The sequence below is a fragment of the Filicampus tigris genome, chromosome 14, assembly GCF_054856515.1.
Source record: "Filicampus tigris isolate MCC_2025a chromosome 14, RoL_Ftig_1.0, whole genome shotgun sequence".
Lineage (NCBI taxonomy): Eukaryota > Metazoa > Chordata > Actinopteri > Syngnathiformes > Syngnathidae > Filicampus > Filicampus tigris.
In genome coordinates, this window is record NC_141230.1 from 11,539,427 (window position 1) to 11,672,439 (window position 133,013).

Below are 133,013 nucleotides of genomic sequence, written 5' to 3' on the forward strand. Positions count from 1 at the left end.
CTTCTCATTCCTTTGCACTCAACAAGACAGCGATCCAGCCAAGCCACTTCAGTTGATGTCCGCACGACTGCCCAAGTGTGAAATGATGTTCCTTGTGGCAGTTGGCTGCGTGCCTTCAAAACACCTGCAACCCACTTTTGTTTAAAATTTCACTCTCAGGTAGCTAAATATAGGAACAGTGATGTAAAGTTATCTGCGTAATTTACACAATCAGCATATGTTGTGATTCGACATGACTCGCCAAATTCCCTGACAAGAACCAGAAGGGACATCTTTTGAAATGTGCTCCATGACAACCTGTTCTTGATTGGATGCATGCCGCATATTGGCGGGTCTGGAGATAAATGTGTCACAATGCTAATCTTAACTGCACCTCGCCTCGGTAAGCTCCATTAATGGAGACCAGGTGTGTAATGGACCAAGAAAAGCGGCGGAGGGAGAGGTCGGTGGCCGTGAGCCGGAGGGGCATCATTTCGGGCGTGACTGTGAGCGCGGTGATGCTGACAGGGCTGTGTTGGCTCTGATATTCTCTTGACTTCTTTTATGCAGGCACTGTATAGTGCCCGAGGGAAAACCGGGGTCTTAATTTAGTGTCATACACTCATTGGACACATTTGCTACCAAGAAAGAGCTCTTGAAATTAAAAATGTGCTCTGTTTTTTTATTGCCGCCATCATGATTCAAAAAGACGAACATAGTTGACGCTGCATAGTTGCAAGAAGGAAGACCCACCAACATGCTGAGGCCTAGGTAGTTTTATCATGCTTTAGCACTCTGTAAATCTTTTGCACAAAATCTAAAATAATCCAGATTTGAGGTAAGTGTGATTTAATGGTAAATATTACAATTGTAGATTAAGTGCTCTAGTTCACCTCTTAAGGTCTCGTTGAGGCCAAGGGAGTACACCATGCGGGTCACATGAGTCGAAACAACCCAGTCCAATCCAACTTCAAAAATAAGTGCAGTGCACCCAAGTGCCCTAAATTATAAGTGCTAAATAAATGATGTTAAGGACAAAGAAGTTTGCATAAACATAAAGGTAGGTGAATAAATCAGATTAAAAGACAAATGTCCGTCAAAAGGAGCAATAAAACCAGCATGAATAAATATAAATAGGTCAACATCCGATTGGATGTCAATGACCGAGGAAAAGAGATGAGTTTTAAGACGTTATTTATAAACAGATAAAGAGGTGGCCTGGCTGATAGGCTGTGACGATTCAGTCCATAATTTGGGGGCATAAACTGCAAAGGCTCGCTGCTCTCTGAGCTTCATCTTGATTTTTGACACAGTCAGGGACAGATAATGATTTAAAAGCAAATAAAGGAATTTTAAAATGAATCCTGAAGTGCATTAGCAGCCAGGGCACTGATGTTGAATGGGGGAAATGTGCTTAAGTCTGCCTTTACGAGTTAAGGCGGCCACCACTTTTTGCAGGCGACTAATGGAAGATGAGCTGACCCCCACCTATAGGGCCCATTATATTAATCCAGCCAGGTGGTGACAATGCCACCGACAACTGTTTTGAAGTGTTGCCAATTCTTGGCTTGACTTTGGCCAGCTGCCTCATGGGATGAAAGTTGGACTTAACAACTCGCCTGATCTGGCTCTCAAATTTCAGATCAGCATCTAACTTGACACCAAGGTTTGAGATGTTCGCCTTATTCAGCGGGGGTGGCAGTTGGTCAAAGTTGATAGACAGAAACGCTAACGGAAGCCTGTTTAAAATGCTGGGTGACCTGCCTATAGGCGATTACTATTTGGTCTGGGCGGACAAAAAGGCAGAGAGACCGATGGTGGAAGGGTACCCACACTGCAGGCGGAAGGCAATAAACGGACCGGGAATTTTTAGTAAAATGCCCAGCTCTTAAATGGTGTCAAGCCAGCCAGGCCTTTATATGAAGACGCCTAAGCAATGTAGCGGGGGAATATTCATTACTACTTTTTTAGCGTGACATAAATTTGACTATTGTCCACAGTAGTCATAGAAAATTCCTGATGAAGGAACCAAGTATAAAAAAGTAAAGGGGAAAGAGGGCCTAGAACTGAGCCCTGAACCTGGAGTTGAGGTATTCAGTGTGTTTGAGCATGCTATAAGGAACTACAAAACATTTTAGAAATCAAGTGTTCTTGAGCATGGTTCAAACAACATCAGACTTTCAAATATCAAGTGTGCTTGTGCAGTCCAAAATCCACTTCTTCCATTCGTGGTGAGGCTTGGGAACTGTACAGTACTTAAGCCGTGTATGCAGTCAAAATTCAAAACAATCTGGATTCAACCCAAACATATTTTTTCCAAGAATATGTTCAATTCAAACCCACTAGTCGAAACAATACTTTCCGATAAATATTGCGTTTGTGGAATACGAGCTAATCCACCCGTCTTTAGCCATTTTGTCACTTCTGTCAACTGAAAATGACATCACAGTGTCTCAGGGCTCAGGTAACGACCAATCACGGCTCAGCCGCAGAAAACAGGTCAGCCTATCATTTTAAATGGCCTTCCCTTAGCGTTTCCGTCTGGCAACTTCAAACGACTTCCAATCGCCGCACCCCCGAGTGATATTTGAAACGAAAAACTCACCGTGACATGGAAGCCTCACCGTGGCCGGACTAAATGAGTCTCCTTTTAGAACCCAGAAGCTGTTAAAAAGCCTCGACCGCGGTCAACGGGAAATGGAAGCCTCGCCGCGGCCATTGAAGCCTCACCGTCAAAATAGACGATTACAAAGACGGAAAAAATGGGCTTCCAACTATGCTATTAATTAAGTTTCCCCGTCTTTCGTTTACCGCCTCCAAAATGGCCGTCCGTCATGGGCGGATAGACAGACCGGTCCGTTACATAGGTGGAATGCTCAGCTCTGATTTTATGTATTCAATTGTGGTTTTCCCTATTCCACGCCACCTGCTGGATCTGCTCCCATACCCTGAAGATGAAGTGTGTCGGACTGCTTTGTGATCTCGATGCACCCATACAGCTCTACCTTTATGTGAGACAGCATACAATCGTGTGGATTGCCACAAGGTGCGTGGCATGCCAACAGCACACTTAACTTGATTGGGGACTTGAAATTGCTTATAGCACTATGTGATTGACAGGCAGCCTGTACATAATGCATTCCAACTCTTGTCCCCCATCAAATGAGAAATCCTATAGGGCACGAAGATGAAGACAATGGGCAGGTAAAGAACCAGTGTGACATGTTTGAGAATAGCATCAGTAGTTTGAACAGCAAAAAGCGCTGATTAGAAAATGTATTGTCTTTGTCGCCACTCCAAATGAAAGTACTTCATTTTTGTGCAGTGACACACACACTTCATCAGCAAACAATTAAGGAGGGCCAGTTAAAGAGGTGGATAAGAATAGCATGATTTTGTTGACGAAGTAGCAGAGATGCAGAAAATGCTTCTTTTGTCTGTTTTCTATCTACAAGACAGCATATACTGTAAAGCAGGAGTTGGACATCTATGGCCCTGACGATATATTTGATCAGCCAAAAAAAAACTATTAAAACCTCAAAAATAATTGATTATTTAACACCCCTAACTACTTTCCTTCACTGGTCGCCAGTTAATAGCAGGGCACATATAAACAAATAAACATTCAAGCCACACCTACAGGCAATTGAGTCTTCAGTGAACCTACGTTTTCGGAATGCGGGACAAAGTCAGAGAGAAAACCCACACTAACACGGGTAGAACATGCAAACTCCACAAGGAACGCGCAAATCAAGATTTTAACCCAGAACCTCTCGACTGTGAGGCAGAAGTGCCAACCACTCACTCACTGTGCCGCCTTCTTTTGTTTGACTATTTTTTCATATCTTTAGTATTGCCCCTAGGGTACTAAAAAGCTGAAATTGCCCCTGACAGGAAAACTGTTCCCCAATGTGGAGGCGTGACTATGTCACATCACAATCCAGATGTGAGGTCAGCTGATCAACTAAATCCTCTTCAGCAGCCAGGTTTCATTTGCACTCTTAAGCCACAGCAGCAGCTACATTTAGGGCTTCAAAATAATGGAATTGCTTACTGCATGATATTGAATTAGGCTATTTAAGAGGGTGTAGGGCTACAGTTCTTCAGCATCATACTTGTTTTCCGACCACCTTGGAAGAATTTGTCTTACAAATAGTATTGTCTTCAATACAAAAGAAAAAAAATGATAAGACCTGCTTGGTTGACTTATAAATCTAAATACATTTTAAAATGGTATCCAATATATCGATGCTTGCATTAATTTATCAATTCAAGAAAATACATACATGAATTCATTAAAAGTACCAAAATAACAATGTAGCATAAGAAATGCAGTTATTCCAAGTGGTGTGAAGAAAAAGGTTGTGTTCCTTTCAGAAATTATGCCATGCAGTATAATCATTTTCAGGAATATTGTGATATACCAGCAAGCCAGTCACACAATATTACGAAGTGATTGCGGTAGTATGTATCAATATTCTGCCTTTATAAATGGCAGCAGCGCTGTTCAATTTTTGAGTCTGAGTCTGAGAAGTTTTAATATTTCTATGGTGCTTATTGTTGTGTTTTTAGTGAAATCCATCATATTGATTCTAAAATGTTTGACTACAGTGTAGTCCCCACACAAAAAGGGGGGAAAGCTCTTTGTATAATTCAGTATAAACATTTCAAATGAATACCCTCTCTGTCAGTGTCAAAATTCAACCATGGGTCTCATTCTGTTGTGCAAGTGGGTTGCATGTTGTGGCTTGTGCATTGGTTTTAACTGAGTTTGGGAGAGTATTTACATGTCAAGAGGTGCTGACTTAAAAAAAAAAAAGGGTTTAGGTTTGTGAAATCGTGACGTCACTGTGCCACGCACGTTCTTTTTTTTTTCAACTTAGATGCGTTTTTCTCACCTTTTGGCCGCACGCCGCGAGGTGTGAGCGTCATGGAGATGTTGCCGCTGCTCCGGTTTGAAGCGTCCGCGCTGCGGTCCTGCGCCACAAAAATGCGCGCCGATTGCACACTCGCCGGACGTCTCGTTTGGCGCTAACGAATCCATGATTATTTAATAAACTCGCATTTACTGGTAGAAAAAAAAAAAAGTTATATAGCCCAGAATGTTGCCACGCACACTTGCATCCATGATGTAGTTCTTGCCAAGTTCTTACAGGGTGCTCCTTGTCTTTATGCGTGTCAACAGGGCAATGTAAAAGCCCTGCAAACTGCTACGTTGTCACCAAGTGAATCTCGCGGCGGTGAGAGACGTAGAATACTTTATACGAGAGAGAGAGAGAGAGAGGAGAGAGAGAGAGAGAGAGACGAGAGAGAGAGAGAGAGAGAGAGAGAGAGGAGAGAGAGAGAGAAGAGACGAGAGAGAGAGAGAGAGAGGAGAGGAGAGAGATGAGACGGAGAGAGAGAGAGAGAGAAGAGAGAGAGAGAGAGAGAGAGAGAGAGAGAGAGAGAGAGAGAGAGAGAAGAGAGAGAGAGAGAGAGAGAGAGACGTAGAATACTTATACGAGAGAGAGAGAGAGAGAGAGGGAGAGAGAGAGAGAGACGTAGAATACTTACACGAGAGAGAGAGAGACGTAGAATACTTATACGAGAGAGAGAGAGAGAGAGGGGAGAGAGAGAGAGAGAGACGTAGAATACTTACACGAGAGAGAGAGAGACGTAGAATACTTATACGAGAGAGAGAGAGAGAGAGAGGGAGAGAGATCGTTCACGTGGTATTTTCACGGCAGCCTTATAGTTGAAGATCCATATATTTTGCAATACAGCGCTCCATAAAAGGAAAAGTATTTCAAGGAATGGATGATAATTTATAGTTAACTAATGCGTTAACTAACTCCAGATGCGTTGCTTTAGATAGACTGGCTGGCAATTGCCATGTGTATTCCATGCACATGGAATTTATCGCCTCTCCGTGGCCACGGTCCGTAACTGTTTCTCCTTTTACAGGTAGGAGTATGCTTCCACCGAATGGTGGAGTGGAATTGAATGGAAATCGGATTTAATGCCAGTGCAGTGATTGCATGTCACAAGTACAGAGCAAGGTTGGTAGGTATTGTAGTTTTGGAATTTTAATTATTGTTAGTTTTTATTTCGTTTTGAGTTTTGTTTTTTAAATGTAGTTAGTTTTCATTCGTTTTCACAGCAACTTTGTTAACTTTCATTAGTTGTTGTTTTTTTTTTTTCAAAAACACTTACTTTTAGTTTAGTTTTAATCTTAGATTTCGTTTTTTTTAATATTGTTTTAATGGTTTACAGGATTTTAAAAACACCATGGTAAGTATTGTGTAGTATAAAGTCAACAAAAATATTTTAAAATATTTTGATAGTGCATAACACCACTTCTAATTTTAGATGTATGCATGCACCCGAATTAAATAAAGCTAGGATGCCTTGCTTGCCAAGTTCGCAACTTCTAAAGTGGATTTGTGGCATGAATTCCTGTTGAGAAGTATTAGGCAAGGCTAGGCAGTTTTATTTATATCGCGCATTTCATACACAAGGCAACTCAATGTGCTTCACAGAAGGAAAGACACAACACCTAAAAGCATTTACAAACACAACAGTTAACAACATTCAAAAGCAAAGTAGAGAAAACAAAAGTAGCTTATGAAAATTTCTAGAATGTACATTGACAACGTTTGAACATTAACAGAAAACCTTAAAAAATGTTTAAAAGTAGAGAAACAAAAGTGAGTTTCTAAAATATATAAAGGTTGTTTAGAGGCCCTTAATCAAACGTATGAGAAAAAAAGCAACGTTTTTAACCTGCATTTAAAAGCATTTACACTCGGTGCTGACTCCACTTTTGTTGGCATCCTATTTCATTTGTGTGCAGCATAACAACTAAATGCAGCTTCACCATGTTTACCTTGAAGTCTGAGCTCCACTAATTGACCCAAGTCTGCAGATCTCAGAGCCCAACGGGGTTTATATTCCATCAGCATTTCATTTATGTATTCAGGACCCAAACCATTAAAACCGTTAAAATCTATTCTACAGTTAATTGGGAGCCAGTTTAAAGCCTTAAAGACTGGAGTAATATGACCCCTCTTCTTCCTTTTCTTGTCATGCGCTTCTTCTTTTTTGCACTGTCAAGATGAGAGTTGCATTATAATATAAGCATCACTGGCAGTTGGGGGTCAATTACGCATCCACTTGATTCACTCTGTCCAGTTTCATCCACATGATATGAACAAATGCACATACTGGCCCTGACCTCACTGAGGTTCTGTGCTGTTGTGCTATAACAGCATTAATGTCAGTGTGCTTCCTGCTTTGGGGATGCATGCTCATGCAATCTTATTGACTGGACAAATGTGCAATCTGTTTTATACCTTGATTATTGATGTATTGATTTTACATTTAAATGGGTTCAACATGAGTCTTGTCCACCTCTGTGCTTTGTTTGGGGTTTCGAAATAAAGTGGCGGCTCTAAAGTAAAACACCATCTGATCCATTAAATTGGTTGACTTGCAACGTGTTCTCGTTTAAAAAAACAAAAATACGATAATAATGTAGAATTAATTAATTTTCATGTTACCTGCAAATTGTCGCTGTCATAAAACATGTTTTAACTGTGCGGGTGATGTTTTGAGTCACATTTCAACTTTTTTAAACGAGTATAAGTACCTGTATATGAAACTGTGTGATAAAACTAAAATAAAGTACAACTACTCAAACGTTGCAGTGGTAACATGCAGGAAGATGTTAACAAAGTGATTGTCACCAATTTGGCCAAAGTATGGCTGGAATTGATCATGTGTAGTGTACAGAATGTGCACATACAGAGCATGTACATCTGATTGAATAATGATTTGTGTAAGAAATGTTAAATATTTAAATGTATTGCTTGTGTTGTGTTCGATCCTCTCTGGACTCCCAGTGTGGAGTTTGCATGTTCTCCCCGTGCCTGCGTGGGTTTTCTCCGGGTACTCCGGTTTCCTTCCACATTCCAAAAACATGCATGGTAAGTTGATGGGACACTCTAAATTGCCCCTAGGTGTGATTGTGAGTGCGGATGTTTGTCTTTGTGTGCCCTGCGATTGGCTGGCAACCAATTCAGGGTGTCCCCCGTCTGCTGCCCGAAGACAGCTGGGATAGGCTCCAGCACGCCCCGCGACCCTTGTGAGGAGAAGCGGTATCGATAATGGATGGATGGATGCTTGTGTTGTATGTCACAGTGCACTCCATTTCATGTTCTATGGTGACACTTGTCCTTGTAGCCCTTTGCATCACACAAATAACACTTTTTTTGTTCTCTGGGGCCCATTTCAATTCTTATAAAAATGTAAAACTCTGTCAGAACATGCACACATGTTTACTGTTATTTATTTTAATCATTTGTGGTTTAAATGTTTAGGGGTGGTTTCTAACTTTTCCTTTGATTCTTTATTTCTTTTTAGAATCTCTTGACGGACAGATACGTACAACTTAATGGACTGTCTCCTCTGTGCCACACATTTGGGTGGTCAACGTGTTGTGATATTATATCTAAACAGGGGACCATCTGCTTGGCCTGGATTTTTTTTTTTTTTTTTTATGACAGGAAAAGTAGAGGGGGAGGTGGCCCATTATGCCTCACCTCTAATCATTTTTCCTCCTGTGCTTAATTGGCTGTCTGGGCTAGGTCATGTGTCGAGCCACTTAGCCCAGAAAAACAAGTCATGGGAGGATGCCACTCTGGATGAGGAGCGAGACTAGTGTTTCCCTGTCGCGGATCATAATCACGAAACACGCTGATTACTGCTGATGATGACAAGTTGGAGATAAATCAATTGTAGTGTCTAGTGTGGCATTTTGCAACAGGCATGTCGGCAATTATTTGTTTGGAACATTATTGCTACAGTCAGTGTCACGGTAAAGCATCCATTTCTTGGACGGTGAATTTCAAGATCGGCCTAATGGAGGGTGCACACATCAGTGCTAGGCAGAGCTCAAGAAGATTTGGGGTCGCTTTGCGCTTATAGAACCAACATGCACATTGCTCTGGTGCTTGCAGTGTCAGGAAGAGACTCAGAGACTAATAGACGGACTTAAGTGTTCAAATCGGTTGTTTTTGTATTCACACTAGGACAAACCACTCTGTGTTATAACACAAGTAGAGCGTGAACATTTCATGATACACACAACAGCAAGGAGGCTAAGATGTTGATCTTTCTATCAGCAGCTACGCGTACTTGTCAAATGTACAATCACCACACTAATTAATTTAGTTGATGTTTTCCTTCAGCATACATTTAAACTTTTAGACATAAAGTATAAAAATATATTTTCATCTGAAAAGTGTTGTCATTGATCTAAAAGGTGAAATATTATAAAATCGATTCAACAAAGCCATGCAAGTATGCAGCATTCATAAACGAAGACAAAGTAAGCGAATGGAATACAGTATTGTGTTAGTCACGATTTTTGAGGGTTGTCATAGCAACTTAACACAACAGCGTTGACACGTTTTTTTTCCTCGAAATTTGAATAGCCTATACGGAAATTGCCCGTTTTTAATTCTTGTTTAGTGGACAAACTGTAAGAGTGGCTGGAATAATTAATGTTTTAAAGTCATAGCGCGAAAATAAAAACGAAGGCGAGTAAGTTATATATTTGTCAGAATTATCAAAGCGTGTTAAATTCGACATACACGTCATGCAAATATGTTTGACGATTATGACGGTGGGCGTGTGGGGGGGGAAAGTAAAAGTGCTATTAAAAAAAAAAATACTCGCGTGGACATTATACAAGCTAAATCATGATGCAAACTTCCGGGGTTTTAAACTGCTACGAGGAGGTGTCCACGCGCCTCAACGCCTCATCTCCTTAACATCTCCTTCCTAAATTAAACTTTTGTATTTTTACTATTAAACGGGACATAAATAGCAATGTCCGATATAGACTCTGACGAGTTTGACGAGGAACGCAATAAACTCGGGGTGAGAAACTAGAAATTATTCGTAACTCGACTGTTTTGTTGTTGTAAGGTAACCTAGGTGACGGTGGTGCATCGGCAGTCATGCTCGCTGATGGCGATCATTGTATGATTTAGTTGTATTTTTCATTTTTAGGAATACGATGGGGACAGAAATGAGGCCGGAGAACGACATGGGATGGGTAAAGCTGTTCTGCCAAAGGGAGACGTTTATCAAGGACGATATGAACGTGGTAAAAGACATGGCAAGGTATGGATTAAATTACCAAACGATGTCATCTACTGTCTTGTAGTAGGACCATATATCACATTTGTAAAATAATACAACATCGTTTGTTGTAATTGTACTGAATCTTTCACATGCAATCATAGTCTGCATTTTGGGCAAGTGGTTAGCATGTCTGCCTCACAGTTACGAGGTTCCCGGTTCGAGTATCAGTACTGTGTGGAGTATTTATGTGCTCCCACTTGTACACATGTTTGCTTGGTTAAGTCAAGACTCTAAATTGTCCATAAATGTGAATGGTAGTTGCTATGGTAGTCACTGCAGTTTTCTGGCAACCAGTCCAGGGTGGAATACTCTTGCTTGAAGTCCAATGGGATTGAACCAAGCTCACTCGTATGAGGATGTGTTCATAGGCCAAAGCGCCAAATTTGCTAACCTCAATTTAACTCAAAATTACATATGTACATTCATACATATAAGGCACTAGAACCATGTGATTTCTTCAACCAGTCAATATAAATAAATAGCAATAAAAAGTTACAAATAAACATAATGAAAGGAAAAGTATATTTTTAGGTCCATAGGTGTGAGTGTAATTTTTTTTTGTCTATATGTGTGCTGTGATTGGCTGGCGACCAGTCTGGAGTGTACCAACCTCTCGCTCAAAGTCAGCTGGGATAGGCTCCAGCTCACCCACGAGTCACAATCAAAATGAGGATGTAGAAAATAAATGCATTTCGCAAACATTGGACCTCTGTGTTTGGATGATGAATAAGAACACAGAACAATCAACTGCAATGAATGCTGCCATGGTCTCAAAAACTTCAAGTAACATTCAGAGTTGCTGTCCACCTGTGTGCTTTTGATAGGGCACATACCGCTTTGTGAACGGAGCAAGATATGTGGGCGACTACCTCCAAAACATGAAACATGGCCAAGGCATCTTCTACTACCCGGATGGATCCAAATATGAAGGTATGTCAACAGTTAGGCCACATGTGTCTGTGACTGTGGAGTCTAATTATTAATTAGCAAATCATTTCCGTCATTTGCTTATCTCGCAGGCTCGTGGGCCGAGGACTTGAGACAGGGTCATGGTGTTTACACGTACTCCAACGGGGACACGTATGTTGGAGAATGGCTCAATCACATGAGGTACTTCTTCAGGGAGGAGGGGGAGTGAGCGTCTGTAAAGATACAGCAGTTCATAAACTACTGTATGAATGAGGCACATGGATACTTCAACAAACACCAATACGCCCATTTCCACTGCGTCAGCAACTTCACAAGGAACTTAAGAATCAGAAGCAAATGCTGATCTGTGCATCCAACAAAGCCAAGACAACTAACTCTGCTTTCCTGAAAACTCAAAATTTGCTGAGGTCTTGCCTAGAATGCAGCTTGGTGTTATTTCTTGTTTGAGAAAAATTACCTGACATGTTTTCGAAGGCACGGTGAAGGCACCTATCGTTACCATGACACTGGCTCAGTGTACACTGGGATGTGGGCGAATGGCAAGATTGAGTCTGTCGGAGAGTTCATCCACGCCAACCACAGATACAGCAGTAACTTTGTCAACAATAATGTGAGTTCTCTTTCATATTAACAATAATAGAACATACACTCACTATAGCAGTGTTTTTCAAACTTTTTTGAGTCAAGGCACATTTATTTCATTGAAAAAATCCCGCGGCACAACAGCAGCTGAAATTGTGAGAAAAAAAAAAAAGCTTATTTTAATAATATAAGTGTTATATTGTTTATATAAGCATTTTTTAACATTGAAGAATGATGTTATATTATAACATCTTGAATAGGAATTAAATAAACACAAAGAAAAAAGTATTTTATAATGATTCATATTGATACTTACTCAGTGTGAAACATGGGAATGTTTGGATAAACATGCGTCTGTAATTCGCCTGTCTCTAAACAATGACAATTAGCTACCTGCTGCTGCTGCCACCTGCTGGTATGGAAGAGTACTACAATGTAGTAAATACATGATTACGCTGCCGGGCGCTAGACCGCACAGGCACACAAATGAGATAATTCCTCACGGCACACCTGACAATATCTCGCGACACACCAGTGTGCCACGGCACACAGTTTGAAAAACACTGCACCATAGTCATTAGGTGTAGTTGCAAACTGTCTGAAGATAGAATTGCTCACTTTTGAGTGACACTGTCCATGAAACATCATGACTTGGCTCTTGGTCCCCACAAAAGACATATTATTGCTAATTTGTCAAATTGTCCATAATCAAGCCCTTGTTGTTGTTATCGTTTTGTAGCCATCTGGTCCAGGAAAGTATGTGTTCGACATTGGCTGTGAGCAACATGGTGAATATCACCAAATAGAACAGGTAATAGCATCAACAATAACACATGTACTCATTACGTCTGTATTGTGTCTGAACACTAGAAAGTACATCAACAACTAACAACACAGCCAATTGCCATTGAGGAGAATTGGAAAAGTACAGGCAGTGCAGGTGCTGCTCCGGTCTCTAGATAATGATTCCTCTGGTTGTTCATTGTGCATTTCCTTTCTATATACTACATGCTCAGATGGACAAAAATCTTGGTACCCTTGTGTTTATGAAAGACGAACCGAGAGTGGTCCCAGAAAAAAACTTGAATCTGACAAAAGTAAATATAAATTAAAATGAAAACCAAACAAAGTCTTTGAATTGTAGTTCGTCAGAATCATTTTAAAAAACATACTAATGAAACGAGTCAGGACAAAAAACGAGAGTAGATTGAAAATAATATGACCATAGAGACATGTTCAACCAAGGTGTGACCTCTAATGAGCATCAAAGGTGTATTGAGTCAGTTGGCCTATTTATGGGGTGACATGTCACAGTGCTGTATGTTGACATAGTGGATACCACATTAAAGATGAACCAGTGGAAGCAAAGGAGAGAGTTGTCTCAATTGATAAGAAAGAAAATTATAGACATGCACGTTAAAGGTAAAGACTATAGGATCATCTGCAAGCAACTCGATGTTGATGTGGCGACAGTCACACATATTACTCAGAAAAGTAAGACCTACAGGACTGTAGCCGACCCCCCCAGATGTTGACATGGGGAAAATTGCTGACAAATTGAAAAGATGGATGATACAAATTGTAACAAAAAAAAAAAGCCCAGAACAACCTCCAAAGAAATTAACGGTAAACTCCCAAGGTTAAGGTACATCAGTGTCCAATTGCATCATCCGACATCGTTTGAACGAGGACAAGGAAGACACAAATTTAAAAAAAAAAAAAGCGAGACTGTAGTTTGCTAAATTGCATGTTGACAAGCCACAAAGCTTCTGAGAAAATGGCCTATGAACGACTGCAACTTTTTGGCAAGGCACACCAACTCTTGAGTTCTCGGATGCAAAAATGATTCATAACAAAAAAAAAAAAACACTGTCCCTACTGTGAAGCATGAAGGAGGCTCTGTTATTTTCCGGGACTGATTTGCTACATCTGGCACAGATGGGTCAGAAAGCTTGGTCTCACTCGCAAGTCGTTGCAACAGGATAATGACGCAAAACACACAGCTAAAAACAAAACACTGAACTATTATGTGGCCTTCGAAGAGCCCCGATCTAAATCTTACTCAACATCTGTGGAAGGAGCTGAAACACGCCGCCTGGAGAAAGCACCCATTGCCTCAAAAAAGTGTGCAACAAAAAAATTAAATTGAGGGTACCATCATTTTTGTCACAACCTTTTTCATGAGTTTGTTTTTTCAAATCTGTTGAACCACAATTGAAAACCAAAGTGTAATTTTCCGTGGTTAGAGTTGTTATTTCTGTGACCACTCCGTTTTTTTCTTTCACTAACAAAGGAGCACCAGTAATTTTGTCCATATGTGTATCTGCACCACGGCATATCCTGGAACTGTCTATGGATAATTTGATATCTCTGTGTGTGTTGCTGTGAATCATTTATGGCAGTAAAACAATGAAGATGAAATTATCATCTAAAAATTAGACACTAACTACACGGATGGAAACAGTACTAGCTTCCGAAGTCCGTGCAGAAATATCTTTATGTCTAACCAAATATAGCGTTTTCTGCACAGCAAAGTAGAGCATTTACAGTTTTTCCGAAGAATAAACAATGTGGCAGTATGCTTTGGATGCCATGATGTAATGTACTGTGTATATAATTAGAGACAAAAAAATAATCATTTCAATTATAAATCTATGAGTGCTGTACTGTGAAGCCAGTGAGACAAGGCAGCAAAATACCCGCCGTTTATCTTTCTCTAGTTATGCAATAGAAGATTGTATTTTTTATGTCATTCATCGCTTAGGTTTGAATGTTGATCATCAATCACTGGCACCCCTCTGTGGTGGTGTCATTAATATTTTTTTTTGATTCAGCTCTTGTGTTGTATCTACACAGCAAATTGTAAATGTCTTTGTAACTCCCTCCACAGGACAGGGCCGAAGGCGAGTGGGGTGAGCCGGGCTCCACTACGCTTCTCAAGTGGTTTCCAAAATGCATCACGGGCCTCACGTCGCAGGATGCTGACGGAGAGGCCGAGGCCTCATCCGAGGTTTCAGCCGAGCCTTCGACCGAAGCGTAGCCAACGACCGACCTACTTAACACAATCCGGTAGAAATTGAAAGAGCATACCTGATATGAACGACAGTAGATTACACACATTCAAATCCTTCTAGGCCGTAAGGGAAAATGCGGCCTTTAGCTTTGGATCAAACATTTGTACCTATGTTACATTTATACAGAAATGTCAAAATTGTTTTGTCATCATACAATAGAACCTTTTTTTTTTCAGGCCTTAGCTGAGTTTGCGTCACCTTTGTCCCGTCCCAACTGGCTGAGGTATCATACTTACATTTTTATAACTAAAGGACTCTCCCACAGACTATAGCGACCGGAAAGACAACACGCACCGTCGCTTCAGTGTCAACTTTGCACTTGTCCTAGAAATAAATGTCCACGCCTTTCTTCAGCAGGTCTTATATTGTCCTTCCTTCTTGACACAAGATTGGTACAATTACATAACATTATTGTACATAAATAAGATTGAAGTATCCGTAAACCAATACAAACATGAGAACAATCAAGATAATTATAAACAAATTACATTTTGTCAAATAATAATAAATGTCAATTAATTTGATCATTGACTGATTATTTGTCACTATCTAATGGAAGTATGGATCTACTAAATGTGAGTTTCTTATTAAAAATGTATTGGTAAAAAGATCACAAAATTTGGGGATGCATGTTTCTCACTGGGCAGCGACTACTAATTTTCCAGTGGTTAAAAAATATGTATTTGGGAGGTCACTTAACTGATTGCTAAGAATTGTGTCAACTGTGTGGAAGTGATGATAATCACGTCTCATCAAAAACTGAAGTATAATTGAGTGCATTGTAACTTGTCCGAAAATGCCCTCTTGTTTATGTTTGAAAGTAGTTTATCAAGATAATTTAGTGACGCGCCTATCCTTAGCATAGACAGAAACGACCATGTTTTTATCTTATTATCGCGCATTCTTTTACACCTGCCATCGGGCTGGTTATTACACTCCGAGGTAACTGTTCAAACCGTTTCCAGGAACAACAAGGTAAAGCTATGATTCCAAGAGCGTGTCTGCTTGTACCTGGCATTTTGCGTTTTTGCAACCTGCGTCACAAACCCAAAGGCAACTTTATGGCTACTGCCTTCTCTCCAAGAGCAGATGACATAAGTCTGTAAAGGCACTCCTACCTTACACTGTTAAATAACTCAACCTTTAGGTTCACCTTCGGCCCATCAATGTTCACTTGGAGAACTTGGGTAGGAGGAGGAAGGGGGGGGGGCGTGCATGATGAATAACTCTGAAGCAGTGACAGGTTAGCTCTTGCTTTGGGGACGGTGACCGAGCAAAGACGTGAACAGGTGAGTTGTTTTTTTGCCCATTTCTTTTGACTAACAAAGTGACAGTTGTTGAAAATGTCGTCATTTAAAATAAGGGGATATTTGTATGTGTGTGTGTGTGTTTGGGTGTGCGCGTGTGTGCGTGTGCTATGAAAGTTTGTTAAAAAGCCCTACTGGTGCAAAATCTGCAAGGTACATCATCATTGGTTTCATTTTTTTAAATTAAAATGTGGAGACAGAATCACCCCCTCGCTTATTGTGTCGTTGCTTTCCAGTAAAAAGTTTGCGTTTCCCAATGTTGAGATGATTGATTTCTGAACTGGATTTGGTATGAAAAAAAGAAAATCTTATTTATTTATTTTTTTTTTTAATGTATTCTGTTTTCTTTAAATTGGGGTTGATTGCTTAAAAAAAGCAGTTTTGATTTTTTTGTTAGACTAAAATTGAAAGAAAATATGAAAAGTATTTCTCCGATGTTTCAGGGTGTTTCCTGTCATGTGTTCTTAGTTACCTGCTGATAGAGATTGACCAGTGACCGTTTTGTCAGTCGGCACGTGCGCGTCAACGAGCGCAACAGCACGCATTCACCATCCTTCGCGCTCAGAGCATCTGATATGGAAAAATGTGGATGATGGTGGCAATATAGTTCAAAGTGCAGCTTGCCTTTTTAACCTGAGTCATCACCAAGAAAAGTGATTAACCATTAACTGCCACTGTGAAGCTCGCACGGAAGACGACATTTTTATCTTTTAAGACTTCTTTGAACTCCGCTTACTTTGCTGCTAAATGAAAATGTGATGATCACGTGAGAGACATTTAAACCTTCTGGAATGTCATTCTGTCTTTCTGAAAGGACATGGCTGAGTACAAGCCAAAAGTGATTTCTATAACCAAAAGGCCGGGTCAAATATTCGGCTTCTACTTGAGGATAGAGCAGGATGAGGAGGGTCACCTGATCCGCTGCCTGGAGATGGGAGGTCCGGCCGAGCTGTCCGGCATGAAAGACGGGGAACGTGTCCTCCGAGTGAATGGCAAATTTGTCGATGGGCTTTCCCATTCGGAGGTGAGTGAGCCTGTGGTATCATATACAGTTCTGGAAAGTCTCGTTCACCTTTGTTTTGCGTGGTCAGGTGGTGGAGTTGGTGAGGAGCAGCGGGGCTACGGTCACCTTCCACACTCTGGACGAAGTTTCCTACAAGCAGGCCAAGATGCAGGGGGTCAACCTGGCCGAGCCTCACCGCTCGCCAGCAGGCAACGGTATTGGCCAGTACGCTCCGAAACCAAGACTCTGCTACCTGGTCAAGTCGGGCTCAGACTATGGCTTCTCTCTCCGTTCAGTCGCAGGTGACATCATAAAACTCGCCACCTTACTTACACTTGCATCATCATCAACTGGAATAATCATTTTGATTGCCGCCGTATTCATTTAGCACAGGGGTGTCCAAATCCGGTCCTCGTGTTTTCGATGTTTCCCTTCAACACAACTGATTCAAATGATCAGGCAGGCTTCTGCGGAGCTTGCGGATGAGCGTGTTGTAGTATTTGCAGATCCTACTTGTATTGGATGGTACAGCTGTATGTGCCGTGGCCTGAAGGGTTGCTGTGTCTCTGAAATAGTGGAAGCGATTCATGGAGACAGGCCAGGACAGACAGAAACCAGCAGCAGCAACCCTCTCAGCATCGCTGTTTTGGTGGATGTCTATTAAGTGTTTAACATACATCCATTTGTCTGTAGTAGTTTATTGGTACGATATTACAACATTTTTGGCGATGCTATTTCTTAACATGAACAAACCTCAGAACTTACCATTACACCTCACCAAGAGTGAAGGTGAGAAGTGTTGTTTTGACCGTCTTTGTTGGTTGGTTCGTTTGTTAGCTCACAGGATTACACGGGAAAAAAAATGCATCAAGGTCCAGCTGTATATTTTGAACATTTTGTTATTCTGTTTGAACTGCAAATTACCCTGCAAGCTAGCTAACAAATGGACAAACACAAATACGTATAACGTACCACGCTTAGCAGTGATTCGTTAAGTGTGGTACTAGTACTACTAGTTGTACGTCTCCCTCTTGAAGTACGCAAAATAACACTGCCTAAGTAGAATTCAGTTGAATTGACCTATGAGATCAATTTTAGGACTGCACGATAGTGGAAAAAATGCAATATGCGATATAGATGTTGGATGCGATATTGTTGCGATATTTTATATCTACCTAAAAAAAAAGTCATTTTTATTATCCAATGAAAGAAGTACATTTTTTTCCATTTTTTTTTCTGACTGGTCAAATTCAAATAAAACCTTTCAATTCCATAAGAAAATTATTCTTATGTCTTTGCGATATACATATTGCATAGGCCATTATCGCAATATCAGTATTTTTTTCAATATATTGTGCAGCCCCTATACATTTTAGCTGAATCAACGTTTAAGTGGGCAGTTTTTCCGTTCAAACTGCATATTGTTACAATGGCTTACAATAATAATACTCAATATTTTGTTTTGTTTCGTTTTTTCGAGGGCAGGGGGGAGGGACTCTTTTTTTTATTTATTTTTAAACGCCTACTACGCTACTACAGTATATTTTAATCTTGGTCATGATGGTGGCACTTGAAGAGCTAAGTATTAAGGTGATACTTAGACCAAAAAGTTGAGAGAACTACTGTGTTAGAGCATTTAATTTTCTCTTTCCACCATTTGAGAGACGATGGAACCCAGAAGGCAAATGGTCCCATCGTCCTTGATTATTTTATTGTGGACCAGGAAATAGTTCTCGAACATACAAACAAACATACACTAATATGGTTCTTTTTTTCCCCAGTATTGCACTAGTTATCTTTGTAAAAGCAACAGTTTTAACAGAGCTATTGTATTCGATTTCATCAGACACTGCAGGTGTACCCAATATTTTGGCCTATGATTACACCAATCTCCATAATATCTGTTATACCATATTCAGGTGAGCGGGGCGTGTTTGTGTCGGAGGTGCTTCCCGGCGGCGTGGCAGACCGAGCCGGCGTCAACACCAACGACCGCCTGCTGGAAGTGAACGGCGAGAATATCGAGAGTTACGCGCACGAACAAGTGGTGGACAAGGTCAAGACGGCGGGCGGGAGCCTCATGTTCCTGCTGGTGGACGAGGAGACCGACCGGTACTACCGCAGCATAAACACCAAGGTCACCGCTCACTTCGCCACGACCAAATGCCTCCCTCGCAAGCCTCGCATCGTCAACTTGACCAAAGTGCCCGGCGGCTACGGCTTCCTGCTCAAGGAGGAGGCCAACATGAGAAGTAGGTGCATTGCGTTCTCCCGTCGCCGTGGGAACGAGTGAGCGCTGACCGTGAGCTTGTCCGCGCGTGTGCAGGACACGTGATCACGGATATAGACAGAGGCAGTCCAGCGGAGAGGGGAGGTATCAAGGACATGGACAGGCTGGTGGCTGTGGACGGCCAGCAAATGGACGCAAGCACTCACGAGCAAGTGGTGGACGCCGTCAAGCAGAGCGGCAACAAGTGCTGCCTGCTCGTGGTGGACAAGGACACTGACCTCATGTATGCTCAGGTGAGATCACCCTCTGCCACAATGTGAGGCACACTTGCACAAACTAATAGGATCTCACTGTATCCCCCAAAAATTGGCCTTCATAAAGATTACAATGCTCACTGTCTTTATTTGAAGGACACTTTAAAACAGTAGAACTGTGTGATTTATACAAAACAAATAGAGGGAAAAATGGAATAATGCATGTGCTGTACCATTACAATAAAGTAAAATTATATACAGCAAAATTGTGGATACATTTCAATGACATTCATTCATTTGTTTAGTCATTTGGAAAATCGTTTTTCCTTACTCAGGATTATTAATAATTTGGAAAATTAAAAAAAAAAAAGGAAGAATCCATATACAGATGAATTCCAAATTTGGCTGCTTTTAAAATAGAATTGTGTTCTTCAGTAATTTGATAGTTTGATAGTTTTTTTTTTTAATAAGCCTTCTTATTTTTACTATTTTATAATGATAATAATACATTTAGTATTTTAAATAGATTTGAAGATATGCTGTTTTTAGACATTTTATCGAAAGTTAATCACAAAATACACATTCAAAATTAATCTCTTATTTTTAATTAAGTACAATGAAAATAATGCTAAATACATTAAAAGTATCTTATTTAAGCAGGCATGGCTCCAAGATCTTTCCTCTCTCTTGGTGCTAAAGGGGGTCTTGACAGAAACATCGGGGGGCCGAGAAAATAATTTCTAAATATATTGTTAAGGCTGCACTGGTTTCTGATGGGGCTTTAGCACCCCCTAGCCCTGGTGTAGCTGTATCTTCTTTTTAATATTTTTACAATTTTGTTAAAAACAAAACCTCAAATTTGGATTATATTATTAAAAAATGTACATATTTAATAGATTTTTTAAAAATTATAATCATCATCCATTCTTCAATTTCTATCACTTTATTATGATTATTATTATTATTGTTATTATTAATATTATTAATATTATTGTTATTGTTATTGTTGCTATATTCATCAATCAATCAATGAACTGTGTACCAATCTTGATGACAGCAATTCATCCATATGCCATAAACTTAGGCCAAGGTGGAGGTTTATGCTCTACTGAATTCTACTCTAGTTTGTTTGAGCGCAGACGTTTTGATACTTTGTACTGTATGTATCATTTATCTCATGTATATATGTGTCCACCCAGGGTAAAGTGTCACCTATGCTGTTCTGGGCGGAGAAGAAGGACTCTCTTTCTCCACCTAGTTACTCTGAAGTTACCACCTTCCCTGCCCTGTTTCAAGCACCCACACCTGCTCAGGAGAGGAAGAACGATGAAGAAATCGATCTTAAACCTAAATTATGTAAAATGCAGAAGACGGCTGCTGGATATGGTTTTCATCTCAACGGCATCCAGGGTGTGTTTGGACAGTACATTAAAGAGGTAAGACAATTAAAAGAAAAGTAAACAAGGATTTTTGGATGACGCCATCGGGGGACATTCGATTCAGGTGGTGAAGGGCGGCGCCGCCGATCTGGCCGGCCTGGAGGATGACGACATTGTGGTGGAGGTGAACGGGAAGAACGTGGAGCAGTGCACGCATGAGGAGGTGGTGGAGATGATCCGCGGCACGGGCAACAGGCTGGAGATGCTGGTGGCCACCAAGAGCGTCTACGAGCAGCTCAAGGCCAGAGGGACGCCCGTCACGCGTCAGCTGCTCGGCGAGACGTCGCAAGCTCAAATCCACAGCGAAGCTCAGGAGACCGCACCGGTCAAAGAGAGGGTGAGCAGCTTTTCCGAATTCCATTTTAGCAACGTGCACCATCGTGAAGATGAAGATGAAGGTGCTTAACGGAACATCAATCATTGCTTTCAGTCAATGTTAGCGTACGGACAGATTCAAATTAACATGGAATTATCTAAGCGGGTGATTCCAACCAACCACACTAAATTCCCCTATGTACTAATCCGTTCTAACTATTTCTCTTCTTGCAGACATCATCTGTGTCTTCATCTTCATCTTCCCAGAGTATGGATGATAGACTTTGAGAAGCAACAAGAACAACAACAAGAACAACAACAACAACAACATTAAAGTGGAAGTCAACCCCATTTTTTTCAAGAATATGTTCGATGCAATCCCACTAGTTGAAACAAGGTATTCTGATAAATATTGCGTTTGTGGAATAAGAGTTAATCCAGCTGTTTTTAGCCATCTCCGGGGGCGGCCATTTTGTCACTTCTGTCAACTGGTAACGACCAGTCACGGCTGACCTGTTTTCTGAAGCTAAGCCGTGATTGGTCGTTACCTGAGCCCTGAGTAGTTGTGATGTCATTTTCAGTCGACAGAAGTGACAAAATGGCCTCCCCCGGAGATGGCTAAAACCAGGTGGATTAACTCTTATTCCACAAACGCAATATTTATCAGAATGCCCTGTTTCAACTAGTGGGCATGCATACAACATATTCTTGAAAAAAATAAGTTTGGGTAGACTTCTGTTTTAAATGGTCTTATTTCATAAGAATCCTCATCAATGGACAAAAATAAGATATCCTCACTGGTACACTAATTTCTCACATGTTTACATTAAATGTAACTAATTCCAACTTTAATTTTTTTTTTTTTTTTTTACAAAACCCAATGAATTTGGGACGTTGTTTAAAATGTAAATAAAACCAATATAAGGATTTGCAAGTCCCTTTCAACCTAGATTTAATTTCATTCACTATAATGACACTATATATGTAATTTAATGTTAAAACGGATGAATGTTGAAACGGCACACTTGTTTTCTGCCACATGACCTGAGCCTTTTGGCCACTGCGATGTCCTTTTCAGTATAGCAAGTGGCAGTACATGGCAAAATGGCCGCCCCCTGAAATGGATAAAAAAACTGTTGGATTTTTCTGTTTATTCATTCACATTTCACAACATTAACTCTGAATTTCAACTGGTGGGGGTGCATCGAACATATTAGTGTAAAGATTTTTTTTTTTTACTTTCAATTTAAAAAGTTTTGAATTTGTGAGTAGTTCAAAAGAGTTTTCATCCTCATGATGATCACAATAATACAATAAATTTATTTTAATATTTAAGCATTGCATTTTATTTTAAATCAATTTAAAAGTGTGTCATGTTTTATTTCATTATTTTATAGTCACCCATTTTCCTGAAACATAGTGTGCCAAAAATATTCAAATCATGCTATAGATTTCTCACAGTCAAAAACGCTATCTGTGAAGGGCTTTCGTTTGACAATGGCTGCTATGTCCCAGTGGCTCGAAGGCGCACTACGGTTTGACCTGCGGTTTACCACGGATTCCAGTGCTTCCCTCCTGGCCTGTCGCGTTCTGATGCGGCCCCTCAAATTACTCGCATTCTATTAATTTTGGCTTGATTCCAATGATACATGGATGCTGGGTAGCTTACATTGTACCGCACTGAAAATAGTCTTAAGAAAACAATAACAATTGTCCTCCTCCCAAATACTGCTGCTTTTATTGAATGCTTTAGGCAGTGAAATAAAAGCCATGAACATGTGACATAAAAAGAAGCAGCTCCAGTGTTAAGACCGACAAAGAATAATAAAAAGTATCATACAAAACAAATACAATCCTTTTATTCCACACTTTGTATAAGGGTCCGCTTTTCAAATTCCTGATTCAGGAACATGCGTTTGGAACCATTGCAATGACACAGAAGAACATGTTGGTTGGTTGGGTGGGATGGGGTGGGTCACAGTGCCATGTGCTTCTCGGGTGCTTGCTTGTGGGCCAGGTAGAGGAAGAGGATGCTGGACAGGGCGCTGACCAGGAAGATGACGTCGAACCAGCGATGGTAGAAGTTGAACTGCAGCTCTCCTAGAACCTCCGTGACGATGGAGCGGTACTCCAGCGGCATGCTCATGCGCATCAGCAAAACCGACGACACAAAGTACATGCCCTGACACACACGCATACATTAGGTCACTGCTGTGCTTTTCAAGACAAGACGAATCCTAGAAACTCACCATGATCTGGGCAAGGACCAGCACGATGACGTTGGAGGATTTGCTGCTTGATATGGCGTAGAAGAACTACAATGAAGGTACACAGCAGCCCTTTATTAACTTGTTTTTACAAAGGCCTCCAGGGGGCATACTCTTATTTCCTACGCCCACCCCCTGCTTTAAACGTGTCACCTTGTGGACTTTGTACCTTTGTGAGGGTGATGAGTAAACCTCGTATGGACGTAACGATGATGATGCCTACCAAGATGAAGGAGATGTGCTGGGACCAAAACTTCACCTGAGAGTGGAACATAAACACAATTTGTATTAATAACTACAAATGCGTTGTCAGAGATGCTGACAAGATTTTCTCCAACGTAGTCTACCTACTGGGTAATTTGGTACTGATAGAAACGCCCAAAATGCAAGGACTATGTAGAGTCGGATTAGTTTTGCAAAATTAAGGCTTTGATTATGGTTAAAAATGAAACCATCATTAAAAATGCAGATAAGGCACATGTTTTATTTGCAAAACTTGATCAATTTTAAATGTGTCTGCAGTCACTAGAAAGGTATTTTTTGTACTGCTTGCCGCTCCTGGTGTTCATTTTTATGACGGTTCTTAAATTTGCCTTAAACCTGCAGATGTCCTTTTAATGCAAACATGTTGCAAAATAAAATGTGTTCTACGCAGAAAAAGTAAATGTTATATTATTCAAAAAAGATGAATGAATCAATCAGAAATTCAATTCATTTACAATGAATGAATGAAGTCTTCCTAGACAAACAGAAGCATCGCATTTTCTACCATTTTTTATTCATTGTTCATTGATTGAATGAACTTTTTTTGTATGTCGAGAGTGAAAATTGACATCTTACGTCAAACTGGATGCCCAAGTAATTGACTGTTATTTCAATGCCCCTGGTCACTGGATCCGTCTTTCCCACTCGATCAAACACAATGTTGATAGTGGCCTACGATGGATGGACAAACACAACCACATCTTACACATTTCAAAAGATTATTACAAATCCGCTTGTGCGTGCTCACCATAAAGATTTTCCACACACAATAGATGGAAAAGAAGTAGCCAAGGAAGTTGAAGTATTTTCCCTGGAATGTCTTGGAGTACTCAATGCGCTCCTGTGAAGAGGGCAATAGGACTGAGACGATTAATCGAATAACTTGAATAATTCCATTTAAAAAAAATTGAAGCAAGCTGCACAGTGAGCATTTTCCCACACTAAATAATCTTACTAAAGACCCGTGCACCACGCCGTACAGAAATACGTTGGTGCGATGGCAGAGAGCCAGGAAAGTGTGTACAAAACAGAGAATGCAGTTTATTTTCCATGTGCATGAAATATGCTAAACATCCTATCTGTGTGTGTGAGTTTGTGCGTCATACCTTGGTTGCTTGCAGGTCCACAGTCTCGAGAAAAAGCTGTCGACTGAGCTCCTCCAGAGCGTCCACCTCCTGCTGGATGAGAGACAGGTCTGCACGGAACAATAGGAGATGTGTAAGTCATTTGAGCACATTGTGTTGATGACAATTGGTCGTTTTGGTATTTAAAATGGAGGCTACTTTCGCTGGCCGTCTGCGTTGAGGTGACGCTCTTGATCATGCCCCACAATCCCGTCTGCTTATTCTGGTCTTCTCCCCGTTGGTACATCTGCCTTCGCGTCATGGCGATGCTGCACATTACAGTCACTCATTTATTTCACAAGCATTTTTGTCGACTTTTTAAAAAATACAGGATAGATATTTGTTACTAGGCCTAACCGTTTTTTCTTGCTGACGATCATGTCCATAGTTTGAAGCAGCCGCCTCTCCAAAGCAAGGATGTCACTGTCTGTCACATTCCTGTAAATTGGATCAAATGATGCTCAAAACAATGCATTTTTTTTTAATTTGGGGGGGGGGGGGTTAAAGAATACGGATTACAATAAATAATATACTTTCAATAAGAAATAATTTTTAAAAAACCTGATTCTCTGACTGGCAACCATTCATCGATGGGGGGGTACTAACGGATGATCATGGTCAAAATCTAATTGCACATGGGTGTGGGGATGAGAACGTGCATTCTCAATTGGGAATTATATGCTCCACTACATTTTTTGTTTTGTTTTGTTTTTAAGATGTAAGTGTGTAGCCAGGTATGAAAGGGCATACCGGGCTGCAGACTGGTTGTTGGGGACTACTGCTCAAACTAATAACTTTAATATGAAACAAAAAACAGAAGAAAAATAGATAAATATATAATACTATAAATTAAATGACTACAATTGTAAAATAATTGTTGTTGTGCAATAAGAAGACAATACAATTAAAATTAGAAAATATTTTGGAAAATAAAATAGATTAAATAATGCGTAGCCCAGTAATACCTCATCAATTTAATACATGTACTAATTTAAAAACAGAACATAAAGTAAATAGTTGAAAAACATAAATGATAATTAAATAACTGTACGGCTGTAAAAACTACTAATTAAAATATAAATGATAAATTAATACAATAAATAACAGACAAAAAATAACAAACACAGACACACACAGTTATATTTGAACAATGCCCCTTATCTACTGCTTTTTGTACAAATACTAACAAATTCACAGGTTTTCTGAGTCCATAAACCAAATAGAGGCTATCAGAATGCCTCTACAGCTTGGACCTACCTGAGGAAATAGGACATGTACGTGTAAGGGCAGTTGACGGCACCAAAGCCAGACAAGAGAGCCATGAGGGTGACTCCTATCACACCGACACGACTGATGAGCTGCTCAATGGACAGAATGCCTAAAAGAAACGTAACATAACACAATTACATATAGTTTATACTGTATTAGAGTCAGGTGATGGCATGCTGACTCACCATGTTTTGGACTGAGGATGGGAAAAGGGTCGCCCAGCTTCCAGAAGAAATACATGAAGGTAAACCACACCATGCACGCAAACAGCAATCTCTGTCTGTGCACTGCAACACAAACAACTTTTTGTATTGTATACAGTGTGTGCACTTCATCAATCAAAACACTTCAGCGTGTGCACTTACACAGGCGGATGTTGCTAACCACAAAGTAGCCAATGTAGAAAGGCACAACAAAGATGAGGACCAGTAGAATCACGTATAGATTCAGCTTCCAGTGGAAGTACCTGGAACTTTAAGTGCAGAAATAACGTCACTTTAAACATATCAATCAGACATTTGAAAAATATACACATTGAGTTAACTGAAGACTCCAAAATGTTTCTAAGGTGTAAATGTGAGATTAAATATTGTCTTATAGAGCATGTGCCCAGTGATTGGCTGTCGATCAGTCCATTGAGTCCACCACCTTACACCTCAAATTTATATGGGAGAGACTCCAGCTCACCCGCAACTCTAATAAGGCAAGCGCTACAGAAAAATGACGGATTTAAAAGAAAAAGTTGTGTTCTTACCTACTACTTAAGGCACCCAGGATCTCAAAAATGATGAGCTCAAACATGGTACATGAAAAAGCAAAGGTGACAGAGAAGACCACCTGCACCACATACTGGCGCACCTGCCAACGCATGCAAACACAATTCAACAGTAACAAACAGCAAAGTAATTATGTACATAATGTAAATAACACTTTGTACGTACCTCATAGTCTTTGAAAAGCTGTCGCATGAAGAACAGCCAGCCAAACCCAAAGAACAGCACCTTCAAACGGATCGCAAGGCACAAAATACAGTTGTGTAATAAATCCAAATGAATAAATGGATAAATATAGTTTCAATCATTAAAACTGTAAAAATTAAGATGATTTAAATGGAATACAAATATTCTTCCTTCGTGTTTTAACAACACATTTAATGTAAATGTTTAAACATAGGGATATAAAGTTTAATGGACACGACGAGAATGTTTTATTCGATTTAATTTTTCCTCTGTTAGCCCTATAAATCAAAATAAATTACTATTGTCATTTGAGGGTACCTGAGACGTGAACATAATCACGGAATCCACCAAAAACGACATCACGTTACGTATATTAAACGGCCGTCAATCCACCAAATAATCAATGTGCATCTGAAAGAGGCTGGGAGGCGCTTTTTAGATCATGCTGGCACAAAACCTAACAACTAGCCTTGAACGATAAACATTTATTTTACTCATAATGGACGACATGTTATTGTTAGTACGTCAAGTTACAAGGGTCGTCTATATACTGCGTCATGATGACAGCTCTGCGGGAACTTCCGTCGCTATTCGATGACGTAACACGAAACACTTTCTGCTGACTTCTCCTTAAATACTCTCTTATTTGTAGTTGGTGTCAATAATGTGCACTGACATTGTTTTGAATATATTTACGTATATACGTTTAAGTAAAATACCATAGAAGCATCTGATGCGTGTGTAGGGTAGCCATAATGGAGCGGTACAACTCGCGTTACTTCGTGAATGTTAAAACACCAAGAGGACGAATTGCTCTCGTTATAAGTTGGTTTAGCAGCAACGCTGTAATGCAATTGTGTTTGATTTGACCAAATTTAATATTGAAATAATAAAGAAAATAAATCATAAAATATGTGTTTGATTTTTTATGATTTTAATCACCAATCATCAAGAATCAGAATTTGTCTTTCGATAATATTGTTTAATTTCTTCAAGGATTTGTTAAAAATAAGTACTGTATGTCATAATCAACAAAGTACAAGTTCTTCCTACATTCCAAAAACATGCATGGAGTTCATTAACATCTCTAAATTGTCCATATGTGTGAATTTGAGTGTGATAGATAGTGTGTGTATATTTGCTCTGTGACTTTATTCTGCACCCAATTCATTATTTACACTCAAAGTCTGCTGTGAGAGGCTCAAGTATAGCTGGATGATAAAACCTTGATTCATTTGTGCAGATAAAATCTAATTGTGTCCTCTTTTATGACATAATAATTTGCACTCACGTGCTTAAAGTTATTTAAGGCAGAAAAAAGGGGAAAAACATCATCTTGACAATGCTGCATCACTGGGCCAAAGACCTCCCTTTCCCTCTATTGCATCACACTACATGACAGGGAGTGATGTCATCTTTGGAGCTGCCACTTTCAGTGCAAATCCAGTCGTTTAACGCTGTACATTTTCACTGCTGGTTCAAATTGTGAGACAACGTGAGAAAGTCAAAATGCCTAAAAAGGGAAAGAAGCGCAAAGGCGCGGGGGATGACCCCAGCCTGCGCCCACAAATCATGAGGGACAAGCTGAAGAAGGAGGATGCCTACACGGTGGCGAACGCCATAAAGCTAAAGGACACCTATCGCCTCGGCCTGCGCAGCAACCGCTGCGATCAGCTCAAGGAGGAAATAGTGGCCCTTCGCCGTACTTTTGAGCGACGGGATCAGGACCTCAACCACGCCATGGAGAGGTTCGCGTGCGGCGTGCAAGAGGGCGAGCGTCTCTCCGCTCAGGTGTGGCGCGTGCACCGTGAACACGTTGAGCGTCTGCGTGCCATGCAGGAGAAGCGTCTGAAGTTCTTGCAGCAGCAGTGGGACATGGGTCAGGACGCCTTAGGCTCCAGGCTGGAGGTATTGAGCAAAAGAATGGCGACCTACTTCCTGCAGTCACGTGTGGGTTTCGAGGACACTGTGGTCCACCTGGAGCGTCACCACCAGCAGGCCTTGGCGACCATCCACATGCTGTACAGCGAGCCCATGGAGGCCCACGCGGTGTTTGAGAAGAGGAAAGCCTTCGAGGTGGAGGAGTGCTTCTTAGACCAAAACGTGAAGGTCCTCAAGAACCAGAAGGCCGAAAAGCGCTACCTCCACGAGATGGAGAACGTGGAGCGCATGGAGGCCAAGAAACAAGTCTCCGTGGTCACTTCCAAGAAGGGTGTGGCGCTCTACAACACCATCATCGAGACGCAGTCCCGGCTGGAGGCCACCGAGAAGAGCAACTCCGACATGACGGCTAAGCTGACGGCAGCCCGGAACGACGCCAAGGCCAAGATCCACATGCTCCTCAGCCGCATGGCTCGGGACCGCATCCCCATCCAGATGATGATCCACGAGGTGAGCGTGCACAGCAACGCCGCCGCCAACAAACTGAGGTTGATCATCGCCAAGGGCGCCCGGCTCCTGAAGGTGGCCGAGATGTGTCGCCATTTAGAGGCTCAGCAGAGGGAGGAGCAGGTTGCCGCCAAAGAAGTCACGCTGGAATCTGAGACACCGACAGTGGAGCCGTCGCCAATGTATGAATTCCCGGAGCTGATGAAGCGCTACAACGGCGCACAGATCCACCAGGAAGCCCTAAAGCGGCGCAACAGAAACTTGCAGCGGGAAAACCAGCAACTGCAGCTACTTACGCGGCAACGCCTCGAAGCCAAGACCATAAACCCGGACACCCACAACGGACCGTACAATCCCCTGCAGCTCAAGATGGCCCCCGTCATGGAGAAGGACGCCGCCAAGCAAGTGCAATGTGTCGTCGAGGGAGTGCACGCCCTCAGAATACTGTCCATGAATGAGTGAAGATGTTCATGAGGGATGTAACACACAATTGGTGGGACAAAATATTTGCAGTAAACCCCACTTCATCACTGGTGTTGTTACATTGTAGACCACCTCACAAGAACTGAAATCTATCTGCAATATAGAAATACTGTATTTAAATACTCTATAGGCATGTTTCAAAGCTTTTAAGGCACTTATTTTTATTCCAAACTACCAAACTTATCATCTCATAATATAATCATGCCCAAAGATGTACATTATAAAATGGACCTACAGCTGCCGCTTTCTGTAGTCATAAAAAGCAGGATTACAGTGGATAAAAGTGAAACATTTTCAACAAAAACTAGCCAGTGCTGAAATACAGTTTTCAGGTTTCAGTTAACAGGTTTCATTCTTCTTCTTTCAAATATACACCGTCTCAAGCTAAATAGGCATGCCTACACCTAAAAATCAAAAGTGAAATTACAGTGCACCCCATAAACAGGAGAGTTGGACCAAAATCGAGTTATTAACTAATCCATGAAATAGCAGGACTGTGAACCTGGAACCCAAGATACAGTAGCTGTGGGTTTAATGTACAGTACATCTTCAATCAACTTGAAGTATCAGACATCACTACAGTGACTTTCAGAATCAGACATCACTACAGTGACTTTAAGAAGTGTGTGCCAATCAGCGTTACTTGCTTTTATTATAAACCAGTTCTTTATAGTTTACATAATTTTGTCTGCTGCAACATGCAGTCTTTTATGGATACCAAATCAAAGACAGGGATAACATGCAAACTTCACATACAAGGCCAAATTCCGAGGTTCAAACCTCAGAACTGTGAGGCAGATGTGCTAACCGCCACCGTGTTGCCTAACGCACACTATATGTACATAATAGTAAACATTTGTATGATGTTATAAATTTAATATGGCTCTCGGAGGGCTTTATGAAAACCCGAATTGGCCCCTTCTAGGAAAAATGTTCACCCACGCGACGTGCAAAAAAAAAGCCTTGCTCACTAGAGGGCGACGTGAGTCCAACTCTACGGTACCAAGGGTTTCTCTCTCCACTCACGTTTCCCCTCCCCTGTGTGTGGGTCCACTTGACTGCAGTCTGGTCTGGAGCGTCACCCTGCTGCTGAACATTTGTGCTCACAATTGGAAACACTCACGCCGAAGCAAAAGCCTCTCTTGTTGTACATTGTGTGATGTTAGGAAATCACTCTTACATGTGACATGTTGCTGAGGTACAACATCCCCAAGCGTCGTTAGGACACGAGGTGAGTGGCTTGCTTTATGTTTAATCCAGAAAAGTCCATATGTATTATTTTATAACGTGTAGCTCTTTAGTGACTCGTGAGAGGTGTCCCCCCCCCCGCCCCCCCAAATAATTATGATACTGAAATAATGTAAGCATTTTATTCGTGCAAAATAGTTTGTTGTAGTAGAGTCTGCTATTTTCTGCATTATTGAGACAGTAAGAATTGTTTTTAGAGCACCACCCAATGTAAAGGTAATGCCACGGCTGCCCCAAATGAATAGAACAGCATCGCTAATTATACCAAGCTCACTTTTGAAGTTTCAGTCATGGCTAATACACCTACATGAAGGTTTTTAACTACTAATGAGATTTTTAATGACCCAATTTTATTTTTCATGACTTTCCAAATTCACTGTATTAACTCCTAAAAACTGAGCAAAATAAAATGGTAAATAAATTTAGCAAAGGCTTAATTAAGCCTTGTTGAATTTATAGTTTACTTGAATTCCCAGTCGGTAGCACGTTGGCAAGTGCACAGGCATCTGGGACTGGAATCTGGGCTTGGCCTTAACATGCGTGTTAGGTTGATGGAAGACTAAATTGGAGATTTTAAATCGCCCATGCGAGTGCGAATTTGTGCACTTCAATTGTCTGGTGACCAGTCAAGGATGTACCCCACTTTTCACCCAAATTAAACAGGCCTGGATTTCACACTAAGTACATTTCTGAGTATCAAGAATGAGATCGTTATTGACTGTAAGTAGCCATACTTTTTGTGACATTTTAAGATGGTGGTGTGTCATGATTGTTTTTCTAATATAAGATGATTGCCTTGGCTCAATGAAGGTTGGGAAACTGCTGTGCCATATAGAGGAAACCAACCCAAACATATTTTTTTCAAGAATATGTTCCCAGCAGCCCTACTATTTGAAACGCAGCATTCTGATTAAGACTGTGTTTGTGCAATATGAGTTAAGGAGCAAAATCCACCCGTTTTTAGCCATCTATTGGGGCGGCCATTTTGTCATTTCTGTCGACTGAAAATAACATCACAGTTGTCAATTTAAAAAAATCTAAATTGTTACTGATGTTGGACGAGATGGTGTATTGCACCATTAGCAGTTCTATTCTATTCTATTCTATTTTAAAGCTGCTTTTTCCTCATCAGATCTACGTCTTCCCTGTTAAATGAGCAAAGATGATGATGATCCGGGCCTCCTGTAGGAAAGGTCTGCAGGTGTGTTTGCTCCTTCTGCTGGTGGCAAAACTGCAGGGTAAGTATCCAACATTGATCCCTGAATTCACACTTTTCTAAGGGGCAAATACAAGTGACTCTCAACACATCAGAAGATTGTGGAAAACATTCATCATTTCAGTTGTTAAAGTTCCATTTAAAAACTGAAACTCATGTATGGACTGCACCTACCACAAACTTTGATCCCAAAACACTAATATGATTTCAAACTCATCTTACATCATCCTTAGAAATAATTGGCTAACAGATGATTTGATTTTGAAAAAATATACCTTCACCGTGCATGTAATGCTACATTTAGTATACGTGTAGTACTGCATGCACATGCACACAGACTCCCCTTGACAGCCCAGGCTATACTTGGCTCCCCCTTGGCATGCAAAGGTTGTCAAAATACTTTTTAGGTTAGGATGCCAGTTACTATCTAATTTCTTTTTAAAAAGATTTTTAAAGAGATGTAATATGGTAAATAGTCGAGATGTGAATTTGGGATTTTTGTTTGCGGCATGCTAAAATCATCAGAAATATATGGAAAAAAAACCAAAGCATTCCAGGGTGTTACCCGCCTACTGCCTGAAGACAGCTGGGATAGGCTCCAGCATGCCCGCGACCCTCGTGAGGATAAGCGGTTCAGCTAATGGATGGATGGATGAATTGAACTCCTGATATTAAGTTTTCTCACGATATTCAAATTTATTGATATGCATATGTAAATTATATCGTATGTGTCCAAGGTAAGGTAACAGCACCGGAGCGAGTGCAGGCCAGCGTGGACAAGCCGTTCACTTTGACGTGCGCCCTCTCTAAGGACAGAGGCGACACTGTGCGACAGGTGACATGGCTGGATGTGAACAACCAGACGCTGCTCAGCCACCAGCCGGGCAACAAAGACAGTGTGAGCGGGCAGCAGCACGTGGAGCTCACCCCCTCCTCGAAGGACACCTCGTCCGTCACCCTCCAGAGAGTCAGCTTCAGGGACGAAGGATGCTACACGTGCATCTTTGACATGGTCCAAGCTGGTGCAAAACAAGGACGCACTTGCCTGACTGTCACCGGTGAGTAAGGCATGCATTGTGTTACTTTTGATGAAGAAGCGTGCAAGAATGCTACTCTTATACAGTGCATCAAAAAACTGTAGTAGTAGTTTGACACTTATCGGTTGAATTGACAATGCAATTTGGATAGGTAATCTTTATGAGTACTCAATTGGTGTAGGGGCTGTGGCTATGATTAATAAATAATTAGATTTGTTGTTTATCACTTAAAAAAACGTCACTACATAGTTAGGGTAGCACGACTAACCATTTGTTGTAGTTGGTGCTGGTAATGAAAGTCAAATCAACGGCATTTAAATGATTATATCATCGCTACTTTTTTCAATACAGTTCAGCTGTGCCCAACCTTTTTGGCCCCACCGACACGTATCACGCAGACATATTTTAATGGACCGGCAAAATACGACTTACAATTATGCAAAATGTAGGTGATGGAATTAATGGGAATGTTTCCCTTTAAAGATCCGACAATACTGGCACGGCAATTATGACACTGATTTGTGTAATAAAGCGACATGTATCGTCATGATGTCCCTTCGTGTCGACGTGAATAACGTTCTTGCTAGCCAGGGATGGCGCTACACAACTGATTGATTTGATAGTCAAGACAATAAAACAATCACAAACTTTACTGATGAAAGACAAAACTGTTGATCTTTTGAATTGGAATCTTAACATTCTTAATTGCCCCTGTAAAAATGTAAAAACAATCTCTCACTGTCTGTCTGATAGAAATAAAAATAATAATTTCCAGGGTCAACCAGTCACCACCATAAAAGCTTTATTCGCATTGTATCAATTATTATCTGTCATCCGTGTGTAAGAATAACCACTTTTAATCGTGAAAACAAGAACACACTCATGAACTTTATTGATGAATCACAAAAATGGCATGTTTTAAGAAGCAATTTAATATTCTTAATTGTCGCTAAAGTGTATTAGTAGTAGAAGTCCTCGATATATTTTTTTCATTTTGCTGAGCTTTTCTCAGCATTTGTAAGCATTTCAATGATAAAGCTTCCAAAAGCCCATCCATCCAGTTTCTGTCATGCTCGTCCTTATTTGGTGAATTGGAGCCTATCACAGCTGACTTTGGGCTGGGTAATTGCATGGCTTCTTCCAAAAGTAATTTTCTTTCATTTTTTTGCATATGTGTGTTGCATTAAATAAAACTCATCAGTGTGTTTATTTTCCCAAATCAAAAGAGGCCGTCATTGAACATTGCTTAAGGCCAGAAATCAAGCGCACTCTCGCAATGTAAGTCATGAACACATGGAAGAAGCCTGTCTTTGAGATCTGAATGAGTTACGAGCATAGTGCGAGGAAAGGCTTTTCTCCATGGGAGAAGTTCAGATGCTCAGTTTCAAAGCCGTTTTCGCTCCACGCATGTAATATCTGCTGCAAGGCCTCATGGGTAGTGAAAGCACATTCCATTGAGTATGAAAAAGCTTCAGATTGCCCCAAGAAAATCTGACCAAAATGTGTTACGCATCCCTTTCTTCTTTTTAAGTTTGGATAGAATCAAAACAACAGCATGGCAGTAATTTCCACAAGTAACCAGCTACAAAGTCACGTTGATATTATGCTGGCTTTGATTAAGAAGGTTAAGGTCATAGTGGTTACCATGCCATCTACGATTTCACTATAAGCAGCCTATACGCGGGGCATGATGTTGGTGGACCATCCAGGACACCTCTGATGCCATTTGTATTTTCAACAGATTTTTTTTTTATTGTGGATAATCGAAATAGATATAATCCATTCCAGGGTCTGTTCATAAATCAAAAGCCTTTTATTAATTGTGCAACATTTTTAGTAACTTTTTACACAATGTGCCGATGTAAAAAAACAATAAAACATTCAACTCCAATATTTTGCGCTGAAAATAATGGGGCATAACTTTATTAAAGCCACACCACGCAAATATTCGACCTTAATAAAATATTTTCATAACTCTTCTAATGAAACATTGACTTAGAACTGGTTGAATGGTACCTTTTTCCGTATCACTTTTACTGGCACTAGGCAACTTTGAGGTTGAAACCACAAACCCTGCCACACCAAAACAAACTACAAATGTGCTGACTGCTTTACGGCATATGTCACTTCCCCGCTTTCGCCATTCGTTACAAAGACAAAACATCCTCATATTATATTGTTTGGACACAATTAGATTCACCACCATTCATCCTAAACACAGCCCCTGGAGACAAATGCAATTCAGTTCAACTGTACAGTACACTGTGTTGCGCTGCTTCCGCTCATGGGAAATGTGGTTGACTTCATCAAAACACTGCTACCTTTGTCCACATGGCGCACCACCATAATCAATGAAAACTTAAGGTTACACAGTATTGCTTTATCTAACTGGCAATGTTTTAATTAGAATTCAGGTGTAAAAGTAAGTTAAGGCAAACAATAATAATAATCAATCAAATCAAACTTGTTCACCGCCAGGGCTCCACGATGGCCCTAAAGGATGGCATTTTGCTTCTAAAATTTGAGATAGTACAAGTAAACTTTTCATCTACTCGCGGCTGTTCAACCAGTAAGTTTGATGATTCTTTTTTGTTTAACTATGATTATTGAATATTTGTGTTTCTGACAAACGTCTGCTCCATATTTTAGCACATTTATCAGTAATATAGTGAAAGTGGGTGGAGTGAATGTTTATTTTACACATCAACTTACAGTGTGGGCCCTTAAATTTTCTACTTATGCTCCTAAAACTTTAGGTTCTGGTCCATTGTTCTCATATTTAAAAAAAAATTAGTCTGGAGCCCTGACTATTTTTCTCAAAATTAAGACACCCCATGTCATCAAAATCCATTGGTTTCTACTCTTTCAGTGGTCAAAATGAGTCTGTTGAGCTTAATATCCATACCGTTTGTTGATTGCTTGCAATAGTCCATAAAAGGTGAAAGGCTTACAAAATGAGCAGACGGATTGGTTAATCATTATTTAAGTACCTGTCCATTTTCAAGAATGCTTTGGATGTGAGGCGAAACGTCTTCTAAGATCTTTTTATGGTTTATTAATTATGCGAAAGTACAACATATTGTATGTGCATCCTCAAAAGCTTATACAGGCTTGCTGTCTGGATGAAATCACTCAATGTGGGGGGGGCGTCGCCGGCGTTTGGTGAACTCTGCTTTACAATGACATAGTGTAGAGATATTGCCAACTACCAATCAGAATCTGTTCTCCATAGTCAAATGAAGGAGAACAGCAATCCAATCGGAGCAAAGATTGTTCATATATTTAATATTAATGAGAAATCCGCCCATCCGTTTAACATAAAATCCTGGTCTTGCCCATTAAGAGTCATTTGCAGTCCCACGCATATCATGTGATATGTATGTCCAAGCTCTGTTGGGTTTCCAGATGAAAATGTTCTTCATTTCGAGCGCCGGGCAAGCATGATGAGGCCCAGCCAGGTATGTTCATAAAACACAGAACGGGGCTCACTCCACTAAGCAGAAACAGCTGTGTCTCATTTGCTTTCTGTTTTGGGCTCATATTTTCAAAATATTTGCACTGTAACCGCTCCAGGGAGGGGAGGTTCCAAGAGCAGGGCTGCCGACGGTAGACACGGCACAATAATTGAAGGCGGGAGAATAAATAAATACTTAGGTTAAGAGAGTGCAAAGGGTCAGGGCGGAGGCAAAATAACAGAAACAGGATAATGATGTGCAAATGTGATAAAACTTCACAGCTGGCAACGCACTTTGTTCCCTGATGCAGATCAGGTTCCAAGTTGTTTCAAAACCATTTTTCCCATAAGAAATAAAGTATTTTACTTATGTATATTTTAAAAGTGACTTAACTATGTTACACAATAAATAAAGATACTCACCCTTTGAAGACGACAGACTGACACGTAATGGAGAGGGAACACGAAGGTACTACGATGTTGCCAACTAATGGACTTTTATAAGAATTGCTGAATGAAGTGTTACATTGTGCCGTATGATATAAGTGAAGAAGTACATGATGAGAAATACAGCGCAATTTGGCCAAGCTAACACTAAGTAAATACCATCAGCTTGGTCAAATTGTATTTATTTCTCATATGGTAGTGAGCAGCCAAACCTTTTTCTACATCGCTGGAAGTTTCCTGTTTTATGGCTATCACCTCTTTCTCTCTCACACACACACATACACAGTAGTGGAGTTAATCCTTAAGAGCAGGTTTACTCCACGGCCACATTTGATTTTTAAAACAGAGATGGGTGGGTCTTTGAGAGATGGGGTAAAAATAAAAGATAAAAATAAAAAAACAAGTGTGCATGAAAGAAAATAGTTAATTTTAATAATAAAATAATTCCTTTTAATTTTAAATTGTATTTTTTGCAATTCATTCAGTTATGATTAGATAAGCATGTCTTTAGTACACTGAATAAAGTGTGTAAGTGAATAAAGTGTACTGAAGTTCATTCCACGTGTTCTTCTTGCAGCATCAGTGACAGCAGACAGCAACAAGACAGCAGTAAGTGGGAAAAAGGTGTCTCTGTCCTGCTCTTACGGCCTGCCCGAGAAGGTTCAGCAGGTCACCTGGCGGTACGCCTCGGCACCAGGGGGACTCTCCTCAGACGTGGCCTCCTACGCCAAGAGGAGTGATCCCATGATTGAGCCCGTGTACCAGGGGAGGGTGTGGCTCAGCGCTTCCCTGTCGGACAGCACGCTCACCATCCAGCCTGTGGCCATCCAGGATGAGGGCTGCTACACCTGTCTGTACAGCACGCATGCGGACGGGCCTAAGAGCTCCACTGTGTGCCTCTCCACATATGGTGAGCATCACCGGACATCGGACTCACCGACGGATGGCCTTTTAAAATTAGAGGCAGACCGGCCTATCGACAGGTACTATTTATTTCCCCCGGGAAAAAAAAGTGAATGACGGATGACGGAAGGGTACCCACGCTGCAGACGCATGACGAATAACGTTCTGTTCCATTTTTAGTAAAATTCCTAGCTTTGGTGAGCATGCTGAGTCGGTGTTACACAACCTTTATTGAGCTAAGGCACATCTTTTACATTAGAAAAATGTCACAACTCTAAAAAGACTCTAAAGTAGTAAAAAAGCATTAAAAAAATTAATAATAATTCATCGGATACGCGGGTTAATTATGTACCTTCTGGTGGAAGAGCAGGTAATAGTTCACTGTACGTCACTGGCATAGATAGATTAAAAAAAATAAACACAAAGACTAACATTAACTTAGCGGCTAAGCTAAGGTTAGCGTTTCAAATGTGTATTTTGTCATTGCTAGTTTTGTCAAACGTTACAGTAGCCTCGTTTACACAGAGATCCTATGAAAAAAATAATATACATGCTAACCTAATGTTAGCGTGCAAAGCTAAGATTAGTATGTATATTTATTTTTACCATTTCAAGTTGTGTATCCTCAAACGTTACAATAGCATTTTACACACAGGGATTACACAAACTGCTAAAGCATATGTTACACAAATCATTTGCTGCAAAAAAAATAAATAACACAGATGCTAAAGCAGGGGTCTGTAACCTGCGATAGGAAACTATGGATCAATTCAAGAAAAATTTCTGGAGAAATCTGCAGAGCTGGGCATTCCGCCTATGTGACGGACCGGTCCGCATATCCTATGACGGACACCTATTTTGTAGGCGGTAAACAAGAGACGGGAAGCTTAAAAAAAAATAGTCAGACTAAACATACTCGGAAGTCCATTTTTTCCTGTCTGTGTAATCGTCTATCTTCTATCGTCTATAGCTCTTTGAATATTTAAGGTTGTCGACCCTTTGTGCTAAACTAATGTGAGTATGTGTGCTTATTTTGCCTTTTCTAGCTGTGTATCCTCAAATGTTATACTAGCCTTTCACAAAGACTTGACGCGGAACATACATGCTGAGATAGCGTATGCGTGTGTTTATTTTTGCCTTTTCAGGCTATGTAAAAGATTACTGTAGCCTCTTTCACACAGAGCTTACGCCAAAAGAGTAATTTCGATGCTAAGCTAATGTTTGCAGAAAGGAAATTACAGATGTTAGGCATTAGCATGAGTATGTGCATTTATTTCATCATTTCTAGCTGACTATCCTCTAATGTTACGATAGCCCCTTTCAAACAAACATCAAACAAAAAATAACATGCTAAGCCAATATTGTTATTGGGTTTTTTTCATATGGCTAGAAATGAAAATATATATATATTTTTCAATAGCCTCTTTCACACAGAGAACACATGAAAAAAAAATTACACAATGCTAAAGCCAACATTGACAAAAATACCATTAGAAAAATCAAGATGCTATTGTAACATTTGTGGCTACACAGCTAGAAATGATAAAATAAACACGCATACTTAGCATGTGTGTCTTTATTTATGGTATATGTGTTGAAGGGGCTATAATTTATGGCATTGTGAATAAACAGAAATGCCCCCCCCCCCAAAAAAAAAAAAATGAAAATAACACATGCTCACATGATATGGTTTCCATTGTTTTCTGAGGTACTAGTTTGAGAATGGAACATATCTATCCAATCTGTGCTTTGCGTGCGTGTGTGTGTGGGGTGGGGGGGGGGGGGGGGGGGGGGGAACAAAAGCGAGAATTCGCAGGGCATGTCTGGGACATAAAGCAGGAATGTTGCTCTTGCCTTCCTGACTCATTTTGTAAGGAATTGGAGCGCTCCAGAACAAATGGTGTGGATAGGTCCTGATGCATGATTGTTGTCAGTGCTGTCAGCACACAGTGGCCAGCCTGTGTGCTTTGTCTCTTCTTGGCTCTCTGGTTCCCACTCCCTCGCTCTCTACGTCCATCAACACATGTGCTTTTGTTTGAAACGCTACAGTACAATACAGTAGGTGTTTCTATTTGTCAATGACCATTAGCATTTGGATTGTTCTCCTCCATGACATCCTCCCTCTCTTCAAGTGCTGCTACAGATAATGTGAGATCTCATACAATGCATGCTTGCGCATAAACAGTGATAACTGCAACATATTGTTTTTCATGGAAACACTTGCTTTTGTATAGTTATTGGTAGCGCTCTGATAATATAACTTAAAATATGAATACATGCTCGTAATCAAACAGACAAACAAAAAATACACTTTACAGTACTAACTAAACACCGCTCACAACAAACAAAAAAATCAGATCAGACCATTATAAAGGCTGAGGTGAACTGAGTAAAATCCTGGCCAGCCTCTAAAACTACAATATCCAAATAACTGAGGCCAAATAAAGCGTTGCTGCCAATACAAATGTTCCAGTCGATCATTCCTCCTCAGTACAGCAAATTGAAAACAGAGAGAGATTCTCGTATGGATATTATGGAATTCACAAATCTGAACCTGCTCTGGGAGCTGAGCTTGTTTCTTTTTCTCCAGGTTCACCTTGCAAACACTATATTGACTCTAAATAGCTACACCTTTTAAGATCCAAATCATTAGAAAAGATGAACATAGACAATTCTGAAAGCAAATTTTACTCAACATCACCACAAAGGGTCCCTCGTTCTAAAAGGGAAGAACCGCACGCCATGTTGGAACAGCAGTGTGACAGCTAGCAAATTTTAGTTTTTGTGTTTTACAGGCCACAAATAGATACAGGGGGCGGGTTGGCTGATTAATGAAATGCTACATCAACAGGTGTGAATTTGTGTGTATTTTTACATATTCCTACCATTATTAGCATGACCAACTCCATAACAAGGGTCTAATAGAGTCACTAACTCTTAAAGAGAAACTCAAGCCAAACATATTTTCTTCAAGAATATCTTCTATGCAGGCCCACTAGTTGCAATAGTACATTCTGATTAATATCGTTGTTTAGCTAGTTAAGCAGCAAAATCCCACCGTTTTTAGCCATCTCAGGGGGCGGGCATTTTGTCACTTCTGTCGACTGAAAATAACATCACAGTTGTCAATTTTAGTTGTACTGTAGTTATTTTGTTAGTTTTCGTTAACTGTAATAACTGTGCATTCAATCGTCATTCTCCTTCTGTTTGAACTAGCGCTGCCCAAACCTCAGGTGAGCTACAAGAGTACGTCGACCGGCGTGATCGAGGCCAACTGCAGCGCCGTGTCGCGGCCCCCCGTGGAGATGGTGTGGAACGTGGAGCGGGACAACCGCACCGTGGGCCCGCCCGTCACGACGCTGCTGCCGCGGGACGACGGCACCACGCTGGTGGTCAGCACACTCAGCCTGCGCTCCGGCCTGCTCAAAGATGTGTCCGTCAAGTGTCTGGTGCACCACAAGGGACTGGAGGCCCCCATCGCCGTGTCAATGAACACCAAAAGTCAGTCTGAAATCATGTCCAGCTAAAAACGTCACTTTAGCTGTTTTTAACCACTCAATGTCATGCTTTCGGGATTTGTCTGCGTGAAAAGACAGGCACACTTTTTCCTCCAAGGGATGCATACAGAAAAACAGAAAGATGCAAGCGCCACTTCCAATTTTTGTGTTGAAACCACTCAATCAATTACACACTGTTTATATACTGTGGTTATTTTGAAAACTGCTACATCAAGGCTTTCTGTTAAAGGTGATAAGGCAAATAATTTTAAATATTTTTTTTAGGTTTTGGGGTGACCAGCGTGGACAGATATATGCTAACATTGTGGGTATATTATCAGTGTGTACGGTAGTTGAACAGATGAACTGTGTATGTGGATGGACAGCAAGTTGCTTGCTAATAACAAGTGCATTATGAATCTTATGCAGTTCTTATCCGCACAGCAAGACGCCCGCTAATTTCATAGGCTAAAGCATGTGTCACGTTATCGTTGTAGTCGGGACGGCCCTGGCCATCCTCATCTCGGTGACCACAGTGGCAGCTCTGCTGGTGCTGGCCCTTTGTTTCTGTCTCTGGAAGTGCTTCCTGCGCAAAGAAGGTGAGTGAGCGAGCCTGTCCATTTGTTCGTTTTGCAGCCTAACCGAAAATAGGGAAACGACCGCATCTAAGGTCCGATTTTAACGAGTTTAATTGGAAACATAGTCTCCGTTTCAAACCTGTTTCGTGACGTCGAACTAGGACAACTCATTTACAGACTGCTAGACAAAAACATTGAAAGGAAGCAAAAAAAGGACAGAGGAAAGAAATGAGGGCGTGTCCATGACTATTATTTTGTTTGGTTGATATTTGTGACGTTGTCGCAGTGAACGTTTAAAAAAAGCCTGCAAGTCAAATTGTTTATCAAGTTGAGAGGCCCATGAGAAGAGGACCTTGAAACAACAATTGCATATTTAATTGCAATATTGAGGAAATAAAATTGCAATTAGATTACATGCCATTCAGCCCTAATTTAGAGTCCTCAATGAAATGAACATGCTTGTTTTTCAAATGTGGGCAGAAAACCCACACCTGGAGCACCTGGAGAATTTGCAAACCTCACATAAGTGGCCTGAGCCAGGATTCGAAGCCCAAACCTCGCCTGGTTTAAATGAAGTCATATCATTTGAGACACTGATACATTTAGCTGCAACTTGGTTCAAAGCGTCATTCTTTTCATCTTATATAGACTCTGCTTGTATTTGTTGCAGCCGACTGATGACTTCAGCGCCACCTCACAGCATTTCAACCATCTCAACATGGAGGGCCGACATTCAGCACCTCCACAGGATGTCAATCACTATCCTTTTTAGGATCGACAACCTTACGACATTCATCTTTGTGTGTACATCGACGCCTGTTTAAATATTCAAAGCAAATCTTTTTGCTCACTTGCATACAAACTATTGTTTTTTTTTTTTTAAACAGAATCAACAGTTACCTAAACACAAAATGTTCTAAGTATTATTAAGTATTTGATGATAAATTAGCATTAAAACATGTATTTATTATTATTATATTACTATCATGTACTCTCTTTTTTTAGTGTATGAAACCTTAAGAGTGATCTATTTAGGAAGATTCCATTCAAGTAGCCTTGTAAATTGCATAAGAAAGCAATTCAAATTGATACATAAAAAAAAGAAAAAAACTGATATGCACTGCTTCTAAGAAGAAGAACCCTACCCCTAAACCCTAAACAATCTTTTGACTTCCTTGAACTAAATATACAGGAAACTCTAGTCTATAATGGGTGTTTTTATACAACATGACCATAGGCATTGTTATAGTTGACTCGTCGTTGACTTAATTCTTACAATAGATGCAATGGGCTATGCTATGTATCCCTATAAAGGGCACCTGTAATCCAAATAAAGACAAAACCAAGACAGTGTACATTGTTACTGAAGGTGATGCAAAGCCAAGTATATGTATGTATGTATATATACAAACATGTTTTTGGAATGTGGGAGGAAACCTGAGTACCCGGAGTAAACCCACTCAGGCACGGGGAGAACATGCAAACTCCACACAGGAATGTCAGAGCCGGATTCGAACCCACGACATATACACACTCACACACACAAACGCATGAACACTGTATATAGAGAGCTGGGCATTTTACGAAGAATTTGTAGTCCGTTTATCTCCTTCCAGCCGGACCAAATAATAATTGCCTACTGTATAGGCCGGTCCGACTGTGCGTGTGCGTGTATGTATGTATGTATGTATGTATATAGAGCTTGTTTGACTTTGTGTTCAGCTGTGTGCCCCTTCCACTGGATTCTAAAATAGAACAAACAACAAATCAAAGAAATCCCATTGTGAAGTGCTAAAGGTGGCAGCCAGATGGCTTGCCTACTTTCATTCTGAGCCATGTGGATAATAGATTCTGGATGGAACCTTTTTATTTGGAAAGTTCACATTTTTTTCTTCCAGATTTCTATTTTTGATACATCCACAATCGTGATTGCTGTGTGATTTTTAAACTGCCAAAATATTTGCCGTGACAGTCATGGCACCGATGTGAAGCATAGTCATCCATAATAAAACGGGGTGCATTCAACAAAACCTGGTAGGACTGATAGGGTGTTTGAAAACTTGGAGGTGGTCCAGATTTTCCACCATTTCAGTTTACCAGATTCTTTGGGCATGGTCGAAATACATGCACTTGGAACTTTAATGTTGAGTGTGTATGTCAGGGAGACGGAGAGAGAGACAGAGAGAGAGAGACAGAGAGAAAGAGAGAGAGAGAGAGTGCTCACAACGGGTTCTCAAGGGCCCCTATCCTGCATATTTTAGATGTTTCCCTCCTCCAACACACCTGATTCAGATGAAATTGGTGACTCCTGGTGTAGTGTATGTGAATAACAGGCTCTTTGGTAGCGTAATGGTAGACGCAGATTGTTACCCTGTGGAGCCCGGCAGGGATGCTTTATGGTTCTTCCCGGGCCACAAATGTTAAAGTTACCCGGGCCGGCGTCCATTTCATCCTTATAAACCCTTGCCAGAAGGTGTACTGAGAAAACAGCTCTTGAATACGGAAAAAAATAAATGGATAAAATCCAACTATGTTTTGTGAAAACAGGGCTTCTGTGACCACCTGGAACATATTATAAAAACATAGGTAGTCGTTGTTTGGTGTTAGGGGAATAGGTTAGTGTTTTGATTTCAGGGTTAGGGTTATGAATTTAGCTGGGTACACCTCAAGCTATGATGAGTCTTTCAGTGAGTGACCACTAAATATCCTCGCACACTCAACACATACTTCACGTTCAACGTATGTGATCTCAAACATATTGATGACAATTGTCTATGCTCAGTTCAAACAGTGATATTGAGTCCACTGATGGAATGCAAACTCTGATGTCCACGTGATCCCAATGTGTGCACATTTGCAAGTGTTGTCCTCAAAAGAAATACCAATAAGAGCGAATGGGGACAATGTGTGATATAATTGTTTCATGTTGTGCGTGCCTGCCACGACTACACAACGAGCGTTAAATTGTCTTCATACATGCGAAACGACGTAGAAGCAAGTCTGTGATTCAAAAGAGCGCCCTCTGGTGGATAGCGAGCGACCAGGCTAGCTAGTTAACTAGCAGACAGACAGACGGACAGACAGACAGACAGATGGTGCTGCTAAGGTAGTGGCCAGTGAGAGTACAGCTACACTGCTTGTTATTCAATCAGTTGAGTTGATTCAATAAAAATAAAAATGCAGTTAAAAGTCGATGCGTACCTGTATGCATCGCATTTCTGGAGAAAGTACGTGTCATATTGAGGAAATATATATATATATATATATATGTTACACGCCATGTATGTCACGCCATGTATGTCAAACATAACTGTGTCCATTCTATTCTAGTCAAAGCATGATTTGATCTTCTCTCAGCGTTTTCCCAGGTGCATTTCTAGTTTCGTCAACACACCACAAGAGTAGTGGCCTTCATGCAGTGAGTAGTCAAAAGTGGTTATGCTTTTTTTTTCTTTTTTCTTTTTTGCAAATCATGAGTTATAGATGGAGTTGACACATTGAACATAGCTGGCATAAGGTTCCACTTCCTCTTCATCCTCCGTCTGGAAAAAAAGAAACCCAGACAAAAAGAGTGACGTCATTATAGAAAAACACCAACGTGTGCTCGAAAAAGGAAAAGAAACTTAACCTCAAGAGACGTGAAGCAAGTAAAAACACCTAAGTGTTCAGATCTGAATGGTGCGCGGTCGGCGAGCAGACAATTTCTGTGAAAGAAAACAGAACTGTTCAATATTTAAGAAAAAATGTAGTCACAAAAAAGGGAAATAAAGGGACAAATAACAAAATTATAGAATTTAGATGAAGTAGATTGTAAATGCTGACCTGAGCATGATTTTCTTCTTGTATACAAAGAATGAGAATGCAGCAAGGACCATTAAGACTGACACAGCTATCAGAAGGCACACCGTAGTATAGGGAAGACCTGAGGGGTAAAAGAAAGGGAAAAAAGTAGTTGCATTTTCAAAAGGCCATACCAGAATAAACTAGATGTCAATCTATGAAGTTAATCACAGCCTTAGGGATTTTTTAAAAATCTGGCTCTGTGTTCATTTTACAGTAATTTGAATTTAGCTAGAAAAATGCCATTTGAGCTTGTTCAGATAAGCCACTGAAAATGAAAGTGGGCTACCACCATGTTTGTTGTTTTGCCGGAGATTCATGATTTACTCTATTTGGATATGTTAATTATTTCTGGATACATATTTTTACAGAAATTACGGTTTTACTCAGATTTTTCCGCTTTGCCAAGTACAGTATAATCATTTTTGACTTGGCTCGTATCGTTTGCACTTGTATCGACAACGGAGTTACTGTCATCTTCAGTTGGCTAGGTTGGCTTCTGGTCAGTATTATCTAGTTTACCGGAAAGAAAGCAAACTAACTAGCATGAGGAAAGAAAGTTTAGTGCAATAGCCCAAACAGTTGTCGGATTTATCAATATTGACATGCAGACAGAAGCGAAAGCATTACTTTCTGAGTCTTCCATCAATCTTTCATCAAACACAATGTTATCATGCTTGGAGAAGTGTGGTTTCATGGGCGCCACCATTTTGGCACAGTGTTGTACTGATGAATCAGGAAAGTCCTTAATGCAATTAAAGACTGCCCTCAAATAGTGCCATTTCAACCAGAATTCATTTGTAAGATATGCCTTTTCTATATTAAAAATGCCACTAGCCTACTCTTGTTCTCAGTGACTCAAATGTTGTAGGTTGTAATATCTTTTGCTGATCAGGGATAAAATTAGTTTTGGATTTTTCATCATTGTTACTTTTATTTAGTTTTGACATTTTTTTGTCAATTTAAATTACTTTTTAGAGCATGTCTGTTAGTTTTTATTTTTACAAAATGCTTTGTTTTAGTATTCGTTTTTACATGGAGTCATTTTTAGTGCAAGATGGGGGAAAAAAGGTACCGGGTAGTAAAAAAAAAAAAAAAAAAGGATTGTGTAACAAACTAATGTAAAGTACACTTTCTTAAAGCGGAAGTCAACCCAAAAAATGTCTTGACAATAATAGGTTCTATGCGCCTCCACTAGTCTAAACACGGCATGTCATTAATCTTGCGTTTGTTGCACATGAGTTAAGCAGCAAAATCCACCGAGTTTTATACCTCTCAACGGGCAGCCATTTTGTCACTTTCTGTTGACTGAAAATGACCTCACACTTGCTCAGGGCTCAGCCAATGACCAATCATGACTCAGCTTCAGAAAACAGGTGAGCTGTGATTGGTTGTTACCCAAGCCCTGAGCAACTGTCAGTCGACAGCAAGTGGCAAAATGGCCGCCCCCTGAGATGGACAAAAGCGGGTGGAATTCAGTGATTAACTCATATTCCACAAACATAATATGAATCAGAATGCAATGTTTTGACTAATGGAGCTACATAGAACATATTATTGTCAAGAAAATGTTGGGGTTGACGTCGACTTTAACAACTTTGTACAACTTTGAATGTGACAAACAAAATGTCCCTCATGCTCTTCCGTACCGTTTTTGGCACTAAACGAACTCAAAGGTCGGTGGTGGCGCAAACCTTTTCGGTGTTTTGGTACCAACATCTTCTCTTCTTGCCAGAACGGATGCTTGATGATGCAAGTCGCATTCTTCACGCCCTCGGATAGTTTCAGGCGGCTTTTTACGTAGAACAACCCACCAGAACTCCAGTGCGTCTCCATGGCCGACACGTTCCCCACGTGGCACCATGTGACGTTGGCGGCCGGCTTTCCTCCCTCGGCTGTGCACACGGCCACCGTGCTGTTGTCGTCCCTCGGCTCCAACCAGGACGAGATACGGGGAGGAACTGAAACAGAAGAATTGACAAATACCGCAGTCCTGACTGATGGCTATGACAGGTAGGAGGGGTTGAGCGGAAAAATAAAGTTGAAATATAGTCGAAATATCAATACCTCTGTTTCTGGTGAGGAAAAGAACTTGAGTTTAGAGACAATGTTCACAAACAAAAATAAATATCAAAGACATGAATAGATGCTTTCAACATGCCAATTTCCATTGGTAGTCCACAGCATGAAATAAATGAACACAAAATCCAGATTGAGGTATATAAACAATTAAAACACACTCATTAAATACACAAAACTGTTACAGACTAAAACTTAAAAAATAAAGTTGTAATCTGTTTTCTAAAAATCGATTTTTAATCGATTACAACTTTCCTTGTAGTACAGTATTAAAAAGTGTTCATTTTACAATTATAAATTTTACATTTTTTTATGTTGTAAAATTAGATATTTTTTCAAAATATCACTTTCTGGAGCAAATAGGACTGTTTTTGCATTACAACCTTTTTCATTGTCAATTACAACAATTACTACTGTTTTCCTCATACCATTATATTTTTTTCCTCTGAAACATGATTTAAAAATAGAGGTTTTTATAAAATCATCTCACAATATTTTTCTTGCAAATAAACGCAAAAAAACCCCAACCTTTTCTGGCCATATTTCTCAACATCACAAATTTTTCTTCGAAATTCAAAATTTACCGTATGTGATTATTTTTGTATCGCACAAACTTCTATGTCTCCCCAAATCTGTTTTGTTTTGCTTTGTTTTTTATTGGAATGTTTATTCTGCCCGTTGGTCGCACCTGTGATGGACACGCTGATGTTACAGGTGTGAGCTCCTCCAGTGAAAGCAGTTTCGCACTTGTATAAGCCCACGTCGCGCTCGGAGAAGTTAGGGATGTGCAGGTAGTAGCGGGACTCCGAGGCATTGCGCAGGGACCTGCCGTCAGCGCAGGTGTTTAATCGTTTGCCCGGGATGTAGCTGCTGCCCACCTGACACTCTTTGTGCCCCACCAGGGCCACTTTCCAGATGACGTAAATCACATTTCCCAATGATGTGTTGCTGCAGTTCAGCTTTACCTCACTGCCCACATTGAAATATAAGTAGACCACTACCAAAAGAAAGAAGAAATTATCATTATTATCTTTACAAGGGTTGACCTTTGGATACAGCTCTTTGTACTGGATGTCATTGGCTTGTGCAGGTGCAAGTGGAAAGAATGACTTTATTGGAAGTCTGTATAGAGCTCACTGCTTGCTGATTCAGAAAAACAGTGCAAGCATCAATCAGCTTCTTCAATGGAAATTCTCGCATTGCTCACATCTCCTTCACTCTTCTTTCCGTTGGCTGTAAACATTCTGATTCATAACTGTACTGTATCTTTACCAACAGAACGCATCTATTTGCAGTGCATTTATACACTTTTATAATAAACATGTTTAATTAATACCTCTCTGACCCTGTGAAAATAAATATGGGGAAAACAAACGGGGGAAAATGTGACAATAAATAACAGCAATACTGGTAAATCACTACATTTCTGACATTTGGGCCCTATACTATGGTGGTAGAGTAAATATAAAATAAACTTTAAACCATGAAGTTAAAAAAAATTGCATTTTTGATCAACTATAAATATGATAAAATACTAAAAGTATTGCATAATAATAATAATAATAATAATAATAATAATAATAATAATAATAATAATAATGAATAACATATAACTGAATAATAACTGTGAGGCGGACGTGCTTACCCGTCGACCACCGGTATTTGTAAAAACTGAAATTTGACACTGAAGGTGTTTGACTGGTACTGCATGAAGCTATATTACTGACCTGAGTCCTGGGTCCATGCTTGGCACAGCAACGAGAGAATGACAACAATCGGCTCCCTCATCTTCAACTATTAGCACAATTTAAATCATCTTTTATCGACTGAACCAGCTACTGGTTAAGGAGTGATGACGCTCCTCCTATCCACGGAGCACATTTACAAGGCACAAGCAGCCTGTAGTCAACTGAGCTAATTCCTCTCTTCTTCCTCCTCCACAAACATCATCATGTGATTATCACAGGAAGTTCACTGCAGCTCTTCACAGAAAAGCACTGTTTTCTTTTCACAGGTTGCTATGGGGATATGTAGATATATTTCAATGCTACAACTGTTAGCATTTGATCAGTTCTCATTTTGAAATAGTACCCAACCAATACCCAACTACCGGGAAATTCAAAATTCTTTGCAAACGGCCTTAACATGTTCTGTAATCTGATTGCTATGTGATAGCATTGCACATTAGCATTTTTATCAATCTATCTAGCCAACTATTTGGTATGGAATCCTTATCAATTTTCCTTGGTGATTGCTGTATTCAGGTTATCTTGATGTATGATAGCTTTGCAACTGTCTGTATGTTAGCATTCTATCAGTTCTTAATTGAAATGTAGTAGCTGACAACATGGCAAGATATGAAGTCCTTTCCGAATTGCCTTCAGTGATTATCAGTCTTTCCCAGCACAAGTTGCTGTTGTAGCATACCATTTGTTAGACTGTTAGCGTTTTTGCCAGCCTAATTTAAAATAGTACACTACAGTACAAATTGATAAATCTTTATCAATCTGCCTTAGTACTTTATGTAGGCTACTTATATTGCTGTCATGCTAATGTTGGCATACCAACTGAAAGCATTTGATTGATTAATTCTCCTTCAAAATAAAAACTCTGCCATAGTTATTTCTGCCTTTGGGATGCTATCTTGCTATATGTTGGCATGTTAGCATTTATCTATTGACATATTACCTGAATAAAGGATATGACGTAAGATCCTTATCTATCTGCCTTTGAGCTTTCACTCAGCTTTCATTCTTGTTGTATGTTAGCGTGTAAGCAATTTATCAATTCTCACTTGAAAGAGTCTCCGACTAAAGTGCAAGATGTAAAATCCTTATCAATCTGACTTGGTGCTTTCGCTGCTTTTGCTTGCTTGCTGTCTCAGCAGGCAGTAGCACTATTGAACCTGTCAACTGAGACACAACATGTCCTGGAAGTAACATTATGAGTCATGAGTCAAACGACTCACATATAACCATTTACACTTGCATCAACTGAACATCTAAATTCCAATCACGTTGGTCATTGCATTTTAAATTAATGGCGGTGGTTTACGAAGACAAAAATCATATCAACTGTCATGTTTTAACTTAACTGTAGACATGTCGCTACAAACTGGTGGTGTAAAAGCTCTACATACAAATTCACACTTACACAAAGTGAGGAAATCACTTGCTCCAAGTATGAGCTACCTGTGAAGAGCAGTTTCATCACTTGGCATATGACATATGAATCAGAGGTCAGCGATTCATTCAGTGCACTTTGTCCTGTTTTCTATGGAAAATGAGTCAGATCCAAACATGTAGGCAGATTGTATGCACCAAGACGTGAGAGAGGACATTGGAAAATAAGTTTCATGTAAGCCAAAATGACAAAAGGCATATATTTTCTTTGGCGTGGTGTGTTGAGACTTAATACATCTTCCTAATTATGAGTCCACAGAGCTTCAGCTGACTGTGAGTTGGCATTCTTGTTTTGCAAGACATCACAGCTTTTTAGTTGCTTAGGTCAGCATAGTTTCCGCTGGGCCAAAAAAGGCACTTTACATGTTGAGATAAATTTGACTTTAGGGAAGAGAATAAAAACGTACACAATAACTGCAACATTGACAGGCGTAGGAATGTGTGCGTGTGTGTGTGTGTGTGCGGGGGTGTGCGTGTGTGGGGGTGTGCGTGTGTGTGTGTGTGTGTGTATATATACACTGAGATGCTTGGATAAGACTGACATCCTGTTATTAAGGATAATGTGTTTTGGGAGATAACAAAACACAATAGCCTTCATGTATTTCTCTGTTTTCATGTATTTTCTCATTTCCCAATTTGTATATTAATGTCAGACTTCAATGACAGTTTGACTACATTTTATTCGAAGTATTTTTATTTTTTTCCCCACTAAACTATGTTTTTGTGAAAGGGAAAAAGTAAGACACATCAAACCTTGTGTCAGTTGCCAACATTGTTCAAACGTTTCAATTAAAAACATTATAGATGACATTATACTGACTGTGAGTGAACTAAACACACACTACTAAACCAAACAACTAAATTGCATAACTCTGAATTGAAATTCAATTAAAATGTAGTCTTATTTTTAATGATTGGTATCATATAGTTACATATTGTATTTATTACATTACGATTTATTTGTTTATTATATTATCAATATTATTGTATTATACTTTAATTACGAAATTTAAAGAGTTGGGTTTTAACTTTTTGGGGGCGTTTTAAACTTTTGATATAACAAGAAGAAACGTTTCTTCATTGGTTGGCCTTTGCCGAAGTGCATCCTGGGAGTGGTAATTGACCCTTCCTCTTTGACGTTCTTTGTAATGATAGCTTTCTTATCGAGAAAAACGCACATTTCCCAACAGGAATGAAAGTCATACGACATGGTTTATCTCACTTTCATACTGAACTGTTCAAACTGCCGTTGAACGGTGCTAATTGATTGGTCTTGTTTCAAGTTTACAGTTTCCATGGTTACACAGCGGGGAAGCGCTACTTGTTGCTCGCTATCTCAGGATGCACCGTGCACGAAAACGCTTTTTGTTTATACATGCCAAAATAAACCACCACGTGTAAAAAAAAAAAAAAGCTCCACATGATATCACAACGCATATTAAAATATTAACGTTCAGTGTATACATTTCCCGAGGTTGGTGACGTCATAGAGAACGTATCCTATTGTCAAGCGTCTACTCCTAAATACACTACTTTACATTGAGACTTCAATAGCGCCGTTTGCGACAGACACCGGCTGCGAGTTTTTGTTGATAAAGTCAATATTTAAAATGACAACCGTCACTCGTACCATTCCCAAGCTGACTGACGCTAGAGTTGCCAAGAGGGAGCGTCTCTATGACTACTTGTATGGTAAGTCATGTACGTTTATTTAGCTAGCTAGCTCATGCAACAAGCTACTGTTTTGAGGGAAATGGCTTTGCAAGTTGTAATAAATGTCTTTTCTGTGCCGCAGAGCCGATATACTTCGTTTCTTCGGAGGTCGACCATGTCAAGTCCAGTTTTAAGTCTTTTAAGGAGCGAGTTGTAAGTAACTTAAAAAAAGAAAAAGAAAAATACAGCCACTGGTCAAAACACTTGCACTAGAGTTAATGTTGTACAGTACAAACCTAGATCTATCTGCTTTTACAGAGATAATAATGCTCAGTTTCGAATGGAACTATCAGGGATGTATGAATGACATTTCACACTATAAAAATATCACCTAGTATGCAAACTACTGCAATAAATATTTCAAATTCATCAAAGGCCATATAAAAGTGACCATTATTATCCAAATTATGAAACACTTATTTTTTTATACATCGTTTCGATTAGATCATACAGAAGGAAGCATATTGCTGCCAGCCTGCCACACCAGACAAAAAAAGTTCAATAACAGGTTATAATAAAGAAATTCCAACCGAAACAGTAATAATAATCAGCATTTTTTATAGATACTTCTGTAAAAACAAAATCAGTGAGTGACATAACCGCTCCCTGCAGAAACTCCTTTGTAAATATTTTTTTAAAATACAACATAAATACATTTTTATTTATATAGCACTTTCACAACAGCTCCAGCTGTAACAAAGTGCTTTACAGAACATTTAACATAAAATAACAATAATCCAACAATGTAAACTGATTATGATTATTATTAAATAATTTCACACACTTTTCAGATTGTGTTGATTTTTTGTGTTATTTGTAGTATTTAATGTGACTTTGTGAACGTGTTCTCAGTGTTTATTGTTATTCTTTTGTATTTTAAGTAATATAATTCTTTCATTATTGTCACATCATATTGCAGAATTCCAGTTATCTTCGATACTCATAATGAACTCTTCCTCGACTAGGGAGAGCCTTCATAGTTGAATAGCTTTGTTCTGTATGTATTTATCTGCAGAGAAAATTGCCGGAGTTTGAAACCATGTTCAACAATGAGAGGGTCACCTTTCGTCTGGACCCCTCCGATCCATTGCCACTTTCTGTGGACCGTCGCTGGCGTGGCAACGCAGAACAACGACAGCAGGCCCTACAGCAACTGGCTGGGTAACACAAATACACACAAACACACATTGTATTTTAGCATTGAAAGTTGGTGTCACTTATGATTGTCTTCATTGACAGATTTATTCCAAATATTCAGCCCATGATGAAAAAAAGACAAACGTGTGAGCCGAGTGGGGCTGATCTCTGGAAATATTGTAAAAGGTTTGAACTTGGCTCTCTCTGACACTCCAAATTTAACATACCGGTACACTCACTGGCCATTTCATTAAGTACACTTGCAAAACACAATAACTACTAAAGAATAAATGAGATACAAAAAAAAGAAACAATACATGGTACATATTCACTGAGAATGTTAGAAAATAAGTAAAAATATAACTAACTGTTGCTAATAGACGCCACTGCTCAAACACCTCGGCTAACACGCTAGCTAGTGTCCTGTACAGAGTCACACAAGTTGAAGCAGCGCAGGCCGAGGTGACACCTCAAAATATATGTGAAAAAATGTATCCATTTTTGAGCAGTGTGAATCGATTAAAAATCACCAAGGCTTACAATAGAGATTTTTCATTAAGTCTATTTTTTTTACTGCACCCTCAATACATAGTAATCATGTTGTTGGGTTGTAATTCAATAGTCATTGCTAAAGCTTATTCGTGTACCTTGTAAGCGCACTCAAAGCCACTGCCGGATAAAATTGGGTGGACTGCGTCACAAAAGGTCTCTAGTGTAAAAACTGTCAAACAAATCATGTGAGCAAGTCGCTGTGGTGACCGGGAAAGAAGTCAAAAGTCATTTCTTAGTTTTGTAGCTAATAAAGTGACCAGTGAATGTGTAATTCACACTTAAAGTGGACCATGATGAAACCTGAGAAAAAGGATTGATTGTCTTTCTGATTGACTCCATTGTGTTTCTTCCAGGCCTCTTCCATATGTGCAACAGATTCCCTTAGATGTGAATCGTGATGGTTATCAGTAAGTTCAACACACAGTTACTTTTATTTGATGTTTTCTGAGGAGTTTCCCCTTTTCCATCCTCGTCAGGGAGGAGTTAGAAGCCACTAGCAAGCATCATGCTGAGGTTCCCACCCACTTCACTGTGGCTGTACAGACAGACTACAGGGAGAGTGAAGCGCAGACGGACCCGTACACCCCGGACTATTTGCTACGCGCCGGGACCACCCCTTCGGAGCTGCTGGCGGTGGCTTCTTTCACTTGGGGTACACACACACACACACACACACACACACACACACACACCACTGTAGGTCAGGACGGGCAACTGGCACCCTGCTAGCGGGACTACACTTTGAGTGGTCCCTTGATTCAACCCTCCTTTTGAAACAAACATTTTGGGGGGTGGATTATAAAGGTTCTTCTACTACAGTGTACCCCCAAATACTTATGGCTCAGCACCCGCTAAGTCACTTATTTGTGGGCATTTTTTAAAAACAGACCTCTGTTTTTTGGAAAAATGTATATTGGAGGTTTATCAGTGTTTGGGGGGGGGTTAGAAAAACATTTGGTCCCCCCCCCCAAATACATTTTAATGGCCATCAGTTGTACGCAGATTTTCACTATTCTCAAGCCACCTGGACTCTATCCCCGTGAATAGCGGTTTTCCACTGGATAGTTTTAATTTATATCACCATTCACCATTTGATGGCAGTCTTAGCTTAGTTTCGCTTACACCGAGTCACTGCCCTGTACTACAATTAGAGCAGGCCCTAATAATTTTGTGCGGAGTTGGAATGACTTGCAGAAGAAACATTGTGCCTCACTAATATTACAATTTTGTACTGAGTACATTTTTGTGGGGAAAAAAAAATATTGGAGAGGGGGGGGGGGGTCCTGGGGGAAATCACAGTATGTGGCTATGTTTTGATTCTTCCAATGGTTTGTTGTTGAAGGCTGGATCTTTTTAAAATGCATTGAGAAATTCACTAATGAAAACCTAAATATTTGCAGAGCACAACGCACGTATTTTGTTCCATATTCAAAATGTCATTTATATCATTTCGGTTAGGATGTGTGTGGTCCGATGTGGCCCTCCAGTAGCATTGATGAAAAATTGTGGCCACCTCCATCATTTAAGTTGCCCGTCCCTGCTTTAGATCCATTCCTTACACTGTATGTATCTGACTATTAAGCCATGCGGTAATAAGGTGCCCTTTCCCATCAGAGCGAGGCCTGCCTGCAAGTATTGAAGAAGTGGAAATGATTGAGCGGGCGCGTGCTAGACGGATCTGGGAGGCTAGGCTTCCTGCACTCAACGACCCGAATCTTCTGCGCAAAAGGAGGCGGATGATGGAAGAAATGGAAGCTAAAGAGTGGGCCTTCAGAGAAGGAAAAATACAGAAGTAAAGGCTTTTATTGACTGCTTTCAATGCCTTATTTGTTATTAAGAGGCTATTTTTTGATTGTGTATTATTATTTATAATACTTTGTAATCATGACTATTGTGGTAGCACCTACAAAAATTTTCCATCCACCCCCATTGATGATTGTTTAAAGGGGCATCCGGCGTAACAGACAGCAGCTATATTTCGACTGTAAAATATTTGTCCCCACGCTAACACTGTACATTCATTTAAATATGATGTCATTTACTTGTTCATTTGTATGTAAGCTGTAAATATTTTTCCATGTGTCTGATTACATTTGAACAAACTTTTTTGTTTTGTTTTTAATGAGCAGTAGCCATGTCGGACTGACCACAATGTCGTCTGCAGGCTGCAGGACGCTCGTCTGGCCGTGCTGGGGGAGATGCTGCAGCAGAAGGACGAGGCTCAGGTGGCCTTGACCAAAGACAGGCTCAACCACATCTACTCCAAGCTGCTCAAGGAGAAGGAGAGCAAGCTCCACAAAGTGGACAAGAACCACATGAGATGTGGGGCCGGAGCATTGCCGCAGTGGAACGAATGTTGTTCAAATTTGTCGTTGACTGAAAATGATTCCTAAAAAAATGTGTATGCAGCAATGAGGAAGCTGGAGGCCAAGCGGAGGAACATGGAGGAGAACATCAAGCAGCTGGGCACTTGCAAAGACTACACGGTGTACTCCTCTCTGACGTGCGCCTCGCGAGCATGCGGCAACAACTTCATCAAGAAGACAGCGGGTCACGAAATTCAACATGTGGAGACGTACGATGGTGTGTATTGAAAATGTTTGCGTAGCTTTTGGTTTGAGCCAAGAGATAAGAAATTGCGATGAAATTTGGAATGTCGCTTCTGTACATTCATGGTTGTCATCTGAAAAGTTGTGAATTGATTTGGATTCAATTTAGTATAGTATAGTCTGATTGAAACAAAAAATGGCTTCAATTCCAAATGTGATTCAAATTCAGAATCTGCACCCAACTCTATTTTGTAATGTGAACTTAACAAAAAAAAAAAAAAAAAAGTTTTTTGCCGATATTTGGAGTGCAGTGTTGTTGCGATCCAATCACAAATTGAGTTGAACTGTCCTTGCCAGGTTTGCTGAACCGAATGCAGAGACCCACAGAGGCATTTCTCAAACAGCAGAAGAAACAGCTCAAACCCAAACTAAGCATGAGCACAGTCATCATCAAGCCCCCCGAGAGCAGAAGAAGCATTCTGTTGGATAAGTACAAGGTCATTAAAAGAAATGCACATCTTTGTAAGCCTCCGCCGCTCACCGATCATCATATTTATGTAGAACCTGAAAGACGAGATTGCGAAATACCTTGTCAAGAAGGAAAAGCCTGCTCCTCGTCCTGTCACTCCCACTGTGGAGGCACCTCCAGAGGCCAGTTCACTTCTCTGACACATGCACGCATCCAACGGTGATCATTCTAAGTCTCCCATTTTAGTTGTCATGTTGCTCTCTAGGGGGAAGAGGAGAAGGAGCTGGCAGTCATCCATTTGCAGAAACTGCTTCGGGGAAGAAGCATCCAAACGGAGGTGCGTGCTAGCATGCCCCTACGCTGGCGGCAGCTTCATGCCCGGCTCTTGTTCACGCGCGCGCACGCCTCCGTGCAGATATTCACTGGCAAAGAGAACCACCTGGACCTCATCAAGGAGCTGAGGACGGCACACGCCCTGCGAGCAGAGGAGCAGCAGATGCAGAAGGCCGACAAAGAGATGGTCATGGCTCTCAAAGAGGAGAGGGACAAGATGCGACTCGAGGTATTGCCACGATTTGCAGGTGGACGAGGGTGTTTTTAAAAGGTCATTACGATGATATAAAATGTGCGATGATATAGCTTTAGTATTTAAAAAAAATATATTAATACAGTTTTTATTTTGTATTGCAACCTCTACCACTCACTGCAGGTTAGCTCTTCCCTTCCTATCATTTTGTATTGGTTTGTCTGTTATATTGCTCCTTTGAAATCCCGTAGTTGTTTCAGGTGAAATCGTTGTCTAATAGACAAGTAGTGCTTTGGCACCCTTTTGTGGCATCTAGTACTAATGACCTACTCTATCTTGAAAAGTGAGGGGAAGAGGTTCTCTTCGAAAAGTAGTGCTCGAGTGCTATCTTGCTGTCAAGGAAATATGGTGAAGTGAATGAAAGAGCTTCTGTAAGAAAAGAAGTGCCTTGGTGCCAATCTTGCAAGTATCTCCCTGCCAAGGAACTATGTCGAAGCGAGGGGAGGAGCTTCTACCGGCAAAATAGTGCCATGGTGCCGTCTTGCAGCATCTTACTGGGGAAGAGCTTTGATAAGAAAAGCAGTGCCTTGGGACAGCCAATAACTGTTCAATTGAGAGGAAGTGCATTATGAGAAAAGCAGTGCTTTGGTGCCATCTTTGTGCCAGAGAACTGCTCGAATTATTATTATTTTTTTTTTGGGCTGCCATTTTGCGGCATCTGTAGGCAATTCAAAATCTTTTTTCATGACACATTTTTACATTTTTAGGCTGCGGCTCAAGCGCATCTTCCCAGTACTTGACTCTACCCAGCGTACTAATTCTACCTACAACCGTCTCTCCTTCCCTGGCAGAGGTCCCGCGAGGACGCTCATCACGCCGCCGCCGTGGGCGCCGAGCTGGAGTACGTGTTCGATACCCTGTCCAAGGAGCTGATCCGTCTGCAGGAGGAGCGCCGCATCCACGCCTTCACGCTGCTGGCCGAGCGGGAGCGTCTGAGGCGCGAGGCCGAGGAGAGCGGCAGGAGGCAAGCGGAGGAGCGGCGCCGTCGGGAGGATGACCAGATCTTCAGAGAAGTACGTCGGCTGCAAAAAGTCTCGCTAAGGCGGATCATGGCACAAGTGCGCGTGTGTGGGTAGGTGGTGAAGGTCCACCAGGAGACGGTGGACTTGTACTTTGAGGACATCATCCTGGACACCATGGAGATCACGGCAGACCAGCAGGCCCGAGAGGAGATCCGCAGGGTGGCCAAGGAGGTCAACGACATCGCCTACGCCATCGAGGAGAGGTGACGGACCCTTGCCGACACATCTGCAAAGATATCAGTTTGCAAAAAAAAAAAGAGGAAAAAAAGCATGTGACTGAGTCAGTTTTCTTATTTGCACAAGCAGCCGCAACAACCTTCAGTCGGAGGAGATTGTGTCGGAGTTGGTCTACGGCTTCCTCATTCCTGAAGTGGAGAAAATCAGAGTCAGGCAGAGAGGTTTGTTGCCGTCATCGAGAATATTGGCAGACATTTCCAAACAATGGAACAACTTACGAATGTACAGGTGCATCTCGATAAATCTGAACATGGTAGAAAAGTTCATTTCAGTGTAAATGAAACCTATGAACCTTATTCGTAATAGTGCCCGCAAATTCCTTCTAAAACGAAGCATGACAAATAGTCGCTTTTGAACGAAACAGCCTTACTCAGATTGTATCTGACCTTTTCACTGTATTGTGTTTGTCTGAAAAATATACACTTTCGATCTTGAGGTAAACTCAGGAAGTGGTAGAGTTACACAGTTCAACATTTCTCAGGCAGTTGTCAAGTGTTAAAGCGTCAAATAGATTTTTTAAGATATTTTCAACACTTTCAGTTGGTTAATAATGCGTAAAAATAACATACGGTTGTCGGAACGATCAACAGTAACGATTTATGGGAGAATATGAAATTGCTCATATTTGGATATAGACAGGGTTTCTGCCTGACTGTGAAAGTTTGTACTATAGCTTTTTATTAAATATTGAAATCTCATGTTTTGTTCTATCATTGATAATTATAATGAAGTGACCAATTTCATTGAAAAAAAAACATGCCTTTACCAAAGAAAAAAATTACAAGTGACCCCAAACTTTTGAGGTGTATATACAATTATATTTCCAATGTATTTTTGTATATCATTTTTTATGAATAATTAATCAACCAATTATTGAAAGATTTAAAGATAATTAGAAAACAAGAATGAATACATTTTAACTACCCAATTTTAGACGAAAACATCTGACAGGACTTTTGACATTAATATCACAGTTGTCCCAGCCGTGCTTTTTACAGGCACTTTCCCTACGGTGTACTCCAATGCAAAATGATACGTGCTCAGGACTAGTGAACTTTGGATGTTGTGCTGTATGTCATCTGAACAACATCTTGACATTGTTCTTTTGTTTCCCCGCTCTCCTAGTGCACGAGAGGCAGCGCAGACATCTGCTGGCGGTGCGCAGCATTGTGGAGGGCAACGCAAAGCCACAGATCGTGGCCAGCACAATGGGCACCCCGCAGGTGACCCGCCCCTCCGATGTGGCCGCCCAGCAGGTCCTGGACGACATGCTGGTCCCGGGTCACAGCACAGACAAATAGTCACTTAGACGGCCCACCAGGAAATTGTAAAACCAAACCTCAAGAGGAAGTCAAACATTTGAACCACAAATCATACACGATTACTCCTAAAAGGATTTGCAGAATGAACGTTAAAGCTAAGGGTGATCTGAGTAGGATTCTATGCACTTAGCTTTCATTGCCTAGCTCTCTACGATAACCAAATCTAGAAAATTAACTGTGATAGGCAAATGACTCACCACGTTATCTGTGCTTCCGATTTCTTGAGGAAATCGCTTCTTTCCACGAGCTCCGCTTTCACTTTCCACCTGAAAACTCCCCGAGTGCCCTCAAAAACATTCAAAATGGGTCATGTCAAAATGCTCGCATTAAAATGGAAAGATACAAATGGACAAAGTAATTCTTGTACCCTAGTCCAGAATGTGTGCACAACTGCTTCTATGAAACATCACAATAAAATATGCAAAAATATTCGGGTTCTTTGAGTCCTTTATCACACTTATTTACTAATTGCAGTAGTTTTTTTGGGGGTTTGTTTTTCATGGATCCGTATTTATTTTGCAAAGTGTAATAGGAATGTTAAGTGCACAATCACCACCTATCAATATGAACTTAAAAAAAACAAACAGAAAAAACAAGACGCACCCGCCTAACAGAACTAAATATGAACTTCATTTTAATTCTTCTGAGTATTTTAAGCATTTGAAAAATGTAATCACTTTAAGACACCTGGATTTATTTTCTCTCAGGGGGCAACATTGCTCAGTTGTAGAGTGGTCATCTCCCAGCCTGAGGGTTGTGGGTTCTGATCCTCAACCCTTGTTGTGACTGTCAAAATGTCCTTGAGCAAGATACTGAACACCCGGTTGCTCCTGATGCTGCGTCATATTGTTTTTTCCTCCCTAAACAAACTGACTGAGTGGATCAACTAATAACAGTTTACAGTTTTATTATTTTTTTCTTTTCAAAGGCAAACAGTTTTAGGTAATTTTCTTAAATTTTTTAAGATTATTTTTAATTTAATTTAATTTCACTTGTTTAATTCAAAAAGATTTTTTTAATTTAGAATTTCCATATGCGATTAAAAAACAAAACAAATGGAATCTGTTTTTAGGAAACTCACGAAGGCTTGTTGGCATAATGAAGACAAAACACGAGTTGTGTTCATTTCCAGGCTATCCTACTCTTTATTTAATGCAAATTACAGTACCAGGGAACTATTCCTCAGAGCACGCAGAGGGAATATTTACAGAGGCGCACATTTAGCATAACTTCACAGAACAAAAGAAAACGAACAAATGAAATAAAAATGTTCAGTCACAGAGTCATTCAAGTAGTACTGTTATATGGGATTTTCTTTTTTTTTTTTTTTTTTTTTTTTAATAGTCTTTTCAACAATTCTCTTTTCTTAAACCCGGTTAGCACATTGTGCTACGGAGCAACTCCATTTGCTTTTTTTTTTTTTTTTTTTTCTGATTGAAGTAGGAGTTTAGACGAGGGGGAGTGGTACTTGTGGAGGGGCTGCAACATGTTTGTGGATGCAAAATTACAGCAAGCAGGAGGTGGGAGAGATGTCGCATGACTCAACCCTTAGGTGCTACTGAATACTGGACTAACCTTCCCAAACATGTCGGACATACAGCAAAACGAAACCAACTCCACGTTACTACCGCCAACACGAGGACTACCAGGGCCACAATTGAGAAAAAAAAAAATGCCCCAACATAATAGGAAATTTCTGTGACAAAAGTCGTTATGTTACGAGAAGATGATAATAAAAATTTGAGAATTAAGTGGCTACAAGTAGTGATCTTGCAAAAATAAAGTGGGATTACTGTGAGAATGAAGTTGTAACGATACAAGAATGAAGTATTGCACGTAAACAGTTGTCATATTCCAAGGACAGGTGTAATGTTAAAACAACGGAGTTACCAAATACTCCGGAAATAAAAGTGTTACGTTACAAAGTTGTACAACTTTCTACTTATAATAATGTGTATAATACCCCAAAACAAAACAAACAACAAAAAAATACGAGAACAAAATTGTGAGTAAAACGTAAAACAATGATACGAGACTAATGTCGTAATGTAATATTCAAGAATTAAGTAGTTAGAGAGCAAAAAATTAGTAATGTTATCACAATAAAGTTGTCAGCTGATTACAATGTTATAACTTTTTAACTTAAGTGATATTTCAAGCATTAAAGGGAAGTCAACGCAAACAATTTTTTTTTCAAGAATATGTTCTATGCAAACCCACTAGTTGAAATGGGGCATTCTGATAAATATTGTTTTTGTGGAATAAGTGTTAATACCCTAATTTTTAGCCATCTTTGGGGGCGGCCATTTTGTCTTATGTCGACTGAAAATGACATCACAACTGCTCACAACGACCAATCACGGCTCAGATTCAGAAAACAGGTGAGGTGTTAACACTTATTCCTCAAACACAATATTTATCAGAATGCCCCGTTTCAACTAGTGGGCTTGCATAGAACATATTCTTGAAAAAAATATGTTTGGGTTAGCTTCCACTTTAAGTCACTTTTAAGACAATAATTGTAATGTTACGTGAATAAATGATACGAGTATCATAGGTATCTTAGGAGTTGTACTCCTATAACTAAAGTTGTCATCTTAATTCTTGAAATTTTACGTTTCCCTTGTAATGATTGGAAAACACGTATATATATATATATACATATATATATATATATATATATACATACATACATACATATACACATACATATACAGTATATATATATATATATATACATATACAGTATATATATATATATATATATATATATATATATATATATATATATATATACAGTATATATATATGGGAAAGTTTTAATATACCGAGAATAAGTCCCATTGATAAGATGATAGAGGTGGAATATTAAGAGAGTTAAGTTGTAATGATACAAGAAAAAGGCTTTAATCTTACAAAAAAAGTTGTGATGACAAGGATTAAGGCGTATTGTCGCAACTGAATTTGTCAAATTTGTCAACTTCATTATTGCAATGTTACAACTTTTCACTTGTAACCGTAATATCTGAGTTACCGGTAAATTGCTTTTTTGGAACATTATTACTTAATCCTCAAACACGTCTGTCTGGACATTTTTCCTGTAACAAAACTTTCTCCTGGCAACATTTCAACTTTCTTGCAATTCCATCACTTTACACATAGTTATACATAGTTTTTTTTTTTTTTTTTGCTGCTTTCAATGTGGCCCTAATACTCCTTCATAATACTGTACTGCATTTCACAATACGTACAGTGTCTTTTTTTGTAATTATTGTTGTCAAAAAGTTTTATATAAGGTCCGTGTACGTGGACTACTGCGGTGCTGCCTGCTTGTGTGCATGTCCTGGATTAAACTATCTATACTATCTAGTCAAATAAACACTAAAAGGAAACTATCCTTACTATTAACAGTCAATCAACAATCTGTATATTACAATTAAGTGTGTGTGTGTTCATGGGGGGTGAGTGAGGGGGGGGGGGGGGGGGGTTCAACAGCACCAAAGGGAAAAGGGGGCAAGTCACAATTACTGGGGGGGTGGCGACAAGGCGAAGTTGTATGAAAGCAAAGGCACTCCAAACTATAGTTACACTATACATGACTAGTTGTAATTACAAGAAGATCTACTGTACTGTACAGGTCAACATCGGACATATGGCTGGATAAAGATCATCGAAAATATCCATCAACCTCTCAACATTTGCCCTGATTCTGCCATTATTGTTTTTTTTTTCTTTTCTTCCTTTTTAAACAGTACATGGGTCTGCATATGTACATAACACAAAAAGAAACCAACGTATAAATGACTTTTGGTGAGGAGCATTTAATATTGTATGTACAATTTCAGCTTTGTTTCTTTTTTGTGTGTAGTGAGTGGTATCCGTTAATTGTAAGACGCTTTGATGGACTCGAGCAAAGGCGGTAGGACGCTACGGGGACAACTTAGTGGTTACAAAAGGAGAAGAATGGGGAACCTTAGTTTGTCCAATCAGGGTTCAGTTTAGATTTTCCTGTCAGAGGCCATTTTAGTTTTTCCTATAAAACGCCATTTAAGTTTGTCCAATTAGCACTTAGCCATTTTAGGTTTTCTTAAGCTGGCAGTTCTGTCTGTCCAAAAATTGGCCGTTTTAACTTTTCTAATGTCCTTTGAAGGCTACACAAAACAAATAAATACATTTAAATAAAATACATATTGATGCACCAATGTACCTCATTCATATATATCGTGTGCATTTTTAGGCAACATTTTTCATGATATAACTTTATTGAATAGCATGGCAGGGTGTATACGGAGAGAGGTTCCCCATCCTAATCCACATCTTCAATAAAAGATGACAAATGGGGGGGAAAAGGGATGCTGAAATTTTAGCACAATCCAGCAAAACCAGGGGGGGAAAAAAAAGCACTTGATCTATTTCTTTTGTCGTCAGCAGCAAATATTGCAGCTGCTAGTGATGTATATGAACTCACCCATTAACAGACTTCTGAACCGTAGTAGTTAATATACATATATCTATATATACTTTTTATACATAAGGAAAAGTAATATATAAATTGAATATGTAATGCATTTTTTTTGTATGTATATATTATACAAGCACACAGGACCAGATAAACATGTCACATCCAACGCAAAAAAAAAATAATAATAATAATTGTGCGAGGGGGGGTAGAAAAATATTTTAAAACAAAGTTGAGTAAAACGTCTTGCTAAGCATTTTAAAAACAAACCCTGGCTAAAGGAAAAGAAAATTCCCATCTGGATTTGCTTCTTTGCACATGCATCCACGTGTATGTGTGTGTGTGAGCGTTGTGTGAGCGTGTGTGTCTGTGTGTGTATACGCTTGCACAAGCCTCATGCCTTGACTGCACCCCACACAACCCCGACAGCGCCATCCCCTAACCATTCTCAGGCCATGCATTATATAGGAGGAAAAATATGAGGAAGAATTGGGGTGCTGAGGATGCTGTAATATGGGGCGATGTGAAGGGGGGGGGGGGGTGGTGGGGCGCAGCTTCAGATTTTTTTTTCTTTTCCTATATTAATACATACAATCGTCCTTGAAAACATTAGAAGACGAGCTTTCTGTGTACGTTTATCTTTAGTTCACACACCTGTTTCCCTGGGCCGTTGGCCCGCCCACATAGAGAAAACTGACAGCTGGATGGCGGGCCTGTGAAGGGGGCTTGCGGGGGCGGTAAAAGGCAGATTTTCGTTTGTGGAAGTAGCCGCTTGCGCTGGCCGGGACAACAATGGGTAGGCCGCGGGCTGGGGGCTGGGGGCTGGGGGCTGAGGCTGGGCGGGCGGGCGGTCGGAAGGTGGCAGTGGTGCTCAGGAAGTGGAGTTGGAGGCGGAAGCCGAGGCGGTGGTGGTGTTGGGGACTCGCTCTGTGCTACTGCCATCTGTGGACACAAGGTGGCCACGTTGTCAACATTTTCAGGAAATCTTTGTAGTTTGAAAGCTCTCTCGCAGGACATAGCAAGATCTCAGTTGAGCAAACATCCATCCATTATGTGATCCATGAAAGGATAAATGTGCTTTTCTTTCTTGTACTTCTTTGCAACACTTATTTCAAAAGAAGGAAAATCCTCGACAATGGAAAGAGAAGAGGAATTTGAGAAGAGTGATTCAAAGGCACCTTAAACTCGGCTCACCACCAGGCCACGAACCTGTACCATTACTTGGGCAATTTGGTACCAGGCCACACAGACACTGGATTTTGAAAGAGGTTTTATTTTGTAATTCAGGTGCATCAAGCCTAACACAACTCAAATTGTTGGTTTCCAGTAGTTAAAAAAAAATAATAACTAAAAAGTTTGCACACATCCTAGCGAAACTGAATTAAAAAGCTTATTTGAAAAGCATAACAGACAGCTACGTCAAAGAAGAAAAAAAAAAAGCTACATTGGCGACCCACCAAAATATGCAGTCAAAAGTTAATGTAGTGGACCATTGTGGAAAAAAAAAGCCAAAAAAAAAGGGTTTTGCGGCTCTACCCTGTACTGTATTATTTTCCATTAAACCACAAAATCAAAAACATGGCTACATTGTCAAGGACTGCCATACAACGGTGGGAAAAAGGAGAAAATAAGTGAATGTTTTGAGAGGTTGTTTGCAGTTATAAACCGCCTCATTCACTATTCTGTGATTAGTATTGTTAAAAATATTTTTAAAGTGATTAATCCCAATACAGTGGTACCTCTACTCACGAACGTCTCTTCATACGAAATTTTCAAGTTACGAAACGCCTCAACAGGAAAATATTGCCTCTGGTTACGAAAGAAATTTCAGGATACGAAAGGTAAAAGTATGGGCTGATACTTTTTATGCTTTATAAAACATTTATGTCTCAATATTGGGGGGCTTGGAACGGATTAGGGCATTTACATGGTAAACGCGTCTCTACTTACAAAATTTTCTACTTAAAAAATTTCTTCCAGAACCAATTAATTTCGTAAGTAGCGGTACCACTGTACCCCTGTTCTAAACGCCCCAAAATATGACCTAAAAATGGATGCCTAGCGAATGAAGTAGATGAAACATTTGAATCATTTTTATAATAAATAATGTGTTAATTTAAGTAAGAAATATCCAATGGAGAAGATACAAACTTTTTAAAAATACAACAGAAGGTTTTGTCTGTGAAAATGCTCAAAATTGATCAATTCAGTAGCTGGAGGGCCGCGTGGCGCTTACCTGTGGTGGCAGAGGCGTTAGTTGGGGTTGAAGCGGCAGCCTGACTGCGAGCATGGGCGGGGATCAGTATGGAAGCCAAAGACGGATTGCTGGACAACTCTGAGAAAAGAGAGAAAACATATTACAGCAGGTCTTCGGTCAGAATTCTACTCCTGTGATGGTAACGTAACAACTCTTTGCGTTCGTTTTAACACACTATAGCCTATCACTAACCTACGTTAACGCAATCGTTAAGTCATAATTCTGATACATATTTGTATGAAAAGGCCATAAACATGAAACAATTTTTCTTAAAAACTAAGTATGGTGGGAACTGAGTGTGCCATCATGTGCCAATCAATATACAGCGCTGTGGATTAATTTTGACCCACTCAAGAGAATTGTGGTTATTCTGACACATTGGAGTGTTTATGAGCATGAACCACCTTTTTAAAGCGGAGGTCAAGCCAAACATATTTTTTTCAAGAATATGTTCCCAGCAGGCGCACTAGTTGAAACACGGCATTCTGATTAATTTTACGTTTGTGGAAAATAAGTTAAGCAGCAAAATGCACTTGTTTTTAGACATCTCTGGGGGCGGCCATTTTGTCACTTCAGTCGACTGAAAATGAAATCACAAATGCTCACAACGACCAATCACCATTCTCTTCTCTTTCTCTTTAAGGTCATGCAAAAATCACCAAAAAAAGGGGGGGGAACAGTTCACACCACTGAGTAAAATAGTCCATTGCACACCGTTTGGAACATCAAAACCTCGTATGTTGAGACTATCGTAAACTGAGGATCTCCTGTATGTTTTAGAAACATCTGACTATCCAAAACATTAGGTACAACTAAATTTTCTCATGAGGTCCAACACATAAGCTGTATCCAAATTTCAGACATTTCGAAAGACCGTACAGAAATTTTGAACTTAATGTCACAATATCAATAAAGAAATACCAACGTGGTTGCTAAAAATTAGGTGCTTCCTTTGTCCTTGTAGATTCTTTTCTTCCAGACCAGGACAATCTGCAAAGGTTGAGTCGAGGCAACTCTTCCCGTTTGTTGAATTTGTTGTTTCTTATTTGCGGCAAATATTCAAATAAGACTGAAGCAATTCTGCTTCTCGACGAACAGTATGTATTGTGTACAACGTATGTGTCAAAAATTAAAGCCAAGTACTATGAGATGAAAGCATTTTTAGGGGTACCGATCGTAATAAAGCTACTCAAGTGCCGACCTTGGGTGGTGAAATTGAAGAGTGAGGGCTTCTCGCGACCGTTGGGCAGCTTGACGTTGGGGTCGCGAAGCTCGTCGAAGAAAGAGTGCGCGCAGGCCTCCAGGGGCGTGAGGCGCGCGGTGGGCGTGTACTCCAGCAGGCGCGAGCACAGGGCGATGGCCTCGGGGGGCGTACGCGGCCGGAACACCTGCACACCCATCGCACACACAGACGTCTGTACAGTGATCACACACACAAGTCAAAAAAACACAACGGCATATTTCTGTTTCATGGACACAAACACAGCATGACAAGGCAATATGAGGCGGCAGTCGAACGAGGGAAGAGCTTCTTAAAGTGTGGTACGCAGGTTCCCTCTAGTGGTACGTGAAAGCATCACTGGGTAGAGTTCTGCTGTATTTAGCTTTAACACGTTTGTGTGTTTGACCTTTAAGATATTTCTGAGATGCAAAATGTATGTAAAACCTCTTACGGTCTTTATTTGCAAGCTTTTCTGCTTGCTTTAGTTGAAAACTGGAAAGCAAAGAAAAAGGAAAAAAAAAAAAGGAGAATGGTGACACTGATCATATGATATATGCCTTTACTTGTCTGCAGATTTGTGCACATTCTGGTTCCAATGTCGCCTTTTCTTTTTCGGGAGAATGCAGAGAATCAATCAGTGAATCAAGCAATCGATCAATCAATCATCGATGAAAGCCTGTTTTCCTGGCACCTATCCATGCATGCAATATGATAAAGACAGCCAGCTTGAGTTTCACCGAGTGTACCTCATGCAGAATTGGATCAAGCAACACCAGAAAAGCGCCGTCACCGTAATTGACTTGAGTTTTCTGCCAAAATTGGGTAAAACTCAATCCCAATTTCAAAAAAATAAGACCTTGACTACCAGTCCGGAAAATGATCACATGGCGAGTTTCACACTTGCCTGCCAACCAGATTCAGTGAATTATGATATTGATTTCCGAATTTTGTTTGAACTAAATCGCAAATTCAAGCCGCCCCACATTGAGTGTAATGACATCACACATGCATAAAATGGTATAGTAGAGAATAAAAAGGGCTCCTGTACCTGTTGACTCACCTTAGTCCAAGGATGGGCCTTGATCTGGGGGAATTTGAACTCCGTGTAGTTGGGGTTCATCTCGCGGATCTGCTCCCGCGTTGGGGTGCCGAGAACCTGGAGCGAGCAGTTCAAAAGCTCACCGACAAGAACGAGTGGCGGATCGCAAATTTCAACGGTTGGCAGTTGCGTTACCTTGATAATTTCAACCAACTGATCCACTCCGCTGTCACCGGGGAAGATTGGTTGCCCCAGCAACAGCTCTGCTAGCACACAGCCTGCTGACCACACATCTGAAAAGAAGGTCAAATTCAATTTTCAGGAGAAGCAAGCAAGCACACCAACTGAAACAGCAACAGGAGGGCTCAAGCTTACCTATGCTGGAGGTGTAGTCAGTGGCCCCGAAGATGAGCTCGGGGGCTCGATAGTAGCGAGAGCAGATGTAGGACACGTTGGGCTCGCCGCGGACAAGCTGCTTGGCACTAAACAATAAAATAAAATTTAAAAAAACGGACCTTTATGTCATTCTGTCCAGTGTGAGGGTCCCATGGCCCGGAGAGCACGGCGTCTCACCTGCCGAAGTCGCAGAGTTTCAGCACAGCCGTCTCGGGATCCAGGAGCAAGTTCTGAGGCTTGATGTCCCGATGGCAGATCCCGAACGAATGGATGTAGGCCAGGCTTCTGAAGAGCTGGTACATGTACAGCTGCAAACAAATTATTAAGGGTTGAAGTATGACTTTCGACTCGTGTCGTTCAGAGGAATACTGTTTTTTGGTCTTGAGTAAACTTGTGAAGGATGCAGTCATTTTGTAACTACTGTGGAACAAGCTACTGTTCTTTTTCTCTCAAGGTAGGTCAAAAGAATAGCATTATTATGTCAGAAGGTGTTCTTGGTGTGTGATCAACATCTACAATTAACTGACTAAAGTGATTGCTCCATTTCACATTTGCCCCACCAGGTAGGTGGCTGATAAAAGCTTCCATTTTTTTTAATTAGATGCAAATTCAGTGACTATTGTGAAATGAAAAGGATGCTCAATTAACGGACAATTTGTGCCCTAATTATTCCTGGGAACCTGTTATGTATTTGCAGGCAAAAATCTTCCGATATGATGGAATTTTCTGTGTTTTCATACGTTGATGCATGAGAATCAACAAATTTTGCTTCAGTTGGGTTTAAAGGGATACTTCACATATGTACGCCATTCGCAGCAGTAAAAAGTTCATATTTTGTCTAGAATTGATCTGATAACTTCATGATTACATAATATTACATAATACATAATCTGATTTTCTAACTTCTTGCTGTGTTGTACTCAGGTTGAAGTGGCCATTCCAACCAGACTTGGTATTTTGACAGAATGTCATTTTTGGCAAATTTTGCTACATAGTTAATATAAGTGCAGTATTATTGAGACATCATAAACAGTACCTTGACATAAACCATGGGCAGAGTCTGCTTGGCTCGGCTGTAATGTCTGGCCACTCTGTAGACCGTCTCAGGAACGTAATCCAGAACCAAGTTCAGGTACACTTCATCTTTCTGTTAGTGAGGAGCACAAATAAGAACAGAACCAAGTTCAGGTACACTTCATCTTTCTGTTAGTGAGGAGCACAAATAAGAACAAATATAACTCATACGCAAAGTATAGTTGTAAAGCAGACAACTAATGCACATAGAAGTCATCGAGTGACACTCAATATGCGATTTAATGCCTCTGTGTTTCCTTTCCCCCTCTAGGGCTCATGAGAGGCCTCATTCTGATGAATGGCGCTTCTTGAGTGCTGATGTAAATGACATTTTTCCCAAAGTCAAACTGGGGGTCCATTGTGTAGGGTTTGCCCCCGTGGGCAGGAAACACACACGCATGCGTCACAGCGTCCTGTACTCCAAAAAAGGCCGCAGACACTGATATCATTTCCTCCGTAGAGGAGGGTAGGGTTGCGCACGTTCTATTCTGGAGCACACTGACCGTGAGGGGACACCGCGGCCACTGGATTATTCTGGGACTACTTCCTTTTCCCTTTGCATCTGAATGGCTCTTGGCCTTCTGAACTACTAATTCTATTGTGTAAACTGGTTCTCGGACTTCTGCCGTTTTGCTTCTGTGATGGTTGTGGGCCACCGCGGGTCCCTTGACACTGAAGGTGTCCCGTAGGCAGCCGCTGGGCCGTCGTGGGGTGGTCCCATGTGCCTGCACAGCACTCCGGGACACCCCCAACGTTTATTGTGCAAGCGTGACGGTGTCAGTTCACTCGCATGTGTCCGTAGACACACACCCGTGGGACTTTAGTTGCTTTGTATGTGACCACCCTCTAATGTGCTATCAACAACGCTTACGACCTTGCCAACTTCCTGGGCTCCTCGCTTGCACTCCATTCCAAAAGGTGTTTAGAAATTACATAGCCACTCCACCACACTCTGATCGCCCTGCCGGGTCCACTACCATTGTCCTGCTCTCTTCCCCTCCTGTCCTATCCTATTTTATATTATGCCACCCTCAGGGTGTAGCACTTTTGTCTCGTATAAAACTCCGCTCGATTTTAACATCAAGCCTTATAAGAATACATAAGGCGGTTTTATTTTTCTTACAGCTCGGGTCCTGTCTTGACTTGTGGTTATTTTTCTCTCTGTCCTCTTTCCTTTTTTTCTGTCGCACCTCTCTCAACCACCTTGTTCTGTCTGACAGCATTTTTCAAGAAATATCCATCGTACAAGCAGCAGATCCTCTATTCTGCATGACCTAGCAGCCTAACAGTATAGGTTTAGTAACTCATTCACTGCCATTGATAAATTTGTCTTTTCACAGTCCAGACACTCAATCCCAGGAACTCGATTTTTTTTTCCAAACGTTAGGGTAAAAGAGGGTTTGAAAATGTCTGGCAGTGAATGAGGAAAAAAAACAAGTCAAACAAAACAAAAAAACAGATTGACTGAAATCTGTGCTCGATTATAGCACGGGGTTTTCAATGAGTTCCTCTCCTACAGCGGCGATATAACTAGAACAATCTTACTAAGTGGAGAATTAAAGCCATAGTTACACGGAATATTTGTAAGAAAAGCACTTCTATGCCATACAATCAAATGAAAAACAGTAAGTATGGCGCTGTGATTGGGCCTGCCTTCTTGTGTCGCATGATGATATACAAAGTATTAGCCATTAAACCCATTAAACATTAGAAAAAAAAAATCACAGCACACCACACAAAAAAGAAATGTCCCAATACTTATACTGTACTGAAAAAATATAATCTCATCTAAATTTACTTCCAAACTGACGGATTTAGTGTGAAATCTGGGCCTATTTGTTTGAACATGACCCTGATATACTCACAGGAAGCCATGACTTATTCTGTTGTATGAATGTCAACAAGTGGATACACAGGTTTTTTGGACCAACATTCGGCCATCGAATGGAAAAACATTTAATTGTTTTGACTGTCACTTTACGTCGCTGGCATAGATGCATAACAATATTTATGTAATTTAAAAATATATATTGACCCCTGATGAGGGACCGAGAACCAATATTTGGAGCCGATATTCAATAAAAGGGAAAAACATTGAGCGTCAAAATTTTAAAAATAAATACAAGATACAATTCTTAACTTTTTTTAAATGTCTTGAAGCAAGTCTTTATTGAACAACTTTCCAGATTTCCAAAATGTTGAAGTCTTTTTTTTTTTTTTTTTAAATCTTAGACAATAGACATCTTTGTTTTAAAATTCTTAGAAAAGGTTCAGGGTGCTCCCAGAGCCATCAGCATGTCCTAAAAACGTAAACAATTAAATAGCTGCCTATAGTTTTCTACAGTAAATAAAGTTCTCTAAAATGACAAAATAGCAAATGTTAGACTTTAAAGTATCTTTGTTTTAATTTCATACAAAAAACAAAAAGGCGCAGACAGTTCCCAGGGTCAGCAGCATCTCTTTTCAAGTTAACTAAAAATTTAATAGTTCCCGTAAATGAACAGTTTTGAATTTCTCTCTCAGATTTTTTTTTTTTTAAAGGCCTGTTGTTGATAAGAGTCAAAATGCCAAATATCGGCACTGATAATCACGGCGTTCATCTGATAATCGGTCTATCCCGAAATCAAATGAAGTACAGCATTAACGGAGCACGCCATCTTGTACTTAGTGACACCGTATTTTTATGAAAACTAGTTCATTGTCTACAGTTCTACACCTTGAAATGATGTACAGTATGAACGAACTCACATGAACCGATGACCCCTGTACCAATCCAGTTGTGAGTTTTGCTTTTAGATCGCAATTTATTTTTTTGCATCTCATCATACTTATCAATAAAGCCACCTTACAGTGGAAAATCTAATTAAATCCACCTTGAGATGATTGTCCAAGCATGGGCATGCTATGGACACTCACTCACTCTCAAGTTGGTCAACGATGGGCATCATTACCAAAACTGCGTTCAGCCCTCTGGTGGCTTCATTTGAACATTAATCTGTAGTCAGCCCATTGCGTGGGTGTGTGTGAGTGGGGGTGTGTGCGTGCGTGTGTGTTGAAGACACCCATTGATAACATTTGCTACTACTAGAGAGCCGACCCTACCTCCCGCTACTGCCACTCAAGCTATATTTAGCCTAGCAACAGTGATGTGATCACTTCCTGCCTGGCTACAAAGCCACTTCCTTGGCTAGATCCCAATAGGTTATAGCCAGGCGGCGACCTGATTGGACCGCCTCTGTTAAATAATTCAGATGCCAATTTGCTGGCGTAGCTCCTCACACACCTGAACAACGGGCTCTGTTGTCGATTACCAAACGTTACCATGTGATGGTGTGCGAAATGGAGATATGCGGTATGGGAGTCGACAGCATCCCAAACATGTCCCATTACATAGGTGGCAATCTAACATTGTGGGTCAGACGAAGGAAAAACAGGTGGGCTTAAATTTAACACATAGGTTTCTTCTGGATTTACAGTGGAGGATGCCAAGTGACACGATCTCCATTTTGTCTCCCAGGTGGCACAATTTGGATATGCGTCACAGCAGGGAAAATAAAAATAAAAAAAACACACGGAATCGGATATCTTCATATCAGAATCAGGACTCTTCTAAATGTGATACTTGTTGGACATACACCAATGCGGGTGCAGCGTAAACGCACAGATCGGATATAGCCCGTTAATGTGAGCTTGACGTCATCCAAATGCACCAATTGCAAATTTACACACAACCGTGTCTGTGTCAAAAGCACAAATAAGCACACTTAAAAACCATGCATGGTAAAGCAAACGCATAGACAAACAGTTTCAATACAGTATAGAACAACATAGAACAAGCAAATATTACCAACAGTGGCCAGTGGAATCATTTAAATCAATTGGGGGAAACAGACAGTCAAAAGAATCAAAATCAACTAAACATTATCGAGCATTTAATAGAGTATTTGTATTATTAATGGATTATTGTTCAAGGCGGACGATTGGTCACATCCGCCTCACAGTTCTGAGGTTGTGAGATTAAATCCAGGCTACGGCTACTGTACATTTTCTCCCACATTCCAAAAACATGAAATGAGGGGTTTATGGGACTAAAATTGTCCGTAAGTGGGAATGTGAGTGTGAATGGTTGTATGTTTATAGGTGTCCTGTGTTTGCTGGTAGGGTAAGGGTTATCCCTTTTACATAAGTCAATTTTACAGTGTGCGGCCCTAAATTTCCAGGTTAGCGGCCACTAAAAAACATAAGCATAAGCGGTTCAGAGAACTGATGGATGGATGTTTATATCCGTGTACTGCTCATGCGGGTTAGGCAAATGTACTTTTATATTAAAAGTTTAAAAAAAAAAAAAAAAACAGGATAACAGTCGACATGAAGTCGGAATGGAACACTTGGACCTTCACTGTAAAGTTAGCCATTGTTCCACAGACATGTTTGTAAATGGGCTTTCACTTGTATAGAGCTTTTCTAAATTGGAGTTACTCGAAGCGTTTCATCATTGTCTCCCCATTTTACCTACTGATGACACAGCTTCAGGAGCAACTCGGGGTTCAACATCTTTGTCAAGGACACATCGACATGGTCACAAGGGTTGAGGAGCGAACCCACAACCTTCGGTTGGGAGACGACCGCTCTACCACCTGAGCCATGCCGCCCCCATCTTTCCCACATAACTATTAAAAAATAGTTATTTCATAGGCATGATGGACTAGTAGTTGGAGAGTTTGCTTTGGAAAGAAATATGATGCGTCTGAAAGTAAATGCTTGTCTTCACAAGACTTGCCTGTAGCTGTCTTTTGAAGACGCAAATATATAATATCACTGCATGGGCATATTTTGTTGGAGAAGTACAAACACAAAAGCGTTGTGGTGTACCAATGTACTCTCGGTTATGTAACTGCATATCCCAACTGGAATTATGTTTCTATCTGCTACAGGGGCTAAGACAATTTATTTTATTTTTTTTGTAGGTGTTCAATTTCTGGGAAAACCTTTAGGTTTAAGAGTGTGATTCTATAGTCTATAGTAGATTTTTGGGGAATGCTGAGCGAGGCGCTTTAGGCCTTAAGGCCCTGATACACCAAAAAAGACGTTGGCCAACAGTGACAGACGCTTACCCCCTGTGGCGTCCGGCCGGCTGTCGGCACGTCACGCTGGAGGAATACACCGGAACGACAGACAGCGAGGCTGACCATTAAAGTGCCTTCTGCGCATGCATAAGCTGTAATACCCTTCCATACCAACGGCGGCAGTAGTCACCATTTCTCATGGTTATAAAACTCCAACCGGAAAGATGTTGGCCCCGGGGCTGATTACAACAACGTAAACAATGCATTCGGCTCTATTCTTTGCTCACGATGAACTCCCACGCGAAGTAAACCATCACGTTTTTGACACGGTATTGTGAAATACTTATATCGTCAACCCTCGCTCTTGTACTTGTAAGAAGATTAAGGCAGCGGAGGCGTGCTCACTGTTTTCCCGCATTTGTTACTTCCCGTTGGTGCTACGCGCGCTGATTTGCTAGCTAACAGCCAATCAGAGTGACCAAATGTCACGACTGGCGACGCCGATTCAACATACGTAAACGCCCCCAAGACGCTTACAGACAGGTTACGACATTACGACGGTGGTCACTACACAAATCAGACGCTGCGACGCTTCACCACCTCCGATGTAAGTTTGCTGTATGAGGGACTTTAACGGGTTACGCAAAGAGGCAATGTAACCATTTATTTACAACTCGTTACCATCATGATATCATTACTTTGTAACAATGATCGCATAGAATCGTTCTGTTTCCACTTACTGACACCTTTTACTAGCAGCAGTTCAAGACAGTGAAAGCCAAAGCCCCATTATATCCACCCACAACATGTGCTTAAGTACGGACGGGCACAAACATTGATTAATTGATCATTAAGAACTTTACAGTGTGGAATAGATTAATTAATCGTATTTTGAGGCAAAATTGAGTGAGTTATTTGAGCCACTGTGGATTCACTCAACGAGTTTGCTCCCTAAAGGAGATCAACACAGCATCAGCTTTTGGAAACTGTAGCAACCTGATGTCCGGGCAGGATTATTGTACTCAATACAATGCTAACCAGAAACAGGAGTTTAAAACATTCAGAATAATTTAGTCCTTCCAAAAAAAACCTATTAATCATTAATCATATCAATGTCACATTCAAAAGGCCATCACTAGATCAAAGCATATTATACAAGTGGTGAGAGGGGCAAAGCAGTGCATGTCAAGCACACCGCATGTTACATAAGACCACCTAAACGTGCTCACACAGGGTTCACATGTATTTGCCAAGGTCCAATTTAAACACTTTTCCAAGTATTGACAAGATTATTTGTCAGTTTCTTTTTAACTGTTAGCATTGCAATACAAACACAATTGTGTTTACTAATAGCTGAGGGAGTAGAATTTGTAGTGTCAGGTCAACTGGTCAAACCTGGTTGAGTCAGTCACTTCAAAAATTCAACCCTATATTCAATGCTTGTAAACACGGCATTTTAAAAACCTTTGGGCACAAGCTCTCACGGAAAAACTAGTAAGGTAGTATTACTAGTAGCAGCAGTAGTAGTGGTGGTTGCTTGACACACACATGCACCCTAACTCTTATCCAAATTTGACCTGTTCTTATCTTATATCCCGCCCCCGTTAGCCTGCCACATGCACATCCGTCGCTTGATCCATCGACATGTCAGCAAACAATTCAACTCAAAAATGCACTGTGCTCAAACTGTGCTGCTCACTATTGGGTATGAGGCCTCATTAACCATTGGAAGTATACGCAATTCGTACCAACTGTCGTCAGTTTACGGCCTATAGAAATGGAAACTCATTTAACCATCTTATCTTGCACCTGATTGTAAATGTTTTCCTATTATATTTGATACAGCTACGTACAGTAGATTACGTCAAGAGACCACGGCCTGGGCTGGAATACCAATTCTCAGGAGCAAGACGTTGCAACCAAATGCAACAAAGATGTGAAGCAATTCTCACCGAAACTGCATTTGCACAGTTTTGATTTGGAATACAACGTGCAGTACAATGAACACCTGTGCAATGCTGTAAAAATCTGCATATAGAGACCATTAGGGCTGGGAAAAAATATCATATCGCGATGTATTGTGATCATTTTTATGCCGATACCAACTATCGACACTATTATCAATACTTTTGATACCTTATGTTATGTTATGTTTTGTTCTATACCATACTTTTGGAACATTTGACGTCCTTAAAGTTGAGTTTTGTGAATGGAGTTTTATTGATTGTGCTCCGGTATATCAGGAGAGTTACTGGAAGAGTTTATGCACTTTTCAATAGTGGCACTTGAATAAATGTCAAATGGCACTTAAGTTAAAACTTAGGAAACACATGCCTTGTTGGAAAATTTCAGCAGGTCACTCACTTGGGATGTAAGATCAATTATTAGTTCACAAACAACAACCATTTTCCAATGCATGTTCGTTTAATCTTTCAAGAAAGCATCCAATCTAAATCAAGTCTCACACGAGTTGATTGAATTTGCTCGTCCATTTCTTTCAATCTCTGAAATAAAGGAATCAGACAAAGTCAGATCTGGGCTTTTTTTCTTACCTCGCGAACACTCACACCCATGCGGGCAAAGTGAGAAAAGGGCGCTGTCTAAGATGCAACCCCCACATATATAGTGTTGTGCTGTCAGATAAGTCTAATCAAAAACGTTGGTTCTGATCTTCTCCATCTATGGTTAATCATTTCAAGGGCCAGGTCGTCTGGCCCGGAAAACATCCTTGGTCACAAGGACTTACAAAGCTGTATGCGTGCAGTTATGTGAAGGCCTGTTGATGTGTGTGTTACACAAGACAAATCTTTCTATTGATTGTTATATGACTGCTTATGTGTAAGGACATTTAGAGGTTTGTGTGTGATGACCACAAATGTGTAATGCAATTACCGTCTGATCAACATATGACTAATATATTGGCTAATATTCAGCCATCCACCTAGAGTCAGTAATTACCAGCCTGATGCTAATATTGGACAAATCCTTCAGCCTCATCTTTTAAAAATATATATTTATATAATATTTAAGTATCGCAATACGTATTAGATCGCAACCCGAGTATCGGGATCCGTATCGGATTGGCACAAAAGTGTATCGTCCCAGCCCTGGAGATCATATTAAAATCTTTTGTTTCACATTTTACGCCCCCACACGTGACTAGGAAAAAATCATGCGTATTCCAGTTTCGAACGTACCGTGTGTGGTATGCTGCCACGCGGCGAGATCAACACATCACACACAAACCACATTCATTCACAGATCTCGCAAAACCGCTCAAGATTAAACGAGACTACGGAGTGAAAAAACATGGCGGATGAAAGTGCCGAAGGGGTCTCAGGTCGTGTCTTCACGAGTTTTTAAATTATTTTTTGTGGAAAAAAATGACAAAAAGAAAAGACATTGGGCTCTGTTGTAGCATGACTGTTTTCATTCAGGGTTCCCACTAAATTTGTACCCAGAAATATTTGTTCAAAACACTTCCAGGTTAGAAATGAAAACCTTCTAGGTTATAAATAAAAAAAATGTATGCCAGCAGCTGGGCGCGCCTTCTTGTGTCACATGATGCCTTCTTACGGTCTTGTACAATAAAAAATGTATCAAACCTGCCAAAGGTAAGTGTGTTCCTGTCCTAAAAAATATCTGTCCTAAAAAGTATCTGTGATTGCCAGGTCAATGCAGACATGGTCCAACAGCATGGAGGGAATGTCTATAATTAACAGTCCTAGTCGCCTCGTGGGGCCCACGCACTGTATCCTCTTAGAAATCCTCAGCCGCCATCTTTTGGCTTGGGTAGGTATGTATAGCAAGGAAGCATTCCTAACTGCAGAGTCATGGTAAAACTTCCAATGCTAGTATGAGTGACTGTGTGTGCGTGTCTATATTTGACACATGCACAGTTTGCCAGCAAAGCCAGTGACGCCTGCTCGCTTTGTCGTCGCCAGGGGACCACCACAGACACTCGACGAAGACGGACAAGTTCAGTCGAGCAGTGGACAGGGACTTCCCTTTATGCCAAGTGCTGATGAGGGTGTAACGCTACACAGAGGTAACAGCTGGGTTCACACACCTGCTGGGACACAGATGAACAAATTACAGCATCACCTCTTATGGGCTACACAAACTAGGCCCTTCAAACTGTGCTTCAACCCATTTGACATCTGAAGTCCAGTGCATTTGGCCAGTGTGAGTTCTCTGATGCGTAATCAAGATTGGTTCACTTGCCCTCCTCTAACACACTTAGCGAGCCTCAGTCAGGCATGAGAGGACATGCACATGATTCATTTATAAGGGGTCTTTGGTTTAAAATGGGCCCAATGGAGAACATTTCAAGACCACGAAGGTAACGCAGTGAACTAGCAGTGGCATAAGAGCACGTAATGGGCTACAAGGAGGCATGTGTAGCTACTGCTGTACTTTTTCATTTGATTGTTTTATATTTTTGGCCTAGGAGAGTTATTCAGTAAATGACTGTAATTGACTATAATTATGACTTTACTGCAGTGATCGCATAATGCGGGTTGTGACTTGCGTGCCAATTGTCAATACGGTTTTGCAGTAGGAACGGAACTGCGCCGCACATGAGGACCCCTGTAATGTTCCTTGCCAGTTATTTATGGTAATTGACACCTTGCATAAATGAGATAAACAGAACATGGACAGAATTGAGAGCCCCCCCCACCCGAAAATACAATTTCTACAGCACAATCCGTTTACTCATGTACACAATGTCCTCAAAGCATTAGTGGCAATTGCCAATTAAATTAAAGTTACTGCCACCTTGTACAACAAAAATAAAACACAAAAATTTTAAGACGGCAAACTCAGTTACATGCAGGCGACATGTTCCATCACACCAATGCATTCACTCCTCTCGCCAAATATTCTTAATAACCGCCACCATGCACAACAGAATTAAATACTAGAAATAATGCAGAGTCAAAAAATAGTCCACAACACATTCTCAGGAGAACATGCACATGCAATCATGGGCCCAGCAAATGCTAATGTATATCACCGTATAAAAAGAGGGTTAAAAAAAAAAAAATTGAGTTTCATAATGTGTCCATCCATGTATTCAGGCAAACGGGTCTTTTAAGCAGCTGGTTCAGGCTAAGCGCACTATGCATTCGACCCTGTAATTGACTGGCTATCTATCTGGACTGGACCCCGCCTCTCGCCCCAAGTCAGCTGGAAGAGGCTCCGGCTCTGCTCCTTGAAAGGATGGATGGACGTTTGATGGACAGGTAGACTTTTGCTACTGTTCTTGCTTATAACGTGTTCAGGTGTGCCTGATGCAGTGACTGCTTAAGGTATGAGACTGCTTAAAATGGTGCAGTAACTCACCTTGTCTCCACTGGAATAGAAGAAGTAACGCAGCCGGACAATGTTGCAGTGGTCCAATTTCCTCATAATCTGCAGCTCACGATTCTGAAGAAAAAAATGATACACAAAAGAATACAGATATGGTTTATTCTGTCTAAGAGGCGGAAACATTGCTTCCTGCTGCAAAATGTTCTTCATTTTTACTTTGCTGATTGGATGACAATAATGGCACATAAGTTCACACTCCTCTAGGCCATATCCACACAGGTATTTTTTTTTTTTTTTTACCCACCAGGTGACGTTTGAAAACAGCTCCATCCACATGAAAAGCCATTTACGCTAAGCAGGCTGTTGAAAACATTCCACAGCACTATAACTCCAAATCATATGATCATCATAATTTAGATATTTGAAGAAAAAATATATATATATACATGGCCAGACTGATTAAATCGGACGACATTAGTACACTATTGTGTGTGAATTAAATCATCCTCCATCCGCTCATACTGTACACCCAAAACTATATACCGGTATATATGTTGATAAGGTTTATATTAATGCTTAGTTGTTCATTACTAGCATTAAAATTAGTTCCCTTTTCGGTTGACCTCTCTCTTTGTACATCCTATCCCGTTTTTCAAATGCAAAAGTGAAAAATTACATTTAGACGTGAGAAAAGCATCTCTTGTTTTTATTTTTTTTTTTTTATTTATTTATTTTAAAAGTCATCACTTCATGGCAAATAACATAATGAAGTAGAAGATATGGCATTTAACATTAAAGGGGATAATGCATGAATCATGTTTTGCCAGTAACTTTCCTCATTATGTTGCTTATGTACTGCATGAATTGTATTTATGGATGGAATCTAGCTTCAGCTATATTAATCCGTTCATGCTTTTTTTTTTAATGTTTCTGTACTTACAAATTCCTTTCTGCTGTTAAGGTAAAGAACAAAGTATTCTACAACCATCAAATGCTCTGGCTTTAAATCTTTATTGTTGTTAATTAAGCGTTAAGCGACCCAAAAATATATTTTATTGATAACACCGGTCTATTTTTTAAAGCAAGCGGCCGATTAATTGGTTGTTGGGTTTTTTTCCTGAACAAAAAAAAAAAAAAAAAAAAAGAAGGAAAATTGGCACCGACCTAAAAAAAAAAAAAAAAAAATCCATCTTGGTCGGGCCCTAAAAATAATCAGCTTTCTTCCTGAATAACACACTTGAATAGGAAGTTACCAAAACCAATCTTTTTACCTGAGAAGAAAATTGCACACACTAAATCATCATATTCAATTCAATTCAAGAAGCATCCCAAACCAAAAAAAAAAGTACAGTAACTATTTGGATGAACGGGCACAATAACACAACCAGAAGAGGCATCATTCTCAATGACTTTGCTGTCTAAATAAGCACAACATAAAGCCATTGGGAAATGACCGATGACACAAATAGGAGCTTAGACAGCATTATTCTGCTCAACACTACATCACTGGCATTAAAAAAAAGGTGTTCAGAATATTCAGAGATTCTTCCACTACATTTTTCAAATGTATATTTTGAAAACACCTGCATTTACTTGGACATGGCATTCAAGATTGCATGCATTTACATTAAGATGCAAGTTGGGCACTGAAGATGTGAACACAGCATTAGTGACACTTGAGCAGTCTTCTGCATTTGAGCACCTGGGTAATTAGAAGTGTTGCTCATGTGTGAGGGGGGGCTAATGCTGTACAGTAGATAAACAAAGTGTCATCCTACACTTAAACGCGCATTATCTTCTCAGGAGCCAGCACAGCATCTTTTTCCTGAAGGAAAATGGTTTCCTCCTCTGCCTTTCTTGTCCACCAAAATGTGACATCACTGCATGTAGGTCACAACCCATTGTGCTCTGCAGGAAACACCATCATCTTATGGTGTGCCTATGTATGTGCAGTGTGTGGATGAGTGGGAGGAGACAGGCTGGTCAGCAACAGTCTGTCCAGCTAGTACTGCAATCATTCCTGCAAACAGAATCCATAAAATACTTGATCCGATTCCTACACGTATTTAGAGCACAGAGCCACAAGACGCAATTATTCAAAGTGGAGCGCATACAGTACAGTGGCTGGCTTCCTTCTGCTAAATAACTTGATTGATATAAATAAATCAAAATACAGTAATACTCCACTTTTCATGGAGGCAAGAGACCAAGCCCTGGTCCCAAAAAAAGACACGAAGCCCACCCCAACAAAACTTATTAGCCTATATTGATAGTTTAAAATATAAACACAAAACATGATCCCAAATGAGTTTAGCATTTAAAACTCATCTTATAACATTGCCTTAAAACAGATGACTTACAGATGATTTACTTTTAAAATAATAAAAATGCTCCTCAGTTTTGCTTAGTATAAGCACATGCAGGAAAGACTCTCGCGTAACTTTTTCCGCTATCAACGCTGCCTAAAATTAGCTCCTCCTTGACGTACAAAGCGCTTTTCTCAGTCGAGATGTGACACTTTTACATAAAACAGGTTTACGTGGAGACTGTCATTCATTGAAATCACTCCGACTGAAGACCTCTGGTCAACGGTTTGCATAAGAGGTGATCTTCATGATTTCATTGCACAGAAGGCACTATTTATAAACAGCTAAAACATTCCCATTTCTTTCTTTTATTATTGCCTCATTTGCTGAATATTACTACTGTACATTCATTTTCAAAAACTAATTACATCCAGAGTAGACATGTTCTCATGTTACTCATGAGATTATCAGTAGAAGCTAACAACTATTAGTTTGCGTCAGCACAAAGAAGTTATGACTCAATTTTGTTGTGCTCAAAACACCACTGTTACAACCATGAACATAAAGTACATTAATCGTACGCTACACTCAATGGGGGTCTTTGGTCAATAGGAATAAGCCAATGAGGCTTTTGATTAGCACACTGCTGGTTTTGGACTTTTTGGTTAGATATGTGATACAAGAAACCAGATACATCCTTCTGCAATGTTATGCATCTGTGTGCAAGAGCGAGCAAGTGCTGGTTCCTCTGCGAGCATCCATTTTCCAGTTGGCTGAAATGTGATCCCTCATATGGGTGCAGAGGAGGGCCTGTCCCATAATGCATCAGTAGCTCCATCTCTTACTTAACTCCCTTTTACATAGAATCAACTCTTGTTGGAGTAAAAAGCTCAGATTCAGACAAAAAAACAAACAAAATCAATAGTTAAAGGTCTTGCGATAGACAGAAAAAAATAAGCAGGTGGAACAAAACGAAGGGTTAGTGTGGGGGAAAACACTTGCTGGCAGTCATGTGAGGAGATGTAATGCTCATTCACCTCCCCACCAGCTGTAAGCAAGAAACACTGGGCTGAGCAAGGAGGTGTTCTAAAACAGAGGCAAGTGACATAATTCCAAAAAAAAATAAAAATAAAAATTTTAAGAGAGGAAAGTATGCTCGCTAACTGCTGGGTTGTTCATAGATGCGGCCCTCTAGTGAGTCATGCTAACCAGAGGCTAACCACAAGCTAGCTCCATGATAGCATCGTGGGCAGACACAAAGAAGCAAACACACATTTTGCAATTTGCAACAGATGCTGGTGCTAAAAATAAAACAAACAAAAAAAAAAAAACAGGATGTGCCATATCGTGACATCATATAATTGAGCTGCACTGGCCAGCACCTGTTGTGTCTGAAAGTTAAACATTGTGAAGTATTCACTTGGGCCAGTTTGTAGGGCACAAAAAGAAGTCGGAATGACAGAAACTTAAAGTTAAATAACAGGCTTCAGCCTTTTATAATGCGAATGCCACGGAAAAATAAGCAGAAGAGAGTGGATTCAGTATTGTCACTCCTGGGTGGATTTACAATTCATTTGAAGTACAGATTGGTTATTTGTATCCGTAGTATTCGTTACATTATTTAAATGTTTCTAGTGTCTCTACAGACAGCAGAACTTGAATGAAAACGGTAAAAAGGAAAACGAAATGTCTGGGCGAAGAGAACAATTAGGGACCTTCGTCTTCCACTCGGAACCATAAAACTGGCAAGTCTGAAATTTCTGATCGCCAACTGGGAAAACAATAACATGTCTGACTTACTACTTGCAAATTCGGGGCATAATGACTTCACCACAATGATGACACCAGACCTAACACACTTATTGTGAGTGTAAAACTTGATTTAAAACACTGTATAAACTATATTTATACACTTATGTACTGGTCTGGATACGCTGATAACCTGGAACGTAGCATTAGCGCTGACCGAGGAGTGGCTTGGAGGAACTAGCATCTTCACAGAGATCCCGGAAAATAGTCTAATCACAGCCGTACCAGAAAATCCAGGAGTTATCCCCACAACTACAACTCATCTGCATCTGTTGTGACGTATAAAATGCTTGTCTGACAACTTCACGGTGATGGTTTTGGCATGAAGGCATTCTCTAAAGCCCATCTTTGCAACCTTTCGTAACCTTCAACAAACCCTGACGAAAAAACAGCATTCGGTCTGTGCGCAGACACTGGCAAGCCTTCGTCGTGAGGTGAGGTATGGGCTTTACGTGCAGGCGCTGTTCTACTTCTGCAAAAAAATAAAGAAAAAATAGGGAAAATGCCGGTTCTTCAACTCTGAGCCAAGAATGCTGAAGTATCCACCCTGGTGGAATGAGAAAACATCGAAATGTGAGCATCCTAGTTTAGATTGCTGCCCCAAGGCAAGGATAAGGATACTACTATACTCACACTATGTACAGTAGTTTTAAGGCTAGAGCGTCATCCAAATGCACCCCCCAACTGGTATTTAAGAAACAGCATGAGAGAAAGCAATGTCGCCAAGCCGTGAAAAAACAGCCCATCCGTCAAAGTGAGTCAAAATCAGGTATGGAGTGTGCGTGCGGTGCCTTGTTTAGAAGGAAATCGCACATTTCCACGCTGGCATCAAAATGAAAGCTGACAGGCACTGTGCTCTCACGCTTTCAGGATAGAAGACAACCAAAAAGTTTACATGGGAAAAGCAGGTACTCAGTATATGCTCTCGGAGTTGAACAGACTAATCAATTATGCTACTCCACATTGATATTTGGAGCTTACAGTTGACTTATTGGTATACACCTATATTTGGCACCATGTCTTCCAATTGGCCACTTTTACGGATTTTCAACTCAACCTGTGCTGCCGCCGCCGGACTATAACACCCTAGGGAGCATACAACTTTTCATACATTTACATGGGTCGGAGAGGGAATAAAAATAGGACAAAAAAAATAGGCTGGTTGTGTAGATCTGGCCTGCTAGCCATGAGTTTATTGAGTTTAAAGACTCATGTCAGCACCATCGTCTGATCTTGCTAGTAGTTAATTTTATTTTTCCACTCTTATGTATCATTGGAAAATGTTTGGGCTTGAACGCATGTGCTTGTCACTATATGATAAATTACGTGATGTGGCATTTTGATCTAAGTGTCCACGAATTGTAGTGGGTGGTACGATATGATTGCAGCCCCTTGTGACGCATTCCTGTAACTTGGGAGAAAGCTGAAACCTGATTTACCTTAAACCTCTTGTCCTGCAGCACCTTCTTGATGGCCACCAACTCTCCAGAGTCACACAGCTTGGCCTGGTAGACGACCCCGAACGAACCGTTGCCGATGACCTTAGTGTCTGTGTAGCTAACCTCCTGTGGCCGGTCGGGGCCTTGGCCTGGAGTGGCCATCACTGTTGTTACCTTGCTGCCATCTTTATCCCCTGTGAGAGAACCAGAGAGAAAGAAAGTCAGAGGGCGGGCATGGCACTGCAGCTGAGATAATGTTTGAAGAAGTGTAACTCTACAAGGAGAAAGACTTGGTTTTCTGTGGTCGTCAGCTGCGGCTGAGGTTTTCAAACTAATTGGCAGTGAATTATGGGTAGGGTGAACTTCCCATCCAACTTTGCTCCTTGGCAATACACACACCAGACTGAACAGTTCATTTGCTTCTAAAAGGAGAATGGACATTCCTTTGAGGACAACAATAAAGATTCATTTTGGGAAACCATCGACGTCAAACTTGAAACAGCGATCTCTGAACAAAGGAGGAGGCTTCCACAAAAACGTCATCAGTTCATACATCTAAGGACACGTTGCTGCCAGGCTTTGCGGTTCCCTGCATCACGCTACCATCGTTAAGAATGGTAAACCCAGCGGCCTCTGGTGTTTTGACTGTGGGTTGTGCAGACAGTACAGTAATTGCTCGGTCAGCTTTACAAATGCCACATTATAATTTCAAAGTGGCGTAGTTCAGATCAGTCACTTGAGTACCCTTGACCACAAACGTGTCCACCACCACTCAAACTGTACTTCTCGGAGCAAATGGGCTTCGCTATCACGTCAAGTGTTGAATCTTCTGAACATCTTGTCAATGATTTAATTATGCAAGCTGGACACTCACCAGATAAATTTTGGAAAAACTCATGTGTCATGATTCTTTAAAAACTTCCACCTGAGGGTTTAATTAGGAGACTTACTAGACATGGAGTGGCCAGAGCTGAAGATAAACGGGAAATTAACTAAATAAACTACAAAAAAATTCACTCGCCCTCAATTCAACCATCCTGGATTATTTTGAGCTCAACAATGAAACTAAAGTCAGTTGTGATAGGCAAGCGCCTTAGCATCTCCCGCACTTGTTGGGGCGATTCCCAAGAGTGAGATTTACAAACAGAGTCTCTCAAATATCTTTTTGAAATTTAGGAGTTTTACACTCCCTCACCCTGTGATATACAGGTGCTTAACACCAATAATTAAATAATAATAATAGCAGAGCTGGGTGCTATAGAGGAGTTTCCATGAAAGCTGAAGACAAGCGGTTAATGATGATTCCGGAGGACAGGTAGCAGGTTTGAGTTCTCTGCCTTTCATGGAGCTATCAAACTACTGTACTGCAGTATCATTGACCCAAGAGAGCGAGCATACGATTCAGCCTACATAACTCAGAAGGGCCTTTCCAGGCCGCCTCTGCACTTCCTCGAACTGTGAGAAAGGTCTGTTCGCACACGTTCACACAGGGAATTCGCACAACTAAAAGCAGCATGCGAGCAATCAGGACAGCTAGGGAAATGTTAGTTTCTGTTGGCAAACCTCGGGACAGAGAGCTGAATATGTACTTGGAAATTATTACTATATTATTAATATTATTAATTCCATTATATTACTTATGGCTGTCAGTGAGGTTCCGAGCGCACAGAAAATGTGTGATGTAAAAAACTACTGAGTCTCGATATCAGAACGTCAGAAACAGTGCAAAAAATTGCTCATCCAATATACAGTAGGTCTTGAAATGTTCAAGAAAGTCAGTCTCATCGTGCGCATGGGAGCACTTTCGTTTGGTTAGAAGTCAAAAGACAATAAGTGGCTCATTTTGTTCGCATCACTTGCAATAGAGAAGCGAGGGGGTAATGCAAAAGAAGGGGTGAGAAAAATGAGGGGTAGAAACGGAGGGCCGCAGCTTTGAAATGCTAAACAAGTCGGCTCATTGTTCTTTGTCAGCTGTCTCCCCCCTCCAAACAAAACCATCTGAGCAAAGGTGGGTGTGTCAACGTATGGTGCATGAACCCTCACTCCAGGAATATAACAGCTGCATCAGCCCAGTTACAGCCTGTGCGGGTAATGTGTATATGTACATATACACATCCATAGATAAATACACATACACACGTATTAGAGGTGCAACAATTAATCGATTATCAAATTAAAACTATGTTTGATTATCAAATAATGGTTTAGAGACCATTTGTCCAAATCCTCTGAATTTCAGCCTCTCATTAGTAAATAAGTAAATATTCTCAGATCTCTGTAGTCCTCCTTACTAGTTCCACATTTTGGTCCTGGAGTTATGATGGAGTTCCACTCTTACGAGAATTTGTCAGAACACTTTCCAAAAATGCTGGAGTTAAGTCGTAATCATAGAAAATATTAGTATGGAATAACACTCCTATATAAATCCATTGAAAAAGCGTAAATACCACTGTTTGTAAACACCCATACATTACAGTATATCATTAGCGGAGGACTCGGCATAGTTTATTAATGGTCTGAGACTAGTCAATTCATAGAGCCACTGACTGTAATTTCATTAGCGTTTTCAATTAGATGCCTCCCTTTGACAGTGAGACAAAGACAATGAACCAAATTAGGTTTTAGCATGTTAATAACAGCATCATGTTCACTTCTCAGAATTATTGCTCTCTTGAAAATTAAATGGTCATTTTCATGTCAAAATATGAGCAGCATGTGCACTAATATAATCATGTTAAAACAGGAAAAAGAGCAACAGAGTTAGATGTGTAGTAACAGGCTATTCTTTCAGGGCTATAGGAGAGATGACACACTGAAGTGAACAGATGTCAGAGAGATAGCAGATATTGATTAGAAGATCAGTAATCAACCCTAAATGTCAATCATTAAATCATCTGTATGATTATGTGCGACATTATTTTTGGAATTGCAAATACTCCGCTTCAGTCAGAGACAGTTATTACAGTTGGTGCTGTTTTGTTTCTTTTTTTTTTACTTCAAAATCAAACTATATAATAATTTAAAGAATTTAAACGTGCATAAAAAAATGTAATTGACTGCGGTAATGCAGTGGATATTCAGCAGACACTTCATTAGGTACACTCACGCAAACCTAATGAGATTCAGAAGTACGGCAGTAACCCTGCTTGTTGTTTAGACTTCACTTCTTGTCCACCATTATAGCCTTTCTCGCTAATGTAAATGACAAATAGCTGCACTAAGTGCATCACGTATTGACAGTTAGAATCTGACAAATCAATTTGCCCTGTGTTGCTAGATTTGTGTTCGCTGCTTCACCAGTGGCTATGCCTGCAAAATAACATGAACAGCCAAAATGTAGATTAATATTACATGTAGATCTCTGTGTAGATTCTCAGTGATCCAGGTCATAGTAATCAGCAAAGGTTCAATCAAGGCAACTGGACTGTTATCGTTTGTTGAAGATGTTTCACCTTAAATTCAAAAGGCTTCTTCAGTTCAAAAGGAGATGTCTATGTCAAACTAAATAAGCCGTCACCAAACAGAGTTTGAGGCATCACCTATTGTCGCCTGCAAAACGGTTGTTCACTAACAACACATTGAGCAACAACAAAAAACACCCTATTGGTTGACCACCCCCAAAGAACACACACTAAGGCATACACAAGGGACTCCACAGCTAAGATTTAGAACCGAAGAAGCCTTAAAGTTGAAACGTCTTCAACAAACAAGAACAGTCCAGTTGCCTTGATTCAACCATTGCTGATAAAGAGGTTCTGATATGGTAATACAGCAATACCTCAATATGATTGAAGAGTCACATAAAAACATAAATCTAAAACTGACTTTAGCAAATCTCATGAGACGGGTGAGGAAAAGGAAAAGCGAGTGAAAAAGGCTCTACTAAATAGATACTGAAGTTCAGACGATAGGACTGCCAAGTTTAGCCGTTAGCACTAGCAGCTAGCGATAGCAGTTTGGTTGCTTGCTTGCTGTTGGCATCGTCTCTCATCAGTTAATAAATGATAAAATGTTAGTGAATGTTAAAATGTTAATGAAGGGATTATGATGGTGACACTGAAAGTGATTGATTCAGTGTCCATTATTTACTATGTGAAGAATTGTCCATCCAATGAATTGACACCGTGAATCTTTGTGACCGACCGAAATGTAAAATTTTCTAATGTGTTATTGCCGCCATGTATTCAGAAGAATTGTCAACCATTCAGGGTCAGCGCCGTTTAATACTTTTCATTTCTGGTTTAATATAGTACATTCTGCCTATTATTGACCCATCCAACATGGAGTCAGGTAGTTTAAAGAATTCTTCAAGCTCTTAAAGCTTTACACTCCGCAACGCAATGCAAGGTTTAGTCCAGGCAGGCTATTTAGTGGCTGCGCGACAATTAGGACAAAGTCCGTCTTTACATCAACAGTAGAAAAAAAAAAACAACAACAACAGCTGACCTATTGACAAAACCATTCTAGTGTATGAAGCACACAGATACCAATATTTGGCACACTAGGAATGATTAGCTTAAGCGTGAGTGTGTATGAAGAGCCCTCGCCCTGGCCTCACCCCACTAACACACATCTCAATCAGCACTGAAGCTCCGCTTCCTCGACAGCCTCACAGTCACAAAGTGGGCAAGTGCAATTGTGAAAATTCGATACAGTTGTCTAGTCTTATTTTAATTTTTTCCATGACCACACTCGTAACTAACTCAAAACCCTCACCTTAAATCTACTCTTTCCGAATTAACATGAATGGAATTGCCATGAATCTGTTCCAAACCTCCCTTAAAACACCAGGAAAATAAATTGTAGTGAGTTTTTAATAAATCAAACAGCACTCTACTGTATTGCACTTTGATTCATTTTATTATTATTAATGACATACCTAAACAGATTGTAGAGAATTAAACGATATCACAATTTCATGCATTCATCTGGGGCTCCTTCTCGAGAGCATGCCTTGGTCACCAGGGAGCAGTATAATACAACTAAGTCAATAAGATGAAAAAATATTTGTTTTTTGTTTTTTACAGATAAAGAATATGTAAGTGTTATTATACTGTCTGCCTTATTGTGTTGCTGCAACGTTTGTGTTCAAATGTAAATTGCTTGAAATGTTATATCACAAATTCAACACTTGTGGCGCTAGCCCGTGTATGGCATTTTGCATTGCGCATAAGCATTAAGCTTGCGGACTTTCAGCATACTAAAGCCTGGTTCACACGGCAAGATTTTTAAATTGTCAGCCGACCTCCAAACTCTGAGAGACCCCACATGTGATGAGAAAAAAAAAAATCACAGGTATAACAGTCTGTGGTGTGCAGCCACACGGCAAGCTCAACATATCACACACAACCGATTCATTCACAGATATTCTCACAAGAGATGGAAAATATCACAAAACCCCTCGAGATTAAACGTGACTTCCGAGGAAACAAACATGGCGGACGGTCCCAAATCGTGTCTTCACGGTGACGTTAGTTTGTGGATTCTCTTTAGCGGAAAAAAAAAAAGTTACACAAAAAGAAAAAAAGATTTGATGCGCCATGACTGTTTTGATTTTGGATCCCACAGCGCTTCCTCACGGCCCCGTCACCTCGCTTTCTGATTGGCTGTACATCACCGTCAACCGGCTGCATGCTCGTTTGTCCTCAGGGCACACCACACACGATGTGAAGTCGAGCCAAAACAATCCAACATGTTGAATATCCCCGATTTGATGTTGAACATCCTCCAGAGCAAACTGAGCACACCACAAAGAGCAGGATTCTCTTTTCAGATTATCTTTGGAGCCATTATGGGAATCGGGGCCAACCTACGATTGTCGGGAGGGGAAATTCGGGGCCAAAATCAATTAAAAAAATTATCCTGCCGTGTGAACCGGGCTTAAATTTTGTGGTGTTTGGTTAAATACACAATGTGTAATCCTATTTGTTTTATGTTTAGTTTTTCAGTAAGATTCAGTTGGGAGTGGCAATGAATAAACAACATGAAGCAAGCACTTGGGCTCTTTTGTGGAAAAAGGTCCACTATCTGCCAACCTGCTGCTTGTTGTAAAGTTCGCTGCCGCCATAGATAGCGATCTTAACTCAAATTTTTGCTTGCAAATCAAGACAATTTTTGAAATTATACAAATCAGCTGAGCAACTGCTCATATCTTGAAAAACACTAAAGTTGGGTAACTTGTAAGTCGAGGTACCACTATATTATCCCCCCCATAAAGTGTGATGCAAACAGCGCAAGCTTGATAAAATAGAGACCATGACTGCATATCGACTTTAACATTCACATAAATGAGCACATTGGTGAAGTGAAACCCTGTGGAACCTACTGCTTATGCAGCCCTCCCGCTATACAATAAAAGCTGTACAACAAAAAGCTCTAAAATATAAAATAAATAAAAATATTTTCTTTCGCGATTGCCCTCAATAGGATTGCGGGTGAGCTGGAGTTGTTCCCAGCTGACTTGGGGTGAGAGGTGACTTCCAACCAGAACTGGTCGCCTGTCAATCTCAAGGGACAGACAGACAAGCAACCATCCACACATTTAGCGTCCTTAATGAACCTATGATGCATACTTTTAGAATGCGTGAGGAAGCCCAAGTAACCAGAGAAAACCGATACAAGCACATGGAGAACATGCCACCTCCACTCAAGAGGTCCAAGATTCGAACCCCAAACCTCATAACTGTGAAGCAGACTGGCTAACCAGTAGGTCACCGTGCAACCTGGCCCAACACATTTAACTCACAAATGGTCATGATACATGTATAATTTTGGATACAGGACTGAATTGGCACCCCTGACAGGAAAAAGATTCCCCGCCCCTGCTAAAGCATATGATTACTCTGAATGCAGCAGGGAGACCTGAAGCTTCCCCAACCAGTATTAAATAACAGCAATGTGACCGAATGACACTAAATGAATGACCCTTGTTTAAAAAAAAAAAAAAAAGATAAAAATAAAAATCCATTTTATATACATACCACTTGGGCAATTCTAGAATAGAACGCCTTAAGATTTAACTTGCAATAAACCTACTTAAAATGCTTATAATTTGATTTTCAATATATAATAAGAACGTGAATATTTGTCCATTTTCTATTTTGTCTAAGAAGAGCTGGAACCTATCCCAGCTGACTTCAGAAGAGAGACAGATGTTCACGCTGCACTGGTCGCCAGCCAATCGCAGGTCACAGACATTCATAGTACACCTATGAACAATTTAGTCTTCAAATGAACATAGCATGCACGTTTTTAGAATGCTGGAGGAAGCCGTAGTGCCCACAGAAAACAAGGAGAACATCTAAACTCCAATCAGTGGCCAACGTTGAAATCCTTCAACTCAAAAATGTAAGGCAGTGGGCCACCATGCTGCCCACAACGCTCATGACATATATATAAGTGGTGCGTATTTTTGGATACATGACTGAATTAGCCCCTGATAGGCAAAAGGCTCCCCACCCCTCATATACTGTATGACAAGCCTGAATGCAGCAGGGAGGCCTGAACCTTCCATAAACTGACATTAACGCCATTGCAGCCGAATTACATAGATAAAGCACCACTTGATTTCAAGTATTAACAAATACTAACGGAGAAATCTCCTTTCTTGGATTACTCCAGCCTGTGCAGTCATTTTATGGGCGCACCTTCCGCCGTGACAGTTGCGTAATCGCCTGCCTGCTAGTGCTACTGGCCCTGCCTGCTGTGTTAACACGCGCACAGCTTATGTGGCAACCCGGCTATGACTCATCTTCCAAATGGTCCATGGTACCGTAATCATCTTTATCGACATGTAACAGAACCGAGGCTCGCCTTCCATCTCAAGGCCGAGGACCGGCCTAGCTGTCACGCTTTGGCTCGAGTAGCGAGGACCTCATGCGGGATCCGGGCTAAGCTAATCGGCGGCTAACAGTCTGGGTCGCTGGGGGGTTGTGGTTGGAGGGAGGGTGAGGGGTTCGTTAGTTGGGTGGAGCCCACAGTACACCGACCGGGCCCGGCGCGGTGCGGTGCGGTGCCGTGCAGGCGGTGTGTGGAAGGCAACTTACTGCTGACTTTCATGCTGCCAAAGGCAGACGGCTGCGGTACCGGCTTGCAGCTCTCCGCGAAGGATGTGGTCCTGGGCCGACCCGACATGATCAAGGCGCTCGTTGGTGGTTCTCGGCGGACTTGCTTTAGCCACTGATGTGATCTCTGAAGCTTTTCATCCAAAAAAAAGAAAAAAAGGAGGCAGGGGACGATAGCGAATCAACTGCACAAGTGGGAAGACAGACAGGAGACACTCGCCTAATAAACTAAGACTTTCAGTCCAAATGTCTGCATTATCCCCCCACCTTGGAATCGTTCTGTCAAGGGGGGCCTTTAGGAAGAAACGTCTCCAACTAAAATGGTCATGAATTGGGCCTCCTTCGCGGGTACGTTTTAAAAACAAAAAATCGCTTCGAATCCAGGGTGGGTTTCACAAAGATGCGAACGTTATTATGTCGGCTAAATGCGGCGTTTTGTGGCCCGTCCAGTTCCTCTTCATATCCCGATGTGGAGCCTCAGTGAACCGACTGCCATGGCGGCTCCCTCGCCGTAGCCGACCGAGCCTTACAGAACGTCCAGCGGCAAGCCGTCTACTTTAACCCAAAAATGCCTTCAGTGTTCGCAAGATACACCGTCAGGCAAAATCTGATCCCAAATCTACGTTAATTCCAAGTACGACTTCCAAGTAGAACAGTGTTGGATTGTGGAGAGCGACGATACTGAATTTCTTTTTTTATTCCTTCCCCATAGGTCTCGGGCTCGCCGTCTTTGTCACTACGCACGTTAGCTGCGCCGTTTGCGTATAGGCGTTGAAGAACGTGTTATTCCCACGCTGCTAATGTAAACCTAAATGGAGAATACGGGAAGCCATGAACGCGCAATGGCGACTCTGGGATGGGGGATTTAACCAATCAGAGAGGGCTTTTCTTCCATTAGTGGGCGTCGACTGGGTGTTCAGTACACCAATCAGAACCCCGTTCCGGAACACCACATGGCATAATTTGCCTTGCACCGCCCACAGAACTTCAAAGGCTTCCCCACAAAGCCGCCACAGATATGATGGGCGGAGCCTCTTTCCGTGATGGATGACTTTATGGACCAATGAAGATCCAGTATTTAAGTTTCGCCATTGACAGCCGCCAGCTGTCACGAGGCAGCCATAGAATTAAGCACTGTTGCTATGTCAGTTCAAGACTGCTCGTTCCTTCGGGACAATGTAACTTGTTATTAGTGTCGTAAAGCTCACGTGTACATGTCGTGAGAATACCTTACTGAATGGCTATCAAATAAAACAAATTGTTAAAGTATTTTAAAATTACTTAACCATTCACTCATAGGACACTTAATTAGGTACATCCTGCAGTTTGCAAACTGCATCGCATTCCAAAGAGGGGGTTTCAAAAATGTTCTGTGCTGCATGTAGGCTACTCTTAGCTGTCTCAACACCAGTTTAAAACAACAATACGCGTTCGTTTGGTTATGAGATTGCATTCTTGTTAACTCGACCTGTGCACACATCATGTACATTTTGTAGGCTACTTCCTATGTGTTTATTTAAGGAGACGTTGATTTTAAACCAGGCCTCTACTGAATTATCCTGAATTGTAGTCCATAGGATATTTACTTATACTCATGTTGTCCTTGGGGCTAACTATTACCTGCTGGCACCGTTTTTTTTTTTTTTTTTTGTTTTGTTTGTTTTTTGTTTTTTAATCGACAAAGCAAAAGGAATCAGTTTTTGGCCAGTGTTTCTTTCATCTTGCGCCCTAGATTCTCCTCCTCCATACTGAATTGCTCACACCTCCCTGCTCTGATGTCGAGAAGAAAAAAAAAGTGAATTGGAGGCAATTAACTTAAAAAAGATGGCTGGTTTACTCAACTCTGCAAGCAGCCAACCCTATTGAAGTCCCTTCAAAAAGAAGTGCTCATCACTGAAAAAGAAAAAAAGTCCTCATTACTGGTGACGGCCAGTAATAGTGTTATTGAAACCTAAATTATTTAAAACCATGGTAAACCATTAAACTGGTAATCTGTTCCATTTATATTTGATAAAGAATAGTGATTAAAATGTGGAAATGAATTTGTAGCATACAAACATAATGTTGTTGTTTTTTTATCGCATCTGTGTACTGTACTGTATTCACATAGCTTTCTTTACTCAACCATTCCTCTTTAAATGTGCCAGTGGCCTTCATATAAAAAAAATGTAACAAGCTAATCTTAGTTGGTCTTCCCTCCCACACACGAAAGCTGACGGAGAGCCTTTTGTGTGGTTTGTATCGCCTCTGTTGTACACTACAAAGAGAATTCCTCCCAGTCTGCCCTTCAGTGCTCCAATATGCAGAATGAAGATGTGTCCCAGAAATAAGGCAGCCGAGCAAAAATAATGCACGATACAGTAGGGAGACCAAAATAAAGTGACCTTTTTCTTGTTTAAAAACCCCCAAAAGGAATGCCATAAAATATTTTAATTGTATTTGTTTGAAAAAAACAAAAATGAATGCCATAAAAATATTTTAATTATCTCTTTATATCGCTCTTGTTAAGGGCCCCACTGTCAAACCAAATGATTCAAGTGCAAAGAGGCAAACAAACGCTGTCTGGTTTCTACCCCCTGGCAGTTTGAATACTTTGTGTTGATCTCTTCATGAAGGGGAGGCTTATGTAAGATCAGCCAAGTGTTTGAGGGTCACTATAGGACTTCTTTGTGTTCCTTTGCCCCATGTAAGTAAAAAAAACAACATTTACTTAAGCGTACAAATGTACTGATACAGTATCATGGCCTTGTTGTTACAAAAGGGAGATACTGAGACAAAAACATGCATCAAAACATTTTTATGCAATGTAGCAGGACATGAGAGCATGATCAACAATGCATCATGCGAAACATGATGTCACTCAAATCTCAGTAAAATACTTCATTGAAAAAGCATGAAAACAGGTTGAAATAATAGAGGTAGTTGTATAGGAGTAGCACTTGTGTTTGTTGTTTCCCGGTTTGTTGTACTGTGTGTTTACTTTATATGTATCTTGAGAGTCTTCTATATTTATGTTAGCATGTTAAAATTGGAAATAAACTTAGATACCTCACACTTGTAAGCTTTTCACAATAAAGACTGACTCACTCCACATTATTCCTTAGTATTGTTGTTTGATTTGTCATAAATTGTCTACATTATCAACTTGCACCAGGTTGACTCAAATTACATGACTTGAGCATTGGATCAGCTCGGCTGCCGCGACCAGTGTAAGGGAAAAGGGCAGGTGCCACACCTATGTCATGCTTTTACTTATGCCATATTTGCACTATTTAGCCTACTGCTACAACAGCAATATTGATGCTCATGTTCAATGTCTTTTCACTGTTTATGAACAATAGCTTAATTATTCATAAATGGAAGATATCTTTTTACTTTAATGCAGGTGAACTATATATTTTCCACCTGCACTCTGATGCACACATATTGCACTTTCTGCTCTTTTTACCCTTCCATACAGATGCAAAACGACATACGGTTGTCTCGGTACTTGTACTTTGGCCAATGTCAGACAGTCAAATGAAATCTTATCAAACATGGCATCATGGCCTGTCATTTCCATTCAAACACCAGATGGCAGTATTGCACAATTAGGCCTCACGTAGTGGACCTTTTGGTGAAGCATTGGGCCTGAACCCAGGCCTCAGTGCACATTCATGGGGCTTCACATTTCCACCCCAAGAGGCAAAAGAGCGGGTGGCCTTTAGGCATTTTAGGCTGTTAATGTCCCAAGCATTTATAAATTGAAAAGAAAACAATTCATTCCAGTTGTATATGAGCGTAGACGGTTTTTCAAAGAGCCTTTCAACAAAAAAAATAAATACATTTTTAAAAATGGTAATGTTGCCACAGTGGACTCAGCAGTTGGGCATTGAATATTTTTCAGCCATGGAAAGGCACAATTGCCACTGGACTAGGTGAAAGTCATGCTGCAGCATGTTGGCTGGATTTCCTCTTTGGACTCAGCTTTCAGCACATGTGTAGTCTTGATAAAAGAACAAGTTTGGAGGTGTGGCCGACAATTGTTCATTTTTCCCAAACCTGGCAAGGGTGCCAATGTAATTTCAAGATTTGAGGATTAACCAGTCTACATTAAAGCCAACAATTTACAAATGTGGACACTTTGGGACTGTTGCTACTTTACCAAGAGAACCTCAATTAATAAAATACAAATACTGTATGAAACAATACAAAGTTTTCTATTTAAATAGAAAAGGCTGCAAAGTAATTCATTGTTTTCACCTTGCTAATTTAGGTACTTTGAGCATTTATTAATTTTATGGTCATTTATGCATTACAGTATTGTTGTTCGAGTGGTCCGGTTCCCATGATTTGTGCATGCGTGGTGACATCATGGAGGTTGGAAGACAAGCGTGTGGGAATATAAATTGTGCGTCGATGACAAGTGGGTAGTGATAAGTACAGGCTTATGTACTCATCTCACAGGGTTTGAGTTGACAATGTGTTGTTATTTTGTTTGAAACGATAAATGCAAAATATTAAGATATTGCTTTTTTTTTTTAGGAATTTATTGTAATGATGATCAGAATTTTTCATGCATCAATGGCAACATTACATTGAAAAGTTTTCAACATCTGACAAATAATTTAATAACCAATACAAATAGAAACTATTGGTGTTCATTATAATTCTATTGCCGTCGATAATAGTCTATAGCCACAAATACAAAGAGAGAAACTTCTTTTTGGGACTTTTTTTTTTTTTTAACAGTGAGGTATGGTTGTCTTCCTTAAATGATGGTCTTGTTAGATTTGCACTTAAACTTCATAAACTACACACACATTTTCTCTCAAATATATCTAACATATTGGTTACGCCGATGCTACAAACTCAAACTACAAATATTTTGGATAGAGAGTTCCTGCCACCAAGGCGGCACGGTAGTCGACTGGTTAGCACGTCCGCCTCACAGTTCAGAGGTCGTGGGTTCGATCCCGGCTCCAGCCTCCCTGTGGGGAGTTTGCATGTTTTCTCTGGGAACTCCGGTTTCCTCCCACATTCCAAAAACATGCATGGTGACTTGATTGGACACTCTAAATTGCCCCTAGGTATGATTGTGAGTGCGGATGTTTGTCTCTGCGATTGGCTGGCAACCACTTCGGGGTGTCCTCCGCCTACTGCCCGAAGACAGCTGGGATAGGCTCCAGCATGCCCCGCCACCCTTGTGAGGAGAAGCGGTATAGATAATGCATGCAGTTCCTGCCACCTAGTGGTGACCACTTCAGACAACAAAATCTGTTCGGCAGAGCCCGGCATCCTGATGCTGGCTTTGCTGTTTTGTTTCTGGTATACGTACTTGCAAGACAGGTTCATTCATTCATTATTTCCGTGGTGCATATAGAGCTACTCTATAGCTTTTATATTCGTTCTTGCACCGTGTTATTGGATAAGAGTGCGAGTGGATTACATGTTTTATTTTGGACATTCGGACACCCCTAAACAAAATGGTTTAACCCCTTAATAGTGCACTGCGTAGGGAATAGTGCTCATATTCGGATACAGCCCATGAGGAAATCAGCTATAGACATTTAAGGACTATAGACGTGTGTGCGCGCAAAGGCGCACGTATGCTTAAAAGTGTGCCCCTCAGACAACGCCCCTGGCCCCAGAACCCCCCTCCCCACCAATAAAAAAGGTATAAATCAAAATCCGCCACTGCATTCATCGGCATCTTGTGTTGTCATCACTTGATTGTATCACGCCCTATCTCGAGCGTGCAACACGCTTTCGGCCTGCGTGCACGCATGCTTCTCACGTTGATGCATTTCAACCGGAATATTGTCCTCTTTAATGAAAAGAGAAAAGGAAAGTAAAACAAAACCGGAGTGTGTTTCATTTAAAGAAAATGGCGAGCGAAATGTGTATAATGCGTGATGCGTGCGACACTCTTGATGAGCGCATGTGCTTGTGACGTTGCGTGACGTAGTGTGCGTGTGCGTGAACGGCGGTGCGGTGAGGAAGCGCCGAGCGAGCTCACCAAATTTCAGAAACACTTGATCCTCGCCGACCTAAGCGAATCCCAGTTCACTGAGAGCGGGTTTTGTTGGAGATGAGGATGAATGCAACACTATGGCTTCTTGTTCAGGCGCTGCTCACGCTTGGCGCACGAAGGGTTTTTGGTGAGTTGTCATGTGCTCAAATGAGCACTTATCACTCCACACAAACAAAACACACACACACACACAAAAAGCCAAAAAGTCAGAGTAAACCACATCTAATAATAGTTCTTTAAATGACTGATCCACGGCACAGGAGAAATGCTTGTTGTAATCATAAAATATGTTAACCCTAATTTTTGGGTGAGGACAAATTATTTTGATACAGTTGCTCCTCAACATACAGTACCCATGACAGTATTAACCTTTCTGAAGTAAACCAGCCCCGTGCAGCAAGTACAAAATATTATTCAATTTTTCTAGAAAGGCGGTCTCTCCCTGTAATTCTCATAGTCAAATTTAGCAAACTAGTAATTCATTTAGTGAAGTCCACTGTGGAAGTGTATGTGTGATTTTGAATGTGACAATTGACATAAAAATAATAATAAAAACAGCTGAATATTAGTACAGTATTTCCTCTCCCTGCTCTCACGCTCTCTGTACACTGGAATTGGAAAATATGTTCCAAGCATATACTGTACATAAATAACTATATACAGTAATGGGTTGCACTACACTAATTATGAAGGGCCAACACCAGGGCCAATTTTTTTTTTTTGTCACAGCCCACCCCTGCTTGTACTTTAGAAAGACATGTATTAGCCTCTAAATGCGATATTACATGTGTCCAAAATGCATCTATTGCAGCAGCAAGTGAGTCAACTCGCACCGATGTTACATTCAACACGTTCCTCTTTCCGGCATGCTTTTTGTAATGAGTGTTTCTTTGGGCCTTATAGCTTCCTACTGCAAACCAGACGAAGAGCAGTATGGTGATTTTTGCTATTACTTTGATAAGAATCTGTCTAGACCATGGCAGGCCGCTGAGAATTACTGCGCCGCAAGGCAAAGTCACCTGGCCAGCTTCCACTCAAAGGAAGACCTAAGCTTCTTTAACGGTGAGCACTAAGCCTAAGTGTCGCTTGGGCATTCCTGACATCGGTCAAACAACGCACAAGGTTGACTGCTGTACTTGTACTAAAACCCATATTCTCCTTTCCTGAAGATCGCACCTATTTGGGGTATCTTTGGGTCGGACTTAGTAGGTCTCATGGCACTGGAGAGCTTGTGTTCACTGACAAAACAGCTGTAGTAAGTGAAACTTTTACAGCAGTCTTGATGAAATTGTAATTTGACATGTCATTTTTCCTGAGTAAATGACACTATGACCCAAAAAGTTGAAATGCATGAAAAGGCATCACAAATTGCTTGCAGAATTTTTTCAAAAAGGAAACTCGCATGGCTAATGAGGATATCCTCTTGTCTTATTTCTTGTCTACTATTTCTATATCAAGGATATTTTTCAGTATTTACCCCCTCCCCAAAATAATTACTAAAGCAACATAATTTACAAAAAGAATAAGTGTCTTTTTTTTAAAAAGGAACTTGAACTGTAAAAGTTGGTATTTTTTTCACAAACTTCTACTTTTACCAAAGAATATATTTTTTTGTCATGTACACAAAGTTTGACCTGTGAATTTATCACACACTTTTAGTGATGGCTGCTTAAGCGCCTGGGAAGCAGTTCGGTGTATTTGTGTTTTACTTAGGTACACTGCACGTCTGGGGGGGACAGTCTTGAACTGGGGCCCGGTGACAATTCTTAACCACTTGTCCACGGCTGCCCCTAAAGAGAATTAATTAAACTTAGAACTCACCAAAAAAACATGTGGAAAAAAGTACAAGATACTTTGTAGTGCAAGAGCAACGATACATCATTTGAAGCTCTAATGAAGTTGTGGACAAAGTTGAAGCCAACGATATGGAAAAATGGCAACATGAAGGAAATAGTTATACATTTAAAGAGAGCCTAAAAATATGAGAATGAAGTGATCATTTTTACCAGGAAAAATTACAATGATAATTTTTATTTTAAAAAATGTTCTTCAAATGGTGAGAAATGAAAGAACGAATCAAAGTGACATTGCCAATGATTTGAATTGATGAACAGGACTACCTCCCGTGGGCCAAAACAGGCCAGAGGGGCCATCAGTGCGTTCTGTTTGTTCGCTGCCGTAGCATATGTGACCAAATCTGTACAGAGAAATATCAATTCATCTGTAAAAGAGGTGACTACTACACTTACTCTATTATCAATACCACTTAATCTGTAAAATAAAAAAGTCCAGAAGTCATGACAACTTTCCTTGCATGTCTCCTAATGCACTCTCCCATATTTGATACCTTTTGCATCCCTTCCTGTAGCCGTGGACCAAGGGCCCAATCCTGTCCAGTTGCCAACATCACAACCAGGTGACGTTACACACGACAGCTGACACTCTTGTTTGAAGCACACATACGCACACACTTTGACATGAAGTGGGATATTGGTTGCAGTTTGGACGTATGAATGCCGCCGGTGGGTGCGCAACCCCTCCAACGGCTTCTGCTACCTGCCCAACGAGTCCCCGAGGACCTGGATGGAGGCACGAACTGAATGCTGCTGCAAGGGAGCGAAACTGCTCAGCATCACCAACCTGTCTGAACAGGCCTTCGTGCAAAGTACGACAACCAGGTTTCTTGTGTACCTATTTTTCACTAACAAACTCATTTGATGTATTTTTTGCTCAGGGAAATGAAATTGGAACTAAGTTTCAATATTATCAATTCATTTTGAAGCAAATTAATTGCAACTGGAACACCCCTTTTTTTGCCAAAATCAATACGCCCCATGTCTTGGTGATGTCAACAAAGGAACTGTACAGTACATTGCGTACAGGGTTGGGGGTTACTTTAAAAATGTTTTCCAATAGTTACTAGTTACCTGTTTTAATGTTTTTTTTTAAATGTAGTTTAGAATCTAATCCAAGTACAAAGTGTAATGTCGCTTGAACGGTGTAACAAAAAAGGAGAACTCGGTTTCAATTTAAAAGATGTGAGTACATCGAATCAAATCCTTCCACTTGAATCGTCTTTTATTGGAAATGTACTGTATGTCTTTGAAGGTTTTCCACAAAAAATGGAAGGGCATTGAGGGAAAAAACAGAAATCCCCCCTCCCCCCAAGTTTTTTCTCTTACAATTGGAGGGAAAAATATGTGAATTTGTGGGTACTAAAAATCAAACATGCGAGAGTCCATTGTAGTGATAAATATTTGTCTGGTCTTTTTTTATCTCATGCGTGTTTAATATTCATCCTTTTGGACTGCAGAAGAAAGCTAGAGCACACCGGGATTCAAATTCAAAACATAAAAACTGCGGCAGATTTGCAAACCACTTGTTCACTGTGAGATAGATGAATGGATGAATAAAGGCAATATGAGACGATTGCTTATTTGCAAGCTGTTTTCGAACTGTCCCTGAAGGCAACACCTCACATAGATGCTGTATTCCAACTGTTTCCTTGCATGCAAATGTTTTAGTGAATTGTAACGCTCAATTTCAATTGACACTTATGTTCACAAATGTAGGCCTTAAGGTGAGCGGGAATGGGACCTCCCTGTGGATGGGTGGTATCTCTTACTCTGACCAAAACTGGCAGTGGAGCGATGGATCCCAACTCACATACATACGCTGGAACACAGGTTCTTGTAAACCTCAGTGACGGATATCTGTAGGCTACACTGAGGAGAAACAGAGCTCTTGAGATCTCATTTCCTTCCAGGTTACTCTTCTGACTACAGTGAACGCTGCCTTTCTTTCCTTGTTCACGAAGGCCGCTGGAACCAGGAGCCCTGCGAGAGCGTGAGAGGCCACATCTGCAAGAAAATGGGTAGGATGGGATGTTGCACTTGCTCTCACAGGATACTGGTTAGGACTGAATGATTTTGGTTAATTCAATATCTAGTTTGATATACGTTAGGTTTTTTTCCTCCAAGCCGCAGCCTTTGAAATTTAAAATTGATTGCATTCTACTACATACCAATGTTGGTTTGAATTCCTTGACTTACGTCCATATTTGGGTTTCCTCTGGCAGGAAGAAATGCAGCACTTTGAATGAGATGAGAGATGATGAGATCATCAACTATCATTAAAAAATACTATAAATGAAACTTTATATCCAACAGATACCATCGACAGCGACTGATGTACTTGGTACTTGGCTGGTTCATCAGTCCATTTTTATTCCATTTAAAAAAGCATTTCGGACGATTGTATGATGTCTTTGATTCTGGAATTTTAGAACTGCACACGTTTTGACTTCCTATCCCTCTTGAACATGATTCATATTGTCTAATCTATTTCTTATCATGTATATGTAATCCAACGATCCTTTGCTCATACCAATTTCAATGATTCTTCAATAAATTTGCAAAGACAAATTGCTGAATGAGTTTCAATGGTAATTTAGCAGCGCAGGGAAGAGGTCCTAAAGTGTTCTCCATAGAATAGAACAAAATGACTTTTACTGTCACTGTACGTGTGCTATGTTATAACAGGTGATTATTTAAATAGGTTGACTGGTCTTTCGAGCAGATGGCTGACTGATAGGCAAGATATCTGTAAATCTACGATTAGATGCCATCTGGCTTTTAGTTAAAACAGGAAAAGTGTAAAAAGGCTACATGGATTGGACACAAGGGTGATTCCTATGTGAAACTACATTTCTAGTTGGCCTGACAACTCCAGGGTTTTTTTTATGGCAACTTAGGCCAACATTTCTGTTTGTTTATGTCATTTCCTTTTTGTGTTCATCATTAAATAATCAAATTTTGAGAACTGGATTTATTTTTGTCTGCCATAATCATCACACAAAGGCCTGGAAATTAAGGGAGTAAGTTGGCAGTGTCTGGGTTAAAAGAACTGATAGATATGAGATGGTTGAAGGAGAGTAGCTTGCTGCTTTGCAACATTTTTTTGTCATGGAGAGTAAAGACATGATTTATGGCCACTTCCCGGCAAAAAATGAAGGCATCGTCCTCCCAGGTACCTCAATAGTTGGAAATATTTTCCATCCAAAGACTTTCAGCAGGGCTAACAAATATTTTGATTATTTCTGTTCTATTTGTTTTACGGAGGAACAATGTGGGAGGAGGTAGAAATATTTTGGGGAAATGAGTTGAGTTCTTTTCTGTCTCATTTCACGGAGATGTCTACGAAAAAAGGACCTCACGTCATTGCCGCATGTAATAATTGAACCGTCAGCATGGTTGAATTGCTACCATTTATTATACTGTATGCAGCATGTTTACAATATCCAGATTAAGCGGATAGTTGCACTTACAGTGTCTGGTGAGTGTGTTTGTGCCAGAGCTCAAGGTCTTAAACAACGCTAATCATTTTCCATGTGTCTTTAAATATAATTACATTTAATTACAAAATAGTCAAATGAATTCAATGAAATTAAATGCAGATGAGCTTCATTGCTTCAGAGTTTCTCCTTAAATCTTGATAATTCTGTGAAAACGTTGCCACAAAGGGTCTTTACACGAACGTTGGTTTGAGGTCTTCCTTGAACACCACCGGATGTGAAGAGCGGTAGAGGTCGTAACCTTCGTACTCGCTATCCGAGGAGTCTGAGGAGTCCGAGGACAGCAGTGAGCCTCGCTGCAAGCAGGAGTCGCAGTAGGGTCGGTGGTAAAAGCAGTAGTCCGTGGAGCTGCTTGAGTCTGAATCCCAGGACCCGCGGGGGTCCGCGCTGTGTCTGCGGGTGTACTCCTGACTGTCACAGTCCATCTCTACATCAGTTGCATCGACGTGCTCTGGAGAACATCCGCGAGGCCTTGATGCCATACTTCCCACTTTCTCATCTTGCAAGTCAAGCTCGCATTTGGAAACCTTGAGGATCGTACCATCCACAGTGACTCTCCCATTCAGAGTGACTCCCTCCGGATGCTTCTTTCGATTCTGACAGCAATCCCTCATCCGCCCCTCTGCGTGAAGGCAAGGTGGCGTCAAAACACGTCTGGGCGAGTGGAAGGGCGGTCGACGTTTCCTCATTGCGTAGGGGGAGATGCTGGGATAGCGAAAAACTACAGGAGGGTTAGGGCAATGCGGTGTCCGCAGAGAGATCGGTGAAAGTGAGGAGTCCTCTCGAAATCTGCTATGAGAAGTCCTCGCAGATTTTAGAACAGTTTCCAAGACCGTGTCCACACTCAGTTCTTGGAGGATCTCCTGCAACTTGTCGCTACTAACAAAACCAGCCGGTCTGGCGTTCGGGCCCGGAGGGGATGTTGGCCCATTGCTTAAAGTTTCAACCTCAAAAGGGTTCAAAAGTCTGGAGGATTGTAGGGATGTGACAAAGTCAGCCGTTTCCTCTGCTGTCCTAAAGAAGCCCGAAGATTGGAGTGGGTCCTCTGCTATGGCCTCGCACGGGTCTGCATCCAACCCGCCAGAAAGAGGAGGTGGGGCAGCAATGGGGGTTACAGAGCATGACAAAGGGGGACCATCATAAGATACCGGACCACCGGATGACAAGAGAGAAGCAACAAGCCGAGGGGAGACAGGCGGCGGGGGTGAGAGTCTGGACTTGACGTCACTATGAGGTAGAGAAGCTGGAAGCTGACAGGACTGAAGTTCTGTGGTCTGAGTGGAGGAGGACTGGAGGTTGTCTACCTCCTGCACCTCAGACGTTTGGCTGGCTGACACCAGACGCAGAAGTTTGTCTTTGGCGTTGCTCACCTGCTCTTGCAAGCTGTCAATCACAGCGTTCTTCTGCAAAACGGCAAATAAACATGAAGTTAAACCTCAGTGCTTCAAGAGCTTCCGCCCAAAATAATTTTCCATTCACCATCCTGCCATTTTCTATAGCACTTGTCCTCATCAGTATTACGGGGGAACTGGAGTCTAGCCCAGCTGACTTTGAGCAAGAGGCGGGGTACACCTTGGACTGAAAGCCAGCCAAACACAACACTACAATTACCATTATTTTGATCATTTAATGAACAGTAATATTCACATGCGTCCGATCGACGGCTATCACTTATACTATTGTCCAGTTTGCACAAAGTAGACCCAGAACGGGATAAACAGCATAGAAAGGTGGATGGATGACTGGACAGATGGTATTGTTTTAATTAAAAAGCAACCAGTCCAGGCTGACTTTCAACCAAAGTCAGATGGGATAGACTCCAGATTTCCTGAACAGAATGAGTAGTGTATCGCTGTGGTCAAAGTAGATGACACACCTCACATTAAGTTGAGCTGTTTTCTTCCTTTTCAAAAAGAGTTTTCCCCAAGTGCTCCAAAATCCAGTCAAGGTGGTCTTAGGTTTAGGGCCTCTCTACACTAAATAGGGAACATGGTCCTAAACTTGTTGAGTGAAAAATGCCTGACAGGTAACATTTAATGTGATTTGAACGTGAATATATAGAATAGCTGAATTTAATCAAAAAGGGTCCAGTCTGTCTCTCCGTAACCTTATGGACTTTTTAATTACCTTCCCACTCCTTTGCAATTTCACACAACACAAAGCTACCGGTACTTTTTATAGTGAATAAGGCCTTTCCCACCGTGTTTTTACAATGATTGTGTTGATTGTCTGAATGTGTAAATGTCTTTTTAGAATCTAACTAGAAAATTCACTGTAAAGGACTACTGAGGGGCATCTTTTTCTCATCTGTTCTAAATCTTTCCTGTTTTCCTTTATCAAATGGACTGCTGTTAAAATGCAGTGGTAGGCACATCAGTCCATCATTATGTCAGGACTGCCAGTCCGTCCGTCGCCGTTGGCAACAGCCAATTGGCTACGATAACGTACTAACGACGTCACACGCCGGTGCAGCACAAGCAGATACGAGTTAAAAAACAAACCAGTGTTGTATACCATTCGGTCCCACAAGCCTCAATGATATTGCCCCATGTTGTTTTTATTTCGCCAATCACCATTCTGTGTGTGTGGGGTTTTTTTTTGTTCATGCGTATGTGTGTGTAAGACCTAAGTATGTTCTCGACGCCTATTGGCTGTCGCCGACGGTGATGGATTGGGTGGCCCTAGATTATATGCAGCCAGCACACAGTAAAGCCTGAGAGTCAGATACATAATAGAAAGGTGAGGCAGACATACTCAACACCACTAAGAATAACATGATGCCACCATACTTTTTAATATAAATGAAATTCAAATAAAACATGCAGCTTAACAGTACCTCGTTGAGAAGCTTCTTCATGGAGTTGTTCTCCCCGAGGAGGAAGTAGACATCTTCCTGGCTGTAAACGGAAGGCTGGCTCTTACTGGGGCTGCTGAAGTACTTGGCCATCTGACTCGGGTTGTTGTGGTCCTCCTCAAAATGCCTCCACTCGGTCAGCTGCTCGTATAGGTGACAGCAAAGGGAGTAAAAAAGAAAGTTTACCTGTAATATAACATACATTGCCCCCGCATTCCAAAAACATGCAAGGTAAATTGAAGACTCTAAATTGTCCATAGTTGTACTTGTAAATCTTCTCGTACATCCAGGTGATTTCATTCAGGGCACTGAATCGATGGCAACAGGACTGTTCTGGTTGTCTCACGACTGAGAGGCGAAACTCTGTTTTGATCTAACGCACTTATAATTAGATGTGATTCCACTGTCAACCACTAGATCGTGGTGTACTTTTTGGGAAAACAGGAAGTATTTCAGCACAGCGTTGTTTTTTTTTAAATTTGTGAACATCATCTGTTGGAATCCTGCTTTTTACACCGACAGAAAATGACAGGTTCATTTGGTTCATTGTGAGATGATAAGTTTGTTCCTTTGGTGATACAGTGATACAGACCCCCTCAGGCCATGACAATGGTACCATTCAACCTGTCGTAATGTTTTGAAAAGTTATGAAAATATTTTATGAAGGTCGAATACCTACACAGTGTTGCTTTAAAGACCTTTAAAAAGTCAGCGCCATAAACGCTATAAAAACATGCCTAGATAGATTTGAAAGGTTATTTCTACATCATGCCTTTCACTTATTGCGGAGGTGGTTACTATTGGGGGCGGTGCGTGGGACCAGGTATGTGCAAATGGCTCATCGCCAAAATATTTCCTTCTTCATCAGACACATTCCTTTATCCTAACATAAACCCACACCAGCAGACGTTTTGTGGGTCATAAAGCTGCCTCAAACGCGTGTTGCGTGAGTCACAGTCCTGTTATAACACCAACTCAAGATGAGTTTCACCAAAACAAAATGAGAAAGTCATGCAATCAATTCACCTGACTATCACACTTTGTGTCTGTCTGATTATAATTTAATTACTTGTTTCCAGGCATGACTAGAGAGGTTCCTGTCTCAGTCAGAATCAGTTGTAAAGCCCTAAAACATGGCACAATGTGTCATTTAATTTATATTTCAATGACTTATATACAAAATGTTGGGTCTCTGAAGTGCCACCCACCCATCCACAGTGAAATTAATCGATGAAGTAAACTTTTATTTCTTCTGAAAATGTGTCTGAGCATGAAACATTGGGGCTAATTTACATAATAGCTCCCCCATGACATGCTCAAATTTGTTGGCTGAAGATCCAGAGCTACTTTCAAGGGACAGCTTCAATGACACTAGTCTGAAATACATATACAGAGGCATATTACCATGCACAGACATCCACATCTCCCTTGGGTACAATGCCCCTGCTATCATGTCAAAGTCAAAAGGTAAGCAAAGCTGCAGTGTGTTTCGTTGGATGCACCGATAACAGATAGTTAACCGTTGTAGCTTCCGATAAGAGGCACATACTTGATTCCTTGATGAAGTTGTTGACACTGTGGCGGGATATTTGTTTGTGTCCATGCGCCACATACACATAGTGCAGTATAAGAAGTGCTGTCTCCATGACTGAAAATGCTTTTATTGTCTTTATGGGCGCTTATTTTTTACAGCTCTCGCAAGTAGATGCCACAACCGTCGCGTTAGCTCAGCTTTGTTCCCAGTTGTCATGGTAACATAAGCCAGACTTGCCATTAGTATAGCAGTATATGATAAGATCACTTGCAACCCCTAAAAACAAGCTAAGGCTCCAGCGATGAGGTTTCCTACCTGGGGCACAAAGAGCATGCAGTTGGTAGCCAGCGTGCAGATGAAAATGGCACCGGCAACGGTGCTGTAGACCACGTTGGGCCAAGTCGGCATGAAGACGGATACCGGGATGGCCACGCCGGCACAGAGGGTGACCAAAGTGACGGCGGTGAGGATGGTGGGAGACTGGTTGACAGGAGGGTGGCTGACGTCGCTGGTCAGGCCGGCTAGATATGTGCCATAGAGCAGGAGACACCCCTGAAGAAGGACAGGGTGAAGACATTGTTTGGACATTTATAAAGATGTATTAGGATCACACTTTCCCTAAAATTATTATGTTAATGACATCATAAGATTATGACTGCGGTCTCATAAAATTATGACTTCATCCCATGCAATAACTTTTTAAATGTTAAAATGACAATTTTATCGCCAAAGTATTGGCTTTTTTTCTTGTACATTACAACTTGTTGCCACAATTTTAATTATTTGGATTAACATCCATCCATCCATCCATTATCTGTACCGCTTCTCCTCACAAGGGTCGCGGGGCGTGCTGGAGCCTATCCCAGCTGTCTTTGGGCAGTAGGCGGGGGACACCCTGAACCGGTTGCCAGCCAATCGCAGGGCACACAGAGACAAACATCCGCACTCACAATCACACCTAGGGGCAATTTAGAGTATCCAATCAACTTACCATGCATGTTTTTGGAATGTGGGAGGAAACCGGAGTACCCGGAGAAAACCCACGCAGGCACGGGGAGAACATGCAAACTCCACACAGGGAGGCCGGAGCCGGGATCGAACCCACGACCTCTGAACTGTGAGGCGCTAACCAGTCGACCACCGTGCCGCCGTTTGGATTAACATGACTTTTTTTATTAATTTTTTTCTCTGTGTGCCCTGCGATTGCCTGGCAACCAATTCAGGGTGTCCCCTGCCTACTGCCCGAAGACAGCTGGGATAGGCTCCAGCACGCCCGCAACCCTTGTGAGGAGAAGCGGTAGAGATAATGGATGGATGATGGATTTTTTTTCTCACAATGTTACAACTTTGGTCGTAACACTTTTTCAAGACTTGATTCATTCAATAATTTGACTCGTCCCATTAAAACTGCGACTTTTTTCTTCTGAATTCAGTCTTGAAAAAATATCACTTTACACTAATGAAATATTTTTTTTCATAAAATTACCTACTCTGGTCAAATTGCAGCCTTATTCCTATCACAGCACATTGTTTCCTCTGTAGAATTATGAATGTAATGTATTTTCATAAAATTACAACTTTATTCTCATAAAATTACAATTTTATTTTTGTGGAGTAGCATTTTATTGTATTTTCTGCATGGTCCTTCCATAACACTACACCGCCACTCTTTTGGGAAGAAAGCAAACCTAAATGTTCAATCCAATGGGCCTTCTAATGGTTATATTTGAAGAGATTAGGGACGTAACCTACCTTTTTAACAACTATGATGATAACCCACAGATCCGAGTATGCAGAAGAGCAGGAATCAAGCTGAGACAAAGAATAAGAGATGTCCTTCTCCACCTTCTAGAACGAAGAAAAACATACTGTTGATGAGGGGAAACCACACACAAACATAACAAATATAGTCCATTGGCCTTTGAGAAATGCCGATATTCATTAATGCAACTATATTTGACCCACCTTAATGACTGCACCGAGTGATCTAGAACAGCGAATGGGGTCTGAGACGTTCCAGGCAGTCAGGACCAGCAGGTCCACCAGGATCAAGAGCGCCACCATGGCCATTAGCTGAATGTCTCTGATGATCTGACATGTATAAGAGTGCAAAAGAGTCATGTCATGTGTCATGTCATTTTCCAAACCGCTTATCCTATACAGGGTCGCGGGGAGTTGCTGGAGCCTATCCCAGCCGTCAACGGGCGAAGGCAGACTACACCCCGGACTGGTCGCCAGCCAGTCGCAGGGCACACATAGACACTGTCACTGAGCGGGAATCGATCCCACGCTGCCCGCACACAACTCGGGCGTGTGTACCACTACACTATCAGCGGACATGTGCAAAAGAGTACCAATCAGTTATGACCAAGTCCGTGGTGAAAAAGCCTTAATGTTTTTTGAGAACAGAGATTAATTTGTGACATTAGTAAACTTCGAACTGTGAGGCAGATATGCTAACCATTAGTACACTGCGTTTAAAAAACAAAAACAAAAAAAAAACAACCAGCAGGTTGGAACAACGAAAATCAGCTTCACGATGACACTGTACCTACCACTCTCTTGTCTGGCACTCTCTGGGTGAACACTCTGTACAGCCGCCATGTTTTCCCTAAAATGGGTGCAAACACCATGGTACTGCCTAGACACAGGGTCCACACCCGGGCCTGTGGAAAGTAACGTAGTAATCGAAGAACAATGATAAAATGGCAATGAATAGGGACATATTCATTGTACTACATAAATGGAATTATGTTAGAAATCCACAGTGGTGGTCACGTTCCACCATTTCAAAAAATATATATACAAATTAACTTCAAGCAGACAATAACCATGGAAACAGCAAAAGATGTGAGCTTGCTGACAGGGTTGACAATGACCAGCTGGACATTTTTGGCTAATGTTAGCACTAGCAGAGCACATGGTGGACCTTCATTTCGCGCCATGATTCAGTTATCAAGCTTGTGTAGTGTTTAACAAATATATTTTGAATTTCTGAGAGGTTTTTGACAGAGTGGACATGTTAAGTTTGACAACAGACAACTACAGGCATAAGATGATGGAAATTACAAAACATAAGAATAAATATTTACTCTGCAAGTAGCCACTGTTTCAGCCTCCATTGATGAAGGACAAAAAGATGCATACTGTTGAAGCATATTTATGATATCCTATACAAAAAAAGTGGCACTAGTATTGAGAAAAAATATTACAACTTGGTCTGAATTGTCTTATTAGTGATGACTACGAGCGTACTAGCACATAGACCTTCAGCTAGATATTATACTGAATAAATATTCAATTAATTTTCCCTATATGTGAGAGCTACTGTACTCACATGTAGCACAGCTGTCGATGCTTCCATCTGCTGGTGCGTTCGCGAGTCCACGGCAAACAGGAAGCCACTGCTGTAGGTGAGGACACTTCCAAAGAGACTCATGACATTCAGGTTGGGACTGGACATCTTCACTATCCTTGTAGAAGAAGAAAAAAAAAAGAATGTTCCATTTTGAACAATATGTTTATCATAGTGTTCGCAAAGAGCTGTTTTACAATGGTTACCTTACTTGACTTAGATTGATTGAAGTAAAAAAAATATACCTTTTAGTGTCTTTTTGTACCTGAAAATAAGTCACATTTCTATTAATTAAGTACTTTGTCGTTTTTTTTTTGCTACTATTCCACCATTTTGTAGTACCTTAACTTTTGTACCTAAAAAAATAGTATGTTTTCCACTAACTGAATACATGCCTTAACTTTGGTGTTTTAATTTGGACAACCATATTTATAGTGTAGGATAATTCAAAGGGCATTGTGCTGCCCATTCTGGTGTGTGCACCAAGCCCATATACAGACACGCTACATGTAGATTTGATGATTAAGCACAAAAGAATACTGTTACAAATAAGCAGTAATATTAACGTGTAGTTGTTCTTTTGTTGTTGTTGTTGTTGTTTTTTTTTGCAGAGGATAAAAGATACATGGCGGTGAGTATTGTTGTATGCTCTATCTGCGTGTGTTTAAATATTAGTTGTTCAAAGGTTTGTAATTACCATAACATCAATGTGTTATTAGCACATCTGTGGCATTTTGCTTTGTGCCTTAGCATTAAGTAAGCGGACTTCCACAAGACAAAGTTAATGTGGTTTTGTCAAATATACAATATGTAATTGTCTTTGTTTTATGTTTATTTTAACAGTAAACTTCAACTGGTATGGCAATAAACAGCTTGAAGCCTCTTTTTTTGGAGGACTGTTCATCAGCCAAACCGCAGCTTGTTGTGAAGTTAGCGCTCACCATGGCTAGCGGCCATAACCCAAATTTTACTTGCACCTCAAGGCAAATAATCAGCCAAAGGATGACTTGTATCTCAAAAATCTTGTCGGTCAAGTCAATCTTAAATTGAAGTACCACTGTACCTAAAAAGAAGTTTCTTTGAATTTTCATATCTTACGTTTTGTACCCAAAAATAAATCTGATTTCTACGAATTAATCGGCTAAATTCTTGCAATTTGGCTTAGAAAGTGTTTCACCACCTGTTGTTTTTGAAGCGAAGGGTGAAGAGCAGGAAGCAGAAGGCCAACAGGATTCCGCAGGAGAGCAGCGTCCACACCACAGCGCTCAACACCGGGGAGAGCGAGCGTCTCGGGAGGTCCACGACCGTCTGAGAACAACACATGATCATCCCAAAATGATTCTCAGTGTTTTGACGTTGACTAAAGGAATGAAAGCGCATCCGCCACACTAGCTCTCCTTGCCCACATTTCAGGGTATTGCACTCTTATCTGTTCCAATTTTTTGGGGGACCTCACTCGAGCAGCAACTCAACAGAAGCTTGCTTGTGTCTCAAATTTTGACTCACATAACAAAGCCAAAAGATAATACATCTTAACTCAAAAAACTCGTAAGTTTGCCAGTTTTTGAATATGAAACCCCAATCTTGACACAACTATCGTAGTTAGTTTCACCCAGTCGTCTTTGCAGAAGTGGAAGAACATCCAAGTAATTGACACCAACCTAAAAAATGTTTGGAAATGCCTAAATATGCCACAATATGGTGGCAAAGCACTACTTTTGTCTAAACTAAGCTCCTCAACGCACTTCAGCAAAATTTCTTGGCAGCAATATGCCGCAAAATGACGGAAAAGCACTACGTTTGTTTCAATGAAGCACCTCAATTCACTTCAACATAATTTCTTGGCACTAAGATGCCACAAAATGCCTTTTTTGCTTGTTTTGTTTTCAATCATTTTGAAAAATTCTCCCCCCAAAGAGTTGCCGGATGTTGTATGTAAACATGACCAAATAGGTGACAAGTGAAACCCAGGGAGTACTTCCTGGGTGGCTTGCACAATAAATGTTCAAATATGGCCAGTAGCTACCATACCCTACTGAGGCTGCAAAGTCTCTGCAACAGCTCCATGCTCTCCTGCCTGTGGACCCCTGAGTGGCTGAGGCACAATGAGGAATCACAGCGGGAGCTGCAGTTCCACTCAGGCTCCATGACTGGCCTCGGTCAGTCCACTTTCACGCGCATATCCTGTTAAATATGACAAGAAAGAGTAAGGGGTTAGGGCAGGGGTAGGGAACTCCGGTTCCTCGAGAGCCACATTCTGCCTGTTTTGGAGCTCTCCCTACTACAACACCCCTGATTCAAATGATCAGCTCATCAGCATGCTTGTTAGAAGTCTGAAACGATCCTGATCATTTGAGTCAGGTGTGTTGTAGTAGGGAGAGATATGGCTCTCGAGGAACCGGAGTGCCCTACCCCTGGGTTGGGGGTGGAAGACACAAGAGTATGTTGCTTTCGAATCGCAGTACACATAGCATCCACAGTATGGTGCTGTTACAAAGACTTTTCACATAGAGATGGCGGGGAATCACTTCATTAGGTACACCTGCAAGCACCAATATAACAACTCTATAGTTCTGTCTTGAAAAAGTAAATAGCTATGTTATGCACGTAACTGGTTTGTACTCATTTACTTCTACTCGAAAAGTAGTCACTTTTCTATTAATTTCGTACCTCACTTTTTGTACCTGAATGTACGTTAATGATAATTTAATGCCCCATTTCTTGTACAGTTTTGTACTAATATTAGTGTTTTACTTTCACACCTGACAGTTTTCCATTAATAGTTATAATTGTGATTGTTCATTTTCAATTACTTTTACGATTTTCCTAAAATTAATACAAATTATTATCTGTAACTTTATTGCAAGAGTTAATGATGCTTGATAGAAGACTGTATTGGATCTCATATTGGACAAATGCACCTGAAGTTGAGGCAGGTTACTACTATTGATTATTTCCTGAAGTCACATCATTAATGTCAAAAAAGCATACAAACTCTAAAGCAAAATTGACTTATTATTATAAGTCTAACCTGTGATTGTACATAATACTTGCTTTGATATAGTATTTTATGTACTGTTACCGTTTGTGCTACGACAGGACATTAGAATTTCTATTTCAAACTTCAACTTATTTCAAATTACACATGTAAATATATCCCCTTTTATTTTTATCGTGTGTTGAGAGCGTGCTACACCAAAGCTGTAATTTGCGCTGCTGACAAACAGAAAATCTAGGAGTGACAAACACAGACATGGACTGAGCAAAGTCAGTTTGTCACTGTGCCCGCAGGCACTTCCACCCGCCTGCCCTCTCTGTACCGACATGTAGATGCGCTCCCGTGGCAGAAACTCACTAACAGACCGACTGTGACTCAGCCACATGTGGCTCAGACCGGCGCTTACCTGAGCAACATGATGTAGCAGGCATGTCTGCTCATTGTCTTAGTTTATGGAGTCACGGCAATTTGGAACACTCCAAGCTCCCACAAGACAGCACCACAAAAGTAGTAATTGCATCTGGATTGAGTAACATCTTTGTATAAGCGGTTCAGAAAATGGATGGATGTTGTCAGGGGCCAAGTTTAGCCCGGGTTGTTGGTTGAAATTATGGAGAGTCTTTGCCATACGGGCATGTACATGCATAACCTACTTCAAGTGCATTTATACCACTGTTCATTCTGTTCAGTCACACCGCCTGATATTGCAAATAAAGTAGATGGAAGAAGTCTACACACTTCTGTTCAAATTTGTTCAAAAGAAACCGTTTCCAGCACTCACCTGTACAACTAAATATTAAAACCAAATGTTTTAAGAGGGGAACTAAAAATAAACAACTGAAAAAAAAATGTGATTGCACAAGTATGCACACCCTCTTAAAACTGGAGGTGTGGCTGTATTCAGAATGAACCAATCATATTCTAACTCACAGTCAGCGCACTCCTGTCACCATTTAGAGTGCCTGTGATTAACCACAAATTAAGTTAAGATGTTCTAGTAGGCTTTTCATGCCTTTTATTTTCTTTTAGCTTCCCAACAGAAGCCTGAAGGTTTTGTGGGTTTGTTTGTGCCAGTCATACCTTTAGGAATTATGGCCAAAATGTTGATGACCAACGGCACGGTGGCCGACTGGTTAGCACGTCCGCCTCACAGTTCAGAGGTCGTGGGTTCGATCCCGGCTCCGGCCTCCCTGTGTGGAGTTTGCATGTTCTCTCCGTGCCTGCGTGGGTTTTCTCCGGGCACTCCGGTTTCCTCCCACATTCCAAAAACATGCATGGTAAGTTGATTGGATACTCTAAAATTGCCCCTAGGTGTGATTGTGAGTGCGGATGTTTGTCTCTGTGTGCCCTGCGATTGGCTGGCAACCAGTTCAGGGTGTCCCCCGCCTACTGCCCAAAGACAGCTGGGATAGGCTCCAGCACGCCCCGCGACCCTTGTGAGGAGAAGCGGTACAGATAATGGATGGATGGATGTTGATGACCATAAAAAAACATCTCTCAAACACATGTGTTCCAAAGAAAGAAAAGCTGAACGTAACAATTTCCTGACTGTTCACTTTGCTGCTGTATTAGCAGGGCCAATAAAAAGTCTTATTCTATTCTACAAAGTTTGCTGGAGGCTCTTATGTTTACTGTTTTACTACGTCAAAATGACTACTGAATAAGGGGGCAAAAACAACATTGCTTGAAGTTCCGTTGCATTCTCTCATAGCGTCGCTGTCCTGTGAAAAAATGGTGTTTTCGCGTTACCGATATCGCATTAATGTTAAAATTAAAAGCGTTTCCCAAATTGGAGAGATGTGTTTTTCACAGGACAGCGACGATAGGCTCCTTTTGGATTAAAGCACAGTGACCTACTTCCACAAAATTAACGGTGTTGAGAGAACAATGCAGTGGCATATCTGGGAAATGTCTGCAGTTCCTGTTCTTGTCCTTTTCGTCACTTTTCCAAGTTTAGCACGCACTCCTGCCGCTTCCTGCAGGAAAGCCCCCTGCTAGAAAGAGGCATTTCCTCCCCGTTTTTTAAAAAACCCAATTTGTAGCTGTGGAGGTGTAACAAAGGTGGGCTGACATTCGGCAGGGAAGGATTTTAAGATTTTTAAAGTCATTGTTACAACTTTCTTTGAATCCCCTGAATGCTAAACAGCAAGTAATACCTGAGGATTGGATTTGGATGTCCTAAACTTTCACTTAAGGTCACTTCCTCCTTGTAGCCGTGTTTGGCTTGACAAAAGTGGGCTACGCGCATACTGATAAGTTAATTGCTCTACAATGGAGCCGACCGTAACTTTAACTTTGTTCTTGCTGCTCTTGCTCTCATGTGTGGTGTACTTAACATAACCACACACACCATATCACACACGCCATAACAATATCTCCACCGACAATCATGAGTCTCTTCCCCCTAGGGCAACCAGATTGAAGGAAAATACTATAATCATTTAAAAAAATGCTATCCTTCCAATCACAGTCTGTGGCTCGGCCCAACTTGATCACACAAATAATTACTTGCGGTCATAAATATTAAACAATTTTAACATTTTACGATTGTCAGAGCCGATTTTCCAAGCAGATCATGGAGGTAAAAAAAAAAAAAAACCTCTTTACACACCCTACACCGCAGGATAATCACTCAAAATTACTTTTCAGAGACATCACAATAATCAGGCCTTTGCTGACTCTGATCAGAAGGAGAGGCGAAAATGGCCTGATTATCGGTATATACAGTATATACCCCTCTAGAGGCTTATAGCCTTTCCTGTCTGACTTTTTAATCGAAGCAATAGAATCCAACGTCGTTTCACTGTATCGTAATTGTCCCACTTTCAGGATTAAGATTAACTGCGGCTGCTGGCCTCATGTAAATCCGGGTTGAGAGGCCAATATTGAGGCATTCCACCTGGCCCAGTGCTCCCTTTATGAGTTTATTCTCTAAGCTGAGTTAGAATGCAATTTATTGGGGATAATCTCTGAGAGCATGGTGGTGCATTTTGCAGCAATGGCGCCCTGTTGGAGGGAGGGTGAATATAATCTGGTTAGAGGAGTCAGCTCTGTGGGACACGTACGTTCCTTTAGTTACTCTGCTCAATGAGATACTACTTCTGGTACCTGGTCCGCCAAGCATTCGACATTGATAGCATATGGCTGAGTTAATTCACTGCTGGTCACTCATGGTTAATTGAGACTAGTAGCAGTAAATGACCAAAATAAAGATGCGGTTTTATAATCTACAATCTTCACTTTGCTGCAGCGCTTGCCTTAGTGTCCTCTCAGTATCGTAACAAGTCTTGATGGGGAGAATTTAGTTGTTCTTTGTTATAGTGTCTTGTTGTGAAGATTGTTGCATTTAATGCTCCAAACCCAAATGAGGAGTCTTTTGTACAGTAGAAGCATGGCATAGGCTGTGGGATCTGGACTAATATTCAGGATATATTAGGCATTAGTTAGTCAAATTTAAATATCTCTAGACTTGATTGTAAATGGTGGCGAAACACATGTAGACAGACAATATGACAATACTCGCAGTCATACATTGTTTTTCCCACTGCAAAAAAATGACTATTACAATTTCTATTCTGTATTACACTGCCCCCTGGTGGCCCAGGGGCATACACCAAAAGGAGCAGCACAATGTCTATTGAGCTGAAACAAAAAATGTGGCAAAAAAATGTTTCATTCGTTACATTCCATTTAATTTTGTCATTATTATTAGTTTGCTTTCATGTTGGCAGTTAGGAATGGTTACATTCACATTAGTATTCATCATGTTTTCATCACAAGAGGAAGACATGAATTCACCAATTCGCCTACATGACAAAAGTGTCAGAAAAGACTCAATGGAGTACAGTAAATGAATAAAGCCAACCTTAGGATGATCCCGACATCTGGTCCCGTTGCGGTTTCCATGGCACATGACTCCGCTACGCTTGGATGATGACGCGACAGCTAACATGGCCTCGCATTAGATCCTCACGCTTGATAAGAATCCCAACATTTCCAAACACGCGTCAAACTTTCCACACCATCTCCTCTCAGGGGACGCTCAGCACACTGAGAGTTAGTGAGGAGGGAGGCGTGTGTGTGTTACAGGAAGGGTGTGTGTGTGTGTGTGTGTGTGTGTGACGCTCTCTCTCTTTCTCTCTCTCACACACATCCTCGGCCTATAGGGTGTGATGGCCCATGTGGTCAACAAGGGATGTGACAGAGTCCTCGGGGACAGGGTGGCACATGTACGAGAGTGTACAATGCAAATAAATAGGCTTGTTTGAATGGAAAAAGATACCCAGACATACATGCAAACACACACATACAGTAGATCATGTGAGTGCATTGGCTGATGACATAATATTTGGATGCATGAAAGTGTAATTAAGACGTCACCAAGATTTACAATGCCAAGATTTACAAACAATTCATTAAGGTGAAAGCATCTCATCGAAACGATTTGCTGTTGCGATGTCCAAACAATAAAAGTGGGATGTTAAGAGTGGGGCCACATAAAGACAGAAAGACATGAATATACACACACGCACACACGCAGGGTCATTCCTGATGAGGGCGTGTCAACACGGCTCACAGCTGTAAGAGACACACCAAAACATGATTATAACTACACACGATCATGTTCAAAATACACTCGCATTACCAGAGTCAAAGAGGTACACATTGAACAATGAAGCCATTCCTCGATTCGAATTCTTGTCTGTTCTTACATCCATATAATCTTGTGAAATGTCACAAGTCGTAGCCCAAGTCCTGTTCCAATTGAAAGTACACATAAACCAAGAACGCACAGAATACCTGGATGTTGTTCTTGTCTGCTAGCTTAAACCAAGGATGTGTCGGTTTGTGACTTGTGAATATATGGCTGGGAAGATATCCAAAGACACGTTTCGTGTTGCTATCCAAATGGCTGAGGAGAGGACATCACGTCTGTAAGTTTTTTTTTCCCCTGTCATTATTTTACGGAAATACATCAGAGTGAAGTTCACAAGTACACAGCCGTTCCAATTACAAAGAGACTCACATTTTTCAGAAGTACGTTCTTGAATACGTTCTTAGGAACACCATACTTGCCGAGTTCACAAGACCGTGCTCTGCCTTCTTGATATTGAAAAATGGCTCTCCAAAACATTTTTCAAAATTGAAAGCATGTATCTTCAATTCATTGTTCCATAGAAAACATATATCTCCAAGTTAATGTCCAACGTAAAGCTACTGTGTCTATTTATCTATTCATCTGAGTTATTGTACAACTAGATGAAAGAGGATAAGCATCTATCAACACACTTTTTGGGTGATTCTTTTCTTTCATGTTTTTTTTTACATTCCGATACATTCCTTTCCCATTGGACGGTGACAACTCAATTTTAGACTGTGCTTTGCTAACTTTGCTGCGTATGCATTTGCAATTAAAATTCTTATTGTTCTTAAAGTAGAAGTCAACCCAAACATATTTTTTTCAGGTACGTTCTATGCAAGCCCACTAGTTGGAACAAGGCATTCTGATAAATATTGCGTTTGGGGAATAAGAGTTAATCCACCTGGTTTTAGCCATCTCCGGGGGCGGCCATTTTGTCACTTCTGTCGACTGAAAATGACATCACAACTGCTCAGGGCTCAGGTAACGAACAGTCACGGCTCAGCTTCAGAGAACAGGTCAGCCGTGATTGGTCGTTACCTGAGCAGTTGTGTTGTCATTTTCAGTCAACAGAAATGGCAAAATGGCCGCTCCAAACGGGTGGATTTTGCTGCTGACCTGTTTTCTGAAGCTGAGCGTACCTGAGTCCTGAGCAGTAGTTGTGATGTCATTTTCAGTTGACAGAAGTGACAAAATGGCCGCCCCCTGAGATGACTAAAAACATGTGGATTTTGCTATTTAACTCATATTCCATGAACGCAATATTAATCAGAATGCCGTGCTTCAAATAGTGGGCCTGCTGGGTACATATTCTTGAAAAAAAAATTGTTTGGGTTGATTTCCACTTTTAATGTATTTGAAATAAAAATACGAATGTTTTGTTTTTTGTGCTGATCTGGGTTGGACACTTGAAAACTTTAAGAAATTTAGGCATTTTACATATTTTTTCACAATTAGGCCTACTTTGAAAATGTAGGCTTATTCAGGACGTGGGCATAAAAACAAACTACTAGGAATACAATTCGGTATTGATCCAATATAGTCTGGAATCTCATTTGATGGTGCAGGTGCAGCCAACGTAGTCATGAAAAAGCAGAAGCCGGTGGAAATTGACTACCCAAAACAAATGAGAGCACGCATCGAGGTGCTGGAAGTCCTTTGGGATCTGATGACAGCACGCTCGTGTCCCGTTGGAGAACAAAAGCGTTTCTGTTACATACAGCGTGTGTCGGCCGCTATCGTGTGTCCCTCAAGATCAGGTTTAAGTTGAACTTGTTAGCAGGAGCACGGCCGCTGAAGCTAGAAGCCTGCTGGCTAGGACAATGGTCAGATTACGAACAGCCTGAATATTTCATTGACACACAGATCACAAGTCAGCTCGACAAGGTTAATTGACGTGGTACTATGCAAAAGTCGCCATTAGAGTTGTTTCAGCAATGCTATGATGATGTGATATTATCATTATTATTATTATCATTATTATTATTTACTGGTACTAGCCACACGATGACTATATTCCCCATCGTTCCCAAAGAATGAACCCACACACACACCATCCCTTCTCACATCTCTTTTGACAGATGGCGACTACACAAATTCCCAATACAAATGTCAATGATTGACATATCTCATTGCCTATAGAAAATCATTTGACTTTGCATGTTTTGTATATTGTGCAGCCGCACATATTGCACATACCAGAAACAACCCCCGGCCGGAGGAAAGATTCAAAGCTTGAACCTGGGCTTTAGTGAGAGTCAGTTTTGGGTGAGCATTACTATCTTTGTAAAGACAGAATTCGGCCAGTTGTGCAGGTGTGCCTTATGAAGTGTCCATGTGATGTGTATTAACCGGAAACCTATAACGTAACAATTTTCCAGCCTCTATTTTTGCTGGCAGCAGGTGGCACCACAGTTTCCTGATATGGAATGATCAACACGAGGCCACATTGATTCTCAGCATTCCCACATAGTGTATGAGTTTCAGTTTTGCATGTGGGAATCAAAAACTCATTTTACCTTAAGCGGTTAACTCACAGAGTTTCAAGTCCATATTTAACCAGTGACAGACTGAGAGACAATATTTTGGTGGGCCAGGTTGCTATGGAACTGGATTAGCAGTTTGGGTGTCGCTAACTGTGGTGACTGAAAGGTAAAGCATCAGACTGTCACTTTTAATTTAAAAAAAAAGAAGAGGAAAAAAGCTACTAATGGTAACCGATGGTGGTAGTGTTGATCCTTGCTTGAATAGCACCCTGTGTGGCTACACATATTGCACATACCAGAAACCTTCACTGAGCTGTAGGCCTATTGTGATACATGACAGCTGGAGTTGAAAGTCTATTCAGGTTGAAAAGAACCACGTTTGGTAACTTAAATAGAAAATTGGGAGTTTACTATAAAGGCAGCAAAACAATATGTTTTGTCCTAGACAATCACTGAAGAAAGGTCATCATAACATTGAAAAACTGTCAGTAATATAGTAGAAGTACATCATAAAGGGACTACGGGTATTAATTAGCAATTTCGCTAACTACAGATCATTTAAATTTACATTGTATACTGATGTTCAATAATATGCACTGTCCTTTGGAAATGAATCAAACATTTATGATGTTTTTTTCAATTTGGTAAGTATAAAAGTCAAATAACTCATGACAAGTTTATAGCGTTTGGAATACAGTAGTGCCATAATGAGAAAGAGTTACAAAAACTACTTCAGAAAAAAAAATAAAGTACAGTGAAGTTGCAATGAAGCAAAAAAGGAAAAAAAGGATTATGGTGAACACTGATTAAAAAAAAAAGCATACTATAAGAAAAAAAGTGGGCATTACGATTCACAAGCTAAGTGTACAGCTTTGTTTTTGTAAGATAATACAATAGAAAACTGTTTTTGTATTTCCTTTTTTCCTTAAAAAACGACTTTCTCAAATATTTTCCTCATAAAACTATGACCATTTTACCAAAATGTATATTGCATTACATTTTTTTCTGGAACAAAATATGATACATTCCTTTAAATATTTATGGCACGACGTTTTAAACGCTTTCCATAAATAAATATATTAATCTCAAAGAATTACTTTTTCCCCCTCCTAAATTTTTTTTTTTAAAGAAAATACATATCCCTCAAATAAATGACTTTTTCTCTCAAATATATCATCTTCCTCAAATAAATATCAAACATCATGAAATGAGATTGTTTCCCTTTCAAACAAATATTTTAAAAAATATGTTTTCTCCTTAAAAATATAATTCAACAAAAACAACAAACAAAAATCCAGACCTCTTCAGAAAAAAAAAATCCCCCCACCCCTCATCATTTTTTTTCAGTGTGTCTTTGAGATTGATTTGTCTGATGCTAGTCAACCATTCAGACTTTTGAAAGAATAGACTAAGAACAGTCACTTTAAAAATGCTTGGTATAGGTTGCAGGGTGGCCTGCATATATAATCATGGGATTATCACATTAATTTTGCAAAATCCTGATTGTTCTCCAGTAAGCTAGTCTGGGTTTACGCTGGCCGAACACTTGTCATGTGCGAGGCCTTTACAGTACGCCTGTGGTCCATATAGCTATTTTAATAAATCAGCAGTAGCCTACTCCCTGAGGCACACATGGAACTCTGCATATGTTTAACAGAGGGTGAAAAATACAGTAGTCCAAAAGAAACAAACTTCAGCAGACTTTTGTTGTAGAAGCAGTACAGGGTGGTAGCCCAAAAATTCTATTTCCACATCCTCTTTTCCATTTTGGTTCAGTTCTGACAGTAAATGGAGATAGTTACTACATGGCGTTAACAAATATATTGGTTGTTTGGCAGCTTACTTGGAACAGTTAGGTAGGTTTTTGGGGGGGGAATGGCAATTAATTTATGAGGGGAAATGTTATTCAAATAGAAGGAATTCACCATTTTTTGGTCATGATCTAAATAAAACAGTACCCATGTGTGATATGCACAAAAAAATGCTGACATTTATCAATCAGAATGCAATTTATACAATTGTTTAAGCTCGAATAAACAATCTGACACAGTGTTTTGTACGTCATATTTATATACAAATTAAACATGTTTCTGTTTAAGTGCAAGCTATGCTACAGGTTGATTTCAATTTTTTTTTTGGGTAGTGATAGGTTAAAAAAAAAAAAAAAAATCTTTCACATTTCAGGGTGCTTATATTACATTGCCGGACACACACAAACACAACACACACTATTGAAAAGACATTAGCAAGACACTAGTATTATTGTCATTTAGGTGCCACTGTAACATTCTCATGTCTAATCTGTGTAAATCAAGGACATTTTATTTTAAAGCTCCCAGTTAAGGCTAAGACACAAACTCAAAGAGTAAAAAATTCTGATTTAAAATCAAATTTGATTGCATCAGTATACAAGCATCCCTGAACATAAACACAAATGTTTATGCTATGTGTCCTATACTTGAGTATATAACTTCTGCAGTGTGCCCGGGATACGTCCAGTATTGAACTAGGGAAAGTCAAATAAAATCAGCTCATTATTTACAAATGTTTCGGGAAAAATTGGGAACAAACAAGGGATTTCAATATACGACATAATACGGGAAACGAACTTTGAACGATTCATTGGTTCTGTGGAGTGCCTGGCTGCCCATCAAATGCTATTTATTATTATTATTTTTTTTTTATCCGCTAATTTGAGATGATGTTATGCAACAATGGGGTCAATTTCAATACCGGCCCACACACACTCACACGCACACCCACACACACACACAATTTCTCCACCAATTATATAATCAAATGTGCTGGATGAAGATTCTGAGCCATTTCCAAGTGACAGGACAGTATGGTTAAATCAGGCAGTGGTGGCTCTGAGCAAGTGCTATTCATTTGCGGTCTGGACACGGCCAGTTGAATCTACATCATGCATTTAAATTTTTACAAAAGCAAATATAGTGTCTCCATGTTTATTTTCAACTTCAGCTGGTTTTACAAGCGTTAATTTTTTTTCACTTCTGATTCCAGATTTGAATAATCACATGTGCCACTTGCATGAGACAAATGGTCTGCGCAAACTGTGCTGTAGTTCTTGATCCTTGGGATATTTTGTCAAAAACATGTCACTGATATGTTTTTAAGACTCCAGGGAACTGCTTTTGATTGTGAAAACAACACATTATATGCCAACGTTAAAGCTGAAAACAATGTGCCAGAGTAGCCAGAATAGCGTACAAGTAGGGTTGTACAATGACTCCATGTACAATGGTAAGGTCCTAGCCCAGCAGCACCCTCTGGAGGCGGTCGGCGGGCACGCTGTTCTCGTCCTCCGACTCAGCGTCGCTCTGCGGGTTGGAGCTGCAGGGCGACCTGGTGCACTCGGGTGAGCACAGGTAGTGCATGAGGGGCAGCCGGTACTTGCCGCAGAAGTCCACAAACTTGATGTGGCGCACGCACGAGTCAAAGTAGACGCCTGCCGAAGACACCAAAAATGATGACAGGAGATCATGCAAACTAAATCAATTGAGTCAGCAGAAAATCTTTAACTCTACAAGGAATATACAGTAGATATCAAATGTCTAAAGACCCCTGTTCAAATGCCAGTATGTAAGGTAATATAAGACTTTTCCTGCCATTAATGAGAACTATAACTAAAAATGAAAACAATCTCAAGGGGAAGTAAACATTTTCTAGATTTCTAAATGTTCTAGAGATTTCGAGAATGCAAAACAACTGACCGGCACATTTGGGGTTGGGGCACTTGCTGGCCAGGTCCAAGTAATTGAGCAGGTGGGAGGGCAAGTCTGGCGGCGAGTAGGGGACATTCCTGCTCTTGATGGTGCGCCCGGCCAGCTCAAGGAGCGAGGGTGGGTCGTACATCAGCTCCTTGACAAAGCGCACCACCAGCGGGTTCCCACGGAGGCTGAGCTCCTGCAGGTGCACCAGGCTCAGGATCTCCCGGGGCAGGTATGTGAGCAGGTTGTTGTGGAGACTCAGCGAGCGCAACGAGTGGAGCCTGAAGCCGGACCAAAAAAAAAACAAAACATTGGGGTGAGGCCAGGGCACCTCGGCGGAATGACGTCGGCGCGGTCTTGACTTACCGGGTGAGTTGCGGTGGGACGCTTTGGATGCGGTTGTCACACAGCACCAAGTAGCTCAGGTAAGGCAGGTTGGCAACCTCGGCAGGGATGGCTGTGATGACGTTTCCACCAAGGTACAACAATTCAAGACTACAAGAGCAAAGGGAGGGAAGCGCTCCGTAAAGATATAACATCATGAATCAGAAAAAATATAGTACTTTGTATTTAATTTAACTACCGTAACTAACTTGGAATGTTCATGCTTTATGTATATACTGTATATAAGACTTTTTAAAACATTGCAGCTTTATTCTTGTCATAAAAACTTTGAAAAAATGGCTTGCTTCCCATATTTAAGATGAAAAAAGAGACAATGCCCTCCGTGAAATAAAAATGATTCTACACTTTTTCTTGTAAAATTACAATTTCTAAAACTGACTTCATTCTTGTGGTGTTTTATCTTGTTTGCCAATTTTAAAATGTCTTAACAATATGTTTTTGGACTTTGGCAATTACTCTTGTGTTAGCATTTTCATCATTATTATTTTTAAAGAAACTTTTCTAGTAATCTAGCCACTTTATTACAATAAAAAGAATTTAAGACTTACACTATGACAACATTTGCATCAAAGCCTAAGTCTATTATTTGAAGAGACCATTTTTATGACCGTTTTTTAAAAAGAAAATTTTTAAGTGGACTTGGAACACTGTCTGGCCAAGCAGATTGGCCTGACAAAAACAAATTAACCAGAAGGGGGAGCTAAAGGTGCATACGTTGATGCTTGTGGGAGAGGTGAACCTGGAGTTCAACTTTGATGTACAGCATCAACAACTTTCACTTGGTGAGATAAAAAAAAAAAAAAAAAAAAAATCTAACGCAAGCCTTCTTTTAATTTTTTTAATAGCCTGTGCTACTCGATGAAGTAATGTCTCGTGCACCGCATGACGGACCACGCGTGATAAAGGCGATAAGACGTGGAAGTCTGAACTTTCACCGGACACCAAGACAATAAAACCTTCACTCGTCCAGACGAAAGTCTCTCACGAACCATTGTTCCATGTAGTGACATTAAACTCATACATATATCAAATATATATTACATATACATATGTACACATATATAAAGTGGATTAGCAACATGGCAAGGGAAGAAATGAAATATTTGTTTACTTTTTATGGACTTGTCTATCACACAATTGAATACGTCATGTGGTTTAAAAAGACGAGTCTTATCTGCTCATAATGTCATTTATAGATTAGTTGAAGGGCACGAAAGAAAGTGTCCACTTGGCACCCAGTGTCAAAGTTTCTGCGTTTAAAATTACTGTCGTTTTTCCAAACGTTTTGAGCTCATGTTTCCGCCCATTGTTTTGTGGAGAGAGATACTTATTTCTCAACAATTTGTCGTAGGTCAAATTCCCGTATGTGGTTTCATGTTGTTCTTTGGAGCACTAGAAACAAGTTGCGCCTCTGCTCTTTGCAGGCAAGAACTTGCACTCATTTTGCCTCAAGTCATGAAATATCAAGCACTCATTAGAGAGGTGAGCATTCCGTCCTTGGGACGGAATGGTCCGCAACGGACTAAGCAAGGATGGAGGTAGGTTTTCGTCCATCCCTCTAATGACGTGTTGTGTTGGGTTCTTTTAAAAAGCAAGACTGCGTGCTAAGCCTGCAGAATACTGGAGTGCTCTTTTTCATGTGGGTTCGCTCCCTGCTTGTATTGTTCTCACAGGCATAGTCTGCCCTCTGGTGGACGCCCATCGACAGAATGTAAGGACAGAAGCGCTTTAATAGGACAGATTGGGTCAGAGGACGATAATTTTTTTATGAATAAGGACGGAGAAACAAGAACGGAAGGATACCCAGGTCACGGACGGAGGACGGACCGGCAAAAAAGGGTCAGGTGCCCAGCTCTGACTAATTACATACAAATGACCAATTCTTAGGACTGCTGCAAACCGAGTGATGCAACTGAACTGGACTATCACAAAAAAAAAAAACACAAAAAAAAAACACCATCACACATCTACCAATTCATTGCAACTGCGACACCTTGTGTTTATTATTAGAAATAGCGGTAGGGTGGACTCCTGCTGTTACCATAGTCACAGTTTGGTACCCACAGATTTGCAGTCAGCTTTTTTTTTTTTTTTTTAATATTTTAGAATTTGCAATTTTTTTTTATTATTATTGTGTTTTGTTTTTATTTCCCTCCCACGCTCTGTTTCGTTTTTTGTGGAAAAAGTATACTGAATGTTCATTGTTTTTTGAAGAATATATTTTGGGTTTAAGTCAAAAATAACAATACACATGCATTTCATTGGGCATCAAATATATGCAGATTTATTTAATTTATGCAGCTATTCGCGGGCCGACCCGGTCCTTCCACTGTATTGCAAACCTGAAACCCGCAATAGAGGAAGGTTTACTGTAGTAATTCACCACAATAAAAATTTTATTTCTTCTTTGCATTTAGCAGCAGTCTGACTGCCAAGAGGCATCGTTCTGCCTCTCAATGGTCAGTCTTGGTACTACGACTGACATTTCGTTTGGTGTGAGGAGACCCATGATTGACAATGGAGATATTGTTAATTGTGTAAATTAAACCAACAGCAGTAAGAACACATGCCGATTTTCCTTTGCCACGTGTGCGGTCTTTAATATTTTGGAAATCAGAAAATGGTATGAGTCTACCCTACTTTAATCTTACGACTTTTTCTGAGTCCTGTTTCCACTTGAAGATGCAGATGTTTTCATTTGGTGACTCATAAAAAAACACTGTTTCGTATTTAACTATTGTTGACACAAGTAGAGGTTCAGTGAGATGCTTTTGTAATAAGAAAACAAATAAAAATTCTGCTCCCCCCACGCAAAAATAACAAGCAATGTTGAGAAACCGAATATATGGCTGCCAAAAAACAAAGTACCAGTAAATATTTAGCTCTATTAAACAAACACATGGCTGGTTGTAGTTACAAAAAAAGTCTGGAATATTGATTGTGGCAAATCAAGACTATCAGAGGTCCTTCTAAAAAGAACATTCCAAGACAAGTATGATGAAATTCAGGCTGCCACACACTATTCTACAATATAGAATATGTCTCAAAGTAGACATCCTCAAATCTCAGCATACCTCACTAGAACTAAGGTCAATAAAAGGACAAAGGATAAACTTTATACATTTGTTTGGAATGCCCAGCTCTGACCATATAATTAAATAAGGGGGAAAAAAGAAACGCTAAAGACCAATCAATAGAACGACGTTTTTTTTTTTTTAGTTAGTATCAAAATTGCAGCCTTTGCAATTTGAAAATTTCAGTGTACTACATTGTGATGTCGATTTGAATTCAAATAATCGTTCCGCCGTATTCATTTTAAAACATATTTTACATACAGTATGTATGGGTATGTAGAAATGTATGGGCATGTAGAATCATGTTAGAAAACGTTACTTGAAAAATGCCTGCACAGTTAAATGTTTTATGATAACAATTTGACCCTGCAACTGGTTATTTCCATAACACTATCTGTACATCCCTAGTTGCGTTTATACTTTTCTGAGTTTTTCTGCATGAATAAAGCCATCAATGAGATCAAGAAATTATTTCTCTATTGCAGAAACTCTCCAACGATGTTTGATTTTACTCCATTTGATGACAATTGAAATAAATCTGAAGGCCCCCACAAACTACATGCAGCCGAATTAGTAAATTTGTCCTCACACAAATATGAATGGTTGGTCAAAAGTCAGTGCGTCCATCGCAGGTGAACTCCACAAACCCCGTTGCCACGGTGACACACTCCGCTTTGTGGAGGCTGTATTGTTAGTGAAAATTCCGAGCCGTACCTGAAGTAAACTCGCATGACCCGAGAACGTAGCTTTTGTCAGGCCTCAACCTTCCTGAAGTCGAAATCATCTAAAAGCGACGACATTACGTCGATCTACATCATACACAATACACCTGTGACGTAGGAGTAGCAACAGTATTACGTTTCTAACCTACGAGCTCGCTTTTGGTGACCCACCTGGTTAGGTTTTCAATCTCGGCGGGAATAGTTTTGAGACGGTTTCCGCCGAGTGACAGCGACTGCAAACGCCGGAGTTTGGTGCATTGCGGCGGGATCTCCTCGAAGCGGT

The 133,013-nt window shown here is 40.6% G+C and overlaps 12 protein-coding genes and 1 long non-coding RNA gene across 21 annotated transcripts in view; 6 read left to right on the top strand and 7 right to left on the bottom strand.

Annotated features, from left to right (window-relative positions):
- Positions 1–5,151, bottom strand: part of cckbrb (cholecystokinin B receptor b) — a 23,080-nt gene extending 17,929 nt beyond the window's left edge. Inside the window, 2 exon segments of the mRNA XM_086052295.1 lie at positions 4,878–4,981; positions 4,983–5,151. Of these exon segments, the coding sequence (XP_085908421.1) occupies positions 4,878–4,981; positions 4,983–5,023 (145 nt within the window). The 5' untranslated portion in view covers positions 5,024–5,151.
- A 4,547-nt stretch (positions 5,152–9,698) lies between these two features.
- Positions 9,699–15,106, top strand: rsph1 (radial spoke head component 1). The gene is made up of 7 exons (XM_086052540.1): positions 9,699–9,900; positions 10,033–10,146; positions 10,992–11,097; positions 11,187–11,277; positions 11,572–11,707; positions 12,419–12,490; positions 14,570–15,106. Exons 1-7 carry the CDS (start codon positions 9,850–9,852, stop codon positions 14,717–14,719), a joined length of 720 nt encoding a protein of 239 aa, XP_085908666.1. The 5' UTR covers positions 9,699–9,849; the 3' UTR covers positions 14,720–15,106.
- A 114-nt stretch (positions 15,107–15,220) lies between these two features.
- On the top strand, positions 15,221–21,690 carry pdzk1 (PDZ domain containing 1). Its single transcript, XM_086052539.1, has 8 exons — positions 15,221–16,042; positions 16,875–17,084; positions 17,152–17,365; positions 18,983–19,315; positions 19,390–19,586; positions 20,747–20,983; positions 21,051–21,323; positions 21,536–21,690. Exons 2-8 carry the CDS (start codon positions 16,878–16,880, stop codon positions 21,587–21,589), a joined length of 1,515 nt encoding a protein of 504 aa, XP_085908665.1. The 5' UTR covers positions 15,221–16,042; positions 16,875–16,877; the 3' UTR covers positions 21,590–21,690.
- Positions 21,691–23,011: 1,321 nt separating this feature from the next.
- Positions 23,012–27,775, bottom strand: gphra (golgi pH regulator A). Its single transcript, XM_086051612.1, has 14 exons — positions 27,503–27,775; positions 27,167–27,226; positions 26,980–27,083; positions 26,591–26,697; positions 26,411–26,512; positions 26,214–26,334; positions 25,314–25,394; positions 25,116–25,225; positions 24,939–25,027; positions 24,581–24,673; positions 24,409–24,504; positions 23,738–23,827; positions 23,551–23,616; positions 23,012–23,483 (listed from the first exon to the last, which is right to left on the bottom strand). The coding sequence occupies exons 1-14, from the start codon at positions 27,542–27,544 to the stop codon at positions 23,277–23,279; spliced, it is 1,368 nt and encodes a 455-aa protein (XP_085907738.1). The 5' UTR covers positions 27,545–27,775; the 3' UTR covers positions 23,012–23,276.
- Positions 27,776–28,599: 824 nt separating this feature from the next.
- On the top strand, positions 28,600–30,888 carry LOC147136353 (dynein regulatory complex subunit 2-like). The gene has a single exon (XM_086052339.1). The coding sequence runs from the start codon at positions 28,694–28,696 to the stop codon at positions 30,032–30,034; it is 1,341 nt and encodes a 446-aa protein (XP_085908465.1). The 5' UTR covers positions 28,600–28,693; the 3' UTR covers positions 30,035–30,888.
- Positions 30,889–31,077: 189 nt separating this feature from the next.
- Positions 31,078–43,783, top strand: LOC147136354 (OX-2 membrane glycoprotein). 3 transcript variants are annotated; one of them, XM_086052340.1, is made up of 7 exons: positions 31,084–31,286; positions 32,436–32,541; positions 33,257–33,577; positions 38,035–38,367; positions 41,577–41,861; positions 42,355–42,456; positions 43,106–43,783. In XM_086052340.1, exons 2-7 carry the CDS (start codon positions 32,466–32,468, stop codon positions 43,111–43,113), a joined length of 1,125 nt encoding a protein of 374 aa, XP_085908466.1. In that variant the 5' UTR covers positions 31,084–31,286; positions 32,436–32,465; the 3' UTR covers positions 43,114–43,783. The 3 variants fall into 3 exon arrangements, with proteins under 3 accessions (XP_085908468.1, XP_085908466.1, XP_085908467.1); XM_086052341.1 differs by lacking the exon at positions 31,084–31,286 and adding an exon at positions 31,737–32,023; XM_086052342.1 differs by lacking the exon at positions 43,106–43,783 and having other exon boundaries at positions 31,078–31,286; positions 42,355–42,464.
- A 530-nt stretch (positions 43,784–44,313) lies between these two features.
- On the bottom strand, positions 44,314–50,417 carry LOC147136355 (cell surface glycoprotein CD200 receptor 1-A). Its single transcript, XM_086052343.1, has 6 exons — positions 50,082–50,417; positions 49,043–49,351; positions 47,970–48,236; positions 46,258–46,357; positions 46,064–46,139; positions 44,314–45,977 (listed from the first exon to the last, which is right to left on the bottom strand). Exons 1-6 carry the CDS (start codon positions 50,140–50,142, stop codon positions 45,906–45,908), a joined length of 885 nt encoding a protein of 294 aa, XP_085908469.1. The 5' UTR covers positions 50,143–50,417; the 3' UTR covers positions 44,314–45,905.
- Positions 50,418–52,633: 2,216 nt separating this feature from the next.
- On the top strand, positions 52,634–61,552 carry cfap91 (cilia and flagella associated protein 91). Its single transcript, XM_086051330.1, has 17 exons — positions 52,634–53,228; positions 53,332–53,402; positions 54,265–54,410; positions 54,489–54,572; positions 55,292–55,345; positions 55,415–55,590; positions 56,553–56,730; positions 57,103–57,260; positions 57,348–57,521; positions 57,845–57,984; positions 58,049–58,138; positions 58,222–58,293; positions 58,372–58,518; positions 59,334–59,555; positions 59,619–59,767; positions 59,871–59,962; positions 60,927–61,552. Exons 1-17 carry the CDS (start codon positions 53,147–53,149, stop codon positions 61,100–61,102), a joined length of 2,211 nt encoding a protein of 736 aa, XP_085907456.1. The 5' UTR covers positions 52,634–53,146; the 3' UTR covers positions 61,103–61,552.
- LOC147136357 (uncharacterized) lies at positions 56,599–60,058 on the bottom strand. The gene is made up of 3 exons (XR_015089516.1): positions 59,881–60,058; positions 58,316–59,790; positions 56,599–58,217 (listed from the first exon to the last, which is right to left on the bottom strand). It is a non-coding gene; the product is annotated as an uncharacterized LOC147136357 (long non-coding RNA).
- Positions 61,553–62,433: 881 nt separating the features above from the next.
- On the bottom strand, positions 62,434–96,423 carry gsk3ba (glycogen synthase kinase 3 beta, genome duplicate a). Of its 4 annotated transcripts, none has more exons than XM_086051334.1 (11): positions 95,549–96,423; positions 87,504–87,697; positions 81,983–82,066; positions 71,533–71,643; positions 70,674–70,804; positions 70,476–70,582; positions 70,296–70,393; positions 70,122–70,217; positions 69,041–69,227; positions 67,819–67,917; positions 62,434–66,524 (listed from the first exon to the last, which is right to left on the bottom strand). In XM_086051334.1, the coding sequence occupies exons 1-11, from the start codon at positions 95,634–95,636 to the stop codon at positions 66,454–66,456; spliced, it is 1,266 nt and encodes a 421-aa protein (XP_085907460.1). In that variant the 5' UTR covers positions 95,637–96,423; the 3' UTR covers positions 62,434–66,453. The 4 variants fall into 4 exon arrangements, with proteins under 4 accessions (XP_085907460.1, XP_085907458.1, XP_085907459.1 ...); XM_086051332.1 differs by having other exon boundaries at positions 69,041–69,254; XM_086051333.1 differs by having other exon boundaries at positions 70,110–70,217.
- A 5,117-nt stretch (positions 96,424–101,540) lies between these two features.
- LOC147136359 (macrophage mannose receptor 1-like) lies at positions 101,541–105,868 on the top strand. 3 transcript variants are annotated; one of them, XM_086052174.1, is made up of 9 exons: positions 101,541–101,706; positions 102,483–102,641; positions 102,749–102,834; positions 103,694–103,811; positions 103,948–103,995; positions 104,080–104,244; positions 105,152–105,265; positions 105,346–105,453; positions 105,658–105,868. In XM_086052174.1, the coding sequence occupies exons 1-9, from the start codon at positions 101,637–101,639 to the stop codon at positions 105,675–105,677; spliced, it is 888 nt and encodes a 295-aa protein (XP_085908300.1). In that variant the 5' UTR covers positions 101,541–101,636; the 3' UTR covers positions 105,678–105,868. The 3 variants fall into 3 exon arrangements, with proteins under 3 accessions (XP_085908300.1, XP_085908302.1, XP_085908301.1); XM_086052176.1 differs by having other exon boundaries at positions 102,542–102,641; XM_086052175.1 differs by having other exon boundaries at positions 105,749–105,857.
- Positions 105,869–106,893: 1,025 nt separating this feature from the next.
- On the bottom strand, positions 106,894–121,686 carry gpr156 (G protein-coupled receptor 156). Of its 2 annotated transcripts, XM_086051876.1 has the most exons (11): positions 121,539–121,665; positions 118,754–118,925; positions 116,707–116,859; positions 115,856–115,983; positions 114,658–114,793; positions 113,876–113,986; positions 113,286–113,411; positions 113,073–113,168; positions 111,636–111,872; positions 109,769–109,927; positions 106,894–108,335 (listed from the first exon to the last, which is right to left on the bottom strand). In XM_086051876.1, the coding sequence occupies exons 3-11, from the start codon at positions 116,821–116,823 to the stop codon at positions 107,106–107,108; spliced, it is 2,340 nt and encodes a 779-aa protein (XP_085908002.1). In that variant the 5' UTR covers positions 116,824–116,859; positions 118,754–118,925; positions 121,539–121,665; the 3' UTR covers positions 106,894–107,105. The 2 variants fall into 2 exon arrangements, with proteins under 2 accessions (XP_085908002.1, XP_085908003.1); XM_086051877.1 differs by lacking the exon at positions 118,754–118,925 and having other exon boundaries at positions 121,539–121,686.
- A 5,164-nt stretch (positions 121,687–126,850) lies between these two features.
- Positions 126,851–133,013, bottom strand: part of LOC147136361 (leucine-rich repeat-containing protein 58-like) — a 6,785-nt gene continuing 622 nt past the window's right edge. Inside the window, exons 1-4 of the mRNA XM_086052472.1 lie at positions 132,902–133,013; positions 128,896–129,024; positions 128,533–128,810; positions 126,851–128,267 (exon numbers count right to left, since the gene is read on the bottom strand). The exon at positions 132,902–133,013 is cut by the window's right edge and continues 622 nt beyond it. Of these exons, the coding sequence (XP_085908598.1) occupies positions 128,071–128,267; positions 128,533–128,810; positions 128,896–129,024; positions 132,902–133,013 (716 nt within the window). The 3' untranslated portion in view covers positions 126,851–128,070. The remainder of the gene's footprint in view (positions 128,268–128,532; positions 128,811–128,895; positions 129,025–132,901) is intronic.

Excerpts from the sequence above, each read along its gene's own strand:
- rsph1 (XM_086052540.1), top strand. The coding sequence starts at position 9,850 with ATGTCCGATATAGACTCTGACGAGTTTGACGAGGAACGCAATAAACTC. Across the intron at positions 9,901-10,032 it reads AGGAACGCAATAAACTCGGG|GAATACGATGGGGACAGAAA; the intron begins GTGAGAAACTAG and ends TTTCATTTTTAG. Across the intron at positions 12,491-14,569 it reads AATATCACCAAATAGAACAG|GACAGGGCCGAAGGCGAGTG; the intron begins GTAATAGCATCA and ends CTCCCTCCACAG.
- pdzk1 (XM_086052539.1), top strand. The coding sequence starts at position 16,878 with ATGGCTGAGTACAAGCCAAAAGTGATTTCTATAACCAAAAGGCCGGGT. Across the intron at positions 19,316-19,389 it reads GGAGGAGGCCAACATGAGAA|GACACGTGATCACGGATATA; the intron begins GTAGGTGCATTG and ends GCGCGTGTGCAG. Across the intron at positions 20,984-21,050 it reads TTGGACAGTACATTAAAGAG|GTGGTGAAGGGCGGCGCCGC; the intron begins GTAAGACAATTA and ends CATTCGATTCAG.
- gphra (XM_086051612.1), bottom strand. The coding sequence starts at position 27,544 with ATGTCGTTTTTGGTGGATTCCGTGATTATGTTCACGTCTCAG. Across the intron at positions 25,028-25,115 it reads AACGCAGACGGCCAGCGAAA|ACCTGTCTCTCATCCAGCAG; the intron begins GTAGCCTCCATT and ends TGTTCCGTGCAG. Across the intron at positions 23,828-24,408 it reads ACTTGGGCATCCAGTTTGAC|GTGAAGTTTTGGTCCCAGCA; the intron begins GTAAGATGTCAA and ends TTCCACTCTCAG.
- LOC147136353 (XM_086052339.1), top strand. The coding sequence starts at position 28,694 with ATGCCTAAAAAGGGAAAGAAGCGCAAAGGCGCGGGGGATGACCCCAGC.
- LOC147136354 (XM_086052342.1), top strand. The coding sequence starts at position 32,466 with ATGATGATGATCCGGGCCTCCTGTAGGAAAGGTCTGCAGGTGTGTTTG. Across the intron at positions 32,542-33,256 it reads GCTGGTGGCAAAACTGCAGG|GTAAGGTAACAGCACCGGAG; the intron begins GTAAGTATCCAA and ends TATGTGTCCAAG. Across the intron at positions 33,578-38,034 it reads CACTTGCCTGACTGTCACCG|CATCAGTGACAGCAGACAGC; the intron begins GTGAGTAAGGCA and ends TTCTTCTTGCAG.
- LOC147136355 (XM_086052343.1), bottom strand. The coding sequence starts at position 50,142 with ATGAGGGAGCCGATTGTTGTCATTCTCTCGTTGCTGTGCCAAGCATGG. Across the intron at positions 46,140-46,257 it reads AAGAAGAAAATCATGCTCAG|AAATTGTCTGCTCGCCGACC; the intron begins GTCAGCATTTAC and ends TTTCTTTCACAG. Across the intron at positions 45,978-46,063 it reads CTTGCTTCACGTCTCTTGAG|ACGGAGGATGAAGAGGAAGT; the intron begins GTTAAGTTTCTT and ends CTTTTTTTCCAG.
- cfap91 (XM_086051330.1), top strand. The coding sequence starts at position 53,147 with ATGACAACCGTCACTCGTACCATTCCCAAGCTGACTGACGCTAGAGTT. Across the intron at positions 54,411-54,488 it reads GCCCTACAGCAACTGGCTGG|ATTTATTCCAAATATTCAGC; the intron begins GTAACACAAATA and ends CTTCATTGACAG. Across the intron at positions 58,519-59,333 it reads GGGACAAGATGCGACTCGAG|AGGTCCCGCGAGGACGCTCA; the intron begins GTATTGCCACGA and ends CTTCCCTGGCAG.
- gsk3ba (XM_086051331.1), bottom strand. The coding sequence starts at position 95,636 with ATGTCGGGTCGGCCCAGGACCACATCCTTCGCGGAGAGCTGCAAGCCG. Across the intron at positions 82,067-87,503 it reads TGCAGGACAAGAGGTTTAAG|AATCGTGAGCTGCAGATTAT; the intron begins GTAAATCAGGTT and ends TTTTTTCTTCAG. Across the intron at positions 70,218-70,295 it reads AGTTGGTTGAAATTATCAAG|GTTCTCGGCACCCCAACGCG; the intron begins GTAACGCAACTG and ends TGCTCGCTCCAG.
- LOC147136359 (XM_086052174.1), top strand. The coding sequence starts at position 101,637 with ATGAGGATGAATGCAACACTATGGCTTCTTGTTCAGGCGCTGCTCACG. Across the intron at positions 102,835-103,693 it reads TCACTGACAAAACAGCTGTA|GACTACCTCCCGTGGGCCAA; the intron begins GTAAGTGAAACT and ends ATTGATGAACAG. Across the intron at positions 103,996-104,079 it reads GTTGCCAACATCACAACCAG|TTTGGACGTATGAATGCCGC; the intron begins GTGACGTTACAC and ends TATTGGTTGCAG.
- gpr156 (XM_086051877.1), bottom strand. The coding sequence starts at position 116,823 with ATGGAGCCTGAGTGGAACTGCAGCTCCCGCTGTGATTCCTCATTGTGC. Across the intron at positions 113,987-114,657 it reads CATCGACAGCTGTGCTACAT|GCCCGGGTGTGGACCCTGTG; the intron begins GTGAGTACAGTA and ends TACTTTCCACAG. Across the intron at positions 109,928-111,635 it reads GCATGCTCTTTGTGCCCCAG|CTGACCGAGTGGAGGCATTT; the intron begins GTAGGAAACCTC and ends CTATACGAGCAG.